The sequence below is a fragment of the Budorcas taxicolor genome, chromosome 3, assembly GCF_023091745.1.
Source record: "Budorcas taxicolor isolate Tak-1 chromosome 3, Takin1.1, whole genome shotgun sequence".
Taxonomy (NCBI): Eukaryota; Metazoa; Chordata; class Mammalia; order Artiodactyla; family Bovidae; genus Budorcas; species Budorcas taxicolor.
Window position 1 is genome coordinate 102774979 of NC_068912.1, and position 137086 is coordinate 102912064.

A 137086-nucleotide genomic window follows, 5' to 3' on the forward strand; every position below is an offset into this window, starting at 1 on the left:
GGAGCTGCCATGGGTTTGGTCAGTCCTGGGAACTCTAAAGCAGCGGTATCACAATGCGCCACGCCTACTCGTAGTGTTCGGTTATTCTCTTTCTCTGTTCTAATTTTCTTCACCACCTGACTCCAGCTTATTTATTTGTACAGCCAAAACCATCTGCCAAACCCATCGCTTACTTGGCTCTCAGGATTTCCTTGTTTGAACTCTCCAAGAGGGAATCTAATTGGCCAGATTAGCTTTACAAACTGGACAAGGGTCTCGGGCCCGTCTATGGATTGGCTGCGCTTGGATCAGATGTCTTTCCGTGGCCCAATCAGCTGGGGCTGAGGGAGACAGGCCGCCCACAGCCGCTCGGTGCGGAGTCCAGTGGTGGGGGCAGTTTGCCTTACAAGGGACATTGAACTTTGTACCTACAAGAGGAACCTGAAAGGTGCATTAAAGAGCTTTTATAGCACACACACACACACACACACACACACACACACACACACACACACACACACACACAGTCCAGTGGTGGGGGCAGTTTGCCTTACAAGGGACATTGAACTTTGTACCTACAAGACGAACCTGAAAGGTGCATTAAAGAGCTTTTATAGCACACACACACACTTTGAAACCCCTGTAAGCATGATCAATTCTAGGCTGTTCAGGTGCGGAACGAGGAGCTAATTCAAGATTTTCTCTGGGAAAACGAAATAATATGCCAAAAGACCTCATATACACTGTGATCAGGGTTTTCTAGGACAAGACTGTACGTGTTGAGTTTTTGCCCTGTACAGGAAAGTTAACGGCTGAGTGGTGCGGCACGTGGCTATCAAAAGTTCTTTAATGAACAGATTCTCTGGTTATAATGAAGGTAAACACCAAGCGTTTGTTAGCGTCCACGTTCCTTCACCCTAACTGGGCCCGTGCCCCCTCTCCCCCGTCCGGAAAAGTGCACTTTTCTGGCAGGTTCGCGGCCCTTACCACCCACGGGTCTGCCAGCGGGAGAGGGCCGGCACCCAGCTCGCGGCGCCAGTGCGCCCCCGCGCGGCCGGGCCGGGTTCCTCCACCACTTCCGGGTCCTCCACGCCCCGCCCCGCCCCGCCCCGCAAGTGCGGCCCTCCAGTCTTTTCCCCGGCGCTGCAGGCAGCGCGGGCCCTCAAGTCCCCGCTCGACCCTGCCCGCCATTGCAGCCTTCTAGCTGCGGGGACTCCTCCCCGCGCGCGCTCTCGAGTAGCCATGGCTCCACTCCGCTTCTCGGCCAACCTGTCGTGGCTGTTCCCGGAGCTGTCGGGCTTTCCCGCGCGGCTCCGGGCCGCGGGCAGTTCGGGCTTCGAAGCAGCCGAGATCGGCTGGCCGTATGCGGAGCCGCCGGAGGCGCTGGCGCGCGCAGCGCGGGAAGCCGGGCTACGAGTGGTGCTAATCAACACGCCCCCAGGTGCGCCGGGAGGGCCCAGGCCGGGACAGGGTGGGGCAGTGGGGAAGGAGCAGGGAGCTGAGGCCCATTCTTTCCGCAGGAGACAGAGAGAAGGGGGAGAATGGGCTGGGGGCTGTTCCCGGGAGGCAGGCGGCCTTCCGAGAAGGGCTGGAGCAGGCGGTGCTGTACGCTAAGGCTCTGGGCTGTTCCAGGTAACCTCCCCTCTCCATTCCCCCGCCCCCATAATCCGCGAGAGAAGAGGCTCAGGGTTACTCCGTCTCTGCCTCTTCAGTCCTGGTCCCTTGTAAATTGCCTTTTTGCATTTCATCTGTGTGTACGTCACTCTCAGTTTGCAACTCTTTCTTGCTCACCTCATGCTGGGAACTCAGTATGACCTGGGACATAACCCAGTCAGTTCAAGGAGACTCTGGGAGCAGAGCGGGTACTAACTCGTCTGGGAGCAGAGAAAGCTTCATAACAGGTAGTGATGTTGAACTGGGTCTCCGTGGTGGGTGCTTGCTTGACCAAAGGAGCATTCCAGGCAGGGGTGCAGTAGCCACACGCCCCCGGGGCTTCGTGTATTCTGCAGAGATTATGAGGCTGGAGGTGAAGTCTGTCTGCTTTGGAGGTGACTGAGAAAGATGAGGCGGTGAAGGGAGAAGGTGGGGGACTCAGAGTGGGGCTGATAAGGTGAATGTCAAATCCTGCACAGGGCAACCAGACTGCGAAGGAACTGGCAACAAGCAGTTATGGGGCAGAGGGAGGAGTGTGTGTGCAGAAAACAGATGGGAAGCAGCTAAGAAACAGATGCAAGGAGGAGACAAGCAGCGTGGAATACCTGAGCATAAGGGTCAAAGTAATTTTTTAAAGGTGAGGCTTGAGGAGAAGGGCCATGGAAAAGGAGAATCTGGATGTACAGGAGGGGCTGCGTGAGGGCCTGTGGTCTCTGAAGCAGGAGGATGGTGGGCCTTCAGAAGGAATCTGGGAAAAGCCTCGGTCTTAGGTTGACACAAGTGTCTGAGGGCGCCGGGAGGCCTGAGCACCACAGCCAGGTGGTCTCACTGGGGACCTGGGGAAACGGGAGGCTGGTGCAGTCGGAGGGCAGCTGGAAGAGAAGTACCCAGCGAGCATGGGTGTGAAGGCTTCTTCGGTGAGGATGGACTCCACAGCCCCCCTCCAGCCCCATTTTCCCCACAGGATTCACCTGATGGCTGGCCGAGTGCCCAAGGGGGCTGACAGAACCGCGGTCAGGGGTGAAATGGAGGTAGTTTTCCTGGAGAACCTCAGGCACGCAGCTGAGGTTTTGGCTCAGGTGAGACAGTGAAAGGGGCTTCTCAGATGGCACAGTGGTAAAGAATCCACCTCCCAATGCAGGAGATGTGGGTTTGATCCCTGGGTCAGGAACGTCCTCTGGAGGAGGAAATGGCAACCCACTCCAGTATTCTTGCCCAGGTAATCCCATGGACAGAGGAGCATGGGGTCGCATAGAGTTGGACATGGCTGAGCACGCACATGAGCCAGTGAAAACACATACAGACACACATACTTCATGCATGTATGTATGTGGAGGGGAAGCACAGTAGGGAGCGCAGTGAGGCGCAAGGCTGGGCCCTGGCCGAGGCCAGAAGGGCTGGGGATCGGCTTGAGCAGTGACTGACTGAGGGAGTCGAACTTGGGGAGAGCTCTATTCATAGATCTGGCCTGGTGCCAGGAGAACCTCGTGGGACTGCTGGAGCCCATAAACACCCGCATCACGGACCCCCGGTATTTCCTGGACACGCCCCAGCAGGGTAGGCCCCCAACCCCTGGCCGCCTCCTGTCCATTGATTCTCCAGCCCTCCTCGAGTCTCACGACCCCTCTCCCTGGTTTCTCTCCCAGCGGCAGCCATCTTACAGAAGGTGGGAAGACCCAACCTCCAGCTACAGATGGTAAGTGGGGGAGAGGGTGTGCTTCTCAGAGGGCCGTGTTCTCCAAATCCAGGGACAGTGGTATGGGCTGCAGAGTCTCTGACTGGGGAATCTCTGCCCTAGGACTTATTCCACTGGCAGATCATGGACGGGAACCTGACAGGGAACGTGCGAGAGTTCCTGCCCATTGTTGGTGAGGGCCCCTTTCTTGGCTTCTTCCTGGCCTGCCATGAGGCTTCCCCTGTCCTTCCACTTTCTACCCCCAACATCTACCCCCAGGGCACGTGCAGGTGGCACAGGTCCCCGGTCGGGGGGAACCCGACAGCCCCGGAGAGCTCAACTTCTCGTATCTGTTCCAACTGCTGGAAGATGAAGGCTACACAGGCTTCGTGGGCTGCGAGTACCAGCCTCGAGGTTAGGGTGGGCTGAGCCTGGCCCCAGGGAAGGGCCTCTGGAGGGACACTGTCGGACAGGGGCTGTCTTCCTCCTCACGGCCTGAGATGCCGTGCGCCCGCTCCCCTCAGGAGACACAGCAGAGGGCCTGAGTTGGCTGCGTTCATACTGGGAGATGAGGGGCTGCCCGCAGGCTGGCCAGTGAGGTCCTGCGCTCCAGCCACACGCCTCTGGGACGGTGAGCAGCACGACTGAGTCTCCTCTAATTAAAGACACCCTGCTGACGTTTCCACGTGTGTGTGTTATTGGAGGGGGCGGGGGAGGACACACAGTGTCTTAACTCTGCGGTTTCTTTGGGCCGCTTCTCTCCTGCAGAGAAGGGCCATGCAGCTCGTGTTCAAGTCCTCCAGTCTGTGCCGGTGTTGCTGTGTCCGTGCTCCTTGGGTACAGACGAGAAAACAAGGGTACAGCGGCGAAGGGACTTGCCCACGGTCACAGCTGCTTCAAACGCAGAGCTGGGATTCGAACGGAGGCATCTTATCTCGATGGCAATTGTCTGGCAATGATGTCCCAGTGGGAACTGATGATCAGATGACTCGTGATGGGGGTGGGGTAGGTGGGTATCGGACAGGATTCAGGCAGAGCAGCTCTAAGGGGTCTACCTGCCACCTGATATGAAGAATTCCCAGACTCAGCCAGGTGAGCAGAAAGGAGTCTCCTTCTGGAAGGGCCCAGGGACCTGAGAGGACATGGGCACCTCAGGAGGTGAGTGGACCCTCTGGAGCCCTGTGCTGGTCAGTGGCAGCAAGTGTTTAGGGAGCATAGGTCCTGCTACAGGCCCCCAAGACACATTCACACGACCTCTGGCGTCCCTCAGGGTCCAGTCTTGCCCAGGGGCCTGGAAGGGCTGGTCTAAGATTTCAAGTGGGCAACCTTATAGAGCCATGGTTCGAAGACATTCAGTGGCCTGTCCTTCAGAGGAGGCGGGTCCAGAGGGTGAAGCAGGCTGTGTTGATGACGGACTCCAGGTGGTGGTAGGTGGAGACCAGCTGGGCAGGGGGGCTCTCGCTGTCCTGGGGCTGCACAGGGAAGGGCTCTCGGAAAACCACCGTCAGAGACTAAGGAACAGGGAGTGAATGCAGTGGTGAGAGGTGGGCAGGCTGGGCCCAGGAAGCTGGGCTCCCCAAACTCAGCAGGCTCTGGGGTAGAGCATTTGAGGTATAGCCTCCCACTAGGGCTGACACAAAGCCCCTCAACAGCCCCCCACCCCTGTTCTCACCGTCTTTCCCAAGTGGGAGTCCAGAAACACTAGCACAAAACAGTCCGTGAACTTCTGATTCAGCACAACCTAAAGACACAGACACAATGAGATGGACAGTGAGGCAGAGACCCTCCACGAGGGCATCCTGGAGGCCGGACCAGCCTGAGGAAGGCCGGCTTTCATCACCACCTGACCCCACCTGCGCTGCAACCTTGCTTCTCATCCTTATTGGCTCCCAGTCAGCCTGTGCAGGACGTCAGGATGAGGGGAGTGGTCCTTGACTGGAAGGCCCTGCACAAGCTGGCATCAACATCTGAAGCCCAGCAACAAAGAGGGGCTCTCCCCCCTCGACGAGAGTCCTCCTTGCCTCCTGGGTTTTGTGTCTCTGGCCTCCCGGATGTCTGTCCCTGTAGCTCAGCTTTGTGATCTCTCCCCAAGTAGTTTCTTCTATGCCTGGGGCTTCAGTGACCTCCTGTTCATATAAGTGCTGCCTACACCCCTCTCCTGAGCTCTAATCCCTGATGTCCACAGACATTCTAGACTGTGGTTCTGCAAGGTCCTCTTGGGCCTCAGACTCAACTCATCGCCCTTCCCCCAAACCCATTCCTGCTCCAGCACTCTTGCCACCCATAGAAGCACCCCCATCTGCTCACACTTGCCGCACTACTGCAGCCTTACCCCAACTAGCCTCAGCTTCTGGGTGATGCTCTGTCACACCTTGAAACTAAGTCTTCCCCAGAAGCACCATGCGGCAGGACCCCTCACCATGGGCCAAGTACTTTTTTTTAGAAGCCTCTTGAACCTTACCCCTCCTGAACTGCTGCTCTCAACTGGGCCCATCCTTGAGTCTTCCAGTCCCCAGTGCCCACTGCCATAACTCTCTTCTCTCCTCTGCCCTTCCCAGCAATCTATCAGTCTAATGTGCACATCAATCACTTGTGGAGATGGTGGAAAAACAGCTTCTGGGCCAGCAGGTTGGGGGCGGGGCCTTGGGTCTGCACTTTAGCCAGCTCCCAAGTGGGGCTGACACTGCTGGTGCGAGGACCACACTTTGGTAAACAAAGTCTTGAAAGCCCAAGAAGTCCTTTCTGGGACTTGAACCTACATGAACTAACCACTTATGAGGTTCCAGAGCTTGGCCCTTGGGATCACTAGCCAAGGTTTGTGCCTTTGAGGGTCCTGAGAGCACAGCTCTAGGTTCTTCTCAGTGAGTCACAGGCTATGGCTTGGTGCTTGAAGAGTTTTCCTCCTCTACCTGTGTAGGCACTCCATCTCAGCCTCCCTCCAGAGCCTGTGTAGTCAGGCTGGGGCTCCTTGAGGGGGACCCTGTCCTCCATCTAATGAGGATTTCTTTCAGAGGAAGGCCAAGGAAACTTACCAGGTACTGAGTCCCCAAGTCTGGGCTCTGGAAATGGCGACAGCTCTGGGGAAAGCGGCTCAGGAGAACCTTGATCAGGCTCTGGTACCAGGAGACCGTCATGGACAGGAAGCAGTCCTGCGGGGGGAGGCCCACAGGCATGGGTCTGCTGTCCCAGAGCCGCCTCTGAGACTCCCGCAACCTTCACCCTGGCTGCTGGCGGCCTTCCAAGCACCCACCCCAGCCCCTTACCAGCTGCGGGTCAATGTCCCCAATGGATTTGGCATGGACTGCTTCTAGGAGCTCCTCCAGCTCGGCCAGGGCCAGGCGCCCCCCTAGCCTCAGTCGATCAGGTCCTGGTGGTTCCAGCAAGAAGAGGCGCTTCCAAAGGGTGTCCCGACGGCAGTGCCCTCCAGCCAGCCGGACCAGCTGAGCCAGCCGTGCCCGTGCCACGCCCACCTCTGCAGCCAATGGGGGGAACAGGGGAGCTGGTCCGGGGGCCACACTGGCCCCGGAGGCCTCCCCAGGGCTACTGGCTGAGCTCCCAGGAGCCTCTGGCTCAGGCGTCAGTCTGGGCGGCTTCCGGAGCCGGCGCATGTCGGCAGTGAGTCTGGGGAACAGCTCTCGTTGGCTGGTGAGCACCACAAAGAACTGTAGCCTAGGGTGGGGAGAGGGTAGGAGTGTGATGGTCACAGTAGGACAGACAGGGCCACTTCAGGGCAAGAGCCACGTTCAAGGTAGGGGATCTGCTGACCGAAGAACGTGCCGCTCGGCCTCGCCTTGCTCCTCAAAGGGTGCAGCACAGTGACAGACAAGCAGAGACACGTCAAAGTCGTCCTGGTGACGAAGTCCCTCAGAGTCGAGGTACGAGCCAGAGCTGAGCAGTGGGGGTGGGGGAGACGTCAAGCCTGAGGTTCTGATGAAGCCAGGGGCCCACCCTTTCAGCCTAAGAGAACACGGGTCCTCCTACTGCGGGGATGGCCCTGCCTCCAGCTTCACCTGTCCCCACCCCGCCTTACCTGTGCCATGCCGACACCAGGGCATACTCGTTGTGTTCCGGGCCTCCGGGCCGGGCCATCCGAAGCGGCTTCATGTGGTAGGAGCTGGCGTGGTCGGCCACATAGTTGTACAGCTGGTGGGCAGCGATGAGCGGGGTGGGCAGCTCCAGGGTCCCTGAGAGGCGAGTTACAGGAGACACTGAGCCCCAGACAGACACAGTGATCTGTGGGCTGGAGGACAGGAGCCCCTGAGGCTCTGACTGACAAGCGGCCTGATTCTTCTGGGGAGCTCCTGTGGGACATGGAGGTGGGACAAAGCGGCTCAGGGCACACAGGGTACAGGACCTAAACTTACGAAACAGACTGGGAGTCACTTAAGACAGAAAGGTGAGGACAGGGTCCAGGTGGCACGAGGCGACTGACAACACAGGAGAGGGGAGACAAGAGACAAGGTCTGGCCCCCGGAAGTGGTCCCTTCGGTCCTGGCTTGTGGCCTGTTCTTTCCCAGGTTCACTGGCTTGCCCTTGGGCACTGACCTTGGTAAATGTGATTGCGGCCGAAGTGGGGCCCATCGGGGTGGTGGGCCAGGAAGTGACGCAGGAAGGTGGTCAGGTGGTAGCCGTGCCGCAGCACCGCGTGGGCGCCCAGCACGTGCTGGCGAACGAGGCGCAGGTGGAAGTCGTAGCTGAACGAGTGGACATGCATCAGGTCCCGCACCCGGTCGCACTCCTCCGTGAACAGCATGGAGAGCTGGGAGGTGGCGGGGCCAGTCAGGAAACGACGGCAGGCTGCCCGGCGCACCCCTACCCCCTCCTCCTGCCTGGGAAATGCCGCGCACAGTTCACCCTGTCCTGTGGTCCCTCTGCCAGAAACGCTTCTGCAAGAAGCCCTCCTCATTACATTCAACTCGGTTGTAACTGTTGGCATGAAACTGACCATTTTGAGAGACGAACCTTTGAACTCTGTATCCCAGAGTCCACTCAAGTCCAGCACAGATTTACTCATGCAATAAATACTTGCTGAGTGCCTACCACCTGCCTACCCGGTACTGTTCTAGGTGCTGGGGATACACACCCTTGCCCTCAAGGAGCTTACAGTCTAGCAGTGGGGACAGGATAATAAACATCAGAGGAAATGAATACACAGCACATTAGTAGATTGTTACGGAAAATCAATTGGTAAAGCAGGTGCAGTTTTAAACAGGGTGGGCTGGGTAGGCCAGGTGTGTAATTAACTGACTATTAGAAAGGTTTTTCTGGTCACTTCCCAACTCTCCAGCTTTATCTTCTCATCAAATTACTTGCTCTCCCCAAGTATATATCACATATTTTCTCTACACTTTTGTACCGGCCATTCTCTTTGCCTGAATGCTGCTCCCACTGACCCCCAAAGCTGGCTAACTCCCACTCATTTGTAAAGCTTCATCTGGGACATCCTGTCAAGGCTAGCCCAGGGTGGGCCTTCTCTAGTTGATCTGCGAATGAATGAATGAATGAACAACCACTGATGCAGGAAGAAAGGAAGGCAGAGAGGCGGAGCTGGGCTTCTCCTGGAGGAAATCAGCATTACTGAGAGTGTATTAACAGTTGGATAAGTGAGGCTGGGATGGCAGAATCTACATGACCATGCCCCTTGGTGACACTGGGCAAAAAACTAGTAGGAAAGGAAATCAATGACTGTAAATGAGGCAACTGCCTAGGAGTCGGAGTAGCTGCAGGACCCTGGGTAAGTCACAACCTCTCTGCTTCCGTCTCCCCATCCACTATGGAAATAAAGGAAAGGCCCTCATAAATTTGAAGCAGTGTGATAAACACTGCAGTCGCCAAGGATGAGCCTCTGATTGCAGCCCCAGTATTGCCACCAACTAGCTGTGTCCCTGGGGCACACCACTTCACCTCTGTGAACCCCAGTTTCCCCTTCTGTACAGCAGGAATAAAATTCTCTTTGCTTAGAATGTATACTAAACACTTACTAATAGCAATAATAAAGCAACTTAGAAATCTAAGTAGGGATACAGATTAGATATGCAGGGGCAGAGAGAGCCAAGCTGGATAGAGATGAGGGGTCAGGGAAGTCAGGACTTCAGGAAGCTCAAGAGAATAGTGAAGTGGGCCCATCCTGCCAATACTACAGCAAAGTGTGGAAGAGTGCCTGCCCGTCCAATCTCCCTGCTGTGCCCTAGGCCAGGTAGGTGCCTGCACTGAAGTCACCAAGCTTTCCTGGATCTCACTTTCCTGTGATGACTAGATGAGGCATCCATACCCGAATCCATACCTACGAGCTGGATCTGAAGCTGTCCAGATTTGGGAAGAGTCTATGCCGTCCGTCCTGGAGAGTGACAGCCTGTGCCCAGTCAGACCCTGATCTTTAGAAACTCAACTTGAAGTATAAGGAAGGCAGAGGCCCTTGCACGACAAGCCTGACAACCCAAAGGGGCCAAACTCACTCAAGGGTGGAGGGCTTCAGGTCCCTGACCACATTCGGTCCTGACTCATTCATTCATTCTGAGCCCTCCCGAGTGCTTGTGGGGTACAGAGGCCCTGCCTTCAGGCAATCAGAGGGCTAGAAATAAAACCAAGTGTGGGGGTATGCTGTATGGGAGGGGACTTTAGTCCATATTGTAAGTGTTAGCGACTATATGAACAGTGCCAGGCTGTCCCCAGCTCTAAGCCAGGACTGGCACTGGCCCACCCAAGTGTCACATTACCTATTCAGCTCAAATATCCTCACTGTCCAACCATCTATGGTCAGTGCCAGAATGACTACAGGGCCAGACCGGCCCCTGTGCTGCACTGCCTTCTGCCCCCAGGGCCATGCCTGAACCCGGCTCTGGACTATCATAATGTGACCGGCAGATGGGCCAGTCATGGCACTGGAATGACCCAGCTACCCACAGCAGCAGATCATTCCTGGGGCTACACTTAAGACTCCACAGCCCTCTGTCCCTGCCACTTACCTGAGAGTTGACAGCTTGCCCCATGGGGATTCGGGAACATTCCAGGGCAAACTGTTTGACACAGAAATAACAGCCCTGGAGAGAGGATGAAGATGAGGTCAGGAGGGCAAGAGACAGGAAGGCCTGGCTCTCCTCACATGGTACTCCTCTTGTTTACCTGAAAAGCCAGCTCCATGAGGATGATGCCCCCAGGCAGGGCCCGCTGCAGGTGGTATGTGGTGACTGGAGAGCCCGTGCTCTGCAGAAAGGAGAAAGACTGGGGTTCAGGGGCAAGGATGGGGGCTCTTGGGGAAGCAGGCCCCTGGGCCAATGACTTTAATGGTGTCAGGCTGGGATCAATGACCTCAGTCCTTATCCAGGGCCCCTGACTTTAGGCCTTGGGCAAACAATTCAGGCTTAGTGATGCTGCTGTCTGAGGCATCGCTGATTTCACTGTTGGGGAAAGCACATGACGATGTGGTTACCTTGGGGCTCCCTTCAGCCTTGGTTTTCGGGCAGGAGAAGGAACCCCGTCCTTCTGTTCCAAGGACAGCCATGGCCCGAAGCCGACTGGCGCTGCAGAAGAGGAAGAGGGACAGGGGGTGGGCAGGCTTGTGGGGCGAAGGGTCCCTGCTACCAGACCCAGAGCCAGCTCACAGGAGTCACTGTGGAGGCGAGGAGACAGGCTCAGAGGCGACCTGCTCGGGTCCCATGGTGGGTCAGTGGGCAGGCTGGGACTGGAGTCCGGGGCTAGACTGTGGGGCGGGGCGCTCTCCACAGCAGGTGCTGCTCTAAGGGGAGGTGGAGACAGGCCCCCCTATTCCAGCGAGAGGATGAGGGTGGGGCCGCCGAGGCTGCCGTGACCAAGGGGAGACCCCTGTGGGATATGGCAGTACCTGCTTGTTGGAGGCAGCAGGGGAGGATGGGAGGGGAGTGGGTGATGTCCATCTTGAGACTTCACGGGGAAAGCTCAAGTGGATGCTTGATGCCCTGGTAAGGATGGTTCCTCTGAGAGGGAAAAGGGGTTCTTTTTTGAGCCGGGAAGGTCAGTTTTAGTGATCTAAAGCCTGTTGTTCTTCCCTTCTCAACTCAGAGACAAAGGGGAAAAAGAGAAGTACTGTGAATGAGGACAAAACAGAAAGAGCCAATGAGACCCACTCATCATACTCAGGACTACAAACTCCTGGAACTGTTGCTGGGGGTGGGTGGGGGTGGCGGGGTGGGCAGTGGTCAAAGCCTTTGGCAAGAAGAAATGTCCTACTTAATTCTCAAGGAAATAGGGACCAGACCTATTGATTGGAGAGACTTGAGAGGGAGGAAGGCTTGATTTAAAATTTTCCTCTGGAAACATATATTTAACCTTAGTGTCTTTGGTTTTAAAAGGGAATTCTGACTTCTGGGAAGAACATAGCTGAATGGGAAGGACATGAACGCCAGAGAAATCCCTGCTGCTGGGACCTGGCTGTGGAGGGCAATGAGCAGAGTTCCTCCTGGGGTCTGTCCCAGAGAAATGAGAGGGGCAGCTGAATGAGACGTCCTGGAGGCGCAGGCCTGTCCTCCTCCTAAGGCCGGGGAGAGAGCGGAGGCCGGGGGGATGGAGAGCTGGCTACAGAAACACTAAGGAGGTGGGAAATGGCTTTCTGGGCCTAGGGGGCATCTTGAGTAAGAAAGCATGACTTACATTTACTACTTTGAAAAGGCATCAAACTGAAAACAGGAGGGAGAAAACAAACGGACATATCTGGATATGTGAAATGAACTGTGTCGTAGTGTGGGCCTGGTGAGCTGAATGTGCACGTGGCCCTAATTACCCAAACAGGACCCAAGGGGAAGGGAGTATGGGGCTTCACCTGCCATGGAGGAGGAGAGGAGAACAGGGAGATGAGAGGGGCTCACCTGCGGGCAGGTGACGGGGGCCGCAGCGGCACCAGCACAAAGCCCATGCTCTGCAGATACTGAACATACTGCTGCAGGAAGGCCAGGCTCAGCTCCTTCAACCAAGGCTCCTCCCGGGCGCCCAGCGGAGGCCCGTCCGAGGAGTCGCAGTTGGCGGGGGATTCTCGGCTTCCAGAGGCCGACTCAGGGCGATGGCGCCGCTGTGGGAGTGGAGGTTAAGAGAGACTCTACCCACCGGCAACCACCCTATCAGGGGTGAAGGAACGGAGGTCCTCCCGAAGAAATCCAGAGTCTGGAGCCTCACCTGTCCCTCCGGGGCCCCCGAGGTCTCTGGGGGCCCATGCAGCCAGGCTGCAGGGTCAAAGAGCAGGGCTGTTGCACAGTAATGCACCAGGCGGGACGACTGCTTCAGGGTCTCCAGCTCCCCGGCCTGGAGAGAGTGAGCACCGGGTGGGTGGCCAGGGCAGGGTCACGGGACTGCCTGGAGGATGCGGGGAGGGCACTCACACTGATAGGCATGCTAGCTGGGGCGGAGCGCTGCTGCCACGTGACAAACAGGTTCTCCATCTTCATCTGGCGCTCCAGCTCTAGGGGTTGGAGGCTTTTAGTAGCAGACCCCAGGAGCAGCCGCCCCTCTTCCTGCCGGGCTCCACAGCTGGCCCTGCCTGCCGCCCGGCCCGGCCCACTCACCTCTGCGCTCTGCCATCTTGATCTCCAGGAACTGCTGTCCATGGTAGGTGACGGGATCGGGCGGTCTGGGCACAGGGCCGAGGGAGGAGCTGGGGCGGGTGGCCGTGATATCCCGCAGGGCCTCATCGAAGGGGAATGTGTCCAGGGGAAGGGAGCCCCCGCCCCGCGAGGAGCCACTCAGCCGGCCCTGCTCACGGCTCAGGGGGGGACTTGCACTCCGGATGAGGGTCTCTGCTTCCACGGTCGGCAGCAGGAATGGGTTTGGCTCCTGAGAGAGACAAAGCCTCACAGGTGTCTGGGCCTCTGCCCTCAGACCTCCTCTCCCACCCCGTGGCTGCCTCTTTGACACGCCCTCCCTGCGACCTCTGCTCTGTCTGCCCCCTCTCCTGTTTCCAGACGGCAGCTTCCTTTAGCTGACCGCTCAGGAGAGGAGGGGCCCAGACGGCAGGCACCTTTTCATCCCGCACTGGAAAGTCCAACTGGCCATAGTGGTGGAAGAGCCCCAGCTTCTGGCTGAGGAGGCAGAAGATGAGGTGGGCGCGCGCGTTCTGCCACTGCACGAGGCGAACCAGAGCGCGGCCCAGGGCCGCTCCCAGGTCTGGAGCCCAGTTGTAGGTCAGCAGCTGGAGCTGGAAGTCAGGGCTCAGCGTCAGTGGGATCACAGAGCCCCTCCTACCACCCAGCCCCTGGCCCATGCCTACCTTTTTGTCCACGACCTCCAACAGCAGGAACCTCTGCCGGGGAGCATTTCGCCCCATGCTCCCGTCACCTCCCGGCTCAAAGCGCTGCACGGCTTTGGCAGCTATGGGGTCAAGGGGCAAAATGAAGGTCTTAGGACGGATCCCTCTCAATCACTCACTGCTCCCCACAGGGTCAGAGGCTACAGGATCAGTCCCTCTGAGACCCCCACCCCCACCGCAGGCTGTGGCCTCACCCTGCTGGGTGGGTCTCCTCCACTGTGAGAAGTTCCTGCCCAGAAGCAGCAGGTGCCGCTCAGCTGCCGGGCGGCGCGGTGGGCCCAGCTGTCCAAGGGAACACGGACTGAAGAGCTCTGGCTCAGGAGTCCTAGTGGGAGGGAGGGACGGACAGAAAGCAGACCATCTACGGCCCCATTCCCTAGCCATCGCCTCTCCCACCTCAGCTTCCGTGAGACCCCAAACTCACAAATGCTGCTCAAAGATGCGGACACTGGTGTCGCCAGCCATCGAGGTGACCAGAGTGGTGAGCTCAGACAGGACGGATGGGAGGAGGAAGCGGGACACCATGTGAGTGGAGCTCCTGGACACCGAGGCGCATCCTGGATCCCGGGCACAGAGGTCGTGGTGGGGCTCGGTGCTGGGGGCTGGGGACTGGGCCACAGGCTCAGGGGTGGGAGAAGGGTCTCACCAATCTGAACCATGAACTCCATCCAGTGCCGAGCGACACGAGCAAACACAGGCTGCAGGGCGCCTGCCTCGCCCTCTTCTAGCTGTGTGGTCCTCCGTCTGAAGACACAGCAGGAGTAAGAGCCTCGCACCCACACACAAGACCTGTATGTTCACACGCACTCAATAGCCCCTGTGACTTCACAGCACACTTTCCATGATAACACACATACCTTTGTCTCTGGGCTCCAGACTCTGGGCCCGCTGCCCGCTCAGTCCCACCCGGAGTCCGAACGCTTTCCGTTTTGTGACGCCTCCGGCCCCGAGTGTCTTCTGGCCGATCCAGGACAATGTCGTCAGTTGTTTTTGGGGAACCCAAGTCCCCACATTCTGTTTTACTCTGGGGGCAATGCAGTGAATGAGGAGGGGCTACTGGGAAGGGGAATGGGGTGGAGGATGGAGGCATCCAAGAATAGTTACAAGAACCCAGAAGAGCTGGAGGCCAACCAAGTAGCCTTGAGCAGGCTACCCAACTTCCCGGATCCTCAGTGGCCTCGCTAGTAACAGGCCTGCTGAAATCTTGCAGGCTGTGAGATCTGACCAGGAAAGTGGAAATGAAAACACTTAAGCTGAGGCTTATCTGTGTGTAAGTGAGAACGTGCCATGTTCTGTATACTCCTGTCTAAGGGACAGAGCTCTGAGGCAGGGCCTCCAGGGAGTAGAGAGGGGAGACAGGAGACAGGCAAGAAGGCAGAGGTCAACCTCACCACCTCTCTTTATTCCATTACCAGCATATCCCAGAAGCTACGCCGGCCAGCTCTGCTGGGAGGAGTCACAGGTTCGCCAGGGCCAGGGCTGGGGGGAAAGGTGCTGGCTCGGCCTGCAGGGCTCTTGGTGTCCAGCGACCCACTCCTGAGACTCCCTGTGAGTAGCAGGCATTACAGACTCCTGTCACGGACCATCAACCCCCATTTCAGACAACCCAGCCAGCCCCAAGACTGGTGAGAGACAGACATGCCATTTACTTACTCTACCTGTTCCTGCAACCCAGCCAGCCCTAAGTCTGGTAAGAGACAGAAATATATTTACATACTATACCTGTTCCTGAATGGCAGGGTGTGTGTGTGTGTGTGTGTGCGTGCGTGCATGCGTGCGTGTGTGTGTGTGTACAGTGTTCCTGGTCGTGGGTGTGTGTATGTGTGTAGGGAGTTCCTGGTTGTGTGTGTGTGTGTAGGGAGTTCCTGGTCATATGTGTGTGGGTTTGTGTAGGGAGTTCCTGGTTTTGTGTGTGTGTACACAGTTCCTGGTCGTGTGTGTGTGGGTTTGTGTAGGGAGTTCCTGGTTGTGTATGTGTGTGTGTAGGGAGTTCCTGGTTGTGTGTGTGTGTGCGTGTGTAGGGAGTTCCTGGTGATATACCGCCAATCTAAGCGAGTGACCAACTGCACACATGCATTTCTATCACGTGTGTCACCTTGCTGGTGCAGGGAAGGTGAGGGACAGCTATGAATGCGTATTTTAGATGCAGCCTCTGCCGCGTCTCCCCAGACTCTCCTTGCACCCTGACCTGGAGCACCGTCTCACCCGGACCTCCAGGGCTCTCCGGACTCCACGTACCTGCAGATGCGTCCTCTGTGCACAGCGGCGCTGGCAGCAGCCACAGCTCCATGACGGCATCCGCCAGGGCCTGGCGGGCTGCTGTGCGCAGCTTCTCCTCCAGCTGCACAATGCTGATGTTCCCCTTTTCCCAAACATCCAGTCGAAGCCGTGGGGCCCTGCGTGAAGCTGGAAGAAAGAACAGGGGCCACCTGAGTGTGTCCCTGGTTTCCACAGCATTAAATGAACACCCCCTCCTCTGACCAAGCTGCCCTACCTGAAGAGCTGTCTGGCAGGACTGGGCAGCGAGTGACCTGAGTCAGCTGCTCGAACTCTTCCTCCTGCAGTGGGTCTGGGGGCCCCGGAGAAGAAGTGGGCCATGATGCCAGCGAGATGGGGGCTCCCTCCTCATCCACAAAAGCTAGAGTGATGCAGGCGACCCCTGGGTAGAAATCCAAAAGGAAAGCTCAGCTCTGAGACTTCTGGGCCCTGCCCCTCCCCACCCCATGCAGCTGCGGGACAGGAACAGGCTTTCCCACACCCCGTGGCGCCACGGGCCCAGGAGCTGCACTGTACCTTTGCCCCCAGTGCCCTGTCCTCCAGGCTTGTTGTACAAGTAGATGTCCAAGTCGGGGAGGCCACCCTGCAGCGGGAGCGGATGCTGCGGAGAGAAGAGCCACCGAGCACTAAGCCCAGCCAGGTGGACACAGGCTTCAGGGAACGGGTGCCACAGGGAGAGCGGGGACAGGGACACGCAAGAGCAAAGGGAGACACAGGTAGGTGACAAGGGCCGGGCCAGGGCTGGGTGTGCAGAGGTCCACGGGTGCACAGAGGTCCACGGGTGGGGATCTGTAGAAAACAGCTTCCTCAGCAAGCATGCATGTAGGTGTGGACTGGAGGTGCAGCCTCACCTGGAAGTGGTTCCGGCTGTTGCTGTCCGTGTACTTGGGGGAGTGCAAGAAGATGAGCAGGTTCTGACGCAGGTACCAGGCCAGGGCGGGAAGCCAGGGCCGGCAGGAGGGCGGCAGGGCCAGGTGCAGCACCTCTGAAGGCAGACTCCCTGGGGGCTGGATGAACTGCAGAGAGGGAAGGAAGGGGAGTCAGAGCTGAAGAAAGTTTCTGGCTGCGACTGTCCTGGTAGCTGCGGTGGAGTCACGCAGGGAGCCTGGGAGGGAGCTGACCTCCACGTCAGCTGGTGTCAGCTTGCAGTTCCGCACGAGCATGACCGTGATGACGTCTAGTGTGGCCTCATCCAGGCGCCGACGCAGAACCCGTACGAGCTCATCTGTGATCTCAGGACCTGGACATAGCCATGGTGGGGAGGCGGAGACGCTCGCTGGCAGAAGATCCAGCCACTCCATCTCATCCCTTAACCCCAGACTCAAAACAGGCTGCCGTATACCAGAGGCAGCCAGCACTAAGTTCTAGTTCTGCCAAGCTACTTACTCAGCATGTGACAGATGAGTCTTACCTCTCAAAGCCTCGGTGCCCCCCTCTATATAGTGGGAATAATAATAGCATCTATCTCATCAGTAACATTCTTAGCCCAAGGCTAGTATACATTTATTGAGCCATAAATAAATGAGCCAGTTGCCTACTGGATACCTTGGGTTCAATGTATCCCAAACCCGCCCCAGTATCTGGCCAATGGGACCACCATCTATCCACATATTCACTCAGTTTAGACATCTGGGTGCATTTTAGCCAGCTATAGGTCCTACCCTTCAACATCTCAGGAGCCTGTCCTTTCCCACCCAGCTCCTGCTCGACGGAGGTCTGGAGCTAGTGTAAGAAGTCCCAGACAACTGTGGAACCGCATCTGGCCACTCCCCCCACCTGCTTGCCCCACGCCATGCACCAGCAGCTGGATATGTCTGTCCACTTGGCCCACAGGACGAGTAGCATCGGAACTGCGGCTGGACGCCACGTCCAGGGGAGAACGAGGGCCCTGCAGGCAAACTGTGGTCAGGGCCTGGCTCCAGGGAGCAAAGTCTGCAGGAGCACGGGGGAATCAGGGAGTGGGAGATACATGCCGAGGCTTCCTCGGAACAGATGGGCTCCTGGCTTCGGGACAGAGCAAGGGATGGGGGCAGGGCGTCACTGTCCCACGGCCGCTCACTGCAGGACGTCTCCAGGAGCCTGGGAAAGAGTGGCACGGGAGGGCTTTGGACAACAGCTCCTCCACTGCCTCAGGCTGTAGCCCGGCTTCCCAGGACTCACATACCGCAGATAGTACACAGCTTTTGTTGCTCGCTCCTGATAAACAAACATGTTCTTCCGGTTCACCACAGAGAAGGCATTAAGCACAGAGCGTAGGGCCTGGATGGCTGTAGGGGGAACCAGGGTTTAGAAAACTCTTTTCTCCAAATTCCCCACCCCCAACCACAACCCCACTACACTCCACCTGCCCTCTCATGCCAGTCACATACCCCGAGAGACGCCCATGCTGGGTCCCATTTTGAGGCGTGAGTGGACTCGAATCACGGTTCCCCATACGACGTCACAGGAGAAATGGCCAGGGACAAATTGCATCGTGGCGGCCAGGTACCCTCGGGGCCCACAGCTCTCATCAGCAGCATAATCTGGGGGACAGGAGATGGTGGATCAGAAACAGGGCACAGCCCTCTGCCCTCAGACTTCTCACCTGTGAACTGGCCTACCTGTCCTCAACCCCCGACTCCTCTGGCCGATCACTCTGCGAGGGGAAAGATGGTCGCTTTGGGTATTAAGATAAGCTCTTAGGAAGACAGGTCATAGCACAAAGGTTTTCAGAACTATCTCAGGAAGACATGGAGAAGGAGCTAAGAAGAGGTGTCAGGAAAGGCAAAGCATAATCCTGAGGATGCTGCCAGGACACTCTGAGCCTGTCAGAATATAATACAGAACATATCCTACTCATGTATTCATTGGGCAGTGCAATAATAATACATACCCCATTAAAACAGAATGTGTGACTGCTCACATACCCCTACAGCAGGGGGGACACTACACCCTTTGCTCTGGAGGACAGCTAGCCCAGAAAACCCGAAGGGCTGGGTGGCTCTTTGCAAGAGTCTGTGGCTGCAGCCCACGGCCTTGATCGACCCCTTCCAGGTTGACGAGGAACCTTCCAGTAGGTCAAGGTGGCAATCTGGTTTCCCAGAGAAACTGCTCTAAGATGTGAGCAGAATACAGGACACCCAGGGGCTGCAGAGTCTGGACTGGAATGCTGGTTGCTAAGGGTTTCAGCGAAACCATATGGAAAGACTAAAACGAGGAAGGGCTGGGTTTGGGCTCCGACTAGTCTCACATCCCGGGCTGTTGGGAGCCACTGGGAAGGAGTGCTTGGCGGTCGCAGCTCATACTCAATTTGCAGAAGATGTCTTCTAAACCCTGGGAAGTGCATCAATTATGGGGATTCTGCTTTGATATGGAAGATATCCCAGGACGTGCTGAGAGACGCGCTCTCCCGTAGCTGTTAGGAATGTTTGTCTACAGCCTTGCCGAGCATGTTAAAGATAAGGAGTGATCTGACGTGACTTTTAGAACTGAGGGAGAATGGCAAAGGAATGGCATGATCTGGCTTTTCTCTGTGAGCTGGGGTGAGAGGTCGTGAGGAATAAGAGAAGGGAGCGAAGTGTGGAGATTTTGATTCCCATCTCAAGTAGATGATCCTGTGTTTCCTAACCCCTAAGGTTTCTGTGCCTGCCTGTCTGGAGGGACAGCCAATCAGAGGGCAAATCCTACAGGCACTCAGGCTCCACCCCTCCGGGGTTCTTGCCTGTGAGCTGGCCTACTTGTCCACCACCCCCTGCCCTTTCCTCGGCCCCGGCCATCATCCTGCAGGGGTGAGATGGTCATTTCAGAAAACAAGGCATGCCCTTAGGAAGACAGGCCACAGCGGCGCCTGCTCCGGGTCCCTTCTCTCCTGTATTCTTCCACGGCGCCCCCTCTGCTGGCTCTCTCCCGTGGAACAGAAACATGCTCAAGTCTCTGCCTTATTTTAAATTCCTGCCTTGCCTCCCACCTCCCTTTAGTCTCACCGGATCTATCTGCCTCTCCCTTCACTGCCAGGCGACTTGAAAGAGGAGTGCCTCCCGGCTCCTCCAGCCCAACACCCTTTCATGGCCCCACTTCCTCTGGTTCCCTACTCCTGTCTCCACTGAAAGCACTTTCACTAAAGTCACTGATGACCCCGTGGCAGCCAAACCTGGTGATCCTTTTCTGTCCTCTTCTCCTTGTTCTCACTGTACTACCTGGCACTGAGGACCAAGTAATGGTGAGTTACTTAGTCTGCCCCCAGCTTCTCAGCAGTCTTCGGTAAAGGCAGGCTCCTGAGTGGGACTCACCATCGCTGGGCAGTGGTACCCGCTGGCGGGAGTGGAAGGGGGTCTCGCTACGCCACAGATCTTCTTCACTCTCAGCCACCAGAAGAGAGTTGCAGACATGACTGTCGTGCAGGTCCTGAAGAAGCAGCCGCTGAGAGAAGGAGGAACCAGCTCTCAGGGAACTGAAATATTCCTGCATACACTGCTGCTGGTGGTGGAGAGGGGTGATCAAAGGCTAGAGAGAATGCCCATTATCTCTGGGGGGTCGGAGGTCAAAAAGAGCATCAGTAATCACTGGGAGCTCAGAGATGGTGTCTGACAGTCACTGGGCTCTGGGTGCTGAAGCCAGTGAGGAACATCTGTCCCTCCTCTTTGCCAGAATCTATTTACTGCCCTTCAGATCTCAGCTTAAAAATCTCTTCCCAGCTTTCCCTGACACTGCAGATGGTCAGATCCCTGTTAAGTGCTCTCACAGTCTCTGCTTTTCCTCTACAGAAGGCTTCACAATTCAGCGGAAATAATTTGTGTTTTAGTTGTTTCATATCCATCTCTCCCCACTTGACATAAGCTTCCCTCTGTCTTAATTTATTATCTCATCCCTAATGCTAGCTGAGTGCAATGAGAGGGAGCATCTCACAGTCATTGGAAGGGAATGAGAGAGTAACCCACTGTGGGGGTGGGTTGGGAGAGCTCCTCAGGTTTTAAGGACGTTGGGGAGTAATAGCATCCCAGTAACTAAGGGTCAAAGAAAACATCCAAGTTGGATCAACAGCCTCTGAAAGTCAAGCTCCTGGAAACTCCTTCCTCATCTGGGCTGCATCCCATGCCTGGGGAGCCCTGCCCCTTACCTGGTTGACCTCCCTGCAGATCTCCCCAACTCGCCTCACCAGGAGCTGCTGCAGGTGGCGACACTCGGTGCCTGGCCCCGCATCCTCCCGAATCAGGCTCCTGGGGAGGACGCATCAGACACAGAATTGCAGTAGGGAGGAAGAGAGGGGAGGAGGTCATGGGAGGAGGGACCAAGAGGAAGGAAAGGAAGGAGGACTGGACAAGGGGAAGTAAACATGAAGGGAACTAGGAAAGGTGGAATTCTCAGCAGCAATTCTGGAAGCCTGGGCTCCAGGCTTGCCTCACCAGCCTCCATGCAGGCACCACCTGAGGTTTCCCTCACGCAGTTCACCTCTTCTTTATCCTCCGATCTTCTCTGTCAGAATGGTGGGCCTCCCTTCTCTTAACATGCCCACCCCCATGATTAGAGCAGCACTGAGCGAGATGCCTAAGTATGGTGCTGCTGCTTACTAACTGGGATCTTGAGCAAGCATAATATAACCTATGTGTGCTGGAGTTTCCTCATTCTGACCATAAGGATAATAATATTTCGCAGGTATGTTACAGATCAAATCACTGATCCATATAACAAACACCACAGTGCCTGCCACATAGCGAGTACTTGTTAAATACTACCTATTATCCCTTATTTTTATATACCTACAGCTCCTGGGCTGCTGTGAACTATAGATTCTCTTATTGCTTGGCTAGGAGCCAAAATCCTCATCAGCTTTTCAACTCCATTAGAAGAGCGGAGTGATATGCTTTGTTACATGTGGGAAGTGGTCAGGAGCCCCCAGCCTCGGAGCACAAGTCAGATCCCTACCCAAAACCTCAGTCCCAAGTCTAGCCTTCTAACACTGAAGAGGGGAGCTGTGGGACCAGGGAGAAGCTAACGTCGGCGTCAGGCTGCAGGGCCCAGCTGCTCCTTACCTCGCATGTGCATACACTTCCACACGGTCCTGCAGCACCCGGACAATGAGCCAGAAGTCAGGCAGGCAGGGTCCAGGGAGGCCTATGAGCGAAGGCTGTGGAGGTGGCGGCCCGGGTGGGGTCCGCAACACGAAGGGGGGCTTCTCACCTGGGGTCTCACTGGGACCCTCACTGTCTGAGCCACTGCTGCCACCATCGTAACCTGTGTCAAACATGCTTAAGTTCAACCTTACCCTTAGGCTCATGTGAGCCCCAAATGCATCACCTTGGTGGGTCCCCCTGGGTTAGTCCCTACTGATGGACCTGCCCAGACCTTCCACTATGCGGCCCTGAGTCCACTTCCCATCAGCTTGGTCTTCCCTGCTCTGCCCCAGCTTACCTAGGTGGTCTGAGTCCACACTGCCCTGACTGGACATGAGACTGAGTCCCCGGATGGGCCCAGCCTGGCTCCCTGGGAAGAGAAGGGAAAGCCTGGAGCCTCTCTCGATCCTGCCAAGGACGCTTTCTGAACACGGTTGCAGGGCAAGGAAGGTGCAAGTCCTCTCTTACCTCCCTGGGGCAGGTTGGGGAGACTGATGAGCAGGGGGCTCTGAGAATCCTCTGGGGAGCCAGGGGCTTGGGGGCTGGCTGTCAGGGCCTGAGGGTCAGGAGGTCAGGTTGGAGCACAGCCCCATACTTCCACCACCACCCGCTCCTTTCGCAGGTGAGCCCAGGCAAGACTCACCTCCCCTTCGAGGCCTTCAGCCCTGTCCTCCTGGCTGCGCCAAGCCCAGGCTGGAGAAGTCCCAAGCTCCCTGTGGGACCCACCTGGCTGTTGGCCCACTGCCACAAAGAAGAAGCCACTGTCAGGGTCCTCAAGAAGAACATGACCAGGGAGGTGGAGGCGGCGGAACTCCTAGGGAGCAGGAGCCAAGGGCAGAGGTTAGGCAGGAGCAGCTCTCCCTACTGGTGGGCCCCACACTTCCTCATCAGACCCCTCACAAGTACCCAGTGAAGCACACACTAGCATCCCCGTTGAGAGTTATGAAAAGGCTCAGTGACTCGCCCAAGACTCAACAGGCCCAGGGGCAAGGGTGAGCTGGGCCGCCAGGCATGGGGTCAGAGTCAGACCACAGGGTGAGGAGGTGGACTCCAACCGAGAGAGGGCCTTCCGGTTCTATCCGTGCAGCCTGGGGAAGGACGGGCCCCAAGGTGACCAGGGAGCGTCTTGAGGGCAGCATACCTCCTTAAACTGTGTGAGAGAACGCTCTGGCCCAAATACAAAACTCAGGGGCAGCGTTTGGCGCAGGCAGGTGGAGCGTCCAGGTGAGCTGTGGATGTGGGCAGCTGCGCGGTGCAGGGCCGGGCTCTGGGGGATGCCCCCTCTTCGCAGCGCCCCCACCATCTCATCCTCCAGCAGCCAGCGGATCTACGGTTAGAGAGCAATACAGGGAGTGGTGAGGGGCACCCCCCATGCTGACTGGGGCATGACCGCACTCCTCTATCAGAAGACACTGGAAGAGACTCTGCCTCACAGACTGGGACAGGCCTCAATGGACCTCAGAATAAAGGGGGTGTCTTACGTCATCATCTGATGGAAAGGGTGTCAGTTACAATGCTGAGGGGCGATTACTTAGGCTGGGGGAGGGAAGGCCCTCACCTCACTCATGGTGGTCTCAACAGCCAGTCTGTGGGGTGTGGCCAAATTAGACAGTCCTGGGTGCCTAATTGGAAAAAAGGTTTACATACTGGTTTCCAGAGGACAAAAACCAATGGGGAGCAAGGAAGTCTACGAGGGAGATAAGGAAATACCTGTCTTCTCCTGGAGGCGGCAGTGGGGGCCCCAGCCCATCATCGGATGGCTGCCCTGGGGACCGAGGGAAGGACGCACTGCTTTCAGATGTTGACCTGAACAGGACAGGAGCAAAGGTCAAAGGTCAGCACCTATCATCCTCCCAAGGCCTCCTCAACAATCCTTTCTTGGAATCCTTAAGGTACCTTTAGTCCCCAGGCACCCCTAAATTCCTTAATGGTTCCCCTACTCTAACAAGGCCCCAGACCCCCCACCAAACTTGCTGCCACACCGGTGGTGCTGAGGATCTGAGGTCGGGGGGAGCTCCACTTCCAGGGGCAAGGTCAGCACAAAGACGTCCAGAGTGACACTGAGGTCCCGCAGAGGAACTCGGCCTCCGATGGGGGGCCCCTCCAGGCTAGAAAGCACCTGGCCTGGGAGAGGGGCGAGGTTAGGGGTCACTGGAGCCCTGGGACAAGCACAGATTCCAAGTGTCCAGGGCTAAAGAGTTTTACCCAGAGGCTCTCTCCCACCCCCAGACAGGCAGGCAGGCTGGCCCAGGTCCTATGGCCCTCCCCTGGGGACCTCTAGACTCACCCAGGCAGGTGGGCAGGCTGCACACAGGCACTGAGCTGTGCTGGCCACGCAGCCGCACGGAGCACGTGAGGTGCAGGAAGAGTGGCGGTAGGTCATGCACCAGGCTCTCGGGCCCCGTGGGGGAGTCGCCCCCCAGGATACTGAAGGAGTCTTCATCGGGGTTCACGGTGTCTGCGTCTGACAGTGAGGTGGAGTCCAGCCCGGCAGGCCCCAGGTCTGGTTCACGGCTCTCGCGGTACTCCACCTCCAGCTCCGGGTCACTCTCGGTGACCACGCAGCAGGCAGATGCGTCTCCTGGAGACACATGTCACATGGTCAACAGGAGAGGCTGGCAGCGGAGGCCCCGCATGCTGGCTGGAAGCCGCCTTTGCCCCTCTACCCACTGGCCTATGTACCTTCTTCTCCTATGAGCTCAGCCTCTGAAAACTCCAAGTCACTGACTTTTCTGTCGACTGTATCCCGGGGGCCCTCATCCTGGGCAAGAGAAAGGGGCAGCCTTACCTGAGGTGGGCCTCAGGGGACCAAGGATCAGGGATCGGGAGGATCTGGGTGGGCCAAGCAGGGTTTCAGGGGCTACAGGCTGTGGGGAGGGAGGGAGGTAAGGGAGATGGCCACTCACCTCACGCCTGCTGGATGGAGGGCAATAGAAGAAGTAGTGGGGGTTGGAGGGCACGGTGCGGAAGTGGAGACTGCTGATCTCCAAGAACTTCTCCTGTTTGGGGTTAGAAGGCTACGATGTCAGCTGCTATTCGGCTGAACACTGCCCCTACCCTAGAACAGACACCTACACACCCCCAACCATGAGGGACCACTGCCCAGCCAGGGCTCTGTCTCTCTATCCTCACCTGGATGAGGCTGTGAAGAGCATCATGGGCCTCTCCTCTGAGCTGACAGACGTCTGTCAGAGAGATCTCCAGGCCCGGGTCTGGATGCCCAGGGACACGGGTGCTCTGAAACTCAGGCTCGCTTAGGTCCTCGGTCTCTATGCTGAGCAGGGTGGGGGGTAGTGAACTGTTAGGAACCATCACATCCTAGAGGAGCCTGCTTCCCAAATGGGAGCAGCGCACAACGGCCTGCCTCTCCCTCTCAGAAGGGTGCCGAGCACAGGACGCTGGCAGGAGAGGTCGGGAGAACCCGCCCACCCATCTCCACTCTAACTTCCATATTCCTTAGTGGCTGGACATTTCTGTGCAAGGCTTTCTGACTTGGACCAGTGGGTGGAGGGAGAGATCACTCATCGTGGAAGAGAGACCCAGGTGGAGAAGCAAGGTTTGGTGGGAAGAAAGTGCACTCATCCCTCCGCTCCTTCCGTTTCCCCAGTGCTGACCCCTGTAGACACCAGACACACAGCTGTCTGCCTGCCTCTCTCACGCAACAGTTTCTGTCTTTGTGAGACTCAGCAGTTTAGGGGATTATCACTACTATCTGGATGTCCTCGGAACAAGCTTCTGCTTTCACTGATGGCCACTGGCAACTCCCCACCACTAGCCTAGCTCAACACTCCACACCAAAACAGTAAAGCTGGGAGAACCAGGAAAGTAGGATGGGGAGACTGCTGAATGGGAGACAGAAGCCTGGGCAGGAGGTGGGAAACCAGTGGCCAAGCATGGCTGGTTGCCTCCCCAGGGCAAGAGGCCCCGGGCTATAGGGGCTTTGTCTGTGTGCCCCCTTATATATCATTCAAGAACCATCCCAACCTGGACTCAGAAGCCAGGACAGCTCGTTCCCGAGGCTCGGGGCCCTCCTCCATGCTGCTGCTGAAGAGCCCTGGGCTGAGGGGACCGGGGCTTGGGGGTGCATGAGGCAAACCCCGAGTGTGGCCGCACAGTGCGAGCAGAAATGGGGTGATGTCTATCTCCTGCAGCAGCTCCTCACAGGCATCTACTGCTATGAGCAGGTCCTGCGAGGTCACGCTCTGTGCTTGCTGCAAGCTCCGGAACAGCCCTGAGGGAAGCGGAAGGGGCCACGAGGTCAAGCTCTGTGAGGACCTCTCCAGTCCCCATGTCCGTAATCTGCAAAGTGGGCTTCTCCTTGCTACAGCGTCACACTCACCACGGACATAGCACCGCTGTGCGTGCTCCTGTAGCAAGGCACAGTGGTTGGCTGCCTCCTTGTGCCTGGGCTCCATCCAGGCTGAGGAGAGGGAAGGCTGGTCGAGGAACTGAGTCCTAGGAATGGAGGAAAGAGAGGGCTTGGCTAGCTCCCCTCAGTGACAGCCCACACTTAACCATCCCCCACCTTCCAGTGGATTGTCCCTAGGTCCCTACCAAATGCAGTGACGGCTCAGAGACTTCAGCTGATGAGCTGAAGAAGTCCAGCACTGGGCAGGCAGGACATGGCCAAGGAGATGAGCTCCTGCCAGTGATCATCAGCTTGTGTGTCTGTCCCCTTGAGCAATGGCTGGGGGCCATGGCTGGCTGGGGGCCATGGTTGGCTGGGGGCCAGGGTTGGCTGGGGGCTGGGAAAGGACCTAGGTTAACACGGAGGGCACTCACCGGAAGATGAGATCTCGGGGTGCCTGAGGGGGCTGCACGCCAACCATCTGCTCCCTCAATGCTTCCAGAGAACAGCTATAGATGTAGACAGGACACCGGGTCCGGGGCCCATCTGCACCCTCTGTCTGTGAAGCCTGGCGCCCAGGGTAAGCTGGCAGGTCCTGACAGAAGGGTGGGCTCAGCTCTCCTGGATTCTGGGCACTGTCTGTGGGCAAGAGTGGCCCATGGCATCCAGCCCTCTGTCTGTTCCCATTCTTGCTGCTGCTTAACTGACTTAAGAGTCAGCAGACTTACCACTGGCTGGGGTGACACTGAGGGTGGGGACCTGGGACTTTGTCACCGTGACCCCAGTTCCTGCCAGATCTTTCATGCTGGGGGCCCCATTCCAATCCCCAAACTTAGGCCTCGTCTCCTCTTGAGGGGGTCCCTCTAGGCCACATGAAGCCAGATGCAGGACATCTGCAGAAGAAAAGCAAGACATAACTCAGAGCTGCCTGGCGGGCCAGTGAGGGGGCTGAGGGGATGAGTGAGAGAGGCCAACAGTCAGTACCTGAGAAGGTCGCGGGGAGGAAAGTCAGAAAAACATGCTGGGGGGTCACAAGCCTCGCATAGCAGCGCCACTGAGGGGGCTGGGCAGAGCTGACGGGCCCGGGAGTTTCAGGAGGGCCTGGACTCTGTACGAGAGAAACAAAATCAGAGCCGTCTGAAGGGACCACCCAATGCCCACTCTCTTTCTCTGCCCAAGACTCCATGCTCAGGGACAGGTTGCAAGACTGGTGACCACGAGGGATGGCGGGACCCTGTCAGTGGCGGGTGGCACTGAGCCTCCCCAGACTTAGAAAGCTGGGGGGGACCATGTGGGCATGGCAGGAGGTCACCATGATGAAGGCCCGATGCACCAGTGCTGACCGGGGTGGGAAGACTGGGGTCTCCGATGGGCTGGGCGCTGCTGCCTGCTTGATCCTTCAGGATCCCAGGGTCCCCCACCGGTGGCCCCTCTGGACCTACAATGAAGGTGGAGGTGGACGAGAGAGCAGAGCTCTGAGGTGCAGGAAAGGGGAGGCCAGAACCCAGACGGGAATCGCTCTGCAGAGTCTGGTAGCTGGAAAGAGGCAGGGGCTCACCTGGACTGTGGCAGCTCCGCCGAAGCACCTCGTGCAGGAAAGCCGCCTGGTCGGTGGCGGGCAGCGGGAGCTCCCGGTCACTCAGCTCCTGGCCCAGGCAGCCATGCAGCAGGCACAGCACCATGTCATTGGCGGGACAGGGCCCCTCGGCCGGAGGGACGCCCTCTGGCTCTGCCCAACACACACTCCGCTCAGCACCCAGGGCCTGCTGCTGCCCAGCGCCCCCCGGCTCCGGCCCGGCCAGCCCGGCCCTCCTGCAGCCCCCGCCCCCAACACTCTCTGCTCCTTCGCAGACTCATCTGCTTTCTGTGCTCTAATACCCCTTGGCTGGCTGGCTCTCTAGGCACAAGGCTCACCCACCTCTGGAAAGCAGGAGGAAGAACATCTGGAGCTGCTGGCACTGAGGCAACAGTCCCATGAGATCAAAACGGAAAGGGATCTCGTGGACGCAGGCGTCTCTTCCCTGGTCCAATCCTGGGAGGGTGGTGGGGGCGGGGGGGCGGGGGGAGACGAGCACAGGGAGGCCTGGAGTTCCCGTCTGCAGCTGGCTTCTCCCCACTCCTCCCCGGCTCCTGCCCAGGGGCCCCTCCCCACTGACCGGCAGAGACCCTTGGCTCCGGGGGCAGGGGACTCCACTCCTTGCTCTGGCAGAGCTGTATCAGATACTCGAAGCTCAGCATGGAGCCTATGCAGGCAGCGTCCCGAGGGTGGAGCTAGGGGAGTAGCAGAGGGCAGGGGTGAACCCCAGCTTCCAGCTCTCAAGGAAGGCCCCACCAACACAGACATCAGAACACAGAGACTGAGAGGGGCCAGGAAGCCATCAGGCTGTGCTACTCCCAGGGGACTAGGGAGCGGTGGGGTCGTCCGAGGCCACTCACAGCTCGAGGGATCTCACAGTACGTCAAGTCCTGGAGGTGCCTCCAGCTCTCAGGGCCAGGTCCCACCCGTCCATGCTGTGGCTCCACCCACACCTCGGTGACCAGGTTGAGTTCCGAGTCCCCCTCCAGGGCCTCCACCTCCACATCGTTGTCATCATCTGTTGAGAAGCTAAAGGAGGAAGGACTTTAAGCCTGGAAGAAACGAGAGTCCAACCCACCGCCGCCTGGTCAGGAGTCGGCCCACAGAGGGCGGGAAGGCCAGGGCTCACAGGACAGCCTCAGTTCACACATGGCCTTCTGTCACTGTATCTGCCCGATGAAGCGTCTAAAGACAGCATCCCCTGCCCTCACTTTCAAGGTTGGGAGACAGACCTTCAGAGGGCAGGAGGGGGAAGGGGAACTGGAGCAAGGTGGCTCGGGGGTCGGGGCTCACCTGTCCTTGGTGGAGGTTGAATGAGGCGGGAAGAGGATGTACTGGACCACGCACGTGTGCCTCTCCTCAGCCGCAGCCTGCCCCGGGGGCTCGTTCTGGGACAGGAGGGGAGAGTTTGGGCCCGCCCCAGCCCTGGCCCTCAGAACTTTAGGCCCCTCGCCACACTGTCCTGGGATTGGCCTCAGGCCACAGGGTCCCAGTGAGGCAGTGTTTCCATCAGCCTTGAACCCGCTCAGAAGCGAGTAGCCGTGGGATGACGATGGACCTTGGTGGGATGTGAGGGATGGCACATACCTGAATCGGGAGCTCCAGGACCATGGTGATGATGCCTTCCCCACTGCAGGCGAAGTGGAACCCTTCTGAGAGCCGGACTCTGAGGCCCCGGAGAAGCAGCGGTGGGACGGGATGAGATGGGGAGAGACATTCAGCATGCAAACCCTGGCCTCTGATGCCACTCAGACGCCCACTTTCCAGTGGCCATTCAGGCAGACTTGTCTGCTGGTGGCCCTGTTCAAACCACTGGTCCCTCAGGGGCAGCAGGTCCAATGAGAACCAGAGGCCAAAGTCACCAAGTTGTGGGGAAAGGTGGTGAGTAGGGGAGCAGCGCGCCTGCTCTGCGCTGGCTCTGCTGCAGAGCGAGGGCCTCAGAGATGAGGGCAGGTGGAGGGGCCGTGTCTGGCTGAGGCTTTCTGCCAGCATCCAAGCCCAGCGTTGACGCTTGCTCCCTCCCTGCCCGCCGTGGCCCGGTAGGTTGAGTGACGTACTCAGTGAGGATGGAAAGGAGCTGGGCGATGGCACTGAGCGGCAGCGCAGGGGCCAGTCCTGACGGGACGCTCCAGAGCCAGCGCTGGTGGTACAGGTAGCGGGACAGTGATGCCAGGCTAGAAGAGGCTGAGCGGCCCGACACCAAGGGCAGTGGCCCTGGCGGCTCCAGGGTCAGCAAGAAGGGTGCCCGGTAGTCCAGAGGCAGCTTCTCATACCTGGGCAACAAGGGCAATTCCCAGTTGACCTCTGCTCATGCTCAGCTCACGTTCCTGGTCTGTCCTCACCCTCTCTACCAACCTGATGAGCAGCTTGTCCAGCGGCTTATGCAGGACCACAAGGCAGGGCCGGTCAGACAGGGCCTGCTGTGGCCCCAGCGTTGGGGGGGACTTGGAGGGAGAGCTGCCCCCACCGGTGCCCCCCAGCCCTTTTCGTTTCACCTTGGGTGTTGGCTCCTTGCTTTGAACCCGGTGGGGAAAACGCAGGCGCAGGATTTCTTCCCGCAAGTCCGACACAATCTGAGGGGAAACTGTGATCACACCCTCCCATCTGGTATGGACATGCAGAAGGGGTCCACGGACGAGGTGGGAGAGCCTGGTGCCACACAGCTTATTGGTCTGGGGGGTTCCTCCTTCGACTGGCCCCGGGAGTGCTGGGGAGAAGCAGCCTGTCGACACTCCAGGGCTCGTGGGTCGGAGAGTGAGTTGGGGCCCCGCTCACCTTGTGCCGAGCCTGTGCTGGTGTGCCGATGAGGAAACCCAGGCGCAGCACCATGCACGGGGCCTTGGAGATGATGCGGACCATGTAGAAGGAGGAAGGGGGCTGGTCTGGGGCACTGGGGAGAAATGGAAGGTCTGTGAGCAGCCCTCGGTTGGGAGAAGATGGGTTTAGGAGGAAGGAGGGAGAGGGTCTGGGGTGAGAGGAAGAGACACAGGCTGGAGGGAGGAGGGGACATCACGGCGCCCACCTGGAGAGCAGCTTCACGTAGGAATAGCCCTCGACCAGCACGAAGCTGCTCCAGTCACGGAGCAGGGAGGTCAGCGAGGAGTGCGAGATCCTACACTGGACGGTGCTGTAGCGGCCGTTGCTGCCCGGGGTGTGCAGGTGCTTGGGGATTGGCCTGGGAAGAGGGTGTGCGGTGCAGTCAGCCGTCCCGGCCCCAGGCGTTGGGGAGAGGGACAGACTGCTACTTCTCTCTTCCAGGCCCTGTCTGAGGCTCTGGAGGCTCAAGAGCAGGAGGGCTAGGACGGTTGGCGCTTTCCTTGGCCAAGTTGGTATGGGCTCATCCACTGCCTCCCTTCCCCGTCACTTTGCGCCCCGCCCGCGCCCTGCTCCTCCACCCAGGCTGTGGCCTGACCAGGGATACCCACGTGTCATGCTCCAGGATGAGCACCAGGCGGTGCATGTGCAGCCAGCGCTGCCACGAGTTAGCGTCCATGGACAGCACTGGCTTCCAGTAGGCAGCAAACTGGGCGTGGGAGGAGTCAGAGCCACTGTGCTGAAGCGACAGCACCTGGGGGCAGGAAGAGCTCGTGAATGACCTCCTCGGGGCAGCAGAGCCTGGGGTGGGCGGGGGTCACAGGCAGCAGTGGAGTAAGGCTAAAGGAACCTTCAGCCCCGCCTGGGACAGAGGCAGAAACTGCCTTCAATATGAAGGCTAGGTCAGGGGCCCCCAGCCTCTAGAATCTCATGCCTAATGGTCTGAGCTGGAAATGTTGAAATAATAGTAATAAATAAAATGCACAATAAATGTAATGTACTTGAATCATTCCAAAACGACTCCCTCAAACCCAAGTCTGTGGAAAAATTGTCTTCCACAAAACCAGTCCCTGGTGCCAAAAAGGTTGGGGACCACTGGCTAGATTAAGACAAACGACCCCAGGGACAGGCTGCGTGGCCTCTTAAAGATGAATCCAGACACAGGATGAAACTTCCATCACTGACTTTGGGGGAAAGCCTCTGAGTGATGGCAGGACCTTAGGATGAGGGTATGATTCACTAGAATAAGCCCCCAGCCCCTCAGTGCTAGGCGGATGGCTGAGGCCAAGTGTGGAGAAAGCAAAGGACAAATGGAGCCACAGTCCTTGAGAAGCACAGCAGTCAGTGGTTGGCTGGAAGTGTGGGGGAGGCTGGAGGATGCGTGTGGAGATGGCGAGAGGGCTTGCAGCTGGCTGGGAGACCACTACCGAGACATTCTGCGAGTCCTGACCTTTGACTCCAATGATCTGTTGGGGGCCACCTTTCTCTAGAGACTCTTTCCTCCCCTGGGGGGGCAGTGGGGGTGGGGAGGAGGGGGCTCTGAAGGCTCAAGTTCAGGGTCCTGGTTTGGGGGCCTCAGAGGTGAGGAAAATGAACGTGCTTCTGGGCTCCAGAGGGTGAGCACAGGACAGGGAGAATGTGCGTCAGGGCCCCTCACCGGGGTGGTGGAGCCGGGTGGGATGTAGAAGAGAGGCACTCCGCTCTTGGTGCTGTCGGGCAGCGTGAAGTGTTCTGGGACGGAGGAGAAGGACTGCAGGTGGGCGAGCATCTGGTCCGTCTGGTTAATGCTGCAGAGCAAGGGCCACCCTGAGCCTCCCCAGCCTCTGGAGAGTCAGGGGAGGGGAGCCCCAGGGGCACGTGGGAGTCTGGACACAAGCCCCGAGTGCTCAGGGTGACTCTCTCCAGACCCCGCTTTCACACATCCACCCCTCCACACAGCAAGTGGGGCCTCCGTCACTGAGCGGTGACCTTGCTTACCTCTGCAGTGTGTTCCAGAACCGTCGGATAACGTGGGTGCGATACAGTGAGCGAATGGGTTGTCTCAGCGCACAGGACACGTCATGCAGGATGTCATAACCGCCTTCCATTGTCACTTCCACCCGGGTGCCTCGAGGGCCCTCAGGCTCCAGGGGCCAGGGTGCAGTAGCCACATACTCAATGCGCATGTTGTGTTTCCACAGCAGCACCAGCTTCACCTCCAGCTGGGACCCGCCTTCAGGGGAAGCAGGAGGGGAAGAGGGCCTGGGGCTGAGTCTTGTCCGCAACCTCCACCTACAGCATGGAACTCTAGCCAAAGGTTCCAAGCCTGGTTCCACAGAGTGCAGGCCCAGAGCCTACCAACTGACACAAACTGAAGTTTGCAGGCAAAATCTGAAAACAAAGCTAAGTCCAGGACACTACACCACTCTCAGCTGACTCACCTGGAACAGAAGGAGATGGAACTGGGAAGCTAAATGCTAAGAGAAGTAAGCCCAGCTCAACTGACAGGCGGAGTCTGCCGTGCATGGTACACGGGGCTCTCCTGTTCTGTCTAGATGTGTGGGATACGGCAGGGCCTGGACCTTACCTTTGGCCAGTGTGACCTCTCGGACGCTGTAGCCCTCTCGAAGCCGCACAGACACGGTGCTGACCAAGTCAGCCGGAACCTCCTTCTCAGTGTGCTTTTTCCGGCGCAGGGCCAAGGCAGGGTTGCTGCTTGCGGAGACCAAGTGCTCATTAAACAGGCGGTGCTGAGAGCCTAGGGGACGGGGGTGGGGCGGGCGGGGGACAATGTTATCTGTTAGCTGACGGAGAACAGGGTGAAGTCAGCCCAGTTACACTGCCCGGGGACCCGAGCCCTGGACAGATCCCTGCATCATCTCTGGGTCCACACTAGGGTCCCCCGGTTCCCACACCTGCCCTAGTCTGCCCCTCACCGCAGTAATATTCAGGGTTCAGGGCTTCCCCGCTGCGCAGGAAGGAGTAGAGGAGAAATGCCCGGTGGTAGACAGTCAGACCCAGGTTGCCTGGTTCGGGCTCAGGACAAGTGGACAGGTAGGAGCCGAATGTTGCCATGGCGATGAACTTCATCAATTCCACGTTGGGTACGTGGCCAAAACTGCAGTCATAAGAGTAAACTCCTCCCACCTGAAGAAAGGGAGCAAGTAGAGACCTAGCTCCGAGAGAGGCAACGGAGAAGAGAGTGCAAGAGGCTGGGCTGCGTGGCGGCTCACACCCCAGCACAGCTGCAGCTTTCCTTCCCTGAGCCCTTCTGTCTGAAGCCAACGGCAGCTGGCCACACCCCTCTCGCCCCACATCAAATACCAGCCTGACCCCACTCACTGAGATTCTGGCCAATGGCTCACCAAATTCCTATCATCTCAAGACTGCAGCATCTGACAGGGTGCTTCTCAAACCTTAGGGTGCACACAAAACCCGGAGGCCTGGGCTGGGAGCCTAAGAGTTCGCGTTTCTAACAAGCTCCCTGGCAATGCCAAGGCTGCTGGTCTGTGGACCGTAGTGTGAGCACTAAACCTACAGATCAGAGACTGGCGAACCACATACAACCTGCGGTCAAACCTAGCCTAGCCTCTGTTTTTGTAAATAAACTTTTATGGGAACACAGCACACCCATTCATCTTTCCTACTGTCCATGCCTGCTTTCAGGCTACAAGAGCGCAGCTGAGTAGCTCGGACAACCACATGGCCCACAAAGCTTGAAATGTTTACTAGCTGGTCCTTTGGAGGTACACTCTAGAATTTAGTGGTCCCCAACCTTTTTGGCACCAGTGACCAATTTCATGGAAGACGATTGTCCCATGAACCAGGGTTGAGGGGGATGGTCTCAGGATGATTCAACTGTATTACATTTACTGTGCCAGTTATTCCTATTATTATTATTACATCAGCTCCACCTCAGATCATCAGGCTTTAGAGACCAGAGGTGGGGACACCTACAGATGGTTCATTCAATTTCCTGGCCACTCAGCTCCTTAACCCTCATCTCCAAGAACTTTATTCCACTCACCTGCCCCATAGCTACACACTGGCCCCTGGCTTCACCTGGAACTACTTCCTCTTTGTGAACTCAATCGCCACATCCCTGATTACACATAACTCTGTCCCATTTTTAAGTTCCTTTCATCCTCCTCCTCCTGCTGCTCTTTGATCCCATTAACACTCCCAGGCCTTGAACCACTGCTCTTTTCAAATCTATCCACGTCCTCCTGGGCCTCTTTTCGCAACCCAGCCTGGACTGCATGTTCAAGCAATTTCTTATGCAACATTCTCAACTCCCAGGCCCTCCTCACCTTTTTTCTGCTTCCACCTGGAAACCCCAACTAGGATCACAAGCTCTATACCCAGATCCCAAATGAGATCTTCAGTTCAGTTCAGTTGCTCAGTCGTGTCCGACTCTGCGACCCCATGAACTGCAGCATGCCAGGCCTTCCTGTCCATCACCAATTCCCTGAGTTCACTCAAACTCATGTGCATCGAGTCGGTGATGCCATCCAGCCATCTCTGTCGTCCCCTTCTCCTCCTGCCCCCAATCCCTCCCAGCATCAGTCTTTTCCAATGAGTCAACTCCTTGCATGAGGTGGCCCAAGTACTGGAGTTTCAGCCTCAGCATCAGTCCTTCCAATGGACACCCGGGACTGGTCTCCTCTAGGATGGACGGGTTGAATCCCAAATGGAAGAAAAACTGCATAGTTGTGTAGGGTGGCGCTACATCAAAGCGTATGGCACCCCATCCAGCTGGTCCTTCAGGCGCCATTCCTCCTCCTCAGCTCTGCCTCCCTCCCTCACAGTACATGTCTTCACTTCTATCCTAGTCTCAGAGAAGCAAGGACACTCTTCTGCTCCAAGAATCCCTCAACTTATTTTTTGAGCCAACGCCCTCCTCTTAATTTAGGGACTTTGCTCCATCCAGCTTCCTTTCCTTTATTTTCAAACTCTGCTCCACTATGGCCCTTTGGAAACATGAAGTCTCTAGCTTAAAACACAAGTCAGAACACCCCTCTCTTTCCACACTATCCTCCCCTCAGGCTGCCGTTCTCTCTCTCGAGCACACTTGCTCCTCCCTTGATCTGAACAACCAGATTCCACATGCCAACACTTGTCTCTACATCCTTCCCTTCTATCCACTCTTCCACGCACTGCAATCATTTCTCTCACCGCCTCTGGACTATAGTAGCCTCGAAAAAAATTTCTATAACCTAACTGCCAACCCCAAAGGGCACTTTTCATTCCTCGTTGTACATGATCTCTCTACTGCCTCTCATGCTGTTAAGTACTCCTTTTTCCCCTCAAACCCTGAAATTCTTGACACCAGAGCCTTCTGGTTTCTGTCTGATTATTTCCTCTTCATTCTTTGCTGGGCCCCTCTCTATGAAAGATCTTTAAACCTCAGTAGCCCCCAAGTTCTTTGGGGACCCTTATCTATTCTCAAATGCCATGTATAGGCTGCCCAATTCCTAACTATCTCTCAGTTAGTGTGGACTCCTGAGTATCTGGTCTACATGTCCGGCTGCTAACCGCTACGAACGGCAGTCATTTACTGCGTAATTCTGCCCTATGCTAAACCCTTCAAATGCATCGCCTCACCCACTGAGGAAGGTGCTATTACAACCTCCGTTTACAAATGAATCCACCTAAGAAGTGAAGTGGTGTGTCCACATCACACAGCCAGCAAGTGGAGTCGATTCCGGCCAGGCACGCCTAACTCCAAAGCTGACACCCAGGCGCCTGGAACAACATGCACACACCTGGACTCATCATCCTGTCCGCACTCCACCCCAACTGCAGCTCTGTTGACTCTGCTGGCTCCCAGTCATCAGTGAAGTCAGAAACTTGGAGACGCCCTTAGCCCCTCTTTCTCGTTCACCCCTCACATCTCGCTAATCGTTAAGTCATGTTGATGCCGCCCCTTCATTTCCTTAATGCTACCCCCCATTCTCTCTTACCCTGAATTCCCCTAGTTTAAGTCCTGATCCTCTCACCTGACCACTACAATTAACAGCCTCCCCGCCTCCACTCTTGTCCCTCCCCCAGCAATGAGTGACATTTATAAAACACAAACCCAGTAAGTGACTTTCCTTCCCTCCATCAGCATCACCCACACAATTATGCTGGAACTCCTCTAACACGGCAGAAGCACCTTTCCATGCTCTGGCCTATGCCTACCCTCTAGCCTCACTTTCCACAGCTCTCTGCCTTCTATCCTATAGCCTGTCAATCCAAACTGGCTGCAGCTCCCTGAATATACTCCCTCCTCTGCTTAAGCTAGTTTGAGCTGGGTTTTCTGACCCTTGAAACCGAAACAGGAATAACTAATCTAATGAGGGAGGTGGGACTGGAACTGACTGCCAGACAGCAAATTTTGCATTCTTCTTACTACAACATGCTGTCTCTCACATCCTAAGGAAAGAACAAAGATGAGAATCCTCTCCCACCAGTTTAATATCCTGTTCTAGACATGATGCTCCATCCCCATCCCCACCATCCCTCTAGAACTATGCTACCTGGGAAACCACTGCCTACAAGAAAGTAACCAGCCACATTCCACCTGGTAAGGTATGATACTTTCCTCTCCTTCCCAGAAAGTCCTTACCTGCACAAAAGAACAGGCCACAGTGCCACTGCGAAGCTGGTTCAGCAGCGTCTCACAGACAGCAACATCGGGGACACTGGTCACTCCATCTGTGATCACAATGATACCTGGAGCAGAAAGCATCAGACTCAGACCTGGGGTCCCTCCAGATCAGTCACAGGGAGGCGCCCAAGGGACAGGACCTCAGTGTCCACCAACCACTGTGTTTTATAATCCTCCAATCCCTTTCCTTCTCCCCTTCCCTCCTGCTCCAACCTCTCGAGGGCTGGGTCCCAAACTCCTCCCAAGAGGTGATCTTGGAGCTCTGCTCCTTCCCACCAGGATCCCTGCTGGTTGTCAGAGCTGGGGCTACTCGAGATACACACTACTGAACACTTACCTTTCACAAACAAGGAAATAGACATGCTTCCCTGCAGCCCACTAATCCTTTGGAACTTCTATCTTTGCTGATAATACCACCACCCTTCCTGTACCCCCCTTTCCCCAGTCTCACCAACATTCCTCCTACTGACCTGCACTGGAGTTGGAGGGCAGCAGCTGCAGCGCCAGGATGCCCTGACGAATCATACTGACCAGCCCAAGATCAGCTGTCACCATGGAAACGCCCGCTTTCCGGCCTGAGGGCTCCCCTGAGTCTGGGGACTGGTCCTCCGTCTGGCCCAAGTCACAGAAAAGATTGAATGGGACAGATGGCGCTGCTACCCCATCCACAGCAAAGCCAGAATTGATAGTCTAGCACTGCCCACGCCAGACACGCCTAATCCTATGAGCTCTCCAGTTCCCCTACTGTATGGCCAAGTCCTGACTATGCTCCTTCCCCTGCTGTGTGCTTGGAGGCAGATCCTCAGATGGGCAAGCCGTCCAGCACCAGCTGAAGCACCACACTGTCCTGGAGCAGGCCTTCCCCACCTTTTGCCAGTAAGGCCCCCTTTCCGTATTCTTCCATTGCCATTATGATACATATTAATACATCAATCGAATTAAGTCTTCAGACACACAGACCTGCCATCTGCCTGGCTACTTCTCAGATATCTAAAAGAATAAGAGCGGGCACTGTGGTGAACCCAAGCAGCTTTATCCCAGATTATACAAAATAGTAGAAATCAAAGTCACCCACAATCAGCTTCTCAGATCCACGGGGGGAGAAGATTCAGGACTGAAAAAACACAAGCAAACAGCCTCCACATTTTCTCCCCGCCACAGTGTGTGCCTTGGGGAGTCTGGTAAGCCTCTTCAACAGGGAACCTGCTGTGCGCACTCACCAGCACTTCTTCGCTTGGTGCCCTCTGCCCCCGGCTTTTTGCCCTTTTTTTCTGCTGTCTCTTCCCTCTATGACGTTTGGCTTGCCCTTCCTCTGTCCCCTCTGTCCCTTAACAGCTCCTCCTTCTCCACGGCCTCTACCTGCTTTCTCTCCCACATACCTGGTTCTGGGGGTCATACTGCTGCTGTAGCATGGTGGCCACCTTATCCTCAAAGAGACAGAGCTGCGCATACACCTGCTGCAAGAACACCTCCCGCTGGGAAGGGTCCAAAAGGCAGCCCTGGACCAGCACCTGAGACGCACAAGGGAAAGAGCGGTATGTGAACGGCAGGGGGACGCTGGGCAGTACCCCTCTGGCCTCCCTCTTTATTCGCCACACTGGGCTGCCCCAAGCTCCCGCGTGGGGGCGCCACTAACATCTCCCAGTTTCCTCCATCTTGGCCTCCAGGACATTGTCTACAAGCTGCCCTATCTGGCCAGGAAACGCACATTCTTATTCTTGTTGATTTCCAAGCACTGCACACAGAAGCTGCTCTGGATGTTTTCTTTTTCTTAAGCTTAGAATCTTATTTCCCCAACGAGTGTTCCTTCCTTCTCTTTACCCTTAGCAGATAACTCCCAGCCACCATTTTCACAAAGAAAGGAAACCAGTCAACAGGAACTCCCCACTCACCCTAACCTCAGGGTGCACTACTCTCTGACCCACCGGAAACGCCCTCAGCATTGGCCAGTCCTTTGCATCTACCTGTGTTCTTGTTCTTCCTTCCAGGGTCCGAAGAAGATTCCTCTTCCTCTTTTCTCTCCCCAAAGCTAGTATCTCCATCTAACCTTGGATCTTTTGTCTGTCTAACATCTTGGTTCCCTCTCCATGGGGTTTCCTTCCTTCTACATTCAACATGAGTAAGTTCTCCCATCCTAAAAGTTTTATACAGACCTGGCGGCCCCGGTGGTGGCCTTGGGACCTCTCCTCTCTCCCTGTCCTCATCAGACTCCGACAATCTGCCCACTTCTCCCCATCCCCTGCCCGCCCACCCAACAGCTACTTCTTCACTCTCCATTCAGAACGGGGCCAGTGCGTGGGGACAGCCAGCAGAGGGCAGAGCAGGACTCTGGACAACTGAAGGCCTGACCGAGAGGAGGGGCAGACTGGGAACTGGGGCTGTGAAAAGAGGAGCAAAATGTTCAGAGCTGTATTGTTCAGAAGAGTGAAAACTGAGTCAACCTAAGGGTCCAACAACGGTTTGGCTAAATATATAATGACGGAAAATACGATAAAATACCAAGAGAAGCAGTCATTTAAAACTGTGTTTTCAAAAAATATTTAGTGATGTGGAAAAAATGCCCAGATCATATGTTAAAAGAGCAGGAGGTAGAACTGGGTGTTTGGAATAAGCTTGACGTTTCTTCTGTCTCTGGACTGAGTAGTGGTGATGAGGGAAATAAATGCATACTCAAAGAGAAGACAGACATTCCACAACATGTCAAAAATAGCTATTTCTGGGAGGTATATTATGATCAAGTTCTGTAGGTTTTAAAAAATATATATTTTATATATTTTCCAAATCTCCTTCAAAGGGCATATAGTATAACTGTGACAACTTTTTGTTTTGAAAAACAGCAGGATGCATCTTGAGGAAGTTGCCTCACGTCTTAGCTGACTTAGTGACAAGTGGCCCTGGAGGCTTCCCTAAGTTCTCAGTCCTCGTCTTCTCCACAGTGGCTGTCCTTGTTCAGAACTCACCTCCTCTGCCATGCTGTAATAATCTTCTGCTTGTTCTCCCTAGTCCAGAATTTGCCCCCAATTCTCACTGGCCACAGACAACTGTCATCTTCCTAATGGACACATCTGATCCTGTCACTGACATTCCAAACCTCCAACATTTCTCTCCTACCTGTGACTAATAATTTCAGTAGCTAACATTTGCACATTTTCTGTGTGACAGGCACTGTTTTATTAATAAATGCTTGACATGTATTAATTCAGTCACCATGCAATATTGGTGACATCCCCATTTTGGAGAAAAGACCCAGATGCACAGAGAAGTTAAGTAACTTGCACAAAAGCACACAGCTGGTAAGGGGTACAGCAAGGAAGCACATGAGGCATTTGCAGATACAGATGCTCTTTACCCCCAAACTCCCCTGTAGAATAAAGTGCAAGCTCTTAGCCATGACATCCAAGGTGTTTCATAATTCTGCCCCCGCTTCTCTCTCTCCCCTTTACCACCCTCCTGACCCTCCCATCACTCAATCTTCATTGTGTCCAGCTGAGTAACATGTAGCTCCCTATAACCCCTGTGACCGACAGCACAGTTTCACCGCTCTCTGTCTTTGCTTCTGCTGGCCCCTCTGCCTGGAAAGCCCATTTCCTCTGTTTTAAATAATTAACATCAATTCATCCTTCAAGACTCAGTTCACATGTCTTGGTCCAAAAGTCTCTCCTGCTGCTGCTCCAGGCTGGCTAGGTGCTCCCACAGCACCTGAGTCATAACTTATCGGTGCCCTTATCACTTTCAACTGAAATTATCTCTTTTAATATATGTCTACCCTACTAAGCTCTCAACCCCTCCCAGTAGGACAGGAACAGGGTCTGATTCATCCAGGACCTAGCCCAGGCCTGGCATCGATTGGGCTTCACTAAGTGTTTATCAAAGTGAACCAAGTGTTGAGCGATTACCTAACATCTAAACTTTTCTCACCTTGACCGTGAGTGCCTGTAAAGCCTGATCTCTGCCTGGGGATGTGGTCTACCACCAACAGTCCTAACACCAGCACTAGGAGAACACTTTAATCCTGGGTAGAGGGCTGGGACCCAGGCGTGTACCAAAGGCCATATGCATATCTCAGCTTCTCAGATGCTGTTTCTTGCATCCTCCTCTCTCAAAGCCAGTTTGATAGCTAAGCTGACAATGGAGCCATCAGGGACAGTTTCAGGGTAAGCCCCTACCAATGAGTTAAGTGTGGTTACAAGCAGATGAGGGGAAACTGGGTCAATACTTATCTAAGCCCAAAACAGATATTCTAGTAACAGACTTGACCATTCTCCAAAAGGAGTGCCTTCTGATAGCCTGTCTGGGTGTTGGATAAGCCTGTAATTATCTGTATGGTCAGCATTAACACCCGACAGCTCGCAGGGCTCAGAAGAAAAATGGCCCTCCTCTTTCCTTGGAAGAAATTATGTTTTTGGGTCTTTGTTATATTTCAAAACCACAAAACTGTCCCAAAAGACCATCTTCTAGAGGTAGTGCAAGGAGTTACGACAGTATCCAGCCTTCCGATGGAACTAAAAGGGGCAGGGGAGAGAAAAGAGACATCCGGGAGCAGAACCAGAGACTTGGAGGAGCAATGAGAGAGGCATTTGTCCAGTCAGTGCCAACTCACCTGATGCTTAAGGGAAGGCCCTTTAAGGCCAGAGCAACACTTTTAAAGAGGAGAGAGACTTGCAGAGATGACTAGGAATAGGTTTGAGGAGGGCTGGGGACTTTGGGCATGGAGAGTAGAGACGGGATAAGGACTTGGTCAGTGGACCACCCAAAATTAGGTCTGAGGATACAGACATGGAGAAAGGATGCAATACCTGATGGGACTGCAGGCCAATGATGGAGGAGTAGGCCTGGATAGTGACGTAGACCTCAGGCTGGAAGTTGATACAAGATCCAGGCACTCGGAAGGGCCGGAGCAGCCCGCCTAGGCAGCGGGAGAGGGCGTGGAAAACTTCATCAAACAAGATCTCCCCTGTGGAATCATCCTGAGGGCAGTGCAAAGAAAGGTCTCTCAAGGGTAACCAAACACAGCCCCGAGCAGAGGGCAGATATAAGCAGCTTCCGGGGTTGAGATTCTTAAGGTTGATCATACCCCCCAACACAGTGCACAGATGGGACGGGCTCTGTCTTCAAACACCCACCATCCCTTCACACACCTGTCTCCTTTCCACAGTGGTACCACTGTGGGATCATTTTTCACTTATCTCAGGCTGCCTCTTCTTACTCCTCACTTCCTACCCAATCCTTTCTTCCCACTGCCTCCCCTCAACCAACCCCTTACCACAATGCCAGTGGATGGGCTGAGGTCCAGCTCAATGACAAACCGATACTGCCAGGCCAGGAAGGTGACCCGGGTGGATGGTACAAGGAGGAAGGGCCTGGGGACCACTGGCTCATCTGGCTGCCACCCAGGAGGCAGGACACTGAGGACTTCCAGCTCCTGCTCAGACTGAAGCTGATGATGGAGAGAAGAGGGAAGAGTCAGGGAAGTACCCCTTTCTCTCCAGGACCTGACTTCCAGACCCAAAATGACACACCACTGGCTCTACCTCCCGCAACCCAACCAAGTGCTTCTCCAAGCTGGAAAAATGACTAGACAGTATTTCCCCTGTGAAATCTTGTGGCCAAAGTCACTTGCCCCTCCTCGAATTGGATCCCTCAAGAGTTAGTCTCCCCTCCTGCTTCCAGCACTCTTCTAAAAAAAAAAAAAGAAAAAACAGATCCTCGGGGTCAGCCCTCATGTTGTGCATATCTCTGGGCCTCACCAGCATCTCTTGGGGTGTGGCCTGCACAGTCTGGTGCAGGTGATTGAGGAACCAAGCCAGGCGAACATTTCGGGAGATTCGATAATCCTTTTTCATCAATAGGAACACGTGCCCAGCTTCTTCCACCTAGGGATAAAGAAATATTTTTAAAATCTATAAAAATTCACTAGTCCCAGGGACTTCCCTGGTGCTCTCCATGTAGGCGGCCTGGGTCTGATCCCTGGTCAGGGAACTAGGGGCTTGCCAGGTGGCTCCGTGGGTAAAGAATCTGCCTGCAATGCAGGAGACACAGGTTTGATCCCTGGGTCAGAAGATCCTCTGGAGGAGGACACTGCAACCCTCTCTAGTATTCTTGCTGGGAGAATCCCATGGACAGAGGAGCCTGGTGGGCTACAGTCCATGGGGTCACAAAGAATCGGATATGAATGAAGTGACTTAGCATGCACACAGGGAACTGGGGCCCATGTGCCTCAACTAAGGGTTCACATGCTGCAACTAAAGATTCATGTGGCCACAACTAAGACCTGGCACAGCCAAGTAAGTATTTTTTAAAAATCCACTAGTTCCTAGTAAATATAGATCACAGTGCAAGTAACTTGTCCAAAAAGCTCAGAATCCATTACCGAGAGGCAAGGCAGCAGAAGTGAAATGGTTACCCCCACTGCAGTGCAATGGGCTTCCCAAGGATTCAATTCTCATCTCTTGGTTCCCATTTCTCCTCTACAGACATCTATGCAGATCAAGTGACCTTTGTACATTTCACTGAATATGTAAGTTTCTCCTATAAACTCTAAGTTCTTTGAGGGCAGGGATTGCATCTTGCTCTATTTTTGCGTCCCTGTGCTTAGCAAATCGCTTAAAACAGAACAGACACTCAATAATGCCCAGCAGTTCCTCCTAGTAAGTCTTGACAACAGCAGGTAGTGAGAGCTCTTCACTGGGTGGATGGCAAGCCTACTGAAGACCTCAAAGCCCAGCTTCTGTGGGTCACAGTCTCCCTCCCCACCCTTCTCAGCTGTCAACGCTCCAGTTCCTTCCTTCTGTTGCCTCACAGGCAGTCGGTTCAACTGTGTCCTAACGACCATCTGTTCCCTTGCCTGTGTCCTCACCTGTCGCGACAAAAGCCTGGCCCAACTCTTGACTCCGGAGAAGGCAATGGAACCCCACTCCAGTACTCTTGCCTGGAAAATCCCACGGATGGAGGAGCCTGGTGGGCGGCAGTCCATGGGGTCGCTAGAGTCGGACACGACTGAGTGACTTCACTTTCACGCATTGGAGAAGGAAATGGCAACCCACTCCAGTGTTCTCGCCTGGAGAATCCCAGGGACGGGGGAGCCTGGTGGGCTGCCGTCTATGGGGTCGCACAGAGTCGGACACGACTGAAGCGACTTAGCAGCAGCAGCAGCAGCAGCAGCAACTCTTGACTCAGGATGAATTTAACTTTCTTCCTTATCCACACATACACTGCACCAGCTGTATACTCTGACGGAAAGAAACTTTCCACCTTGTCAGTGGTGCCACTTCTAGTGAACGTTACAATCATTTTACCTTTGCCTGGTCAGCAACCTTTCCTTAGTCCCCTTAGGTTCTCCAATCTGTCAGCTCCCGTGGTCCCACCAGATAAACCTGCCTATTGTTTTGCAGAGAAATAAGGGTCAGTGGGCCTGAACTCTTCAATGTGTCCTCAAGATTAACCCTTATCAGTAACATCCTTTACTCCCTTACTCTTGTCTCAGATGAAAAGATTACTCTCCTCCTACTTAGACAAACTGCAAATTTCTCTTCCCATGTTCCTAGTGAGGGGGGAAATGCCAGGCTACGAGGAAGTGAGCAAAAGTCAGTGATATCCGGTTGAGAAATGGGATGCTGAAATGAAGATTTTTTTCTCTCCAATAATGGGGAAATACCCATGGAGAAGAGATGGAAAAAGTCCTGGAAAAGCAATAATGATGGATATCTGATGCTGGAGAAGAGTTTGGAGAGTAGAGATGCAACGACTAATGATGAAGAAAGACCTTTCTCTCCAAGACAGAAGGCAAGAATAAAGAGATATAGAAACAACGGATACAAGTATATGTATATGGCTGAGTACTTTCACTGTTCACCTGAAACTACCACAACATTTTTAATGGGCTAAATCCCAATACAAAATAAAAAGTTTAAAGTTTAGGGAAAGAGATACAGAAAGAGACACTGGAAAATGGCAGGGATGAGAGTAGAAGAAGAGGGAAGAAACACATTTATTGAAAACCTAAAATACATTTAATAGAACACTGTAGAGGTTAAGTATAAGAACTTCAGATTCAGACTGGGTTTGAATCCTAATTCAGCCTCCTATTAGCAGTGAGATTGTGGGAAAGGTACTTAACCTATATAAGTTTCGGTGTCCTCATTTGTAAAATAAAGATAGTACTGGTATCAGATTTACCAGCACCAATCCTAATACCAATTGAATTGCGTTGTTCTGAGGATGACGGCAAACTACACATATGAAGTCCTCAGCACAGTGCGTGGCACTTAGTTAGAACACAACAGAAGTCAACTATTACAAGTTATGACCAGGCTCAACACTAGGCCCTTTACCTAGGTAACCACATTCAGTCTTCACACAAAACATTTAACAGAAGTAAGTGGAGATCCAAAAAAGTTAGGCAGCTTAGCAGAATTTGTAGTTCAGTTCAGTCGCTCAGTCATGTCCACCTCTTTGCGACCCCATGGGCTGCAGCATGCCAGGCTTCCCTGTCCATCACCAACTCCTGGAGCTTGCTCAAACTCATGTCCATCAAGTCAGTGACGCCATCCAACCATCTCATCCTCTGTCGTCCCCTTCTCTTCTTGCCTTCAATCTTTCCAAGCATCAGGGTCTCTTCCAATGAGTCAGTTCTTCGCATCAGGTGGCCAAAGTATTGGAGTTTCAGCATCAGTCTTCCAATGAATATTCAGAATTTTCTTTAGGATTAACTGGTTTGATCTCCTTGCAGTCCAAGGGACTCTCAAGAGTCTTCTTCAACACCACAGTTCAAAAGCATCAATTCTTTGGTGCTCAGCTTTCTTTATAGTCCAACTCTCACATCCATACATGACTACTGGAAAAACCCTAGCTTTGACTAGACAGACCTTTGTCAGCAAAGTAATGTCTCTGCTTTTTAATATGCTGTCTAGGTTGGTCATAGCTTTTCTTCCAAGGAGCAAGCATCTTTTAATTTCATGGCTGTGGTCACCATCTGCAGTGATTTTGGAATCCCCAAAAAGTACTCTCTCACTGTTTCCATTGTTTCCCCATCTATTTGCCATAAAGTGATGGGACTGGATGCCATGATCTTAGTTTTTTGAACGTTGAGCTTCAAGCTAGCTTTTTTACTTTCATTAAGAGGCTCTTTACATCTTCTTTGCTTTCTGCCATAAGGGTGGTGTCATCTGCATATCTGAGGTTATTGACATTTCTCCCAGCAATCTTGATTCCAGCTTGTGCTTTACCCAGCCCAGCATTTTGCATGATGTACTCTGCATATAAGTTAAATAAGCAGGGTGACAACATACAGCCTTGACATACTCCTTTCCCTATTTGGAACCAGTCTGCTGTTCTATGTCCAGTTCTAACTGTTGCTTCTTGACCTGCATACAGATTTCTCAGGGGGCAGGTCAGGTGGTCTGCTATTCCCATCTCTCGAAGAATTTTCCAGTTTGTTGTGATCCACACAGTCAAAGGCTTTGGCACAGTCAATAAAGCAGATGTTTTTCTAGAACTCTCTTGCTTTTTCAATGATCCAATTGATGTTGGCAATTTGATCTCTGGTTCCTCTCCCTTTCCTAAACCCAGCCTGAACATCTGGAATTTCATGGTTCACGTACTGTTGAAGCCTGGCTTGGAGAATTTTGAGCATTACTTTGCTAGCGTGTGAGATGAGTGCAATTGTGTGGTAGTTTGAACATTCTTTGGCATTGCCTTTCTTTGGAATTGGAATGAAAACTGATCTTTTCCAGTCCTGCGGCCACTGCTGAGTTTTCCAAATTTGCTGGCATATTGAGTGTAGCACTTTCACAGCATCATCTTCTAGGATTTGAAATAGCTCAGCTGGAATTCCATCACCTCCACTAATTTTGCTCATAGTGATGCTTCCTAAGGCCCACTTGATTTCACATTCCATAATGTCTGGCTCTAGGTAAGTGATTACACCATCATGGTTATCTGGGTCATGAAGATATTTTTTGTACAGTTCTTCTGTGTATTCTTGCCACCTCTCTTAATATCTTCTGGTTCTGTTAGGTCCATACAATTTCTGTCCTTTACTGTGCTCATCTTTGCATGAAATGTTCCCTTGGTATCTAATTTTCTTGAAGAGATCTCTAGTCTTTCCCACTCTATTGTTTTCCTCTACTTCTTTGCACTGATCACTGAGCAAGGCTTTCTTATCTCTCCTTGCTATTCTTTGGAACTCTGCATTCAAATGGGTATTAGGTGTCTTTCCTGTTCTTTGCCTTTAGCTTCTCTTCTCAGCTATTTGTAAGGCCTCTTCAGACAACCATTTTGCCTTTTTGCATTTCTTTTTCTTGGGGATGGTCTTGATCATTGCCTTCTGTACAATGTCACGAATTTCCATCTATAGTCCTTCAGGCACTCTATCAGATCTAATCCCTTGATTCTACTTGTCACTTCCATTGTATAATCGTAAGTGGTTTGATTTAGGTCATACCTGAATAGTCTAGTGGTCTAGAATTTGTAGGCACAGGGTCAGAAGTCAAGCCCACGCCTGATGAGCTTAACATATGGATTAAACTGGGGACTCAGGAGCAGAAAAGTTTTAAAATGGTTACAAGAAGGAACATGATGGAGGTTTATAAAGGATGCTGTGACATAATTCAAAAAGACAATTTAAACATCAATGTGATGCGATTATTACTCCATTGTCGCTATACTGTCTAAAATCACACTTTGGGAAATACTACTGTTAGCCTGCACGGGCCTGAGGTAGGGCCTGGCTAGCATTCTGGATTTTATCCAAGAATTAGGTCAAGCTACCTAAATCTTTTTTCAGCAGGGCAGTATTATTGTATCTGCATTTAAAAAAATTCCCCCCCCGCCCGGCTACCACAGGTTTTAGAAAGCTCCCCTAACAACCAGGGGAGATGACAATGGCCTACAGCACAGCTACTCAAAGTAGCCTTTCTGTGAGCTGTTTGAGCCTGTTCCCTGCTGAGACAAGGCGCTGTACTAGAATGTAAAACCACCACTGCCTTTCACTGACGGTCTTGGGAAAAGTCAGTTGAACTAACCTTTAAGACAAGTGAGCTCAGTTGCACTTTAAAGAACCTTTATAATAAGATGGCCAAGAACTGATGATTAATCAAAGTAGGGAAGGGAAGTGAAGTCGCTCAATCTCTCTGACTCTTTGCGACCCCATGGACTGTAGCCCGCCAGGCTCCTCCATCCATGGGATTTTCTAGGCAAGAGTATTGCAGTGGGTTGCCATTTCCTTCTCCAGGAGATCTTCCCAATCTAGGAATCGAACTCAGGTCTCCCACATTGTGGGCAGACTCTTACCATCTGAGCCACCAGGGAAGTCCAAAGTAACAACAACAACAAAAAAACGGTGTCAAGGATGCTTAAGGTAACACCAAAAACCAGTAGGTTGCAGGATGATTCCTGGTAGCTAGAGAAATCAGGTATCGTTCTTTCCTATCATTTCTAACCATCATTCTCCTCAGAAGGTCCCATCAAATTGAATGCTCTTATTGCCAAACTCTTAAAAAGACAAAAGGGGTCTAATTAGCTTGAAAGGAAATAGCAGCAATTACATGCCCTCTTTCTCAGAATGAGTTACTTTTATCAACTAGGCAACCTCTCCCTCTGGATTGGCTGTGTGGTCTTAGTGACCTCCCTTGTCTACATGTTGACTGTGCCACGGTTCTTATCTTGAAAAAGGCTGGGGTGGGTTCAGTATTATCAGAATAAGAAGGATATCCCAGTTCAGCAGCCCTTTCTGTTTATCACTCTATCCCTGGAGTCTGGTGCACTGCCTGGCAATAGGATGCGCTATACAATTTTGCTGAATGAGTGAGTTCACTCTATGTTCTAAGCAAAGCAAGTGCAACACTTAAAACCAATCATAGGCAGAACAACTCTTCTCAAGGTGAGGTCATCATAACACTAGTCTCCATTCTATTTTCCTGTTCTTCTTTGGTGATGAGTAAAGATATTTTTTTAAATAAATGCCAGTTTGTTTCAGTTGTGCAAGGAAATAGCCAGGAAAGGAGTTTTTTGGCCCATACTGGGCCAGGGTTAAAGGAGGGAGAGCACAGGTCTACATGTCAGCACCATAAGGAGAGTTGGGGACACCTGGTCACTTCATCTTCTAGGACTAAAATCTTGGCCACTCGGGGCTTAATAAACGAACCTTTCTTTCCATGATTCCCTGTACTGTTTAGTATCTTGTTAGGCATTCGCAAAGCGGCCTGAATTTCTTCATATCACCCACCAGAGTTAATACTGAAAAACTCCTATCCTGCCTCATCTGCTTTGTGGAAAAACTAGTTTGGATTTTTCCTTTGCCTCCATGAAAGTTGTTTTTACCAAGTTTTTTTCCCCCTACTAGTATGTTCTTGAGTAATATTATCTTCTTCTCTACAATTCTGGAATGGGGGGTGGTGGTTCTGGTGTAGACTCTTAACAGATTTGTTTTAGATAGAATGACAGTATTACAGAAAGAAAATGTGATGTGACAGCTGAGACTCTGGCCTTGACCTTTAGTTTCCTCCTCTATAAAATATCATCACCTATCCCAATGATGGGTGAAAGCACATTGTAAAGTTAAAAGTGCCACATAAATGCATGTATCAATAGTAACAAGGTGCTGCTGCTTTGAGTCTGGAGGAAGTCCTGCACACATCCCCCATTCTGTCCTAATGCAGCTGGCTTTTTTAGGACACACACAATTATTCAATTCGTCCTACTACATTGGATAAACCCAGCCTATTATTCTATTGTGAAGCTTAGGCTGCTGTTTTGTCTTCTAGTAAATCTCTTTACAGCTGAATTTCCCTGCTGATTCAGTCACGATGCCATCAAGTTCTTATCCAAGTCCAAAGAGGACAAAGGTAAGGTGAGTATGCATCCATTTGTCACTCAACAAATTTACGGACAGTCTGCTATGTGCCAACATGGGGCTAGGTTCTGAGGATACGACGGAAAGCAAAAATTGGCATACTCTGCTCTCATAGAATTTACCCTACAATAAAAAAAACCAAACAAACCAATCAGATAATCACTCTAATTATTATAGTAATACAAACTAGGTGTGCCTAAGGATAAGAATGTGGTTTTATGAGAGCATGTAACAAAGTAACCTGACTCAGAGGTGGGTCTTAAGAGAAAGTGGCTCTGGAGATTGAGCAGAGTTGACTAAGGAAGGAGGGAAAGGGGGATTCAGCAGATGGAGGGTACAGACAAGCACTGTCCCATTAGAAGACTTTCTTCAGACTATTTATTAGTAGGCTGCTTAATTCCACTACTGTGTAGCTTCTGTTTCTCCACCTTGTCTCAAAGGTTATTTTGAATGACGGACTAACTCTTCAAGGCCAAACTGAAGTCTAGCTCATCAATCAGTTCTTACAGAATCCACACTCTTGAAACCAGGAACATTTCCTAACTTGAGCCTTCTTGCAACATCCCGCTTGTATGCATCCTTCAAAGTCAACAACTACAGTTTCACAAACATTAGCTCTAAGTTTTCTTCACTTTCAAGATGCAATTTATCGAAACCAAAAGACTCAAGAATTCAGGCAGCTAGAGTGGTATTTTTCCAAGTGTGATCCAAGGACCCACTGGCATCAGAACCACCTGAGGTGCTTGTTAAACTGCAGAAACCTGGGCACCACCTGAGACCAAATGAATTAAGAGTTGAGAGGGCTCAGGAGTCTACACTTCATGAGCTCCCCCAAGTCACTCTTCCACTGCACTGGTTGAGAATTCCTGAGTTAGTTGTGTTCTCACAGCACTGACACTTACGTGGAGATTTAATCCCTGATACTGAATCCTCCCGAGTTTGAAGTACATTGGAGTTGTCTGGCAAAGAGAAAGCAGGGTTTTGAAGGCAGAGACCTGGATTCAAATATGTTCTACTACTTAACAAGCTTGGACAAGTCCGTTTTTCCAGGCCTCAGTTTCATCTGTAACATGTGAATAAGAATGTTTACTTCAGAAGGATGTTGTGGCAATTAACCCAGAGAATCAGACAATGATAGAGAAAGCCCATCATTCTCTGGAACATTCACTGAGGCCTACATACCATCCATAGCAAGCTGAATAAGACATGAGGCATGTGCTGCACGCTATGCATGCCAGAATGAAGGGAGCAATGTCCATCTCATTGATTTGTTTTTTTGTTTGTTGCCCCTGTCCCTTGGTGGTTAAGGTACAAATTATTCTTGAAGCCTTTTCCAACCCTGTGCTGTTTTCCGTTAACAGCGTTCCACAAGAGTTTTCACCTGCCCTTGAACCACTGTACATATGCCAAAGTCCTGAACCTCAAGCATGGCTTCAACCTGAATCTTCTTCACCAGTCTTCTCTCTCACCCACCTCCCCGAGTCTGAGATCACACGCTGGTTCCACTGCTTATTAGAATAAGGCCTTGGTGAAGTTACTTAAACTCTCTGTGCCTGAGTTTCCTCACCTGTGAAAGAGGGATAATAACTGTGCCGATTTCACAGGGATTTCCCAAGTAGTAGATGATGACTCAGGAAACACTTGTGTTAGCTATTCTCAGTGTCACCGAGCCCACATGAGCAGCTGCTTCCTCTAAGTTCTCTGAAGGCTCACACCTCCTCCTCTGCTGCTGCTGCTAAGTCGCTTTAGTCGTGTCCGACTCTATGCAACCCCATAGACGGCAGCCCACCAGGCTCCTCCGTCCCTGGGATTCTCCAGGCAAGAACACTGGAGGGTTGCCATTTCCTTCTCCAACGATGCATGAAAGTGAAAAGTCAAAGTGAAGTCGCTCAGTCGTGTCTGACTCTTCGCAATCCCATGGACTGCAGCCTACCAGGCTCCTCCGTCCATGGGATTCTCCAGGCAAGAGTACTGGAGTGGGTTGCCATTGCCTTCTCCTCCTCCTTCCCCTCAGATTGTCAATTTTCCTTTGCCTGCAATGTATTCCGCCTCTCCTCACTGCCACCCTCCACTCCTCCATGCTTAAATGTCATTCCTCTGAGAAGGCTTTAGGATCCACCCACTTCACTTAACAATTACGTTAAGAACCCTTGTTAAACACTCACTCGCTCTGTACTTTTCCTCTGAGGCACTTATTATAAGCCAATGTTTGTTCACCCCATTAAAATAGGGAGTGTCTTACACTGCTCCCTATCCACCCTGATACTTAGCACAATTCCAAGTCCATAACAGCACACATCATTTAAGTATCTGAGGAATGATGACTTCTTAAATCTGACTAGGCCCAAACTTTCTCTCTTGGGATTATAATAACCTCTAACAGTCAGTCACTTTTCTGCCAAGGGGCAGAACTCTTCACTCCCTTTACCTTCTGGGGTAAGATATGCAGAAATGCAAATCAAGAATTTAACAAATGAACTTGTGGCTGAGTGAGACTGCCAGGAAGATGTGTTGATTCAAGTTATTTTAGATTTGCATTGCTCAGTATGGTAGCCATTACTATCTGTGGCTACTGAGCACTTGAGATATTGCTAGCCCAAAGTGACATATGCTTAAGTATAAAATACACTCTGGATTTTAAAGACTTGGTACAAAAGAAGAACGTTAAATATCTCATAATTTTTAATATTCATTACATGTTGAAATGGCACTATTTTGGAAATATGGGGTTAGAGAAAATATATTATTATAAATTAATTTTACCTATTTTTTTTAACCTCTTTAAGCGGCTACTACAAAACTGGCATATATGGCCTGCATTGGGTTTCTATTGGATAATGCTGTTTTAGACTATCTGCATGAAAGGTTTGTTTTATTTCACAACATCCCTCCATGTCTTCTCATTTTAATCCACAAAACATGCTCCAAATTCCTTGAGTATTCCTCAGTAATGGTATTTCTGATGCCTAGGCTACTCCACCAGCCCTGTGAGCACATTTGATCCTTTTTAATAGGGTAGTTTCCTATAGTTGTATTTAATCTTGGATCTCATTACATCAAATCCTAGCACTGGAGATTTACCATCCTGTGGCTACTTTCTTTTTGCACTGTAAACATTATGGCTAAGAACACAAGATCTACAAGGGACCACCTGTTTTGGAGTCCTGGCTCTGCCACTTACTAGCTGTGCAACTTTGTTACTCTTAAAATCTCTGTGCCTCAGTTTCCTCAACTGAAAAATGGGGATAAGTGGCTACTTCGTAGGGTTGAGAGTAATCTTTGACATTGGTAAAGTGCTAAGATGGTCTCTGGGACACAGTAAGCATTTGATAGGTAAGGATTCAATACGTGATTATACACCTCTCACCCTTCCCATCCACTCACATGTTCTCCTGTAACATTGGGCAACTCTCCTAGTGATGTTTTCTTTCCAAATCTGACATTTTAGACTTCTAATTCCAAAACTCTGCCACTCCCCAGCTGAGAGTAGCACTTGGGTAAGGTACTTCACTTCCCTCGATTTTTAGTTTGTCTGTAAATGAAAATGGGTATTGTCACCTTCCTTGCACAAGTCTGAACCACACAATGTATACAAAAGTTCCTTGCATGGTCCTTCGTACTTAATGGATGCTTCATTTGCATTTTCCGATTTAAAACGTGTGATCCTCACAATAGACCAGAAGATAGATAGATATTTTACAAAGAAGGAAACAGGATCCGGGAAGTCAAGATTTGCCCAAAGTTGCACAGATAGCTACAGGGCAGCGCCAATACTAGAACGAGGTTTCACTCTGAATCCAGCGTTTTTTCATGAAATCTAAGCTGCTCTCCAATAGCATGAGCGCTAGAACCTAGTTAATTTATGCTGTTTATGGCATTCCAATATTTGAATGAGGCAGCAACCGGCAAACCTGCCCACTGAAACTGCAACAGAAGATCAAAATACATATTTTCTGAATGCCATTACGAGGTCAAAGAACCCAAGAGCCCTAGAGTTGAGAGTCGTGGATTAAATTTCGGCAAACAAAACTGAGCCACGAATTCCTCCTCTAGCCCTCCCCAAGGAAAGTAGGGGTGAGGAAATCCTACTGTTGGGCCTTCAGGAGGGCCAGGCGGCCCCCAGACCCGGAGGAGGCCACGGCCGCGCCTGGCCGCCGGACCCTCCCCCTCGGATCTACAGGCCCAGCGCTGCGCCCGCCCGCCCCTCACCTCCGGCTCCGGGCGCTCCGAGGCCATCACACAGCCCTCCCGCGCCGGCCCGGGCCAGAGACGATGCTCCGCTCCTGACCCCTGACCCGGAGGTCTCGCGACTGGCGGGGCCGGAAGTGAGTGGGAGGGTCGAGTTCTGAGCTTTCTAATTGGCCTACTTGGGAACCGGAAGAGGAAGTGATTGACACCGCCCCCCGCCGCAGCAATGCAGGTGAGGACCGGTTTGGCGCTAGCGACGGCTAGCTAGCTTGGGGTAGCGAGACAGAAAGTGGGCTGGCCGAGGAGAGAGTGAGGAGTTAGGGGTGAGAGGACGGGGTCGACACCGCGACTGTGAGATAAAGGAACGCGCGATGGGGACGAGGACCTCTGGAGAGGGATAGGGGTGGAGCCCGGCTGACAGGAGACAGAAACTGCGGTTAGGTTGGGACGGAGAAGGCAGCACTGTCTTGCTGGGGTGTGGAAAAGGATCAAGTTGTTGCTAGGGTGTGGAAAAGGATCAAGTTGAAATTTGGGAAGGTGCAGTCCAAGGAAGACGGCTGAAGAAAGAGGTGGATTGGGCTCGGGCTCAGGCCCCAGCCTAGACGTTGGATGTCGACAGAACAGAGAATCTGTAATTGGAGAGAAGCCCGAGCGTGGAAGGAATTGTGGGACCGTGGTGGCCAGAAGCCAGACTAAATAATCTGAGGCCGTGGGTGGAACCCGGCTCGTGTCCTCCACATTCGGGGTTTTGCAGTTCTGTTTCATTCTTCCTAGTGTGTACCCCTAGTAGTTAAAGGGTGAAATGAGATAAAACTGGAGATCGCAGACGTAAAGGAAATGCCGTGGAGACCCCTCAGCTTTTAATATAGTTTGCCTAGTGCTTAGGGGCATGTGCGGTTTGGTTGTTGTTGTTTTGTTTTGTTTTTCACTTGTCACTGTTTGTTGCAGAAGGGTAATTTCAGTACATTTTTATAGGTTGACTAAGCTTGCGAAAGGGGCACAGGAATATTGGCACAGCAATAAAGTGAGTGCAGATTAATTTAGCAAGGAAGAGGTTGAAACAGCAAATGCTGAGGGAAGAGGAAGGTGACGGTGGCAGTATTCACAGGAGCCTTCCTGTGTAGGTAGGTTTTCAGAGATTATGTCATTGCCAAGAACAGCCAGGTTCACAAGGCAGGTTCTAGAACATAGGACGTCAGAGTACGTCTGCTGCTGAGGTGTGCCAAACAGAATAAATCCCAGGCATTATGTCTGGTGAAAATTGTCCAGTGAGGGAGAACAGATAAAAACCAAGCCTAATATAGAGAAACAGTCACGCCCAGATTAAAAGCAATGAGAGGAAGGAATCAGTAGGTAAGAGGAATTGAGGTCAGATGAATGGGTTTAAAGGTCTAAGGGTTGATGCTGTCTGTGATCCTAACTCCAAATAGAGTAAACAGCCTGACTGTCCCTGTGCCAGTGAGAGTCTGTGTCACTGTCCTGGTGTTGCACACTGTCACCCTGGCTTTTCAGCCTTTCTCTATATGTGTCATCCTTACACTCAGCTGAGTAACCAACCTATTCCTATTGGCTCAGAGGGAGGAAAAACAGCTTGAGGCATCATTAGATGCACTGCTGAATCAAGTGGCTGATCTGAAGAACTCACTGGGGAGTTTCATTTACAAGCTGGAGAACGAGTATGACCGGCTGACCTGGTAAGAGTTGCCAGGGCAAGCTGGGGAGGGCTCTATGGGTGGGGGCTAGGCCACCTGCTGCATAGGGTACCTCCAGCATTTATCACTTTGTGAACATCTTTTGATTTAGAAAGAGCTGGCTTTCCCAACATTTAACACTGAAGTTGGCCTTGGACCCCAACTGTAAGGGTAGTAGAGAAATGCCCAATTTCTCAACCCAGGTTCTTTCTAGCTTTTAATTCTCCCTGTTTGACTTCTCCAGGATGAGGTCCTCCTGCAGTGGGTCCTCCCACCACAGTATTCATACTGGATTTCTTGCACGGGTTTTGCCAAGTCTTTTAGGTCCAATCTAGGAAAGTTTGGATCTGGAAAGGGATCTTTCACCCGGTTTCTGAAGTTCTAGTGATAATAGTGTAGCCATCGTTCCTATTTTGCCATTGTTCTCACCCCATTCAAATGTAGTAGCTCCTCGTAATCTATCAGGGATAAGTTCTAAGACCCACTGTGGATTCCCGAAACTATGATAGTACTGAATCCTATTCTGTATATACTGTGGGTTGTTTTTTTTTTCCTATACTACTTGTGTGGGTACCGTATACAGTATGGATATGCTGGACAAAGGGATGATCAACATCCTGGGTAGGACAGAGTGGGATGAAGCAAGATTTCATCACACTCCTCAGAACACCTCCCAATTTAAAAATATGGATTGTTTATTTCCTGGATTTATCATTTAATATTTTTGGACTGTGGTTGACCACGGGTAGATGAAACCTCAGAAAGTGAAACTTAGGATCAGTGGGGATTGCTATAATGACCTGTCTTTTTTCTCCATCTGTGTCAGAAACTCAAAGTGTATCCCTCTTTCTTAACCCCAGAATCCCTGTGAGCCAGTCTAGTTCCTGCCCAGGCCAGCATAGGGCTATGAGTGTTTTGGGGGTGAGTCTGGTTATTCCTAGTCCGAGGGACCCCTTTGAGGCTCCTTTACCAGGAACATGCTGACATCTTCTTACCACCACCAGGCCATCTGTCCTGGACAGCTTTGCCTTGCTTTCTGGACAGCTGAACACTCTGAACAAGGTCTTGAAGCATGAAAAGACACCACTGTTCCGCAACCAAGTCATCATCCCTCTGGTGTTGTCCCCAGACCGAGATGAAGATCTCATGGTAAGAGGAGGAGAGGGATGCAGCTTAGGAAACGAAGCTCTTAAATGAGGACTGACAGCACAGTGGTTGGTTTCTATCTAGAAATTCTGAATATGCAGTAGTGTGTGGCAATAAGTGGGGGCTACATTTTGGAGGCCTTGCTTTTTGTCCTTCTGTCCTATTTCAATCTTTGATTAAAATGTGGCAGAGAGGGGTTTATCCTTAGATCTGGTAGAGATGGGGTGTGAGTAGATAGAGTTGAAGGATGGAATGAGGGGAATAGTGTCTTAGGAAGCCAGATATTATTAGTCTCAGGTTACGTTTTCCCTGAAAGTGCACTGTTTGCCTGTGGAAGGAACTATGTGTATATCAAGCCAGAATTGAATCTACTTGGAGTGCACAGTAGGATCATAAAATCTGTGTGTTACAGAGGCAGACTGAAGGACGGGTACCTGTTTTCAGCCACGAGGTGGTCCCTGACCATCTGAGAACCAAGCCTGACCCTGAGGTTGAAGAGCAAGAGAAGCAGCTCACCACGGATGCTGCTCGCATTGGTGCTGATGCAGCGCAGGTTGGACCGAGTCCCTGCCCTGCTGCCCTACACCCTCGAGTTTTACCATGAGAGGCTGAGTATTCTCACTTCTCTATTGTAGGGTATGGCAGTTGGTTATGCCTCCATTGCCCCTGGAACAGCTCAAGGAAGAACCTTTCCTGTAATCATTTCTTGCTTGCCCTAAATTCTGCACAAACTTACATGTGTTACAGAAACAGATCCAGAGCTTGAACAAAATGTGCTCAAACCTTCTGGAGAAAATCAGCAAAGAGGAACGAGAATCAGAGAGTGGAGGTATGGAGGGATTGGTGGCAAAGTGGTGGGGGAATGAGGGATAAGATCACTGGAATAGGAAGGGTGGTGTTGGTAGTGGTGACATGAGGATGCAGGGATGTGCTGTTTAGCCAAGGGTATGCATCTATTCTGTTGGCCTTCTATATTTCAGGCCAGCGCTGGGGCAGGTGGAGAAAGGAGCAAAGGGAGAAGGGCGAATTCTGAGATAGTCATGGGGGTCCTCTGGCTGTTCCTCTGGGTTGCCAGGAAGTCTGGATGCTACCAAAGTCAGAACTCCAAGCCCTGGCACTCATACTGGTCTTCCTGGTGCTAGAAGAAGTCCAGGGCCTGAGGCGTACCTCAGGGTCTCCACTTACTTTGCCCTTCAGGTCTCCGGCCGAACAAGCAGACCTTTAACCCGGCAGATACCAACGCCTTAGTGGCAGCTGTTGCCTTTGGAAAGGGGCTGTCTAACTGGAGGCCTTCAGGCAGCAGTGGTCCTAGCCAGCCAGGCCAGCCGGGAGCTGGAACAGTCCTCGCAGGAGCCTCAGGATTACAGCAGGTGCAGATGGCAGGAGCTCCAAATCAGCAGCAGCCAATGCTCAGTGGGGTGCAGATGGCCCAAGCAGGCCAGCCAGGTAAGGTGACAAGGATTGGCTTGGTGACAGACCTTGAGCAGGGATGTGAGAATAAACTGGGTTATCTGCCACACTTCCCCCTCACCCCATTCCCAGGGCTGGAGACATTCTCCTTTTCTCCTTGGACTGTGACCCAGAAAAAAACTCTTGAGAGTGAAAGTCTCATTTGAGACTCTGTTAATAGACACCAGACAATGAGAAAGAACTTCGACTAAAATTGCCCTTAGCTACCCTTCTGTGCCCTTTAACTTTGGGTAGGTGTGTTGTCAGTGTCTCACCCTAGGTATTAGGATCACTGGGTAGATGTGTTGGGAGTTGACAAGCAGGCAGGTTTTCCAGTGCTACGCGTATTCCTTGCTCTGTATCCTATTTCTTCTGCTCACTTAGTAATTATCAGAACAGTCTGGAGGAGTTCGGATATAAGCAGCTAGAAGAAATATTTTCTTCCAAGCTGTCTAGGCAAAGGGACAAGCTCTCTTTTTCCATTAGGGGAGGAGCAGGAGCCTGCAGGGATGTGTTCCAGCCCTTCCCGCTATTCCTCCTCCTGACCATCTTCAGGTAGAGGGCTGGGCAGGGAGCTGTACCTCTGAGCCTTGTCACCCAAGGTCAGATGCCACAGATTCTGAGCTGATGGAGGAGGTGACAGAAGGGAACCTGGGAGGCAGCACTTCTGATTTATGACGAACATCTGACTATGCTTCAGGTGTCTTTCTTCATGTTCTTTTTAGGGAAAATGCCAAGTGGGATAAAAACCAACATCAAGTCGGCTTCCATGCATCCCTACCAGCGGTGAGTGTGAGTGGCAACCTCCACTCCCAGGTGTTCTTTTCAGAGTTGGGCAGTGAAACTACCTTTTGCCCAAAGCTGACCTGGATGGGTACAATGAAAAGAACACAGGCTTTCGGCCGCAGACAGATCCCATCTCCACTGCCAACTAGCTATGTGACCTTGGGCAAGTGACCTACTTTTTCTGAGCCTGTTTTCTGGTTTATAAATGATGATAATACCTACCTCATAGGGTTGTTGTGAGGATTAAAATGGGAAAATGATGTAAAACACTTAGCACAATCTATGAAATAATGAGTATTCAATAAATGAGAGTTTCTACAGCCACTTCTCCCCACTGCCCCCTCCTCGGTCCTCGATCCAGAACTTGCCCTGATCTGAAACTGCTTCATGTCTGTGGTGAGCTGATGGACACAAGATCGTGGACTGCTCAGCTTTGTTTGAAAGCCTGTGTTTATTTTGTGCTGCCAGAGATGGTGACAGCTTCTGTGTCCTTAGAGGCCCGCTGCCTCCACAGGCCTTGCTTCCCACATTCCAGCCTGGCCATCTCTCCAGGCTGCAGGGGACGAGGCCTCCGGGCCGAGACAGACCATCCACTTACAACTCTGGAGAAGCTTGGGACTGCTCTACTCTCCATCCTCTCAGAAGCCAGTTCAGCTCGCATCTGGGAAATAGTCAGAGTCCCTTATCCTTTACCCCACCCTGGGCATGTCAGGGAAGATGTTGAAGTCCCAGTAGGTGGGGGCTTCCTCAGGAAGTGGCTCTGCCAGGCAGGACTACATGAGAAAGGGTTTTGTGAGCAAGTGAAAATGTCCCTTGTTCTCCAGACCTTTTTTTTTTTTTTCTTTCATATTTTGGAGGGAAAGGGGACTTGCACCTCACACCGTCGATCATGGTTGAGTCATCCTCAAAGTATGCCTGGTTACTGGGCTCAGTTAGCATGGCTTTTCTCCAGTCCACTGAGCCAGTGGTTCCAATAAGGGTCAAGTGGATGGTGGGAGGTGGCAGCCGCCAGCACTTTTGCCTGCTTCTATAAAGCTGGAGAGGAGAGTGGGCTTGGGTTACCAGCTTAAGCTGCCTTTCTTGGCTCTCCTTTGCAAGCAAGGGCAGGAGTTGAGTCAGCAGAAGTGGACCAAAGGATTGCTCTGAATAAAGTTATTTAAGTTGATGACCACTGTGTCAGGGTTATCTGACAGCAGGTAAATTGAGAGAGCTATGTGGGGATTGGAGACTACACGTCAGAGACTTTCAAGGTTGTTGCAATATTTTAAAAATTTTTATTTATTTGGCTGTGCTGGGTCTTAGTTGCAGCATGCAGGATTTTTGGTTGTAGCAGGTGAACTCTTAATTGCAGCATATCGGATCTAGTTCCCCAACCAGGGATCAAACCCAGGCCCCTTACAATGGGAGCCCAAAGTCTTAACCACTGGACCACCAAGTCCCAAGGCAATCCTTTTTTCTTCTCCAATAAAAAGTTTTCTTAGGTGGTTTTTTTTTTCTCTTATCTGTAGGTTTGATCTAAAAGTCCTGAGAAGTAATAAGAGGGCCTGCTGATTCCTCCCAGCTGCCTTTTCTCTGTTCTCTTCTGTCACATATTAGCACTTTGGTATTTGTTCAGTGCCAGGCAGGACTCTGCCAGGCTGTGGCAGCAAAGGACTGGAAAAGTAGTCACAGATGTCACATCCATTCCAGTTCCATCACGACCAGAAATGTATCCACACAGCTCACTGATCACAGCACACAGAGCACGAAGAGCCCTGCCGTCAGCTCTGAGGCAATGTCAGGCGCTTTCCCCACTACAGCAGGGCTGCCTTACCGGTCTGTCAGGCCACTCGCTTGTTCCTTCTCTTCTCTTCCCTTTGCACTGGAAATATCCGAGCTCACTGTCACATTGGATAGAATTCAAGGTGTGCGTCTCCAAAACCCCTGGAGTGTCTTGGTGACCACCCTCCTTTATTCCACCCAAAGATTCCTTCCTGTTGAAAGTTTCTTGAAAACTTTTCAAACCTATTGAAACCAACCCCAAGTGTCTTTGTTGCCTCAGACTAATAGCAACGTCATTCCCAAAGTACTATTTGAAATGGATTCCTTGTCCTCCCAGAGTGGAAGTGCCCTCCTGTCCCAAGAGGAGCATACTCGGGGCCCCACCTCCATCTCGTGCCCTTATGTCTGTATTCACTCTGAGAGGACATGCTCTCGTTCCCAACCTCCCAACCCCAGATCCTCTGGAGTGTACAAACCTAGCAGCATCACCACCTTTGGGGCTCATACAGCCCAGCAAGTGTCTCGGTGGAGAGTATCTCCCATCCCTAACCCACTCATCCCCAAAGGTGGGAATAGAGAGAATATTATAGAGTTTCGAGAAGAGCACATTGACCTGCTGCTCCCTTGCTCAGATTTAAGATAAAAAGATGGCACTCTTGCTTCCCTCTGGTAGTGTCCAGTTTCTAATGTTTCTGTTTTGCCTGGAGCCTGTGTTTGCTTCTACTCTTGGGGACCCGGGGAAAATGAGATTAGGCCAGTGTCTCCCAAGTGTGTGTCTGGGATGGCGAGAGAAGCAGCAGCTGTTAAACTTAACTGCAGCACGGAGGTCATCCTGTTGAAGGCGGAAGCTTGCTGCATCAGTATTTGCATGACACCCATTGCTAGGACCGCCCCCTCTCCAGCTCTGCCCTGAGGCTGGGACTCTGTCATTGCTGAACCTCTCTTTTGCACGTTGCCCCAGTCACCCTGTTTTCTTCCTCTGCTGATGTCTGTTGCTGCCCTACCTAGTTAGGTCATTTAACTTGGCCTTGCACTGTCTTGGGAAACAGTCAAGGTAGATAGGTTTTAGCTAAGTGCTCCGTCAAACTCCATAATCAGTCCTGGTGTTTGGACTGAACTGGAGCCGGTATAGTGCCCACCTCCTGTCCTGCTGTTGAAGGGAAGAAGCTGATCTCTGCAGGAATGCCCTAGTGCAAGGCCAGTCCCTTTCCAACCCCCCTCTCACCTCCCCCAGGCAGCTGGGAACAACCTCTCCCTTTGTCTGAACTTCTTGTACAGAATAATCCTCCTTATGGACAATGTATTCTCTGTGCCTTGTGGACACAGGAGCCGTGTGAGCTGATCCCAGCACCAGGCAGGACGGGGGCGGAATCCTTCCAAAGGCCCATGCTAGATCAGCTCCTGATTACTGTCTAGAGAAACCGCCAAGGGATGTACATTTTCTTCCATCTTTTCCAAGTGGTGAGGGCTAGCCTATTGAAGTTTAGCAGTGGGCCAGGAGTAGGGCTGGGGGCTGTGGTCCCTTTGTGATTCAGTCTGGAGGGTTCACTGTACCAACCTGTGGAGGCTCAGTATGGCTCTGGCGTGACAGCCTTGAACACACAGGGGCTAACATTTGAAAAGAGTTTGCCACCTGCAGATGGGGCTTTCTAACTGAAACTCCAGTCACTGCTTGAAGATGTATTTTGTCCTACGGGACAAATTTCCTCTCTTCCCTTTAACTTCTGTCTCTTACTTTCTATTGAGGCAGGTTCTGGCTCTCTGTTGTCGCCTTTTGATCAGTTCATGTGCTCTCAAGATATCACCTACCATATGGACATGGCGGTTCCCCCAAGTACACAATGGGCAAGGCCCCTGACTTCCCTGGGCCTCAGTTTTCTCACCTGGGTGCTCCCAGTGATAATTCCTAGCTTTCAAGTCTTTGGCAATGATTCTGAGGCCTGTATATCCCCAGGCACTTTTCATTTTCCTCACCACGTGACTATGTTATGGTAGGCAAAGTTTTTCTTAGACTGGCCTGCCAATCCCTTGAACCTCTCCAAACTGTTCCTAAAGTTGCCTGTCACCTGCAGTTTAGAATACAGACCTCCCTCTAGACCACTTCCCTAAAATTATTTACTAACTTTCACTAGTTCTTTAGTAAAAGTTACAACAGAGATGGTGGCTCAGATGGTAGAGCGTCTGCCTACAATGTGGGAGACCTGGGTTCGATCCCTGGGTTGAGAAGATCTCCTGGAGAAGGAAATGGCAACCCACTCCAGTACTCTTGCCTGGAAAATCCTATGGACAGAGGAGCCTGGTAGGCTACCATCCATGGGGTCACAAAGAGTCGGACACGACTGAGTGACTTCACTCACTCACAACAGAGATAAATGCATTGAATGCCAGAAGTCACCTTCCCACTTAGGCATCTCTTTTTTTCCTCTGGGCAAGATATATGTACCAGAGACTCCCCCTCTTAAAGGCAGCAAATTACACTTCTCCACGTGTTGATAACCTTCCCCATGGAATTGAATCCAAGGCACCACGGGCTGCTCCCCTTCCTGTGTTTCCTCTGCCATTTCACTCCCTTCCCTGCTGTCACCTGAATTTCCCTCCTTCATGGTCATTTTGATAATTAATCTTCCCTGGCCCACAGCCCATGTGTAGACTGTCCTTGTTCTTTTGTACTCATTTCTCTAGGCTGCACCCATTTTCACAGCCCTGGTTAGTATCCTTCCGTGTTAATCTTTGAGCCCATGTCACCACTCACTTGACTCTCGGCCATGCTCTTGAAATATGGAGCCTGCCATCACCATCTTCCTTCACGCCCCGTAACTCACTCTTTAGTCCCACTTCCACTCTTCCTCAGGCACTAGCCTGTCTCAGATCACTATTGACCTGAGAGCTAAATCCAGACTTTCTTCAGTCCTTCTGTTTCTTACTTATCTCCATGGTTTTAAACAGTGCTGCCCGTTGCTTTTCCACCTTTTCCCCTTCACTGACTCCCGCTTCTCTGACCATCCCTTCTCTGCAGCTTCTGGCCTTCTGTCCCTCTGCCTGCTTCTTGAATGTTGTTATTCTCTAGGACTCTGTCGTTAACCTGCTGTTCTTATTCTACCTGCTGTCTCTGCAACCACCACCTTTATGTACATAACTCAAGCAAGTTTTATCAGACAGCCCAGACCTCTTTGCCGACATGCAGATTCCTATTGGGTATTTCTGCCCCTATGATCCACAGAGGATGAGATGGCTGGATAGCATCACCAACTCGATGGACATGAGTTTGAGTTAACGCCAGGAGTTGGCTGATGGACAGGGAGGCCTGGCGTGCTGCAATTCATGGGGTCGGAAAGAGTCAGACACGACTGAGCGACTGAACTGAACTGAACTGATCCACAAGTACCTCAGGTTCTGAATGTGCCAATCTAATCATCTTTCCCTACCAACCTGTTTCTTTTCTAGTATCCTAGGTGTGACCTAAGCCAGGTCTATGGAAACAGTCGTAAACACTTCCCAACTCTGTGTCCCAGCACCGCCCCCTAACTCAGTCAGATACAAATCCTGTCAATTCTGCCTCCCCAGGATCCATCCATCCTGCCCTGCAGTTTGGGCCTGGAGCCTCGCCTTAAAAGTAATGTTTGGACGCCCTGCATCCAGGCTTGCCCACTCCAACTCATCTTCCATGTGGCTGCCAGATAGATTTCTGTAGATTTGATCACATTACTCCCTTGATTAAAGTCCTTTTGATAGTTTCCTTCCTCTGGTTCTCAAACTAGGGTCCACATACTGGGCAGGTTGGTAGTATGCCAGGCATACTGAAAGTTACAGGGTAGAGCTCATCCTAGACTGCCCATTTTACTCAAGGGTAAGTAACTTAAACAAAACGCAGAATTATCAGGCATGCAGTAAAGAGTAAGCAGACTTTGGGGAGTTCCTACTAGTCTGAAGGATTTCATACTAAGCCGCTAAATTGTCTGGGGATATTTATTCTTTTTCTTTTTTTAACATTTACTGCAGTGGACAAGTTTGAAAAACACCTTAAATTCCCTGGAAAAACAAGTCGAGTTTTTTGTGATCTAGCTCCCTGACTTCTCCTGACTTAATTTCTGTACTGTCCCGCCACCCACTCTGTTCCCACGTTGTACAAATTGCTTGATGTTTCCTGAATGTAACTCTCTTTGGCCCCCCATTTCTTTATTCCCACTGTTCCCTCTGCACAGAACATTTTGTCCCATCGTTCTGTGATGAATATCCAATCTTCTTTCAAAATTCAGCTCATAGGTCACACTCTGAAGCTTCCAAGAAACCTGTCTGTCCACAGCCCAGTGCCATTCCCACTAGGTGCAGTCAATGACCTGCTCTTTTATGCTCTACGTTTGTACCTTGTACAAACTTATTCTAGCTCCTGCTGCTCTTTATTGCCCCCAAGTTCAAGCACCCTGCACTGTCAGAGTTTAAATCCAGTTCTTCTGTCTGACAGCTATATTTTCTTCTGCAAGAAATGTGCATGCCTGGCATACATGGCATCTGGCCCACTATAAACACTGGAAGTGGTAGCTGCTGCTATTGCTGTTGTTATTTGGTTGACCTTGGAGAGAGAGTATAATCTAGCATTTTGGTTAAAAGAGCATTTTCTAGTGCCAGGTTGTTGTTCAGTTGCTCAGTTGTGTCTGACTCTTTGAAACCCCATGGACTGCAGCATGCCAGGCTTCCCTGTCCTTCAGTATCTCCTGGAGTTTGCTCAAATTCATGTCCATTGAGTTAGTGATGCTATCTAACCGTCTCATCTTCTACCGCCCCCTTCTCTTCCTACTCTCAATCTTTCCCAGAATCAGGGTCTTTTCCAATGAGTCAGCTCTTCACATCAGCTGGCCAGAGTGTTGGAGCTTCAGCTTCAGCATCAGTCCTTCCAATGAATATTCAGGACTGATTTCCTTTAGCTTCAAATTCTAGCTGTGCCACCTACTAGCTGTGTGGCCTTCAGCGAGTTACTTTACCTCTCTCTGCCTCAGATTCCTTATTTCTAGGGGTGATAATACTAGTGGCTATTTCACAAGGCTTCTGTGAAGTTTAAATATATTAATACATACAAAGCGCTTAGGATAGTGTGCCTGACAATAGTAGAAGCTCAGTGAATATTAACTATCCTCAGGGTAGTGTCTGAAAGTCTGCTGTCAGCAATTGTTGCTTCAATCAATCATTGACCAGTCCCTCTGTGCGGAGGTAACTCTTCCTCTGTAGCTCATCTGTGCTCACAGCTACATTCACACTAGGAGAGACTCTCCATGCACATTTAATCCCCCACTGTGTGCAGAGCAGACACTAGAACATTTCTGCACTGGCTTGCCTGATGCAACGAGTCATTTCCAGATTTAGTTGTGTGAACTTTCTTTCTCCCTCTTAGTTGTCACCTACAGACTTCTATTAAAGCCCAGTTTGGTCTCCTAAACTGTGATTTTGAGTTGAGACCATATGACAGGCTTCGTCACTGGCTTCCTTCTAAGCTCTATCTGTTCCCTATCCACACCATTTGAAGACCCAGTTCCAGTCTGCCCATCCCATCTACAGCGGGGCGTTCACCACTCAGGGGTCTCCCTGTACAGCTGGGCTGTGTCCTCTGTCCCTGCTCACTCAGTCCAGGCTTAGGTCTTCACCGGTGGCTGTGTGATCCACCGGTTATCACACACCAGAGCTCCATGCTTGCTCTCTTCCCTTCACAGTCACCGCCAGTCCTTTAGGCCTTGTTTTGCCATGGCAACTCCATGGTTCTTGTCACTATACTCTAAGCTGGGGCCAGTACCTGTGGACTAGGTGCTGGGTCTCACACTTCCATGCCTTAAACATGCTTTGCCCTCTCCTTGGTGTGTCTGCCCTCTCTTTTTCTTGCTCCAACCTCCTGTTCATCTGGTGAACAGTTTGTCCTCCCAATAGCACCTACTCCTGTCAAGTCTTTATCACTTCCTCCCTTTTACGGTTGACCATTTTTAAATTATACCCCACCTGGAGATGGTGACTGCAGCCATGAAATGAAAAGACACTTACTCCTTGGAAGGAAAGTTATGACCAACCTAGACAGCATATTCAAAAGCAGAGACATTACTTTGCCGACTAAGGTCCGTCTAGTCAAGGCTATGGTTTTTCCAGTAGTCATGTATGGATGTGAGAGTTGGACTGTAAAGAAAGCTGAGTGCTGAAGAATTGATGCTTTTGACCTGTGATATTGGAGAAGACTCAAGAGTCCCTTGGACTGCAAGGAGATCCAACCAGTCCATCCTAAAGGAGATCAGTCCTGGGTGTTCATTGGAGGAACTGATGTTGAAGCTGAAACTCCAATACTTTGGCCACCTGATGTGAAGAGCTGACTCATTTGAAAAGACCCTGATGCCAGGAAAGGCAGGAGTAGAAAGCGATGACAGGATGAAATGGTTGGAGGGAATCACCATCTCAATGGACATGAGTTTGGGTGGACTCCAGGAGTTGGTGATGGACAGGGAGGCCTGGCGTGCTGTGGTCCATGGGGTCACAAGACTTGGACATGACTGAGCGACTGAACTGAACTGGACACTTATCCGTTATGTGACCTTAGGCAAATTAATTTAGTTCCAAGACCCTTGATTTCCACCTCCTAAATTGGTGCTATAATCCCGTAATATGCCCAGAGAAAGGTACTTTCCACTTAGCATATTTAAAATTCAACATAAGTAGCTCTTACTTTACTATATAATAAAGTCCAGGCTTCTTAGAAGGGCATGCAAGGCCTGCCAGGCATATAGTCAGCACTGAAATGCCAATACTGTTCTCCTTCCCCTGAGCAATCCCTTACACTCTCCTGAGAAATCTTGTCTTTATCACATAGCATACTAGACTATTTTGATTACAACATATTACAATTAAACTAGCGACAGACATGGTATGGACCTAACAGAAGCAGAAGATATTAAGAAGAGGTGGGCAAGAATACACAGAAGAACTGTACAAAAAAGATCTTCACGACCTGGATAATCAAGATGGTGTGATCACTCATCTAGAGCCAGACATCCTGGAATGTGAAGTCAAGTGAGCCTTAGAAAGCATCACTACGAACAAAGCTAGTGGAGGTGATGGAATTCCAGTTGAGCTGTTTCAAATCCTGAAAGATGATGCTGTGAAAGTGCTACACTCAATATGCCAGCAAATTTGGAAAACTCAGCAGTGGCCACAGGACTGGAAAAGGTCAGTTTTCATTCCAATCCCAAAGAAAGGCAATGCCAAAGAATGCTCAAACTACCACACAATTGCACTCATCTCACATGCTAGTAAAGTAATGCTCAAAATTCTCCAAGCCAGGCTTCAGCAATATGTGAACAGTGAACTTCCAGATGTTCAAGCTGGTTTTAGAAAAGGCAGAGGAACCAGAGATCAAATTGCCAACATCCCCTGGATCATGGAAAAAGCAAGAGAGTTCCAGAAAAACATCTATTTCTGCTTTATTGACTATGCCAAGGCCTTTGACTGTGTGGATCACAATAAACTGGAAAATTCTGAGAGAGATGGCAATACCAGACCACCTAACCTGCCTCTTGAGAAATCTGTATGCAGGTCAGGAAGCAACAGTTAGAACTGGACATGAAACAACAGACTGGTTCCAAATAGGAAAAGGAGTACGTCAAGGCTGTATATTGTCACCCTGCTTATTTAACTTATATGCAGAGTACATCATGAGAAGCGCTGGACTGGAAGAAACACAAGCTGGAATCAAGATTGCCGGGAGAAATATCAATAACCTCAGATATGCAGATGATACCACCCTTATGGCAGAAAGTGAAGAGGAACTCAAAAGCCTCTTGATGAAAGTGAAAGAGGAGAGTGAAAAAGTTGGCTTAAAGTTCAACATTCAGAAAACAAAGATCATGGAATCCGGTCCTATCACTTCATGGGAAATAGATGGGGAAACAGTGGAAACAGTGTCAGACTTTATTTTGGGGGGCTCCAAAATCACTGCAGATGGTGACTGCAGCCATGAAATTAAAAGATGCTTACTCCTTGGAAGGAAAGCTATGACCAACCTAGATAGCATATTCAAAAGCAGAGACATTACTTTGCCTACTAAGGTCCGTCTAGTCAAGGCTATGGTTTTTCCTGTGGTCATGTATGGATGTGAGAGTTGGACTGTGAAGAAAGCTGAGCACCAAAGAATTGATGCTTTTGAACTGTGGTGTTGGAGAAGACTCTTGAGAGTCCCTTGGACTGCAAGGTGATCCAACCAGTCCATTCTGAAGGAGATCAACCCTGGGATTTCTTTGGAAGGAATGATGCTAAAGCTGAAACGCCAGTACTTTGGCCACTTCATGCAAAGAGTTGACTCATTGGAAAAGACTTTGATGCTGGGAGGGATTGGGGGCAGGAGAAGGGGACGACAGAGGATGAGATGGCTGGATGGCATCACGGACTCGATGGATGTGAATCTGAGTGAACTCCGGGAGTTGGTGATGGACAGGGAGGCCTGGCGTGCTGCAATTCATGCAGCAAAGAGTCGGACACGACTGAGCAACTGAACTGAACTGACTGAACTGAAAAAAAGAGAGACCCAATGGATTTGGGTTATGCAGATGGGGAGTTGAAGGGTGACTGGCTCCAGGCAGGTCAGGGGCTCAGTGTTGTCTCGGCTCTGTCTCTGCATTTCTCCACTCTACTACATACTGCTCACTTCGTGGGAGAACTCTCTTGTTGCTTGGATTCTGTGCCATTAGGAGCACTGAGGGAAATGGAGAGAACGCCATGACTAAAGCAGCAGCGGGGCTGGGCAGAAATTCCCTAAAGGAAATGAAAGCAGGGGGATGGGAAAGTATCTGAATGGTACCGGACTTAAAGCTACAACAGTCCACTGTGTGTGGTTTTATCTCTGCAGACAATTCACAGATATTGTCCCCCGCGCCCCGCCCCCCACCATGACCAAACCCCATCCTTTCTCCTAAACTTACAGTACTGTGTCTCAGGTTGCCTGTGGAAGGGGCCATCTTTCCTCAAACTCAGGATATCCCAAACTGCATTCACTTCCTCCATCCTGCTCCACGGTGTTACCCAGCTTGCCAGCCTGGCTGTCAGTTCTGGTCCCATCCCGTCTTCTTCCTTCTTGCTCCGTTGCTCTAGGTTAGGCCCTCACCATGTCACACTTGCGCCTCTGAGCTGGTCTCCCACCTGGCCTCCCTTCCTCTCTGCCTTCCTGTTGATAATCTCACTGTCACCAAGTTTTTCTTTGTAAATAACAATGGGGATCATACCAACCCCTTAAAAATCTCCAGGGACATCTCAGTACAAACAAAACTCTTTCTTTCATTCAAAATACTTCATGATTTGGGGCCAACCTACTTTTTAACCTAGCACATGAAGGCCTTTCATTCACTGGATCCTTTCGCCAAATAGAATCACTTCCAGTTCCCTGCTCCTGACCTGTTCCTCCCTCCATCCATCCCTTTGTCCATGCTTTTTTCTCAGTTTGAATCATCTATGTTACTTCCACCTCACTTGCTGTGTCACCTTGAGAAGAAACCCTTCGCCCTTTCTGATTCCATTCTTTCCCCATCTGTTCAGCAGTGATCACAGTACTTACCTTACAGGACTGAACCATAAGAGCATATGGGAAGCAGCTGGCCCCATGCTTGCCAGAGAAAGTGTTGCATTTTCTCTCTCCCCTTTTTGGCCTTTCTCCCACATCTTCCAGATCTTGCTAACTCTCTTTCTTCCATCTTGATAACCTCCCCTGGTTTGTCCCCTCACCAAAAGCCTTCCCTTTTCTCTCTCCAGAACTCTTCCAGCACATTTTATCACAGCCCTTTCCCCCAAATTGAATTTCTTTTTTTCTCTTTTTAACCTCAGTTCAGTGAACACTGAACAATACTCATAGGGTGTTGGCATTGGCTACCTACAACAGATCAGGCTTTGTCCCCCTGACCTCTCAAGGGTTCAGGCAGCCCCCCAGTTCAGATGGTATGATGAGTGTTCGCATGCAGTCTCTCTCCTGCTGGCTGTATGTCCTTCCTTCAGCCAAGGTCCCAACCTTAGGCAGAGGACACCAGCGAGCTGACTGAGGCCCATGGACATGCAGAATCATTAACCGACAAGCCCTTCCCCTCATCTTCATTCCTCTGTCCTCACGGACACAGCCCTCCCCTCAGCTCCTCTGTGCAGATACAGTTAGAAAGTGCCCTTTGTCCTTTACAGGTGGGGAAGGGAGAAGCTCGACACAGGCCCTGGGAGGCTGCTTCCATTCCTACCTGCCACTCCTGTGGCCTCTCAGCCTCTGACCCTCAGTACCTGTTGTTCTCAGCCAGTTCTGCCACCCTCATACCCTGTTCCCTCCACTGCTCCACCGGCTCCCTTGCAGGCGGATACAGATAATACCTTTTCCATTTTTCTTTTTCCTGCTTCTTTGATCCGATGTCCCTTTAGATTTTTTTTTTCCAGAAACACATAAAACCACATAATCACAGAAATAGAGTTGTTAGAGCTCAGTTCATACAGATGGTGGTTTTCAGACTGAACCCTTGGAGAAGGTAAATCAGTAGTTTATCTTCTGGGGAGAGAGGATGGAGAAAGGCCCATGTGAGTGACCTGTGAGTCAGAGAGGGTGGGGCCCAGGGGAAGTTGTCACCTCACTTCCCTTTAGTCAGGAAGGCTCCATGAATTTCAGGGGGAGTTTCAGCTGTTGGACTTGGTATTCTTCCCTACCCCCACACACATCTGGCCTTTATCCTTATCAAGAACGACTTCCTGGACTCTTTCAGCTTCTCCAGTTTATCAGCCTGCCCCCAGTGTAGGTAGCGTTCCATGGACCCTCTTACCTCCAAGATCTTCCAGCCAGCTTCCCTGCAGGTTCTAAGTGGTCCCATTTCCTAGCAGTCCATTGACAGGCTTACCCTTCTTTTCTGTATATTTCAGCCTATAAGGTGTTTTCCTGAGCCAAAGTCTAAACCCTGTGGTGTGCTGTATCTCATTGTCTTCTACACAGCACATAAACACGCTTAAGCCTCTTCCCATTAAAAACAACCCTTAAGGGAGCAGTGGATTGCCCTGAGCCCAGCAAAATGGAGCTTGAGGCCATGAGTGGACATACCAGTCCAGTGAACCCAGCTATCTTTCCCCATATGACTGTGGTGCTGTTGGCCGTTGACATGTTCTTCACCTCTTGGTTCTTTGTTTATAAGGTCACCTCCACCAAGTACACTTGGGATATCTACAAAGAGCTCCTCATCTCTTTGGTGGCCTCACTCTTCATGGGCTTTGGAGTCCTCTGCCTGCTGCTCTGGGTCAGTGTCTTATGTCTGAGCTCCCAAGGGTTCCAACCAAGGGTCTTCACTGAGTCCTTCCTTTGGTAAATTAATTTTTGGATTTTGTTTATACTATTGCTAGAAGTGTCCTACCTGCTGCTCACAGTAAAGGCATATATGTGAAAAAACAAAACCTTTAGAATCAATCTGGAGGTGAGAGTCAGGCACTGATATTTTTTAAAACTCTCCAGATGATTCTGGTGTGCAGCCAGGGCTAAAAAAGATAAACAGCTAAATCCAGACTTCGTACCAGGCCATACAGAGCTCTTCATGACTGACTCCTATACGCCCTCTGGACTGGAGACTCCCCAGAACTCCCCACGCCAGCCATATCTTCTGCTTCAGTACCTTCACACACATGCTTCCATCTGCCTGAAAATGTTTCCCTGTCTTCTTTAACACTCAGCTTTGGTGTCATTTCTGTGAAGCCTTCAAGAACTAACCCCCACCTTGGGGTAAGGTGCCCCCCCTCTGCTGCTCTCTTAACCCTCTTGGTTTAACTCACCACTTGCTATTGTAACTGTTAATTTATCTATCTGTCTTCTTTTCTAGACTGTAAATATTTTTCAGGAACCCCAGTGCCTTGGAGATGCCATTTGGTAGGACCTGGGTTGGTGGTCTATATCAGATATTTAAAGGTGCTTTCTCCTAGGACTAGGACTGGAACTGAAGGACATGGGCATGTTCATGTAGTCAGTGGGCATTTACTGAGGGCTCACTGTGGTCATTCATTAATACCAGTGTGGTCCAGGTGACTAATGGATAGTTGAAGATCTCTCTTTACCAGGTGGCACAGTGGTAAAGAATCCTCCTGCCAAGGCAAGAGATGCGAGAGATGTGGGTTTGACTCCTGGGTTGGAAAGATTGCCTGGGTTGGGAAGATCCCCTGGAGTAGGAAAGGGCATCCCACTCCAGTTTTTTGTCTGGAAAGTTCCATGGACAGAGGAGCCTGGTGAGTGACAGTCCATGGGGTCGGAAAGAGTTGGACAGAGTTGAACACAGCACCCACACACACATCTCTACCATATTTAACCTCAGGAACTGTTTCATCATTTATAAGTCTGCTTTGTTTGTCTCTAGATGGACGCTTAGTTCAAGCCTCTCAATAGTGCTCTCCAAACAGTGCTTTGCATAGTTTATTCAGGAAGTATTTGTTGAATGAATGCTCATTAATCGACATACAAGAATATACCTTCTTGCTTCACCCCTTGGCTATGAAATGTCGAGGTAGAAACAGTGCTGAGTCCTTTACCTGGGTCATCTCCTTTAATCTTCACAATCCAATGAGACAGGTGCTGTTGGAGGTTCAGCCACTTAACATTAAGTCATATAAGTACTAACTGGAGATTTAAAATCAGGTCTTTGGAGTTAGGTGTGACCCCCAGGCCTACTGAAGTATACTTAACACAATAAATATTTATTGACTCAACTGATACTGTCATCCCAAGGCAAGTAGAAAAGCTTTTGAATTCTTCCTGTCTTCCCTACTTGACTCTGGGTCCCTCAACCTCTCTTCCCCTTCTCACATTTCTCATTCACTCTAATATTCTGCAAACACTGTGGAGGGGCAGATGAGTCCAACACTGGTCAGATACTAGAGGTACAGAGACGACTAAAATATTGGTCCTTGCTGAGAAAAACCTACAGTGAGGGGGTATGCAGATAACTGCATTGCAGTGAGATTGTGAAAGCAAAGGGAGGGACTGCTTTATTGCCTGGAAAAGCTGCTTTTATCTTGAGTTAGGAGACAGGGCTTGGAGGTGTGGGGGTATATGAAAGATGCTGATATCCTTGGGGAACAGTTAAACCACAGCATGTGGCCCAGGAGAATGAGGGGAGGCTGAGGACCAGATCAGATAGGCCTTCAGGTACAATGCTAATTAGTCTGAGCCTTTTGAATAGCTGAATTTTTTTTGCCATTTCCTTTCAAGGGTAGGTACTCGTAGGTACTCTGTGAGCTGGATCAGAACTATACTTTGGCTCTGACCTCTTAACTCTAAGACTAAACTTCCACATAGCTTGTTGTTTAGTGGCTAAATGTCTGACTCTTGCGACCCCATGCACTGTAGCCCACCAGGCTTCTCTGTGCATGGGATTTCCCAGGCAGGAATACTGGAGTGGGTTGCCATTTCCTTCTCCAGGAGATCTTTCCTAACCAAGGATTGAAACCAAATCTCCTGCATTGGCAGGCAGGTTCTTTACTGCTGCAGCACCGGGGAAGCCCCTCCACAAAGATACATTCCACTACTGATGAACACACTGTTTCTTCCAAACCGCCACCTCCTCTGAATTCCACATGTACATCATACAGTCCTGTGCAGTCACTGGATCACTGCACGCATTAGCACTGTTACAGGAGCTGCTGGAGATACAGATTTCATTTTGCTGAAACCTAGTCCTCAACCCCAGTGGTTCTGTAGAGTTGGTGAGTGTATGGCATGAGGAGGGTGCAGGGAGCCAGAGAGACAACGAAGTGTGCAGAGTGAGCCTAGCTGTCTCAGGGAAACCTCCAGTGTCTATTTTTCCAACCCTGTCAGTTTCCAGACCTTCTTGGGTGAGGGTGCTCTCTCACCTGCCCGCCGCCCCCCCCCCCCCCCCCAACCAGGTCCCCTCTCTCACTGGCTGCCAGTGTGAAGTGATTTGGCTAGACAGTGAACCCCATGTGGGGACAGCATCTGCCTTGTTCATTGATGTGCCACCAGCAATTAACCCCATCTTGCACGTGGTAGGTGGTCAGTAATGTGGATATTTACTAACACAGGTCTGATTGTAGCCTCCTCAAAACTGTTTGGTTTCTCCTCTGCTTCCAGAATAAACCAAACTGCTCCATTTGGCCTTCAACATTCAGCCACAGCTGGCTTCACTTCCCCCTTTTCCTTTCACAACCTTGAAGAGGCCAGCATAGCCAGTGATTCATTAATTTCCCCTGCCCCGGGCTACTTGTATTCTCCCACCTCCGGTCCACACAATCGTCTCAACTCCTAATGCTGGGCTCACCCAAGTTTATGGGCTGGTAAGGAAGGTCTCCCCACACAGGGGCTCCCTGGGCTGAGACCTTCCCGCCGACCGAGGCCACTCTCGGGCCACAGAGAGGCTGCCTGCACCCCACCCCTCGGGTCCCACTCTCTCTGAGGGGACGGCTGACCCTGGAACTTGCTCCAAGGTCCCAGGGGGGTGGATCGGTTACGAACAGAAGCTGTGTTGGTCGTGCTGGTGGACGAATCCCAGAGGGTCCAGAAGGTGGCCACGCAGGGGCTAAACATTAGGAAGGCGCAGGGTACAGCCTGGGCGGGCAAGGGCCCAGGGCCAGGCCGCGCGAGCTGACCGAGGCGGGAGGCGATGCGGCGGGAAGGGGTGGGGAGCCGGGGCTGGGCGCGCTTCCTGCCAGGGGCCCAGCGGCCCGCCCCTGCCTCCGCCCTGCGGGCCCAGCAGAGCCGGGGCTGGCCGGCCCCTCCTGCCTCGACCAGAGGCCCAATCAGCGGGCGCCCCCTACCCGGCCCGCCCTCTCCCCCTCTGGTGACAGAAAGTCGGCCCAGCAGATGAGGAAGTGGCAGGCAGGCTGGCCCTGGGGACTCCTCTCCAGCCCTGCTCCATCCCAGCCCTCCACGACGGCCCGCCTGGCCCCCACTGGTGAGTCGGGACCTCCCAGGGCGGGCTCGCCACGTGCCCAGGCCCCTGACCCGCTGGGCCACTCGGCCCGGCCCGGCCCTGCCCTGCCCAGGCTGTGGGCGAGGCTGTGCCTGTGGAGAGTGGGTGGGAGGTCCCAGCTCTCCGGGGCTGGGCCTCCGCAGCAGCCTCCCTCGTGCCTGGCCCCCATTTGCTTGAACCCGGGCCTTCCTCCACCACCTCTGACTCTGGCCCTTCTCCGTCTCTTACTCCTCCCTCCCCTTGGCGCCCTTTTGCACCCCCGCTGCTCCCTTTGCCTGTCTCCTTTTCCCTTCCATCCATCTTAAAGCAAGGAAGGACCAGACCGAGTTTCCCTACTGGGGACACACCCAGACTCTCCTGAAACTTGGGGAGAGGGCCTTCCAGAAGGCTGGAGCCACCCCTGACCTCCAGGGTGCCGGCGTGTGTGAGGTGGGGGAGGTGAACTTGGGGATGGTGGCAGAGAGAGACTGGGAGATAACAAGCTGGCAAGCTCCCATGGGTCGAGGAGGGGCTGTGTGTTAGAGCACATGCTTCTGGACAGGCCCTACCCTGGAATAAGCAGCCAGCAAAACTCTGGGAATGAATGAATGATGACTGCCATCGGTGAAGAGAGTTGTGGGAGTGCATGACCCAGGGCAAGTCTGTGTCAGCACACGGTGTGGATGATGTTGGCTTCATTCACCTGCAGGTGGGCTGTGTGAGTTTATGTATGTGACCGCGCTCATCTGAGACTCACAGACGCCAGAGGAAACCTGCATGTGAGCACAAGCACTTGCACATGGTAATGCGGCTCCTGTGAAGGAGCGTGTGTGTTTCGGTGTGTTTGCCTGTGTGCGCGTAGCTAGGAGCAGGCCCGAGTATTAGAGACCGAGCATGTCAAAGTCCATGGGGACCTGTCCAGGTGGTGTGTCAGACAAGGGCAGTTGCAGCTGGCAGGAGGCAGGTGGGCCCTGCGTGTGTGTGCTCGCCACTGTCCGGTTGTCGCAGGGGCGGAGGGAGAGCGGTGGCAGGGGCTGTGTATGGGAGGGCTGGGGGCCTGACCGAGGTGGTGCAGTTGTGGGTGGGCGTAGAGGTTGGGGGAGTGTCTGTGAGATGTATGTGCAGCCCCTGGGACTGTCGGAAGTTGTGTTCTTTACGTAGTACCTGCAGGGTTGCTTCTCTGGGTGGAGGGAACCTGGCCAACCCAAGTGAAGGCAGCTCGCAGAGCACCTGCTGTGCTGGCTGTTTGGGGAGTGCCTTGCCCCTTGAGGGCTGTCTGTCTGGAGTCCCAGGCTCTCCTCTTGGCCAAGGCTTTTGTGTCCCTTTGAGCCCTCCCCCGACATTCCTTCAGGCTCCGAGAGGGAGACGGCCTAGTCAATTATGACCCCTCCTTGAGGGAGGGGAAGATTCCTGAGACCTCTCCCACTCCCCACCTCCTCACATGCCACTGGCTCCCGGCCCCTCCCTGGGAGAGAGGGGTGATGGTACCCATTCTGAAGTAGGACAGCCTGAGAATTTATGGCTCATTTAGAAGAGGATGCCCGGGTATGGGTTTTCAGCAGTTCTCTTTGGGCTGAGGCTAGGCCTGGGGCTGGAGTCCAGGTTTTTGTCTCAAAACCAAGAGTTCATCTGACTGGTCCGGGGTGGCTGGGTGGGTGGTGAGTCCTGTGCTTTACTTGGCTTTCTCAATCCTGGTGGGTCCTCCAGGCACTGACCTGTGACCTGGACCCACCTCTACCTTGGACGCTGTGCTGTGGGGGTGGGCAGAGGGCAGGGCTGCTGCCAGATCTAGTCAGACAGGTGGAGCCGCCAGGGCAGGAGTCTCAAAGAGCCAGGCTCCTGGAAAGGAAGGGTGAGAGGAGAGCATCTGAGACAGAGGAGAGGCTGAGGTGAGAGCCCCAGGAGGGCAGAGGAGAGCCTGAGGGAGTGTCTCGGCAGGGGAGAGGAGGGAGGGACAGTTCCTGAGAGGACAGGAGGGACCATGCCGGGAGATGTGCATCCTGAAATGGGGCAAGAGAAATTGAAGGGGAGGACCTCTGGAGAGGTGAGAGACTGGTGAGGAAGGGAGAGGAGGTTCGTTCCAGAGACGAATTCCCTGGTGGTAGGAGGTAAGCCTCTCTGGAAGGAGACCAGAAATTGACAGTCCTCTCGTGGAATAAGAAGGGAGGGGAAGTCAGAAAGTAGAAATCCCTGGAGAGGAGCAGAGTGTGAGGAGAGGAGAGGAAGGTGTGGAGAGGAAGGGCAGAACAGCCCTTCCCAGGCATGCAGGCTGTGTGGGAAACAGATCCCCCACCCACCCCATCCCTGCCCCCCATGGCCACCTTCTTGCTCTGGTCCCCAGCAACTCCTTCTTCTCACTGCTCTGTCCTTTCTGTGGCAAGGTGTCTGGAACTGTCCTGTCTGGTCTGTGTCCTGTCTGTGGGTCAAGGGTGAAATTGGGGGGCGGGCGGTTGGGGGAACAGTCAGCCCTCTCTGACACCTCTCCTGCTGACCTCGCCAGAGCCCTTAGCCAGGATGGAGGCTGTTGTGAACCTGTACCAGGAGATGATGAAGCATGCAGGTGAGATGCTGTCTACTAGCCCTTCCTCCTTACAGACCCTTTGACCCTTTGTGACCTGACCTCATGTCTGCTGGGGACCGTTTGGACTCTGTGACCCTTCCTTACTTTTTTTTACCTTTATTCATAGATCCCCGGCTCCAGGGCTACCCTCTGATGGGGTCCCCCCTGCTAATGACCTCCATCCTCCTGACCTATGTATACTTCGTTCTCTCACTGGGGCCTCGCATCATGGCCAACCGGAAGCCCTTCCAGCTCCGTGGCTTCATGGTTGTCTACAACTTCTCACTGGTGGCACTTTCTCTCTACATTGTCTATGAGGTAGGCCCCTGGGATGCCTCAGCTTTATTCCTCCAGAATAATGGGTGGGCCCTCAGGCTAGAGGAGGCATCTTCTTTCCAGAGATGCTCAGCTCTGTTTCTCCATCTACAGCAGGGGTGCCCAACCTCCAGGCCATGATTGGGGACCGCTGGTCTAGAGAACAAAAGAGATTTGGGGGAGGGAGGGATGCCTGGCTCTCTAATCCACACTTCTTCATAGTTCCTGATGTCCGGCTGGCTCAGTTCCTACACCTGGCGCTGCGACCCAGTGGACTTTTCCAACAACCCGGAGGCACTGAGGGTAAGTGGTGGTGGAGGCCAGGCCCCAAACAACCACGGGTAAGAGCACTTTGGATGTGCCCTGTCTTATAGGCCCGTTTAGAGAGGCTCTTGGCAGTCCTAAGGATGTCCTGACTTCTTACAGATGGTTCGAGTGGCCTGGCTTTTCCTCTTCTCCAAGTTCATTGAGCTGATAGACACAGTGAGTAATTACGTGAGATTTGAGAACGTGTGGGGAGAAAGACGTGAGAGGCCTTGGCTTTGAAACCCCTTCCTCCCACACTTCTCTCAGGTGATCTTTGTTCTCCGGAAGAAAGATGGACAGGTGACCTTCCTACATGTCTTCCACCACTCAGTGCTTCCCTGGAGCTGGTGGTGGGGGGTAAAGATAGCCCCAGGTGAGTGGCGATGGCCACTGGGGGAGGGACAGGTACTGGGGACTAGAGGCTTGACTCTCCTGACCCTGTTGTCCACTCACAGGAGGAATGGCCTCTTTCCACGCCATGATAAACTCCTCAGTGCACGTCATCATGTACCTGTACTATGGATTGTCTGCCCTTGGGCCTGTGGCTCAGCCCTACCTTTGGTGGAAAAAGCACATGACAGCCATCCAGCTGGTGAGGGCCCCGAGCCTGACCCACAGTCATCCCCCCGACATTCTGGTTTGGACCCTACCTTTATCCAGTCTACCTCACCTTTGCCTCCAGCCCTCCCCACTCACTGTTCTGTCCCCTTGCCCTCCAGTCCTCTCTCCCTGTGCCCTCTGACCCATGCCTTTTGGTCCCAGATCCAGTTTGTCCTGGTCTCGCTGCACATCTCCCAGTACTACTTCCTGCCCAGTTGTAACTACCAGTACCCAGTCATCATCCACCTCATCTGGATGTACGGCACCATCTTCTTCGTGCTCTTCTCCAATTTCTGGTATCAGTCTTACACTAAAGGCAAGCGGCTGCCCCGTGTACTTCAGCAAAATGGAGTTCCAGGTACCACCAAAGTCAAGGCCAACTGAGAAACATGGGCTAGCTAGGTGCCCACCTAAGTGCCTCAGGACTGCACCTTAGGCAGCAGCCGTCATTGTCCTCCCCAGCTACACCTGTGACCAGGGTTTATGTGGTCAGGACTGAGCAGCAGACAGCTCTCTGCACCCCACAGCTGGTACCCAGAGACCACCACTTCCGTTCCTCCCTGACTTCTCCCGGCCAGCCCCAGGGATGTGGCCTCATTGCCCTCTGCCACTCCAGAGCCGGGGGCTGAAAGGGCTGGACACTTACTTCCCCCTCCCTGCCTTACACTTGGGAGAGGAGCACTCAGGGCTGGCCCCCACCAGGGTCTTGTGGCCTTTTTCCTCACACTGTAAGAGGTCAGCAATAATCTGTCACTGTGGACCCAGGCTCCTCCCTTCTCCACCCCACACTGAAGTAGGAGCTTCTTGGCCAAAGGTCAGGGTGGGTGGGGGGCCTGGGAATACAGCCTGTGGAGGCTGCTCACTCCTTTATGTCTTTATTAAAAGTGACAGAGGAAAGCACGGTGGCTGTGTGTGTACATGTGTCAATGGAAGAGGTGGGTACAAAGCCTGCCAGCCTGTCTGCAAACAGGAGGGATGGTCAAGGTGCCCACAGGATGGATGTTTCTAGCTCTCTGATCACAGTAGAGAGGAGCCTCTGGGAAGGCTGCTAGCTGGGACAGAGGTCGTGCCAAAAGAGAGGGAGATGTGACTTTATTAGAAAAGTAAAAAACAAAACAAAAAACAAACCCCACAGAACACTGTGAGGAGTTGGTCCTCAGCGGATGCCTTGGTGGATGAGGCTGCTTTTGGCTGCACTGGCCTTCTCCCGTTCCCGCCGCCGGGCAGGGTCCAGCTCAAAGCAGCGCCACAGTCGCAGGGTCTCATCTGCTGCTGCGGATGCCACTGTAGCCCCATCTGGGCTCATGGTCAGACTGAGCACCCGGGCTGTGTGACCTGGGATGTGAGGAGGAAACAAGTGAGAGCAATACATAGGATGGTAGGTACCTATAGCCCTCCAATTTTGAGTTTTTGTAACAGTTAATTGAGATAATTAATAATTCACATACTATAAAATTCATCCTTTTAAAGCATACAATTCATTGGTTTCTAGTGTATTCACAAAGTTGTGCAACCATCACAATGATAATTCATCACTCCATAAAGACAGTCACTCCTCAGTACTCTCTCCCCCCAGCCTCTGGCAACCATTAATCCGTTTCCTGTCTCTCTGCATTTGCTTCTACTGGACATTTCATACAAATAGTCATACAATATGTGCCCTTTTGTGTCTGTCACTTAGCACTCACCTTTCAGCTCAGCCACCTTGGCCATGGTTGGGTACTTCCAAATAACCAGCTGGTTCTGGGCAAAGCCGTGGCCTGAGATGAGCTCCTTGTAGTGGGGAGACCAGAGGATAGAGCACACCTGTGGAGAGGAAATGGCATGGGCGTGACACACACAGAGCCGGCACTACTCAAATCAGAACTGCGTCCACCGAGGTGTTAGGCGCTCTGCCAGAGGCTCCAGACTCAGACTTGAATGACTAGTCCTTACAAAACCCTTTGGAGAGTTTTAGAATTGTTAACCATTTTACAGATGAGGAATCCGTTGGAAGGACGTTCAGTAAGTTGTCTAAGCTCACATACAAATTAAGTTGAACTCTGGCTCCAGAGCCTGAGGCTCGAATAAAGCAAAGTCTGCATGTATTGGGAAGGGGGGTGTCAGGAGAGGAAGCTGCAGGGCTTGCAGGGAGACCCACCTTTGAGCTAGGGCCCAAATATCATTCTAAAACATTTGGATTATACACTGTAGGTAATTGGGAGCCCTTGCAGGGCTTTGAGGAGGACAGAAACAGACTACCGAGACCAGTACAGAGGACAGGCTGGAAGCAATAAAAAGACCAGTGCTGTGAGTCTCCACAGGAAGAAGGATGAGGCCGAGGGGAGAGGACACATGTGAATGATACTCTGAGGGAAAACTGATATATCTTGGTGACTAGGTGAGGAAGATGAAAGAGTCTTGCTTGTTCTGATTTCTTAGTATCCCTTTCAAATAGCAGAGGAGGAACGCACATTTCAGGGAGGCACGGGGAAGCGATGAGTTTAATTTGGGACATACTAGTGTGGTGCCACCTTATAGAACGTGGGTTAGAGACAGGCTGGCTGTGGACTGTTGAAAATGTGTGTCTGGAATTCAAGGGTGACATCTGAGTTTGGAGATCATGCCAGTATTGCATCAGTGAAGCCATTGGAGGGGAGGAGGTTGCCCAGGAAAGCTATGCAGAATAAGAACACATCTGGGAGTGAGGCTGGAATAAGGAAGACTACCTGGGAATGGGCATCCACGGCACTCAGACAGGCCCCAGAGCAGACGTTCCAGATACGAATGTGTCGATCACTTGTGCCCCCGCCAGTTGCCAGGACATTGGACTGCCAGGGACACCAAGCTACAGCCTAGGTGGGATAAAGGTGAAGTCAGCAGGTACTAGAGCAAGACAAGGAGTTATTGGGCACACAAATGAACTCAGTCCAATTCCACCATCCCATGTCCTCTTAACAGTCCCCGGGTTCTTCTGGGTGAGAGTGCAGAGGCCCGGCCCAGCCCCACTCTCACCTTGACAGCCCCTTGATGCTGGGTGAAGGTCTGCAGAGGAACCCAGCCACCCTCTCCAGGAGCACTAGGCCACACGTTGACCAGGTTGTCGTTGCCACCGCTGGCTAAATGCCGTCCATCCGGGGCCCAGCGCAACCCACACACTTCCTGGCTGTGGCCACTCAGCGTGGCCACATGGTGTTCTGCTACCCGAACGTCATGGTGGTGGATGTGGCCGGAGCGTGAGCCACTGCAGGAGAGAAGGGAGCCAGGTCCTGCAGCGGTGCCAAACAGGCGGCAGGCCAGAGCTGCTTCTGTTCAGAGGTGTACAGTCCAGGGAGAGGGGGGCCAAAATCTGATTTTGTAACAGATTAGCAAAGCCACTGACCTGGATAGGATATAGCTATTCCAACAGAGGGAGCCCACTCGGGCAGAATGACTGGTCATGTTTCGAAGCCGTTTCTGCTGTTGCACATCCCATAGCTACAGAGAGAGAAGACCATGAGGATCGAGACTTGGCATTAACATCGTCCTGCTGGGCAAGCCCCCTGGGTCTGGGGACAACAGAGCTGCAGCACCGGGACAAATCTCACCTGCACCTCAGCACTGCTGGTGCCCACAGCCAGGTAGTTGCCCTCTTTGATCCAGGCCACAGAAGATATATAGTCCCCAGGCTGCTCCATTTGGAGCAGCTGCAAAATGTCACCAGTGCTAGCGCTCCACAAGTATACACTGTTGTCCAAAGCCACAGCCAGTACATTCCCAGAGCTCCAATCCACAAGGTTCAGGTCTGCCAGAGGGGGAAGGGAAGAGCATGAGCTGTCTCGTTTGCCTTGTCCCTCTCTCTCTCCCTCTTTCTCCATCCGCTGGACAAGGAGAAGACTGCACTTACAGTAGTCATTCCGGATTTCAGGGGCATCCAGGATGCGGTCTGGCAGGGAAGGAATGTAACGGCAGGTCTTCCTGCTGGAGCCCGGCGTGGCCTTCTGGCTGTAGAGTACTTTTAGTCTGTTCTGGTAACCTATGGCAACAGAGTGGGTCTAGACACTGGGAGGATTGACATTTCTGCATGCCTTTAGCCCAGAAGGCCAGATAAGCACTTCCTTCCCCTCAATCCTAGATGGAAAAGGCAGACAGCCATCTCATCCACCCTGAGCCCTGGGGATAGAATGACATCTTACCCTCTGGGGCATTTTGTGGTTTTCCACTGAGCCGAAGGATCTTGGCTTCCTCCATGTCAAAACCGTTCAGATTCAAAGCCCATGCTTTCTGATGTTCCTGGCACATAAGGGTGGGGATGAGGTGGCTGTATTATCTAGATTTCACAGACCAGTTTCCTGCCAGAAGTCCCCTGAGACACATACCTTCTTGGTGGGCGTCTCACTGTTGTCGGGCTGGTTCTCCTTGCTCAGGAGGAAGCTAGCCACCTCCATCTGGGAAGCATTGCGATGGGGGATATAGCGGTCACCGCCAGGTTTGCTGGGAGTGGTCTGAAGCTTGGAGCTGGATTTGCCTGGGACAGGGAGAGGGAAGCCAGACTGTCAGACCCGGCTCAGGGGGAGGAGGCGTGAAGGCTGCTTCAAGCCCTTGCCCTCCCCGCGACCCGTCGCACCCTACTGACCGGGAGTTCGGCCTGGGGTCCTGCCGGCGCTGTGGGATCGGTTGGCTGCCCGCATAGGCGAGGGGGCCGGCCCCGCGGCTTCCTTCGCTTTGCGCTGCCAGCGCGCAGGCGGTGCATTGGGGATGGGTGTATCCAGCTGCAGCAGCGAGTGCAAGTCACTCTCGAACACGAACTGGGCCATGGGAACGTCTGGAGGGAGAGGGTTCCTTGCAGTGGCTCCCTGCTGAGCCCCAGAGTAAGAGAGGCGACCGTGCTCTGGGGCGGCCGACTACAGTCAGGACCACGTTGGCCGCAGCCCTTCCCGGCGCAGCACCCTCGGCAGCGGGCCCAGACCGGTTCGCTCAGTCCAGCCGTCTCTCACCGTCAGTTTAGAGCAGGTTCCAACCCCAGACCGGCTTTAGCAGTGAGGACTTGGACGACTTAAACTCTCCGCTCCAAGCACTCATTGGCTCCTTCAAAATCCAACGGTCGCAACCGTCGCCCTAGCCCATTGGCCTCCACGGCACAGGGGCGGGTCTTCCGGGGGAAGCTCCTGATCTCACGGGAGTCCAGCAGGCGAGCGGGATTTGAAGGGTGGGAGAAAGGCAAAGGCCACCAGGTGTCGGGAAACGGGGCGGGGTGGGGGCGCGTCTGGGGGCGGGGCCTGCGCTGGCTGCCTTCCCCTATTGGTTTCATTCATTCCTCGGTCTCCCCCGCACCCGTCCTTCACGCTTCATGCTTGAGGATCGTTTTTATGATACGAAGTGCGGAACTCGGTGGAATGCCCTAAAGCACTTAAGCCTGGTTAGAGAAGGCAGTGTAAGGCAGTGGCCTTACCGACCAGCCGGTCCGAAGGCAGGCAGGCGGGTTGGGAGTGGGGTGCTGCAGGAGTTGATTGAAAAACTTAGACGAGAGAAGGCCGGAACGTCCGTTGTTAGCTTAGTGCTTGCGGGAACACTGCTAGGAAGGAAGAAGTGCCTGTGTTTGTTTTCAAAAACTGTTTTGTTTGCTGTTGTTTTAGAAACGAGGAAAATGAGGCTGAAAGAGGGGTGAATTCCTTATGGTCAAGAAAAAAGGATTCAGACCTGCCTATCCGGGAGATAAGATTGGATAGCCCTGTGAGGGAAACTGGGGCTGACCCCCATGGAGCTCAAGAGATGTCAGGATTTTTAGAGATGCACGAGTCTAATCTGCGCATGGCGCATCTCCCCATCCCAGCAACACACCCGTATTTTACAGATGAAGAAACCGCAGCCCAGAAAGGGATTTGTGCGAGGTCACATGCTGGTGGGAGTCCAGATCTGACTCCTGTTCAATAGAGTGCTCTAACAGTGACTTCAGTGAATTGTATGATATACTTAGAGGTGAAGCAGCAATCGTAACGGAGAAGGCACTGGCGACCCGCTCCAGTACTCTTGCCTGGAAAATCCCATAGACGGAGGAGCCTGGTAGGCTGCAGTCCATGGGGTTGCTAAGAGTCAGACACGACTGAGCGACTTCACTTTCACTTTTCACTTTCATGCATTGGAGAAGGAAATGGCACCCCACACCAGTGTTCTTGCCTGGAGAATCCCAGGGACGGGGGAGCCTGGTGGGCTGCTGTCTATGGGGTCGCACAGAGTCGGACACGACTGAAGCGACTTAGCAGCAGCAGCAATCATAAAAATGATAATGGGCACCATTTACTGACCATCTGCTAACTATGATGTTTAAAGAGTTTATGTACATTACTGCAGGTAATCCTTAATCCCATAAGGCAGAAACTTTATTCCGTTTTTACAAAAAGAAAGAAAGAAAGAAAGAAACCAGGTCAGGGAAAGGTTAGAAACTTGCCCAAAGGCACACAGCCAGTAATAATTAGTGGAGCCAAACTAACTAACCTCAGAATCTAACCATATTCTACACTGTCCCAGAGAGAGGCTAGGGGAAAAAAAAAAATCAGCCGTTAGCCTGAAATCAATTCTGATGATGACAAGAGAAAATTTTGGAGTTTTCACCCAAATAATGTTATTATCTTTAATTTTGAAGCATTCATGTTATCTCTTTCCAATTACCTTGGAAAACAAGGATTTATGTGTCCTAGGGTTGGAAATGGGGAGTCCCTGAACCCTAGAGGACATAAAAGGAGTCAAGCTGGTCTGGGCCATACATGTTAAGCTAAGGAGTTTGGACTTTTATCTGCTAGGCATTGTGGAGTCAGTGAGAGTCTCTAATTCAGGGGAGGGCCAAACAAAACATTTCTGAGGACAAGGCATGGCCAGCAATTTGCAGTTTCTGGAGTAAGGGTCACTGTAGAGGAAAAGAACAACAGGGTAAATAAGGGTACAACTTCAGGGAATTTGAACCTTGAAAAGTAAAGGAATGACAGGGCTTCTTTGGTGGCTCACTGGTAAAGAATCAGCCTGCTAGTGCAGGAGACACTGGTTTGATCCCTGATGCAGGAAGACCTCACATGCCATGGAACAACTAAGCCTGTGCACCACAACTACTGAGCCTGTGCTCCAGAAGCCAGGAGCTGCAACTACTGAGCCGGCATGCCACATCACTGAAGCCTCAGTGTCCTAGAGCCTGTACCACAATGAGCAGCCTGTGCATGGCAGCTAGAGAGTAGCCTCTCTGTGCAACTACAGAAAAGCCCCACAGCAACAAAGACCCACCACAGCCCCAAAATTAAATAAATAAAATTATTTGTTTAAAGACCATTAAAAGAAGACCTTTAATTTAAAAAATAAAAACATAAAAGGAATGGCAGAAGCCAGTGGAAATTGTACTGACATGGACCTTGAAGTGGGAGGAATTCTAATATGCAAAATAGTCGGGTGATGACAGAAAAGGTCAGAGTTGGCTATTGAGAAATAAATCATGGGTGACCTTGGAGAGAAAGGGATCAGGGGAGGGGGTGTTCGGGTTTCATTTGGAAGGGGTTGCAGAAAGGAGGGTGGGGAGAGTATGGAGGCAGCAAGCATGGGCTACTTGTATAAGAAATTTGAGAGTGAGAAAGAGGGCAGTTCATGGGAGCTGGAGGGAATGCCAACACTAAGATCCTATGCATCTTTAATTTTAAATTTTTATTTTTGGCTATGCTGGGTCTTTGTTGTTGCCTGAGGGCTTTCTCTAGTTGCGGAGAAGGCTACACTTTGCTGGGTCGCCTGAGCTTCTCATTGCGGTGGCTTCTCTTGCTGAAGAGCAGTCTTGCTAAAGAGCAGGGGCTCTAGGGTGCTTGGACTCAGCAGCTGTGGTGCACAGGCTTAGTTGCCTCGAGGCATGTGGGATCTTCCTGGACCAGGAATCGAATCAGTGTCAACTGCATTGGCAGGTGGGTTCTTATTCACTGGACTTCCAGGGAAGTCCTACCTATGAATCTTTGAAGGTGGAGGCAAAAGAGCCAGAGGAGATAGGAGAGGACAGGCAATGGCCTATTGGTAGAGCAAGGTATCTGGATACCCGATGAGCTGCTTCGATAAGGGAACTCTCACCTGAAGGACCTGAAGGACCTGAAGGACCTGAAGGACCTGAAGGACCTGAAGGACCTGAAGGAGAGGGTATGGAAGGAATAAAATATAGGTAATATTCAGGGGGTGGAACAGTCTAGTTGGGATAATAATAAAGATAACTCTGTAAATACTGAGTATTTACTATGTGCTTGGCATTGTATTAGCACTTTTAATTCTCACATAGCAAAGTAGTACAAGAGAATGAGATCAGTTCTGAAGAGCCACACTAAAGATTTAGAGGTAAGGCGTGAGCAAGGAGTGAGATGAATGGGAAGATCAATCTGGAGGCAATATACAGGTTGGATTTAGGGAGAGAGACTGGAGGCAGAGGTAGCTGGTAGAGGCTGTAATAATAGCTCAGTGAAGATGGAGAAGAGGACACAGAATTTGGTAAGTAAAAGGGGTTAAGGACATGATGGCTGAATTGGTGTAGAGGTGAGAGTTTCAGTGGTTTGGTTCTCAGTCCTAGTTTTGAGTCCCTAGGAGTCGAGTTGGAGCCTTGAATGTGGCTTGGAGAAGTATGGAAAGTGAGTATACTAGGTGTCACCCATTTGTCCCATCCAGGGTCACATTTCATCCTTCTCTGCTCTGCTCTGTGCCCTGTGAGGCTGACTTATATGGCCTGCGTCAGTGGACTCCCTTGGACTCTGGTTTCTGTTTGTATTTCACCAGAGGGAGGATGTTATGGGTTAAATTGTGTCCCTCACCCCCAAATTTATATGTTGGATACTTAAGTCCCAGTACTTCAGAGTGTGACCTTATTTAGACATAGAGTCACTCCAGGATTTAATTAGTTAAGATGAGGTCATTTGGGTGAGTCCTAATCCAATATGACTTGCGTCCTTATAAAATGGAGAAGTTTGGACATACACACAAGTAAAGGCAGAACGCCATATGAAGATGAAGGCAGAGATGGAGGAGAGGCCTAGAAACAAGTCAGGAACACCAGGAAAGCCCCAGAAGCTAGGTGAGAGGAATGGAACAGATTCTTCCTTACAGCTCTCAGAGGCAACCAACCCTGCTAAAACCTTGAGTTTCTAGCCTGCAAAACTATGAGACAATAAATGTCTGTTGTTTGTGGTATTTTGTTAGGGCAGTGCTTGCAAACTAATACAGAGGGGTGGTGTTGGAGGGAGGGGGAGAACAGGCAGGAGCTGTGTGTTCCCCTGGCCCCATTACTGTTACATCCCCACAAGCTGGCTGCAGCTCTCTGCCACAGCTCCTGCCAGGCAGCCTTTGTAACCACTCTCTCCCGTGACCCCTTGATACACAGGGTGGAGAGGGGTGGGCCCCACCTCCCAGTTGTTGTTAGCCCCAGGACACTGCACTCCTCCTTGATGTTTTTCCTGAATCCTGCCCCATCTTTGTAAATATGCCCTATATTAAACTCTCATCCAGATACCCAGGTTGAGTGTGTGTGTGTGTCATCTATTTCTGCCAAGACTCTGACTGATACAGTGGGTATGTTTGGAGTCAGCAAAAAATACCATTTGTTTGAGAATTTGAATGGGTCAGGGAATCCATAATCAGAATGGCCTAAGCATATTTACCACTGCATATGAATGGCATAGAGGATGAGAGAGGTTGGCATGGGATGAGGTGGCATTGTCCAGAAAGATTTCCTTCATTCAGAAAACATTTATTGGAGGCCTGCTATCGTAAATCAAGCACTATTCTAGGTGCTAGGGGGTGGAGGAGAGGGAAGGCAAATGAATCACAGCCCTTGCCCCCAAGGAGCTCACAATCTAGTAACGGAAGACAGACATGTAAACAGTTATTTGCATAAAGCATTACAGGTGCTATAGTAAAAGTCTGGGCTGGAGATAAGAGCTTTAGAATGGTCAGCATATAAGAAAGGCTATGAGAGCAGATGGGTTGGAGACTGTTAAGAATTGACTCTTAAGTGACTGCAATAATTAAGGAGTGGAAGATATGCCAAGATAAGAGATTAGGAAGGAATAATTACTATAGTCTAGTCTAGATATCTCAAACACTATGTCTTAGTCGGCACTATGTTGGTACTGCTGCTGACATTAATCCGGGATCCTCTTTCACTGTGCTTTATTTAGACTATCTCACTAAATACTCTTTACAACTCTATAGCATTCTGTATTATCCCTATTTTATAGATGAGAAAATTAAGGCTCAAAGACTTTGAATTATTTCTTCAAGGTCACGCAGCTAGCAAGTGGGAAAGATAGGAATTGAACCTAGCTCTGAGGCCACAAAGTTTATGCTGTCAACTATCAGTATACTCAGAGAAGCGCAAGCAGAGCCAGGAGAGATGGTGATGCATGCGAGCCACGGAGGAGAGAATTTAAAGGAGAAATAAGTAGCCACCCTGACAAATGCCAACAGAGAGATCAAACAGGTTGAGGATTAACAAGATCTGATTGGATCTTGTGATGAGAAAGCTTGAGGTGAGCTTTGCCTGAGTAGTTTTATTAGCAGAGTGGTAGCAGGGGAATAAATTGAAGCAGTCTGAGGAGCAAATGGAGTTGGGAAGCGGAGACTCCTTTTCAAGGACTTTGGTGTTAAAGAGCAGAGAGAAAGGAGGTGAAAGTTAGAGGGGCTTAGTCAAGCGAGCCTTGCCTGAGGAGAAAGAGTCCCAGGTTGATGCCAGCAGCATTGGTGAAAGATCAGTGCTATGAAGTCCAGCCAGAAGGGTAGACAACAGGGAAGGACGTGAGATCTGAGATGGTGGTTGTTGGGACAGGATGGGTTAGGAAGTTCAGGAGGGAGGACTACAGAGTTTGGATCTGTCCAGGGTACTGGGAGCGAGGGACCTGCCAGCAGCTGAGTGGTAAGTAGGAATGGTTGGCAATGTGAGTGGTACAGTAGGACCCTGGCTCAGCCATTGGTGGGCACACAGACAGGGGCATGGTCCCCAGGCAAGAAGGCTGCAATCCTCGGTAGTCCAGCTGGGCCTGGGAGGGACACAGGGGCAAGGGAGCCTTCTCTGAGGATCTAGGTAGAATTTCAAGGAGGCTGGGTTCCACTTCCTCATAGACATCTGAGACTGCAGCCTTGGGCTGGGAGAGATGGGGGGAAAGGAGTCTGGGTTAGAGCAGGTCCTGTGGGAGCAGGACCTGGACTGTGCAGGAAGGAGGGTTGGGCTGGAGGTAGGGCCCAGGGATGGTATACTTGTGGGGCAAGGGCCTTGGAGAAGTTGTGTGATGGGGCAAGGAGCTCTAAGCAGGGCTGGTGGTGGGTGGTGGTGGGGGGAGGTGCACTCACCGGACTCAGGGCTGCAGTATCCCTAAGGTACTGGCCAAGGACCCGGTGTAGGTCTGGAAGTGAGGGCCACAGGGCATGCCTCAGGCTCCTTGAGGAGAAGGAAGAGAAGGACACTGGGCTGCGGGAGTGAATTAGGAAGGGGGAGAGACCACTGAGGTGTGTGGGGAGGGGCAGTGAGGTGGGGGAGTAAGCCTGAAGAGGTAAGAGGAAGGTGGAGGAGCCCTCAGGTGGTGGGGGAAGTCAGTGGTGCGGAGGCTCAAAAAAGCAGTTTGAGTGTCCTCCCACATTCTTGCCTCAGGGTCTTTGCACTTTCTATTCTTTCTGCCTGGAACATCGACTCATTTCCTCATTTTACTTAGGTTTCTGCTCAGAGAGCATCCCGACAGAGAGGCCTTCCCTGACTACCCTGTCTAAAATAAAACCACCTCCCTTCCCCATCACTCTTTGTCTCCTGCTCTGCTTATTATTCTTTATAGTGCTTGACTTATTGTATATTTATTAGAATCTTATTATATATATATATATATGTATATAATGTAAATCCACGAGAGCAAAGAGTTTGTCTATCTGCTCACTCTGGGATCTACAGGGTATAGAACAGTATCTGACCTGTAATAGATTCTCACGAAATTAGTTGAATGAAGAGAACTCGTGGGGCTTTTATTAAGTTACTGGGGAAGATGGTCTCCCTCTGAAGAATGTGGGTTAAGGTATGTCATGGGAACCTCCAGTTCCTTAGGCTCATATTTCCGCAAGGAAGGACTTTAGCTGAATGACCTTCGGGCCTCTTCTTTGCTTTTTTTTTTTTTTTTAGTTGAGCCTCTTCTGTGACCACACTTTTATCTCTCCAGGGGAGGAGGAATGGTATCTGGTAAACTGGGGGAAAGGAACTGGGTACACTTGGGTCAGCAGCACAGCCTCCCTCTCTTCCCTCAGCCTTTTAGGTGGATCTGGATACAGGCTACATCCCAGTCTACTCATACATTAGAGAGGATTAAAAGCTCAAAGACGTGTTCAAGGAGAGATGTGAGCCCAAAAGAGGGGCATCTAATCCAGCCTAGGGCCATCAAAAGAGGCCACCTGGAGAAGTCACCTTCTGAGCTGAGTCCTCAAGAATAAAGAGACGTTACCGAAGGACTGAGGTGGTATGGAATCTATCTTTTATGTTTATAACTTCCAGTGACATTTATCCTCAGCCTTAGTCTCCCCACATAAACAACTCATTCATTAACAGCATTTATTTAAGGGTGTGCTATTTGGCAGGCACTGTGCTGAAGATTTAAGGATGACCACGTAAGGCACAGGGAAGACATATAAAGAAATGAATGCAGTAAAAAGCTTCCTGCACTATGAAAGAAGTCTGTATTGGGGCACAAAGAGAGTAGCCAATAGGGGAGGGTCAGGAAAGGTTTCCTAGGAGTTGGTGAAGAAAGTTATTTAAAGATAAATGGGTATTAGTCATCCAGGGAGGATATTCCTGGCAGAGGGGACATTATGTTCAAAGGCGCTGAGAAGTAAAACCACTGGACTTGTGCAGGAAATCACCGACAGTGTGGCAAGGCTGATGCACAGGGTGGGAGGTGGAAACTCTGGCAGGGGCACAGCCTTGCTTGTTTGCCTAGAGCCTGGACTTTATCCTGGGGAGCTAATAGGGAAACTTAAGGAAGCGGAGTGACAAGTTCATGTGCGCCGTTTTAGAAAGATTATTCTGGTGGCTGTGTGAGGCTAGATTGGAGGGAGAAGGGGCTCCCTTTTGGTGAGTCAGGTAGTTCCTGTAGGGCTAGAGAAAGGGTGCTGTTTTTGAGTGAGGTTTAGGAGGTGGAATGACGGGACCAGACTGGATAATGGGGAGGGAGGCGCCCAAGTGGGCTGGCTTGGGTGACAGGTGGACTTGTTACTGAGACGAGGAGCCAGAAGGTGGGGCTGTTTGAGGTGTCCCGCATAGTGGACATGATCGAGTGTAAGGAGGCGGTGGGACTCCCAGGGAAGACGTGCGGGGAGCGGCAGATGCCACAGGTCTGGATGTGAGATTGTCTGGAGAGCGGGCGTCATAGAGTGACCCGAGGATGCTTCTTTAGGGGCCGCCGGCCTTGCCCGGATCACAGCCCCGTCTCCCACCTGGCCGGAGCGGTACCTGTAGTGCTCAGGAAATTGCCACCTCAGCAGCAGCAGGCCCAGAAGGGCGCTGACGCCCAGGACCAGGAGCAGAGCAGTCACCAGGAAGATCCAGACTAAGGGACAAAAAGCAGTCAGCCCTCAGGGGGAGGCGCCTGGCCAGAGCCCTGCCCGCAGGTCCACCAGCCCCACCCCACTCGCAGTCCCGGGGCGCCGGGTACATCTGCGCAACCGCAGCCTGGTGAGGTCGGAGCCCCGCCCCTCCACTCGCGCAGCCGCAGAGAGCTTTTGCCCCTGCCCGGCCCTCACCCGTCTCCGAGGCCGTCTCCACCCTCACTGGGTCGGACCAAGAGCTCCAGGGACCTTGGAAGGTGGGGCCATGGAGCCTGGCGCGCAGCTGTACGCGGTAGCGGGAGCGCGGGCGCAGCTCCAAGGTCTCTCCCTGGGCCCCAAGAGGTGGCTCCAGCACCTACGCAAAGGTGCAAGCGGTGGTCAGGTCCCCGTGGGACGGCGTTGGGCCCTCGAGAACTCGGCCTCTGTTTGACCCCAATCCTACCGCCTTGAATCCCCGGGGATTCCTCCAAAGCGCCACACTGGCAGAAAACCGGCATCCCCGGCGGAAACTGGCTGGAGAGAACACTCGGACAGAGAGCCTCGCCCTGCCTGGCGTGATACACCCCTGACACACTGACTCATCTACACACAGAACTACTCATCCTGACACACATACGTATGATACGTCGGCAGAGATCCGGTACACACACACTGACCAGGTTGGGCGATGGAAACCCCGGACACACTCAGATACTCATAGCCGTGTAAGTGAAGTTGCTCAGTCGTGTCCGAGTCTTTGCGACCCCATGGACTGTAGCCTACCAGGCTCCTCGCTCCACGGGATTTTCCAGGCAAGAGTACTGGGGTGGGTTGCCATTTCCTTCTCCAGGGGATCTTCCCGACCTAGAGATCGAACCCGGGTCTCCCACAGTTGCAGGCAGACGCTTTAACGCCTGAGCTACCAGGGAGGCCCATAGCCATGTAAACCAGGCCACAAATAACATCCTCTCAGTAGAGGATGCCAGCACTGTGCCAGGTGCTGGGGGTACGAGGAGAGTCCAAGAAGAGGGAACAAACATCGTGTATACCAGCAGGGACACATTATTAACTTGATCAGTAGTAAACATTTATGAATTGCTTGTGATGAGCCAAGCCTTGGAGTAGACATTGGGGAAAAAGAAAAACAAGATCTCACATGTCTTATGAAGAAGATATCCAAACAAGTAAATAGTTACAAGAAGTAATGAGTGCAGTAATAACAAGATAAATAAGGTGCCACAGAGCCCTCAAAAGAGTGTTACGCTGAGTGAGTTGCTTGATTGTGGGTTACAGAGTGTTCTGTGTACCAAGAACATGCAAGGGTGGACTAGAGGGTCAAAGATAAGACTGAAACAGTGGTAGCAGAGATGTAAGGCCCATTAGTACAATAAACTCAACTAAGTTGTTGATAGAGGGAAGGGACAAGTGAGAAGGAGAGAAGAGTCAAGGATAATTCCGTGCTGAAGTAACTGGGTTAAGTGTTGGTGCCATTGTCACAGGCAAGGAACAGGAGAACTAAGTTTGAGGAAGAAATGCTGTATTTTTCTATTTGATTAAGTTCAACAATAGCCAGAACTTATGAATAGTAATGTCAGAATTGTAGTTACCTCGGAGGGTGTGTATGTGTGACCAGAGGGCATAAGACACTTCTGGGGTACCAGAAACAACCTTTATCTTTATCTGGGTAATGGTTACATGGATGTATACACATGTACAAATTAACCAATATTCTATTTAAGATTTATATTACTTTATGTAATGTATACCTCAATAAAAAAGTAAAAAAGTCTGGGGAAGAAAATGAGTTCAGTTTTGGATCTACTGAGTCTGAAATGTCCTAGGGGGCATTTAGGTATAACTGTCTGGTGAGACGGAGAAGGCAATGGTACCCCACTCCAGTACTCTTGCCTGGAAAATCCCATGGATGGAGGAGCCTGGTAGGCTGCAGTTCATGGGGTCGCTAAGAGTCAGACACAACTGAGTGACTTCACTTTCACTTTTCACTTTCATGTATTGGAGAAAGGAATGGCAACCCACTCCAGTGTTCTTGCCTGGAGAATCCCAGGGATAGGGGAGCCTGGTGGGCTGCCATCTATGGGGTCGCACAGAGTCGGACATGACTGAAGCGACTTAGCAGCAGCAGCAGCAGCAGTCTGGTAAGAAGTCATATATACACGTGGTAAATGAGAATAAAAGAGAAACTAATGTCTATTGAGTGCCTTCTATCTACCAGGCAATATGCTAAATATCTATATATTTAATTTTTACTATAACTCTGGAAAGTACATAGCTTTATCCCCATTTCACCAGTGAGGAAACTGAAACTCTTCAGAAGTTTAGGTAATTCACCTATGGTATAGAAGTTATTTTCCACATAGGTGTTGGGATAAGTTTGGGATGGTTAATGTATAGTCATTGAAAACATGGAATCTAAGCACTCACCTAGGGAGACATCTAGATGTCGGTAAAGAATCTGCCTTCAATGCAGGAGACCTGGGTTCTATTCCTGGGTCAGGAAAATCCCCTGGAGAAGGGAACGGCTACTCACTCCAGTATTATTGCCTGGAGAACTCCATGGACAGAAGAGCCTGTCGGGCTACTGTGCTTGGGGTTGCAAAGAGTTGGATACGACTGAGCGACTAACACTTTCAGAGAAGAAAAGAGTCTAGGATGGGACTGCAGGAAGCATAACCTATTAAGGAAGTGTGGAAAGAAAGAGCCCGGGAAAGAGTGAGGAGGTTCAGTCAGAGAAGTGGTAGAGAATCAGGAGAGAATGATATCCCAAAAGCAAAGGGAAGAGAACATTGTAAATAGGCATAGTCAGCAGTGTCACATGTCAAAGAGAGATTAAGATACCAGTTGAATCAGATAGAACAGAGATAAACAAGCCCAGACACACATACACATGAGTATATAGTGATATCTTGGTTATCACTCCTGATAACAGACATCCTGAAACTCAGAAATACCCCGAGTATGAGGTCTGGGGTCATTTGTCCCTTGACTGTACCTTCCAGTCCTGATGGCCTTCTCCTGTGTATCGGAGCTGGTAGCAGGTTTCTTGGGCTGCCCAGGCTGATGGATGCTGCCATTCCAGTTCCAGCTGCCCGCTGGAGACCTCCCTCCAGAGCAAGTTTGGAGTGGGGATGAGCACTATAGGGATGTCACCAGGGACTGGCCTAAGCCCTTCTGTGCATGGGACATCATGTCACCAGGGCCATGGGTCAGAAGTATCAGAGTTGGTGATCCTGGGCATGGGGTCAGACAAGGTAGGGGTGGGAACTGCATGGGAGGAGAAGGGAAGAAAGTCCTTACCAGCCTGGTGGATCCAGAAAGGGGAGCCCAGGTAGCTGTGAACAGCACCCTGGGCTGTGGTCACCTCCACAAGGATGTGAATAGCACTGTCATTTTGTGACTTGAAGTGACAGCGGGAGAACTGGGAGGACTGTGATCCTGAGTTTTTCTCCTCTTCACACTTCTCCCAGACGGGGTCCCTACAAATCAGGCAAATGGAGTCATTTGATTCAATGCCTGCCTCGGAGACTAATCCAGTCTCACAGGGAATTCAATTATAATCTACCTTGTTCCTTGGACAGGCCTCCAGGGCTTTCTCATGCCATGTATTTTTTTCTGAGGTTTGCTTTGGGGTTCAGCCTCTTCTTAATAAAGAGGTAGGGACTTCCCTGCTGGCCCTGTGGTTAAGAATCTGCTTTCCAATGCAGGGGATGGGGGCATCGATCCCTGGATGGGGAACTAAGATCCCACATGCCACCGGGCAACTAAGCCTGTGAAGAGCAACTAGAGAAAAATCCCAAGTGCTACAACAGAGACCCAGTGCAGCCAAAAAAAAAAAAAAAAAGCAAGAGCTAGATGAGATAGGGAAATTAAATGGACTATAGCGTTCAGGTCTTGGCTTATTGGCATAAAACTCAGCAAATTACTTAATTTTCATCTCTGCCTCAGTTTCCTCATTTGTGAAATGAGTCAGTAATACCTACTTTGAATGAGATTGTTTCAAAGAGTAGAGCAAAACATATTTATGTTCTTAATCTGTTCTCATTAGGCAGCCTTCTTAGTCACCTCTAAATGTTATTTTACTAACAGATTATTGCGACAGTCTCCTAACTAGCTTTTCTGCCTCTGTTTCTGTCACGCCCTTCAATTTGTTCTCCACACAGCAATCAGAATTTAGACCCAAAATGTTGATCTGATAATGTCCAGAATATATGTCAAAGCTATCTCTTTATTTTGACCTTTATTCTTGCCACATTAGATGAAACCATTATCTGTTGCCTGGATTAAGGCATATTTCTAAATGGTGATCCTGCTTCCACTCTTACTTCCTTTTAATTGCACAGAGAAACATCTTTTAAAAATGTAAACGCTTCAGCAGCACATATGCTAAAATGGGAATGATACAGAGAAGATTAGCATGGCCTCTGGGCAAGGATGACATGCAAATTCATGAAGCATTTCATATTTTTTAAAATGCATTTATAGTTGCCAGGGGCAAGGGATTGTTAGGGAGTTTGGGATGGTCAAATGTACACTGCTATATTTAAAATGGATAACCAACAAGGAACTGTAGCGTAGCACATGGAACTCTGCTCACTGTTATGGGGCAGCCTGGATGGGAGCAGGGTTTGGGGGAGAATGGATACTTGGATATATGTATGGCTGAATCCCTTTGCTGTTCGCCTGAAACTATCACAGCACTGCTAATTGGCTGTACCTCAATACAAAATAAAAAGTTTAAAGTGAAAAAAATGCAAATCATATGGGGTCACATTGTTGTTTAGTCGCTGTGGTGTCCGACTCTTTTCTGACCCCATGGACTGCAGCCCGCCCGGCTCCTCTGTCCAGAGGGTTTCCCAGGCAAGAATACTGGAGTGGGTTGCCATTTCCTTCTCCAGGGAATATTCTTGACCCAGGGATTAAACCTGCATCTCCTGCATTGCAGCTGGATTCTTCACCTACTGAGCCACCTGGGAAGCTCATATCATATCACTCTTGCTTAAATCCTTCCATGGCTCCCCATCCCAAATAAAACCCAAACTCCACCCCAGAGCCGATAGGACTTCATATGGTTGAGTTCCTCCCTGCCTTGCCATTCTCATCTCCTGCAAGTCTCACACAAAGTGATGGCCCTTCCTCCACGTGGGCCTTCTCTTTATGCTGCAAACATACCAGATGCACTGTCTTTGCAGCTCCCGTGCCCTGGATCGCCCTGCCTCTAGATCTCACGTGACTCATTTCTTCTCGCCACTTGGGTCTCAGCTCATCTGTCACCTTCTTGGCAAGGCTTTCTCCACCCAGTCATGAAATTAGCACCTATCCCCACCCTTCCACTTAGTCTTTATCATTTAACCTTGCTCCTTTCTTTCTTGTTGATCTCCCCCCATTCCCCTCCCCCAACTAAAATGAAGCCCCCACAATGCTGGAAGCTTCTCTTCCCCTATCCCTGGGGCTTGGTACATAGTCACCGTCAAGAGTTGTTTGTTGAACAAATAAATCCTGTCTCCTTCCTGGTTATAACCCCTAAATAGCTAGCTATTACTAAAATCATTTACCATTTTATGTATGTTTATGTTTGCTAGGTTATTCAACAAATAATTTATACTACGTGCTAGGTACTATGGTAGACCCTATGAATACACAGAGGAAAAATTTTCAAGGAGCTGTCATTTCACTGGGAAAGGGAGAAAAACAAACAGATGGTATTTTTCTGTGATGTGCACAGGCTGGCTGGGGAGTAGCAAGGAAGATCATCTAACCCAAATGGGGAGGGTCAGAAAATATTTCTTGTTTAATAAGGCAGTGCTTAGAATGAGTCTTCGACTATTAATAGGACAAGAAAAGGGTACAAACAGGCATTCCAGGCACATGCTTGTGCACAGATAAGAGATATGGTACTTTGGGGGAAACTCTAAGTGATGCAGAAAGTTTTTAGCACAGAGGGCTTGGTGGAAAGTGGTAAGTGTGGGCAGATCAAGGTCACAGGTGGCCTTATTGCCTTTCTAAGGAGCTTGAACTTAATCTTGCAGCAATGATGGAGACATTCAAGGATTTTAAGCGGAGAATTGTCATCACTAGCTTTGTACTTTAGGAAAGTCTCTCTAACTGCAGTTTGTGAGAAAGGATCTGTGAGGGTGGACTAGAAGCCGAGAAATTTATTAGGACGATGTCATGGAATTTTACACGCAAAGTGATGAGGATCTGAAAGCAGGATTGTGGCAGTGGGGGTAGTGAGAAACAGATGGATTCAAAGCAGGTACTGAAAAGGCAGAAATGACCAGTGTTTCTGACTGGATGTCGAGGGTGTAGAAAATGCAGAAGTTCAGGGTGGAAAAGTGAGTTGATGGCAAGATGGACAAGAAGGGAAGGAGCAGGTTTTGACAGAGAGTATGTGAATTCAGTTTTGCCACCCTTTCATTCATGCCCTCTTCATAGTACGGAAATCTATACAGCTATTAGAAAGAATGAGTTACATCATTACAGATGTCCAAGACATATTTTTAAGTAAAAGAGTAAGTTAAAAAGAAGTAAGTTAAAATGAATCATACCTACAATGTGATCCAATTTATACTGAAAATTAAATATTATGTTTAGATATACGTAAATGCATAGAAAACTGGAAGAATACACTAAAACTGTGAATGGGGTTTTTTTTTTCATCCTTCCATAATTTTTTCTTTTTACTGAGCACTTACTCTGTTCTAGGCCCCATGGTAACTGAGAATACATTGGTGAGTAAAAGCGAACACTGACTTTGCCCTCAGGGATCATGTTTAGTTAAGATCAGCCTTTCTCAACAGAGCTCTGAGAGAGAATTTTGTTATCAATCAAATAACCATGGAAGGTATAAATGTAAAATCATAACTATGTTCAGTATTTAAGAAGGAGAGGTGCATGGTTCAACAAGGATATATAATAGTGCCGCTGGACCTAGGAAGGAAGGTCAGGGGAGGTGACATCTGAGTTGAGATCTGAAGGATAAGTGGAGGTTAAGTAAAGATAAAAAAACCTGGGTAAACAGCATGTGCGAAGATCCAGAGGCAGGAGGGATTGTGGCAGGTAGGCGGGAAGGAAAGTAGGCCAGTATTAGAGAGAAGAGCAGAGAAGGCGGCATAGAATAAGATAAAGTTGAAGGCGCAGATATGGGCTGAGTCTTCGGGAACTTTACACAGTCACAGTAGAATTCTTTTCTTTGTCCTAAGATCAGTGAAAGCTATGGATCTTGGAAGAGTTTTAAGCAGAGAATGTTGCATTTATTTTTCTGCTTTTAAAAACTCACTTCAGCTTCCGTGTGGAGAATGTTTTGGAGGATCCAAGAAGTGATCAGTTAGTAAGTCTTCTCAGTAACCTAACTCAGAGATGAAGATGGCTTGTACTAGGGTGATAGCTGTGATGAACAGACACGGACAGATCCTAGAGATGTTTGATAGGTAAAGTCAACAAGACTTGGCTACATATTAGATACGAAGGAAATGACATATCAGTGAGGTGTTTGGTGGAAATGCTTGAAGACCGGGTGAAGTTTTGATTGGATCCGATAGATAGTGAAAAGTTGCAGTACATATTTGGAGACGGAAATGGCAACCCACTCCAGTGTTCTTGCCTGGAGAATCCCAGGGACGGGGGAGCCTGGTGGGCTGCCGTCTATGGAGTTGCGCAGAGTCGGACACGACTGAAGCGACTTAGCAGCAGCAGCAGCACATAGTTGAGTAGGAGAAGGCCATGCAAAGTTTAAGAAAGGTCAGTTTGTCAACAGCATGCAGGGGCGGGTAAATTGGACGTGATAGAAAGTGAAGGCTGTTGAAATGGTCTAGGTGATATGATTACGCTGAATTAAACCAACGCATTCCCAGGGGGTATGAAGAGAGGTTGAAAGGATACAATACCCATTGGCAGATGAGAGCATGGAGGGCCTTTGGTTTGGGGAATAAGGAAGGGGACAGAAGTGGATCAAGAACAATCTCTCCCTTCTTTCTGCAGAGTTGTGCTTCTCTCCTATGACATCATGGAGAAGGCAATGGCAACCCACTCCAGTGTTCTTGCCTGGAGAATCCCAGGGACGGGGGCGCCTGGCGAGCTGCCATTTCTGGGGTCGAACAGAGTCGGACACGACTGAAGCGACTTAGCAGCAGCAGCAGCAGCCTATGACATCAAACTCAATCAGCGGTTCACTTCTCACCTGTCTCTGGGGCAGCACCATGCCCTGCTGTGGTAGAAGAAGCCTTGGGAGCTGGCATGGTCCTGTTGTTGCCACTGACAGGTAACATTCGTCAGGTCCAAGGTAAAGCATTGTAGTCCAATTTCCCCTGGGATCGGAGAAGGAGAGATCCCCTGGAGGAGGGTATGGCAACCCACTCCAGTATTCTTGCTGGAGAATCCCATGGACAGAGGCGCTGGGTGGGCTACAGTCCATAGGATCGCAAAGACTGAGCATGGATGTAGAGAAAGAAGCCCTATCAGAGCCCACGTGCTCCTACTTCATAGGGTATCCAGATCACCTTTACACACATAACTTGAACATTTGCTCCTATCCTTTCTTCTCTCCCTGAATGTAGTTCATCCTGTGCAGTAGCAAGTTTGAGATCGTCAGGAAGGACCATAGTTCTCTGAGCTTCTATATCTAGCCCAGGTATCTCTAGAGATCTTTTCTGTCTCCTCCTCCATTCCTCTGTTGACTCACCTGCATCGCCAGGCAGGTCCACAGTCACAGGGAGGGACCAAGATCCCCAGGAACCACGGAGAGAGACCCCATCAGGTTGGCTGCGTAGCTGGAGCCAGTAGGAGTTACCAGGCTGGAGTCCTGAGATGAGGCAGCTGCCACCCTTCGTTGTCAGAGATGGAGCCTTGGGAGAAGAATCCCAGCCTCACAATCTAGGTCTGCCTCTCAGCCAAGAGAGCCTCCATCTCTTATATTTGAAACCCCACAACATGCCTGTGGAGAGACACTCAGTTCTTCACTGGATAAATACGTGCACAGACTGGGGGCCAGGTTGGTGGGTTTCAGGTGGAGTTCAGGGTTTTTTAGGTTTCCCTGGTGGCTCAGACAGTAAAGAATCCGCCTGCAAGGTGGGAGACTCAAGTTTGATCCATGGATCGGGGAAGATCCCCTGGAGAAGGAAATGGCAATCCACTCCAGTATTCTTGCCTGGAGAATTCCAGACAGTGGAGCCTGGTGGGCTATAGCCCACAGGGTTGCCAAGAGTCAGATACGACTGAGTGACTGATACTTTCACTTTCAGGGTTTTTTTGGGAAACCCCCACTAACTTGGGGACTTGAAGTGCTCAGTTGTGTCGGTCTGAATGATCTAAAAGTGGGAGATTCCTAAATAAACATGGCTTCTGAGAACTAATCAGAGCCTATGCTAACTCTCCAAGGACCGACCCAATCTGGAATCCCCAAAGCATGGCCTGTCCTTTCTTGGGGCAAAATTGAGGGTAAGAGATAGGAGGTGGAGCAGAAGAAGGCCAGGGTACTTCTCTAGGTGGGGAGGTCTGCTCTGGTCCAGTCTGTTGAGGCATCATGGGCTGGGCACACGGAGACTGGTCCAGGGTTGCGGCTAGGTTTGGTCTCCGCCGAGCTGGGCAGCAGGTTTCTGCAGACAGCAGCTGTGTGACTGTGGGGCCAGTCGAGTTCCCGGGGCCCTTGGGGCCATAGCGCAGTTCATGCCTCAGAAATTCATTGATTTCGGGAGCTGGGGCCTCCCAGCTGATCTGAAGTTCCCCTGGCTGGCTCCCACCCATGGCCTTGATGAGACTGGGGGGAGTTGGCAGGCCTAAGGGCGAGACAGGGCACATCAGAACTCTTTGGGTGCTGCACCGTGCAGCTCAGCCCGCAGACTGTGGAGAGGGGTGCTTAAGGCTGGGGTGAGGGCAGCCCCTGGGGCAGGGGCAGGGAGGCTCCTTATCCTGTTCTGTCCTCGGATGAGTAGTGGCCTCACCACCGATGGGTAGGCTCAGTGCTCCTCAAGAGCAGGGACCCCTCCTCATCTGTGCGTCCTTGTCCTGATGCCCAGTGCCTAGCACAGCGTAGGTATTCTGTAACTGATGAATGAGTGAGTCAATGCAGAGGTTAATGACGGGAAGGTCGGGGTGTCTCTGGTGTGAAACGAAGTCTAGCTCTGGACGCTGAGGCTAAGAGGAATGAGAAAGGGGTCTCGAGGTGCCTCTGGGAGTCTGGTATTGGGGGGGCACTCGTGTCATCTTGAAAGAGCACAGCTCGGTCTGATTCTAAGAGCTGGCCCAAGGGCGGCAAACAGAGGGGCCGGGTTGACAGGAGGATGCTGCTTACCCACGGCATCCACAGAGAGCACCCGCTGGGTCAGATTCTGGTTCAGAAACACGTTCTTCACCCAGAGGTGCAGTTGAGAGAAGAGGCGAACTTCAGCCTGGGCCGGAAACTGGCACACGTATCGGGTTCTAAAGGGCATCACATGCTGGGAACTCAGGGGGCAGGTGCGGGGCTGCTCCCTGTGGGCACAGGAGAAGTCTGGGCTACCTACATGCTCACCTGTCCAGCCCTGAGGACCCAGGTCTGGGCCCAAGCCCGACTTCTGTTTCCGTTACCGCCATTTCTCTTCTCAGTGCCTGGGATGGGTGGGATTAGGGGGTACGTAGGGGCTGGAGCTGGCTGTATCCAAAGCACCTCTGTTCATTAAGTGGCTACTTCGGTCTCGGACTAGTCCTCTGACAGGGCCAAAGGCAAGGAAGCTGCTGGAACAGGGCTCAGCTGCGGTATGCACAGGACAGATACAGGGGAGTGGTATATATACGATATACATATATGACACAACACATACCCTGGATAGGCATACAGCAGCTGATACATTTCACTGGGCGCTCCCTCTTCCTCATCCCAGAAGCAAGTGAGGTCCTCAAAGGTTCGAGAGAAGCAGTTCAGGGACTCTGAGTCCAAGGCCAGCGAGGAGGCATCTGAGGAACAGCTGGTGAGTTGGGCTCCCAGTCCTCCCCGGCATGTTTGTGGGCAAGAGTAGGGGACCAGCGGGGGCCTCCCACTTTGCACTTCCCTCCCTCCTCCGCCCGCCCAGGGCTCCATCTTCCTGGGTATGGGTGTTTGCTACCCTCCACACACCTCACCTTGGCTGGTGACTTGTGCCAGGTATTGGGGGACCGGGAGGAGGTAGGAGATGACCACCAAGAGGGCCCAGGGGGGCATCTTCTCCGGCACTGTGTGCCTGCCTCAGCCCATCCGCCCTTCAGGAAGCTGGGCCCCAGTCCCCTCCCGGGCCAGCCCCTCAGGTTCCTGTCAGATACAGCCCCACGTCCTGTCCCTGTCCCTGCCCCTGTGGGGCCCATCCAGACCACACTGGGGCTGGGGGCCAGGGGAGGGGGCGTGGGAGTGGGCAGAAGGGAAGGAGGAATTTGAAAGGGAGGATACAGGCCTTTCATTAAGAGAGAGATGGGGGGTTGTGTGTTTGTTTTTTTTTTTTTTTGACCACGTACCAGAAGCAGAGTAAGCCTCTGTGTTGGTCCATGTTCACTGCTGGAGAAGGCATATTGTGAGCACGGAGAGCAACACTTACTGAGTGCTGTTCACTGCTGCCACGTGTGAGGCACTTTTTATCCCCTGACTCAGCCAATCCTCGTAATAGTCTAATTTTTTCCATCATAGTGACGGGAAAACTAGAGACGCAGAAAAATTGAAGATTTGCCTAAGATGACGCACCTCCTAAGAGGTAAAAATCAGGACATCAAGCTTAGAACCTAAGTGTTTAACAACCATGCCAGTGCCTCTGGAAGCTGAAATCCACCAAGAAATGGCTGTCTGCCTTGCTCTGGTGACAAGATGGTGGCTATTTCCACTTTAATAGGTTCTGTCACTTTGTGCACAAATAAACACGTTCTCCTTGGAACTGGACAGCCCCCTCCACTGTGGGGAGCCTCCACAGCTACCTTTTGCTACTCAGAGTGTGGTCCATGGACCATCAGCAAAAGCACTACCTGGCAGTTTATTAAAATGCAGGCTCTTGGGCCCTGCCCCAGACCTTCTAAAGCAGAATCTGCACTATCCCCAAATCCCCAGATGATGTGAATACATATTAGTTTGAGAAGCTCTGGGCTTCAGTGCTCTTATCTGGTTGGCTCAGAATCAAGGGATGGTTGGTCTCAGCCCTCCAGCTCTGGCCCATCTTCACATTGGTGGTGGAAGAGTCGGTGCAACCCCTTCTCTGAAGCCCAAGTTCCCTCCTGCGACTGTTGTAACTGTGGTGGCTTTTGCGCCGACTCTCAGGAGCTTTACTCTGGCAGGGCGTGGGGCCAGTGCAGGCCATGGTAACTTCCCACATTTAGCCCCGCCGACCTCACCTGGGGCTCCCCTCACTGGCTTTACAGACTGAGTATCCTTCTTTCTTCCTCTTGAGTTAATGATATTAACAGAGTGCTGTAGGGAGGGGTAGGAGGATTGTAGGATGTGAAACCTTCAGCCTCATCTGTGAGGTCTTAGCTTCTCTTGCATCAGTTCTCTGCAAGAAGTCCCTGAGGCCAGATTTGCCCTGATTCCTGTCCACCTCTCAGGTTCCATGGGACCAGCTTCCTCTGCCCAATGGAGATGACATCGGATGCCTCTCCCAGCCCCCAAGCAAGGGGCACTAAATTTGTCGGGTCAAGTGAGAGGGGAAATAACTCTAATGTTCATGGAGTCCCATGGCTTTGATGCTGCGGATGTGTTGATGATTTCAAAATTAATGTCTCTAGCTGTGACTCCCCTTCCTGGGCTCCAGATTTGGATCACCAACTGCCTACTTCAAATCTCTACTTCCATGTCTAATGGGCATCTTATACTTATGATGGCCAAAATAAAACTCTTGAGTCTGGCGTCCTCCCTACACCTTTCTTGTTTCCTCTAGTCTTACCTACTCAGTTAAGTGGTGTCATCTACTCAGTTGATTAAGCACCGAATCTCAGTACTCCTTGATTCCTATCTTTCTCTTACCCTACATTCAGGTCATTAGCAACTCTTGCCGGAAAGTCTTTCAAAATGTACCCTGCACCTGAATGCTTTTTCCCACTTGCACTTCTACCATTCTAGTCCCTGTTTGCGTCACTGATAAGCTTCGTAACTGCCTCCATTCTTAATCCCTCCAGCAAATCTTCCATAGAATGGAGTGAGATGTTCAAAATGCAGATCACATTTCTTCCCCCCCTTGCTTAAAACCCCTAATGTTTCCTACTGCACTTAGAATACCTCTTAAAGACAAGGTCCTGTCTGAGTTGACCTCGGCCTACTTAGGTCCTATCTCCTACCACTGTCCCCTTCTCTCTGTATCGGTCACAGTAACCTCATTGTGTCTCTCTTTTTAATTCTTATCATGCTCAGTCTTTCTGCAATGCTTGGTACTCCCTTCCTTGGGTTCTGCAATATGTCACATTCACCTGGTTTCTTCCCACTCCTGTCATGTTCCCTTCCAGTTTCTTTCTCTCTTTGCTCCTTCTCTTAAATGTTACTATTCTAAAGATCTCCTTGCTTCCCCCTTTTTGTTACTAGTTTCTGAGTAGCCTCATGGCTTCAGTTCCATTTATAAAATCTACCAGTTACTCCCCAAATCTTAACACTCTTGAACCTCAAGTTTTCAGTTACTTACTAGATATCTTGAGTTGTTGTCCCATGGGCGCTTCAAGCTCATGGGCTCCCAAACAGAACTATTCCTACCTCCCTCCTATCTTCCCTTCCTAGGTCTGCATCTCCCCATAGGCAACCTGGGTATATGAGCTTGGAACCTGAAATGTTAAAATTTTCATTCTGCCTCCACTCCAGCATGCAAGTCTTACCAAGTCCTGTGAATTCTACAGAGAGAGTTAGGGGTGCAGAGCCCACAAGACAAGGGGCTTGTTTATGACCACTGCAGAGTTGAGTTGGGGCCTGTTTGCTCCTGCGTGGAAGGAGGTCCGATTATCTGTCCCTTTCATTTTCCTATTTTTTTCTACTTCCACACAGCTGGAGAGAGATGCCTTCCTAGGCCCTTTGCTTTTGTAGAACATCAAACAAGGACTGGGATAGCCCTCGGGGAAGGTTCATTTAGGTTTGCTACTCTCTGGTCCGAGTCCAGTGGGTCCAGCCCAGGTCAGCAGGCCTAGACTTTGCTGTTGGGATATCAAGCCAAAGCCCTGGCCTACAAAAGTCTGTATTTACTCTCTGTGCAGCCGTTGCTGAGGGAACTCAAAGGGTTGCTGTGTGAGGGCTGGCTCAGGCAGGTATGTGCTGTTGATCTGCTCTTTGGTGGGTGGTGGTGGAGGGGAGTGGGGGGCATGGGAGTCCTGTTGTGTAGCATTTGCTGACCTTTGTGGTATAAGTGGGCTTCCCAGGCGGTGCTAGTGGTAAAAAACCCACCTGCCATTGCAGGAGATGTGAGAGATTTCAGTTTAACCCCTGGGTTAGGAAGATCCCCTGGAGGATCTAGCAGTGGATTTACAGCAGTCCATTCCAGTATTCTTGCCTGAAGAATCCCATGGGCAGAGGAGCCTGGTGGGCTGCAGTCCAGTGGGTCACAAAGAGCTGGAGAAGACTGAAGTGACTTAGCACGCATGCACATGGTATAAATACTCCAGGGACTTCCCTGGTGGTCCAGTGGTTACTTCTAAGGCAGAGAGTGCAAGTTCAATCCCTGGTCGGGGAAATAAGGTCCCATGTGCCACGTGGTTAAAAAACAAACACACAAAAACCCAAGACCTGCAAAACAGCCAATTTCAAGCTACTCATGTGATGTGCTCCTGCCCTGTCCCTCCCAGATTTCCCAACATTCTCATTTTAATCCAGTCAGAAAACCTGGGAGAGGCAGCTTTGGGCACTTGGTTTCTCCATCTCCCCGCCTCTTTCCCAGCTTTGCCAAGCTTCTTTCTAGAATCCTTGTTGCGCTGGCACCTGGGGCAGTGTGTCAGAGCACTGTGTTTCCCCATATCCTCTTCAATGTTATGTTTGCCATTGCCATTGTTAACAAATGGTATCTCCTTACTCAGAACTTTTTCTGAAGCTCAAATTTGCTTTTATTCTTTCCCTGCTTAAAACCCTTTCACGATCCTTTGGACCAAGGCTCACCTCTCGATGCTGGAGCAGAAGCCCTTTGCTTCTCTTCATCCCATTCCTGACCCTCTCCCTCATGATGCCCGCCTTGCTCTTTCCCAAATGTGATCCCCTTTCCTGCCACAAGCCCTTGCTTCCCTGAGCACAAAACCCTCCAGAACCTCTCAACCTATTGGAACGGTCCTTGTGACTCAAGATTTGTCCCGAGTCATTACTTTTTGGGACTCTTCTCTCCCAGCTAAATGTAATGGGCAGTGGGGGGGCGGGGGGCATGGGAGAGTCTAACTGTAAAAGAAAAAGGCACTGTCACATTCCTTTCAGAGGCCTGGTAACTCTTCTGTGATCAAAAACAACTGCATGAGCCTTTGGGCCTGGGAAGGATTTAGAGAGCTAATTTGCCAAACACGAAATTCGTGAGAATTTTGAAGAGTATAGTGGTAACTCCAGAGAAGAAGAAGGAAGGCTAATAAATGGAAGATAGCAGCCCAAGGAAAAGACGTCTTCACCAGGGAGAAACTTCAGTAGAACGGCTGTTGGAGGAAAATTTTAGAACAATGATGCCTAATACTCAGTTTTAAGTTTATACTCTCTCTTCTGTGATAGCTTAGCTTCCCTAAAGCATACTATTGGTACAGGCATTCTATCCACGAAAACTTACATGGTGTTTTAGAAACAAAGGGAAAAGGTGACAGTATCTGAGGAATCAAGAGACAATGGCAGCCACAGAAAATGAGCAAGAAAGCAGTAAAAAATTTAGCGAGAGCAGGAATTCAGACTGAGAGGCGACCATGAGGGTGTACTAAAGTCCTAGTCAAAATAGAGACAGGTACGGACTTTCCAGAGGATGTGGAGTAGGGACAGGGCTGGTCTGATCGGATGTAAAGGGAAAAGGTGACCTCAAAGGGTTGAGAGCCTTGAGGATATTTGGGTTACACACACATTCCTCCCTTCCTCTGAGTCCCCCCAGAATTTTGCGCCTCTATTGCACCTCTATTGTTTTATATATAAACGGCCATGCATAACTTTGCCTTTGCTAGACAAGATGTCAACCCTGCTTAGAGGGCACCATCATTTTATACTCATGCTTCCTGGGGTAAAAGCTGGATGGGGTGGGCCAGCCTCTTTCTCTCTAATTCCCTGTCTCACTAGCTACCACTAAAGAGTGTTTGCTGTTTGCCAGCTCTGTGCTAACACATTGTCTCATTACATCACATGAGGAATTGATTATATGCCCTTCTTCTGGGACTTCCCTGATAGCTGATAAAGAATCCACCTCCAATGCAGGAGATCCCGGTTCAATACCTGGGTTGGGAAGATCTGCTAGAGACGGGATAGGCTACCCACTCCAGTATTCTTGGGATTCCCTGGTGGCTCAGCTGGTAAAGAATCCGCCTGCAATGTGGGAGACCTGGGTTTGATCCTTAGTTTGGGAAGATCCCATGGAGAAGGGAAATGTTACCCACTTCAATATTCTGGCCTGAATAATTCCATGGACTGTATAGTCCATGAGGTCACAAAGAGTCAGACATGACTGAGTGATTTTCACTTTCATGCTTTCTTAACTGGCAGAAGAGAAAACCAAGCCTGAAATGGATTAACTGAGTTGTCCAAAGTCACGATTCAGGGGTAGAGCTGAGATTTGAATTCAGGTCTGTCTGACTCCAAAGCCTGTTCTTATAGCTTCTACATGGACACCTCTGACGACGACTACCATTTCCTTCACTTCATTCACTTACAGTAAGTGCCCTACATATGAAACTTCAACTGGAGGACTTTCAACGATGCATACGTGCATCTGGTTCCAGCAAAGGACCAGAACCTGTGTCACCAACGTCAGATGTGAGTGAAAGTGCAGCTTGCCCTCTGTCTCCCATTGCTGACCATCCTTCAGCTCTGCCATCTCCCACCTCCCTTCTCCTCCAGTCAGTCACTCTTCTTGCCTGCTCACTCGGTGCCAATCACTGTATGTTAGCTGTTGTACTGAACTACTGTGCTTTTCAAGGAACTGTGGTGGAAGATTAAACATGTTTATTTTTTGTGTTTTTATGTGAAAAGTATTATAAACCTATTCTAGTACAGTGCTCTATAGCTGATTGCTTTAGTTGGGCACCTTGGCTAACTGTGTTGGACTTACAAACAAATAGGACTTCTGAATATTTTCTCGGAAAGTAATTTGTTCAGATGCAGGGGACTTACGGTATTTAATATTTTGTGCCTGGCACAGGGCCACACTAGGCCAGAATCTCCCACAGGATGAGGCTGGGTTGAAAATAGGCATCAGGAGAGACTTACTTCAAGTAAAGGGGCAAAGGATCCCTAGGTACCCACCAGTGACTCCAAGCGAGAGAGCTTCCAGAGACCCAGTTTGCTTAGCCCTCTGTTCTCCTGAGCTGCTGGGCTCTTTCTGAATCCATGTTTCCTGCTCAGGAAACATGAAGACCAGACCACTCCGGCCAGACTCAGGCAGAGGGCCTGGGGTGAGATAAGAGATGCACAACCCATGAGAGGAGCCTGAGCTGCCCGGAGGGCCAGGCAGGAAATCACCCTTTCCTTGGGGCTGAGAGGGGAATGACTCAGGGCTGATGGATGGGAGTTCCGTTTTTGCAGCCCAGGCAGGCTGCAGCAAAGCCTCTTGGGCAAAGCGCTTGGGTTTGGCTTCCCCATAGCCGCCAGCCTAATGAGGCTTTAAGAGGCACGGCTTGGCCTTCTGTCTTCCGCTTTCCATCATTTCCCTGGAAACAAGTTCGTGCTGCTGGTCTGGCCTCTTGCTCCAGTGCTTATCCAACCCAGGCCAGCCCCTGTGGGAATGCAGCTGCTGAGAGAGGCGGTGAGGACCACAGCTAGACAGGACTGGAGCGGGTGGGGGTGAGAAGCCAGGCGCTTTGGCTTGAAGTTCTTATTTGCAGTGGCATCCTGGGTCCTATGGTGCCAAGTGGACATGTGAGCTCTTCTGTTGGGGAGGGTACCCTTGGGGCCCGCCCTTAGCCCGTATGGGATCAAAGTATTGGTGTTGGATTTGCAAGCTTGTACTGGGGGATAGGGCAGGCTGGCAAGCTGCATGCTGTCCATGGGATGGCAAAGAGTTGGAGATGACTCAGCAACTGAACAACAACAATCACACCTCAGCTGGCCCCTTTCTCCTGTGCCAGAGAAGCACCGTAGCACTATGGCTAACAGAAAGATTCTGGATCCAAAATTCTCAATTTGAATCCTAACTCTGCCATTTACTAACTGCCAAACTCTGGTTAAGTTACTTAACCTATCAGACTTTTTGTCTTTTCTGTTAAATGGGAATGATAATAATAGTACCAACCTAATAGGGTTGTTGAAAATTAAAGGAATTAATATATGACAAGTTCTTGGGACAGTGCCTGGCAACTAAGTATCATGTAAGTTGTTGTTCAGTCAATAAGTTGTGCTTGACTATTTGTGACCCCATGGACTGCAGCATGCTGGGCTCCTCTGTTCTCCACTGTCTCCTAGAATTTGCTCAAATTCATGTCCGTTGAGTCAGTGATGTTATCTAACCATCTCATCCTCTGCCAGCCCCTTCTCCTTCTGCTTTCTATCGTTCCCAACATCAGGGTCTTTTCCAAGAAGTTGGCTCTTTGCATCAAACAGTCAAAGTATGGGAGCTTCAGCTTCAGCATCAGTCCTTCCAATGAATATTCAGAGTTGATTTCCTTTAGGATTGACTGGTTTGATCTCCTTGCTGTCCAAGGGACTCTCAAGAGTCTTCTCCAACACCACAATTCAAAAGCATCAGTTCTTCAACACTCAGCCTTCTTTATCTTTCAACTCTCACATCCATACATGACTACCAGAAAAAACATAGTTTTGATTATACGGACCTTTGCTGGCAAAGTCATATCTCTGTTTTTTTTTTTAATTTCTTTCTTTAAAAAAAATTAATTTATTTATTTTTTAATTGAAGGATAATTGCTTTACAGAATTGTGTTGGTTTCTGCCAAACATCAATATAAGTATACATATGTCCCCTCCCTCCTGAACCTTCATCCCATCTCCCTTACCATCACACCCCTCTAGGTTGTCACAGAGCTCTGGTTTCAGTTCCTTGAGTCATATAGGAAATTCCCATTGGCTATCTATTTTACATATGGCAATATAAGTTTCCTTCCTTGCTCCCCTGTGTGTCCATAAGTCTGTTCTCTATGTCTATGTCTCCATTCAGTTCAGTTCAGTTCAGTCGCTCAGTCGTGTCCAACTCTTTGCAACCCCATGAATCGCAGCACACCAGGCCTCCCTGTCCATCACCAACTCCCGGAATTCACTCAGACTCACGTCCATCGAGTCCGTGATGCCATCCAGCCATCTCATCCTCTGTCGTCCCCTTCTCCTCCTGCCCCCAATCCCTCCCAGCATCAGGGTCTTTTCCAATGAGTCAACTCTTCGCATGAGGTGGCCAAAGTATTGGAGTTTCAGCCTCAGCATCATTCCTTCCAATGAACACCCAGGACTGATCTCCTTTAGAATGGACTGGTTGGATCTCCTTGCAGTCCAAGGGACTCTCAAGCGTCTCCTCCAGCACCACAGTTCAAAAGCAGCAATTCTTCGGCGCTCAGCTTTCTTCACAGCCCAACTCTCACATCCATACATGACCACTGGAAAAACCATAGTCCTGGCCAGATGGACCTTTGTTGGCAAAGTAATATCTCTGGTTTTTAATATGATGTCTAGGTTGGTCATAACTTTCCTTCCAAGGAGTAAGCATCTTTTAATTTCACGGCTGCAGTCACCATCTGCAGTGATTTTTGGAGCCCCCCAAAATAAAGTCTGACACTTTCCACTGTTTTCCCATCTATTTGCCATGAAGTGATGGGACCAGATGCCATGATCTTAGTTTTCTGAATGTTGAGCTTTAAGCCAACTTTTTCACTCTTCTCTTTCACTTTCATCAAGAGGCTTTTTAGTTCCTCTTCACTTTCTGCCTTAAGGGTGGTGTCATCTGCATATCTGAGGGTATTGATATTTCTCCCATCAATCTTGATTCCATTGCTGCCCTGCAAATAATTTCATCAGTACCATCTTTCTAGATTCCATATATATGTGTTAGTATACAATATCTGTTTTTCTTTTTCTGACTTACTTTAATCTGTATAATAAGATCCACCTCATTAGAACTGACTCAAATGTGTTTCTTTTTATGGCTGAGTAATATTCCATCATATATATATACACCACAGCTTCTTTATCCATTCATCTGTTGATGGACATCTGGGTTGCTTCCATGTTCTAGCTATTGTAAATAGTGCTGCAATGTACACTGGGATACATGTGTCTTTTTCAATTTTGGTTTCCTCAGGGTATATGCCTAGTAGTGGGATTGCTGGGTCATATGGTGGTTTTATTCCTGGTTTTGTAAGGAATCTCCATACTGTCTTCCATAGTAGCTATATCAGTTTACATTGCCACCAACAGTGCAAGAGAGTTCCCTTTTCTCCACACCCTCTCCAGCATTTATTGTTTGTAGACTTTTAGGAGATGGCCATTCTGATTGGGTGTGAGGTGATAGCTCATTGTAGTTTTGATTTGCATTTCTCTAATAATTAGTGATGTTGAGCATCTTTTCATGTGTTTGTTAGCCATCTGTATGTCTACTTTGGAAAAAAGTCTGCTTAGGTCTTTCCCCCACTTTTTGATTGGGGGTACCTCTGCTTTTTAATACGCTGTCTAGGTTTGTTCTAGCTTTCTTTCTAACCAGCAAGTGTCTTAATTTCATGGCTGCAGTCATCATCCGCAGTGATTTTGGAGCCCGAGAAAATAAAATCTGTTGCTGCTTTTACTTCCCCCCCTTCTATTTGCCATAAAGTGAAGGACCGGATGCCATGATCTTAGTTATTTTCTAATGTTGAGTTTAAAGCTGTTTTTTGTTCTTTTAGTGACTGGCACTTCCAGTAACCCAGTCATCTAAACAGAAGTGTGGCACACACCCTAGACTCCTTCCCTTTCCTTCCTCACCCTTATTTACCCCCTGCCCAGTCTTTCGCCCAAGTATTTCTTCCAGCTCATCACCACACCATCACATCTTCACTCTCTCTCTCTTTTTTAATAGCTTTATTGGGATATAATTCACATACCATAAAATTTGCCTAACTAAGTGTGTAATTCAATGGCTTTTAGCATACTTTAGTGTTTATATGAAATTATAGTCAATTTTGCATCATTTTTACCTCCTCAAAAAGAAATTCTGTATCTTTTAGCTCTTGCCTTTATATCCTTCCATCTTTCTCCCAGTCCTAAGCAATTTGCAATTTACTGACTGTCTCTAAAGACTTGTCTGTTCTGGATTCTTCAAATAAATGGAATACAAACAAATACAATATTAGTCTTTTTGTGACTGGTTTCTCTTAGTGTGATATTTTCAAGGTTCATGCATGTTATAGAGTACATCAGTACTTCATTCCCTTTTAATGGCTGAATAATATTCAACTGTATGGATATACCATGTTTTGTTTACCCATTCATCAGCTGATAGACATTTGGGTTGTTTCTACTTTGGGGCTAATATGAATAATGCTTCTACAAACATTCATGTACAGTTTCATGTATGCCTATGTTTCATTTCTTTTGGGTATATACCTAGAAATGGAAGTGTGAGGTGCTATGGGAATTTTATGCTTAATTATTTGAGGAACTACTATTTGCCAAAGAGGCTGCACCATTTTACATTTCCACCAGCAATGTACGAGGGTTCTGATTTCTTCTTGCCAACTTGTTCTTGTTTGACTTTTGATTATAGCCATCATAGTAGATATGAAGTGGTATCTCCTTATAGCTTTTTAAAGAAGGTTTATTGTAGAGTAGTTGATCTATGATGTTGTGTTAATTTCTGCTGTAAAGTGACTCAGTTACACATATTTGTTTTCAAATTTTTTCATTATGGTTTTCACGGGATATTGAATATAGTTCCTTGTGCTATACAGAAGATTTTGTTGTTTATCTATCCTATATATTTATAATAGTTTACATCTGCTAATCCCAAACTCCTAATCCTTCTCTCCCCCCACCCCCACCAACTCTCCTTATAGTTTTGAGTTTTCCTGATGACTAATAATGTTGAATGTATTTTCATGTGCAAATGTCCATTCAGAGCCTTTGCTCACTTAAAAAATTGAAATATTTGTCTTTATTGTTGAGTTGTAATACTTCTTTATGGGGCTTCTCAGGTGGCAGTGGTAAAGAAACTGCCTGCCAATGCACAAGACGCAAAAGACATGGGTTCACTCTGCGAGTCAGGAAGATCCCCTGGAGTAGGAAACAGCAACCCACTCCAGTATTCTTGCCTGGAAAATTCCATGGAGAGAGGAGCCTGGTGGGCTACAGTCCATGGGGCCACAAAGAGTCAGACATGACTGAGCGACTGAGCATTCCACACTTCCTTATATTGGGTTGGCCAAAAAGTTCATTTGGATTTTTCTATAAGATCTTATGGAAAAATCTGAGTGAACTTTTTGACCAAGCCAATGTATTTTAGATACAAGGTCTTTATCAGTTATGTGCTTTGCAAATATTTTTTACCATTGTGTGTGTTGTCGTCTTGATAACGTCCTTTGATACACCAAGGTTTTCAACTTTGATAAAGTCTAATCTATTTATTTTTAATTTTGTTACTTGTACTTTTTGAGCTACTGAAGATTTACCCCTACTACTACTACTACTACTAAGTCGTTTCAGTCGTGTCCGACTCTGTGCGACCCCATAGACGGCAGCCCACCAGGCTCTCCCGTCCCTGGGATTCTCCAGGCAAGAACACTGGAGTGGGTTGCCATTTCCTTCTCCAGTGCATGAAAGTGAAAAGTGAAAGGGAAGTCGCTCAGTCGTGTCCAACTGTTAGCGACCCCCATGGACTGCAGCCTACCAGGCTCCTCCATCCATGGGATTTTCCAGGCAAGAGTACTGCAGTGGGGTGCCATTGCCTTCTCCGATTTACCCCTATGTTTTCTTTTAAGGATTTTATAGTTTCAGCTCTTGTGTTTAGGTATTTGATCCAGTTTAAGTTCGTTTATGGTGTTTGGGTATAGGTCCAATTCATTCTTTTGCATGTGGCTATTCAGTTGTCCCAGTGGCATTTATTGAAGATTTTTCTTTCCCCATTGAATGGTTTCAGCACCTTTGTTAAAAACTAGTTGAGAAAAAAAAAGAAAAAAAAAACCCAAAATGAGTTGATCATAGACACCTGAGTTACTTTCTGGACTCTCAATTCTATTTTGTTGATCTGTCTATCTTTACATCAGTACCAGTAATTTTTATTGCTTTGTAGTAAGTTTTAGAAATTAGGCAGAATCATTCCTCCAAATTTGTTCTTTTTCAGCATTGTTTTTGCTAATCTGTGTCCCTTGCAGTTCTCATATGAATTTTAGAATCAGCTTGTCAATTTCTACTAAGAAGCCAGTTAGTATTCTGATAGGGATTGCATTGAATCTGTAGATCAATTTGGGCAGTATTATTATCTTAACAATACTAAGTCTTCTAATTCATGAACATGAGATGTTTTTCCATTTATTTAGATGTGGCTTAATTTCTTTCAGTGATGTTTTATAGTTTTCAGGGTATGTTTTGCATGCCAAATTTATTCCTAAATATTTTATTCTTTTTAGTGCTATTATAGGTGGAATTGTTTTCTTATTTTCGTTTTCAGTTTGTTCATTGCAAGTGTATAAAAGAAAACTGCTTTTTGTATATAAATCTCATGTTCTGCAGCCTCGCTGAACTCATTTATTAGTTTTAATAGTTTTTTTATTGGATTCCTTAGGATTTCCTGGATACAGGATCATGTTATTCTCAAATAGGGACAGGTTTACTTCATCCTTTACAGTTTGGATGCTGTTTATTTTTCTTGCACATCTGCTCTGGCTAGAACCTCCAGTACAGTGTTGAATAGAAGTAGGAAAACAGATATCTTTGTCTTGTTTCTTGCTTTTCTTAGGGGGAAAGCATTCATTAAGTATGACGTGGATTTTTGTAAATATCCTGTATAAGGTTGATGAGGTTTCCATTTACTCTTAGTTTTAGTTTCTTTTTTTAAACATGAAAGTGTGTTGGATTTTGTCAAATGCTTTTTCTGTGCCTATTAAGATGATCATGCATTCATATTATACTAATTTTTGGATGCTGAACCAACCTTGTAGACCTGGGATAAAGCCCTCTTGGTTATGTTATATAATCCTTTTTATATGTTGTTGGATTCTGTTTGCTACTATTTTCTTGAGAATTTTTGTGTCCATAGTCATAAGCTATATTGGCTCACTGTTTTCTGGTGATATCTTTGTCTGCTTTGGGTATCAGGGTAATACTGGTCTTACAGAATGAAATGGGAGCTACTTTTTCTTCTATTTGTGAAGAGTTTGTGAATAGTTTGTATTTATTTTTAAAGCATTTGGTAGAATTTACCAGCGAAGTCATCTGGGCATGGGCTTTTCTTTGTAGGTTGCTTTCTTATTACTAATTTAATCTCTTTACTTGTCCTAAGTCTATTCAAAATGCCTATTTTTTCTTGAGTCAATTTTGGTAGTTCCTGTCTTTCTAGGAGTTTGTCTATTTTAAAAAAATGATTTAATTGTTTATGGTTTTGGTTCTTGATGCTGTGCACATGGGCTTTCTTTAGTTGTGGTGAGTGGGGGCTACCTTCTAGTTGCGGTGTGGATGTCTCACTGTGGCGGCTTCTCTTGCTGTGAAACACAGGCTCTAGGTGACCAGGCTTCAGTAGGCGTGGCTCTCAGGCTTAGTTGCCCCACAACAAGTGGGATCTTCCCGGACCAGGGATTGAACCCGTGTCCCCTACAGTAGAAATCTGGAATCTGAACCACTGGGCCACAAGCGAAGCTCTAGGTAATTGTCTATTTTATTGAAGGTTTCTAATTTATAGGCATGTCTTCACCTTGTTCTTCTATAATCCATTCTCTACATATTTGCTAGTGATCTTTTCAAAAATGCAAAACTGATCATGACACACCCCTACATCCAGTTCTTTTACGGCTGACCTTTGCCCTAAGGATAAAGACCCACATCCTTAATAGTGCCTATAAGGTTCAGCATAGGCTGGCTCATGTCACCTCTCTGGGGTCATTACCCTCACAGAGCTATGTTTTCACTTTGTTCCAGCCACGGGGAACTCTTTGCAGCTCTTGAATGTACCAAATATTACAGGTGTTTTTTCCTCTGCCAGAGGTTTTCTTCTATCAAGTTCCTGCTTCTTCTTCACGGCCCGTATTAAAACGTCACTTTTCCTGGAAAAGCTTTCCTGACTGCATCTTCTTTCTATGTATCCCCCAGATCCCCCTCCTGCTCCTATAGCATACACCACTGTATTTTAGTTTGTTTACAGATCTGTCATCCCACAAGGGCACCTTTGTTTATATGTTGGTCCCTATCAGAGATAACGTTTTAATCCTTCCATCCTGGACCTGGAAATAGCCCTGCAATAGATCAGAAATGGAATTTCATCTGAGCAAATGCCACCTCCCTTAACATGCACAGCCTCCCATTTACTCCCATTAATTTCTTCTTCTTAAAGTCTCTTAGCACTGAAGTCTTTTTGGAGTACACCCCTCCCCCAACCTCCTGCATTTGTATATCATGTTATCAGCTGACACTTACTGAATACTACTTCCAAGGTTCAGTGCTGTGATCATATTCAGTGCTAACAACAGGGAGGTACCTATTACTAACTCCATTTCTCAGAGGAGAGAGCTGAAGCTCAGAGAGGTTAAGTGAGTTGACCAAGGTCACACAGATAGTAAGTGATAAAGCCAGGGCTTGGACATGGTCTATGTGATTCCACAAACTATGCTGTTAACCGTATCACTGCAGATGGTGACTGCAGCCATGAAATTAAAAGATGCTTACTCCTTGGAAGAAAAGTTATGGCCAACCTAGATAGCATATTGAAAAGCAGAGATATTACTTTGCCAACAAAGGAGTCAAGGCTATGGTTTTTCCAGTTGTCATGTATGGATGCGACAGTTGGACTGTGAAGAAAGCTGAGTGCTGAAGAATTGATGCTTTTGAACTGTGGTGTTGGAGAAGACTCTTGAAAGTCCCTTGGACTGCAAGGAGATCCAACCAGTCCATTCTAAAGGAGATCGGTCCTGGGTGTTCTTTGGAAGGAATGATGCTAAAGCTGAAGCTCCAGTACTTTGGCCACCTCATGCGAAGAGTTGACTCATTGGAAAAGACTCTGATGCTGGGAGGGATTGGGGGCAGGAGGAGAAGGGGACAACAGAGGATGAGATGGCTGGATGGCATCACAGACTCAACGGATATGAGTTTGAGTGAACTCCGGGAGATGGTGATGGACAGGGAGTCCTGGTGTGCTGCGATTCATGGGGTTGCAAAGAGTTGGACACGACTGAGTGACTGAGCTGAACTGAATCATAATGTCATGTTATGTTATGGCTTCTTTGATTTTATCTGATTCTCTGAAAAAGTGTGAGAAGCAAGACATCTTGTTTTTAAGGAGCAGTGGGAGAGAAACCTGAGGTCAGCTGCGACAGCAAAAGGATGGGCAAAGCTGAAGCCCACACAGCAGGGGCAGTGATGTGGGCCTAGCTTTCAGGACAGGGAGAGCCTCCCCAAACACTGAGAGACTCTGAAGAAGGCAAGGGCATCCTGCTGGGACTGACTGAAGCTGGAAATGACTTCTGCCTTCTTCCTTCGGGGCCCACAAGCTGGGCAGTACCAAGCCAGGGAAGGCTGCCTAGAGACAAAAGGAAAATGGGCATTCCAGACAGGCCAGACTCTGTCTGGTGCTCAGTCTGAACTGAGGCTGGGCTAGAGCTGATGCTGGGAGGGACTGTTTGGACAGAGCAAAGAATCCTAGACTGGCAGCTGTCTAGGGAGACATATTGGTAATAGAGGCTGGAGAACAGGGAAGAGACTAGGGGAAAACTGGGCTTCTCATTGTGATAGTGATGTGAGGGAGTGATTATGAAGTGAAAGTCATTCAGTCTGACTCTTTGCGGCCCCATGGACTATACAGTCCATGGAATTCTCCAGGCCAGAGCACTGGAGTGGGTAGTCTTTCCCCTCTCCAGAGGATTTTCCCAATCCAGGGATTGAACCAGGGTCTCCTGCATTGCAGGCAGATTCTTTACCAACTAAGCTATCAGGGAAGCCCGATGTGGGGGCAGTGTATGTGTAAAATGGGTCTTTCAGGACATCTCCCATCATGGAGGGCTTGAAATAATGACAGTGTAACAAGGGAGAGCATTTCTTTTCTTGGAAAGTCCAGCTTCTCCCTCTTTGGTTTAACTTTGCCCTGGGGTTGACCAGCAGTAAAAGGTAGACATTGGATGGAGCTTCTCAGAGCATTTATTTTTCCTGATTACGAGGCTGGGAGTAGGGCGCAGCTGAAAACTGCACATTAGTGGTGTGAGTGCTAGCTTGAATGCAGGGGGTGAAGCGGGGCTTTGCGTGGAGGGAGCAGAAGAGCGCAAACAGCTCTGGAGCAGCTGAGCCAGAAGGAAGGATGTGAGGGTGGCTATCAGTGATGCAGGAGGCACTGGGAGCAACTGCCAAGGGTGAGGACCCCCCCCCCCGCCCTGACCCCGAGCCCACCCCATCCCTGGATCTCCATGTTTCTTCCTTAAGTTAAAAACCAATTCCTTGAGGCAGCTCAGGCGACAAGGATCAGCAGTCACAGGTTGGAGAGCCGAGTGTGCTCTGGCCAGCAGAGCCAGGATCTGGTCGGACAGTCGCTCAGGCCTCCTCAGCTGTAGCGTCAATGCCTGCATATGTGAAGTTCTCAAACAGCGACATGTTCACATAGGCCTGGGGAGCAGAGCAAGCTTTAGTTGGGGGCCAGGGACTGGGGTATGCCTGCCCTGGAGGTCCTTGACTTCCATATGGTTGGGGTACGGGAAGAGACACTGATCCGTACTGGAGACTCAAGATGACCCCATGGCCAAGGGTGGTCCTCACCAGCCCAGAGCAGCAAGAATATCAGACCACAGCTGGGAAGCTAACATGAGAGACCCCTGACACAATGTTAGATAGGTGTTTTTTCATGCCCTTATCTACTGAATTGATGGCTAATGCATTCATCCATTCATTTACTTATTCTTGTATTCATAAGGCTATTTCTGCTGATTTACCCATTTTTATGGTTGCTTGACTATTCCTTCATTCTTAAGATAGTTGAATAATTCCTATAACTACTTAGCTCAGTTGATAAAGAATCTGCCTGCAATGCAGGAGATCCCAGTTCAATTCCTGGGTCAGGAAGATCCCCTGGAGAAGGGATAGGCCACCCACTCCAGTATTCTTGGGCTTCCCTGGTGGCTCAGCTGGTAAAGAATCCACCTGCAATGTGGGAGACTTGGTTCAATCCCTGGGTTGGGAAGATCCCCTGGTGAAGCAAATGGCTACTCACTCCAGTATTCTAGCCTGGAGAATTCCATGGAATGCATAGTCCTTGGGATTGCAAAGAGTCAGACATGACTGAGCAACTTTCGCTTTCATGGTTATTTGATCATTCCTTCATTCCTAAGATAGTTTAATAATTCCTGTAACTAGTCATTAATTCATATTTAAGTGCTGTTTTCATATTACTCATTTTCACGTACTTCTTCACTTAGATTTATTTGATAATTCATTTACTTATAGTATTATTACATTAGACTCAGTTAATCACGTGTTTTTTGTCATGCGGCTCACAGGATCTTAGTTCCCAGATGAGGGATCAAACCCATGCCTCCTGTAGTGGAATCGTGGCGTCCTAACCACTGGACCACCAAGCAATTAAGGAATTCCCTTAATTAGTTTATTTGTATGATTATTATATCACTCATCCACTAATTCTATACATGCATTCGTTCAGTTACTGTGTTATCCATCCATCCATTTGGTGAGCTGACCATTCATGCATTCCACCCTGGCGCTGTGCCAGGTGAGAAGAGGTGTCCATGATGAGAAAGGGCTGATGACCCCAGCAGAGGAAAGCAGGGAATCCTGGACGTGGGCTCTGGGACAGGGACTTGCTGCTGAAGCTGATCAGTGGCCTTGGAAGGCTTTAGGAAGGCCGAGGGTCCCACTCGGTGAGAGCTAGACAGGGCGCTACACCCCAGGGCCCAGTTTAGCTGTGCTGCAGCTGTTGGTGGGGACAGGGCCACGGAGACTGCTGCCTTCTGGCTCCTGTGGGCACTGTGAGGGCACTCCTGTGAGCTCAGTGAGCCCAGCTCTCCCCACACCCTGGTGCTCTCCTCACCTTCCTGGCTTCCAGCATTCGGCCCAGCTGTAGCGCGATCTGGGCAAAGGGGGGTCGCTCGTACGGACGGTCCCGCCAGCACTGCCGCATCAGCTCGTACCTGCGGGTGGGGATCGATGAGATGAGGGTCAGGGCCTGCTGGGGTGACTGACAGGGGGCCCGGGGCTCGAGGCTGAGGGACTCACACTTCATCGTCACAGTTGCGAGGCTGCTCCATGCGGTAACCCTGTGGCAGCTTCTCATATAGCTCGGCACACGTCATGCCGCAGTATGGGGTGCCCCCTGTGGGAGGGCGATGCTCTCTTAACCCAGGGCCCAGGAGGAGGGGGATGGGGGTCAGGGAAAGGTGGGGGCCCTCTGGGGAACAGGGCTCAGGGACTCACCAAGGCTCACGATCTCCCAGAGGAGGACCCCAAAAGACCAACTGAAATGAGGAGGATGCACTGAGTTACCTTCTAGGCCCTGGGGCCCAGCAGCTTAATGTCTACCTACCCTAGCCTTGGCCAGGTATGGTCTCTGCTACTGAAATTCCTTCACAGCCTCCCAGGCTCAACATAATCACAGCTAACATTTTTACTGTGCACTTGCTGTGGGCCAGGCAGTCATCATTTAATGTATATGTTAATTCATCTACCCCACACACCAACCCTACGATATAGGCACTATTATTATCCCCATTTCACAGACAGGGACACTGAGGCACTGAGAGGTTAGCTAGCTTACCAAGGTCACACAGTTAGCAAGTGGCAGAGCTGGGATTCAAACTCTGGCAGTCTGGCTGCAAAGCCCTTGCTCTTAGCTGCCTCTTATATTGTAACAGCAGCTGGGAAGATGAGAGGTGGCTGAGGCCAGGGTGGGAGTTCTAGTTGGGGGAGACATTTCAGGGGACCTGGGGCAGAAGTAGGAAGCAGGGGAGTAGTGGTTAGAGGGGTGCTGGTGTGGTAGACAGTGAGCTAGGCAGGCCAGGCTGAAGAGCTTGGGGAAGGGCCAGGACCAGGGCTGGAGTGCTGAGCAGGCCAGGTTGAAGAGAGGGGCCGGGGTGGCTGTCTGGAGGAGGGAGCGCAGAAGCGGCTTCTTAGGGGTCATGCTCTGGTTAGGTTCTCCGGTGGGGATGACCTGCCCTTCAGAGAGGAAGGTCAGAGCATTCTTTCGAGTGGTCTCTCCATTTGCCCAGGCGTTATCCACCAGCAGCCCCATACCTCTCCAAGGCATCCTCCAGTCTCTTAGTCAAACACAGCCCTAAACCTCTCCTACTCCAATGCTACCTCTGAAACACCTTCCAAGATGAAGCTTCCTTCCCCCCCTCCCAACCCCACCTTCCCATTAAGATGCTGGGCATGGCCAAGGCATGCTTAAGACACATCCGTGTCACATCTGTGTCATACCTGGAATACACCCTCGGGGCAGCCAAGTCATGCCTTGGACAACCTGAGACATCTCTGAGGTGTGTCCAGGTCACACCTACATGCATCCTTAGGGGACCAAACCCTCCTGCCTGTCTGCACTCCCACACTCACACATCACTCTTGGTGGTGTAGACGCTGTAGTTCAGAGACTCAATGGCCATCCAGCGCACTGGGAGACGCCCCTGGGAGGGAGAGGGTTTGAGGGGTTGGGTAAGGAGAAAGGGCTGTTCAGCAGGTTCTGGGAGGCAGGGCGAGGCACGGCCCCGAAGGGGAGGACTGAAGGAGACTTACCATAGTCTTCTTTACATAAACCTCCTCCCCCCGAGAAAGGCCAAAGTCTGCAATCTTGGAGGCCAGGTTCTCTCCGACCAGCACGTTTCGGGCAGCCAAGTCCCTGTGGATGAACTGCAGGCATGGTTAGAAGTCAGGGACGATGGAGGATGATGGAGCCTGGGACTCCAGGGCCAGGGAGGGGGTCCGCCTCATGGCTGGCTTCCTGGCCCCCTCTGTGCCTTTAGTAGCCCTTTGCTCTTCTGCCCACCTACCCCAGGCCTCAACCTGGATCAGAGTCTCGTGCCTGGGAAAAACCACAGTGGGGGCTGTCATCCCTTCCTACTTGTGATCCCGGCCATGGCCAAGTTCAGGCTGTATCCTTCTCCTGGGACAATGGTTGACTTTTCCCCAGTGACCACACTGGACCTTCTCCTCTTTGAATGCTCCCTGACCCCGTCTCTCCCTGGCCTCTCCCCGACCCCTGCTCCACTGATGAGAGTGGAAAGGCCCTTCTCTTGCCCAAAGCGATCTCTCCCTTGAGTTCCAGATCCTCCCCATTGGGCCCTCCACCTTCCTCAGAGACCTTGCTCTATCACCCCTCCCTCTGCCTTGGCCCCCTGCCCTCTACTTTCAAAGATACTCAATACATTAACAACTTCAAAATGCCTCCCTTCAGTCTCACATCCCCTCCCCCCTTTCATTCAAGCGGGGTGCCCTTGGACTTGGGTTCAGGCTTCCCATCTGTTCCACCCTTCTTCTGGTGAGTCTCACCCACTCCCTGGCCACCAGCACCCCTATCTTTGAAGTGACAGCTTCCAGACTGTTGTCCCTGGTCCAGGCCTCCTTTCTTGGTTCTAGGCTGACAGTTGCAAAATGCTAAGCCACACCCCCAAACACAGACCTGCTTTGGGGGTGGTCTCACCCACTCACCCAGGCCAGCAGTTTGGGGTCACATTCTCTCTATCCTCAATCCCATATCCAATTAGAGCCTGCTGATTTGATCTCCTGAAGTTCACTTGATGGTCTTCCCTCATCCCTCTAGCCCACCTTCCCCAAAGACACACACACACACACACACACACACACACACACACACACACACACACCTGCTTCTCACTCAGGTACTGCATGCCATTGGCAGCATCACTGGCAAAACGCAGCAGCTGCCGAGAGCTGAGGGTGGAGGCTGTTCCATGTTCCCGGGCAAAAGCTGGGTCAGTTTCCAGGACCCGGCTCTTGCGCAGAAAATCCAGCAGATTCCCATAGGGGGCATATTCAATGGCGATATACAAGTAACCTGGGAGGTGAGGAATACAGGGTGGTGATTTATACTCAGACACCTGGGATGGCAGCAGGCACCTTATGGTACTAGATAGAGAACCTGGTGCATGAAGGAGAACCAATAGTGATGTTTTGGTGTTCTGAAGCTTCCTATAAGCTACTAGAGGTATTGGCTGATGATGGGTTTGGAAGAAGGGGTAGGGGATGAGTTGGAGGCTCACCTCGGTTCTCACAGGCCCCCAAGAGGTTGATGATGTTCGGATGATGCCCCAATTTGCACAGAACTTCCAGTTCTCCCGCAAAGTCACGATGATCATTTTCAGAGGCATACTCTGTGTAAAGAATCCAATATCACTTTTGCCAGAAATAATCCTGGAGAAAGGGTGTGGGCTGTTGAGGGCTGGGGCCAGTTGCTGGTGGAAGCTAGGTGGGGCCTAGCGTTGAGGGAGAAAGGAGAGGGTCAGGGCTGGGGCAGGGGTTGCTCTCAGCGGACCTTTCAGCATCTTGATGGCAGCGTTCATCTTGAGTCCATCCTTCTTGATCATGGCCCGGATGACCTGGCCGAAGTTACCCTCTCCAATGAGATCCTCAAAGGTGATGTCCTCCCACTCCAGCACTGGGTAATTTAGGGGCTCGGGCTGAGGTTTTGGCCGCCGGGTCAGCGTCAAGGTGCCTGAGCTGAACTGCAGAATGGTCTCCTCGCCCTTCACAGGATGGGACAAGTAGGCAGACAGTCCACACAAGAGACAGGGGCAGCAAGATGCAGAGACAGGCAGACAAAACAGTGATCAGACAAACAGAGACCCAGACAGAGGGCACCCTGGTGGCCAGCCAGGCATGGACAGACAAAGGATGCATACTGAGACAGAATCATATGGGATGGAGCCACAGGCGGGCCAGTGGGTAGACGGATGTCCAGAGAGAAATGCAGAGACTGCAGGCTGGAGATCTGGTGTGTGGGCTCTGAAGGAACACGGAGTGGGTAAAATCGCTGGAAGCCACGGCATGAGTCAGTGGAAGGTTGATACTCCTAACACTGAAACCAAGAGGCACTGGAGTGAGCTGTGATGGGAGCAATGAGCCTCCCCTTATTCTGCCAATCCCCCGGCCAGGCTGTGTTGTCACCAGGGACGCTCTGGAGTGGATTCTGGCCTTGAGCAGTGGATCAGGGTATGTTTAGTGAGCACCTACTCCATGCTAAGCCTAGAGCAGCGGGCAGCCAGTGGAGTGGTTTTCTTCTCCATAGCAGAGAAGCAGAGATGACCCCTGTCCACCCACTTGGCAGCGCCCATAGCTCTCAAACCGCCCAGGACCTGAAGACAGAAAGAACATAACAGAGAAGACCATCCATTTGTCCTAGCCAAGTAGGACCTGGGCTACCTGGGCAGGGCTGAGAGCAGGGAAAGGAAATAGCTGAATGGGACCGTGGGCAGCACCAATATGAGAATAGAAAGAATGGTTAAGATAGATCTGTTGGGGTGTGGATCCCTATATGAGCTGCAGCCCAGCTTGATGGGAGAGGTCTGAGGACACAGGTCACATGGATTCACAGGAAACATAGACAACTGAGAGCGCACACCTGCATGCACATGCACGTGTTCTAGAGGAGGCCAGTAGGCAGGGCGGCCGTGAGAGGTGCATGTGGACGTGCGCTTGTACAGGAGAGCAAGTGGAGGGACACACGTCAGGGATACAGGTGCATACAGATGGGGGCATTCACAGATGGGCACACTTACGCCCAGCACACGCATTCATGCACACAGATACCCGCACAGAGGTGCCTGGGGCAGGGGTATGTCTTGATATATGTTAGGATGCTACATCCGTTTAAGGCTACTTTCCTGCTCCTTCCCTTCACATTCATACCCCTGACCCTCCCCCACCACAGCCAGGCCGCTTTTTGCACACACTGACCTCAGAGGGAGGCCAACACAGCCTGGAACAAAGAAGCCGATTGAATCTCTGAAGGGAGTATTTTAGAGGCATGGTAGAGACAACAGCCTTGGACACTAGGCTTTCTATCACAAGGATCAGCCCTTGAGAGAGAAGAGGGTTTTTTTTTTTTTTTTTTAACGCCAAAACTTCTCTGTAAATACCGAGTCCAGGCACGGAGGACCCAGGGCAGAGTTCGGATCATAAGTGACAACAGTGGGGAAGATTCCAGAGGAGAGAGAGGTGGAGGGGCGTGACAGATGGGGTGATGCTGGGGTTCCTGAAGGGGAGTTTGCACCCTCCCCCAGTCCTTACCCCCTCAGTCGGGGCCTGGTGCTCAGGTTTACAGGGAAGACAAGAAGAGTAGGGATGCCTGTGCTTCTCGAAAGGAGTGACAGGTGAGGCTGCAGGCTCAGCTCAACTCGAGAGCGGTAGAAACAGTTGTAGGAGCAGCTGCAGCAATGGATCTGAGGGTTGCAGAATATGCTGCTCTCTGCAAGGTCAGGGAAGGCCCTTGGAGTTCTTAAGTCCAAGGAGGCCCTGGGATTTGCAAAGATGGAGATTGGGATGAGGAACTCAAAGTGCAAGTGCCCTTCTGGCCCAAAGGAGGTTACAGAAGGGCTGAGGACATGAGTCACAGATGCATGCAGGAGGGCCTGGCCAGAGAGAGGTCCTCATGAAGCCCAGGCATTCTCCATGTTCTCATCAGGCCTCCCAAGCATCCATCACCCCTCATGGGAAGGGGGAGAACCCTGAACTGACCCTGGTGCAACATGGACATAACTGAATGATTCTGAACTGGGAATACTAAATATTTCATGACTAATATACCTGGGCTCAGGAGCTGAGTTCAATTCTATAGAAATGGAGAAAATTACACATTGCACCCTTGTATGCTATTGGAGAAGGAAATGGCAACCCACTCCAGTGTTCTTGCCTGGAGAATCCCAGGGACGGGGGAGCCTGGTGGGCTGCCATCTATGGGGTCACACAGAGTCGGACATGGCTCAAGTGACTTAGCAGTAGCAGCAGCAGTATGCTGTTGAGTATAGTCTTACACCTAAACATCCATGCGTGCACACATACACACTCACAGTGTACAAATACTTGTGTGTATACAGGTAGACACATATATACGTAGGGTCTGCACACGTGTGCCCAGCGGCGGGTACAGGTGACTGACCGATCCTGACTGGTAGGTGAAGGTGCGTCTGCGATGCAGGCAGCTTTTGCGGATGCACGCCAAGGTGAGGAGGGCAGCCAGGATGGTGAGGCAGGTGGCAGACACAGAGCCCACCACAGCCAGGACCAGCTGTTGATCCAGGCCCTCTTCAGCTGCATGGATCTCTTGGACTGGGCCCTCAATCTGCAGCCCTGGACACCAGAAGAGGGGCAGATCACAGAGATGCCTGGGTCAGGGAACCTGGAGGCCACCACGGGGGCACACAGAGGTGGAGGTCAGAGATCCCAGTACCAGGGAGGGAGCAGGGATGTCAGGCCTAGGACCAGCAGGTTGCTGGAATGTCATGGTTTTCCCAGCACTCAGACAATGGGTCATAAAAGGGAAGGGTCGGGCTCCCCTGGTGGGTGATCCAGTGGTTAAGAATGCGCCTGCCAATGCCGGGGACAGGGGTTCGATCCCTGGTTCTGGAAGATTCCTCACACCTCGGGGCAACTAAGCCTGTGTGCTAGAACTACTGAGCCTGCACATCAGAGCCCTCGAACCACAACTACTAAAGCCTGTGCTCCGCGACAAGAGAGAAGCCATTCCAATAAGGAGTCTGAGCACGGCAACTAGAGAGTCGTCCCCGTCGCCACAACCAGAGAAAGCCTGCACACAGCAAAGACGGCCCAGTGCAGCCAAAAATAAAAAAAAGAAGAGCCACGCCAAAGAAAACGGAAGAAATGAAAGAAGGGAAGGGTCAGGGCCCCCACTGCCCGGTGTCATATCACTCGTTGGGAGGGGCCCAGGAGGCCCTAGATCCAAGGCAGGGGATCATGTGCCAGGGAGAGCACCTGAGACCGACCGCGTGGCCCGGGCAGCCCCTCATCTCACCATTGCCCAAGGTGGACTGTTCGACCACGTTGCTCCAGTCACCGGGGCCCTGGACACTGGCCCGCACGCGGAAGAGGTAGCGCGTGCTGGCGTTAAGGCCGCGGACGATGGTGGTCGTCTCCTCGGGCCTGTCCACGTCCATCCACAGCGGGTCTCCGGAGCCCCCCGCCACCTGCACCTCCACGATGTATTTGGATATAGGCCCGGCTGGAGCTTCGGGGCGCTGCCACATCAACTGGATCTCAGAGTCTGAAAGGGCCTGGGCATGGAGGTGTCGGGGGGCTGGGGGCCCTGGGGAGATTGGGGTGGGAAGTGGGGGCTCAGATGGGACCAGGCTGTGTGACTGCGGGGTCAGACAGAGCCGTTCTAGCTGTGTCCCCAGCTCTACTGACCCCAGAATGGGAGATCCGCTGCCGACTTTCCTGCTTCTTCGTGGGCTGTCTATTCCTCTTGCTGTGGCCTCCTTCACCAATGAGCTTCTGCTTCCCCGGACATCCCAAGTCTTCCTTGTAGTGTCCCCATGTCCCCCAGGCCCCACGTCCTCCTCACGCCCCACCCCCTCCCGTGACCTCCCTGGGCTCTCCTCTGTCCTAGTCACTCTTGGAGGCCCACATCCTCCTGGCATCCTGGATCCTCCCGTGTCCTGTCCTCCCTGTGCTCCTGTCTCCTGACATCCAGATCCTCCCTGCGCCCGTTTCCACGTCCTGTGGTCTCTGCCTGTCCATCCAGGCTCCTGTAACCTCCCATGTCCTTCCCGGCCCCGTGTGTTCCCTGCGTGCCCTGCCCTCCCTCATCACGAGCCCGCCACCCCCTCCCGAGCGTACCGCTGGGGGGCAGAAGCACGCGTGCGGCGGGCGAGGCCGGGCCCAGGAGGGTGCAGTGGTAGAGCCGCACGTCCAGCTGGTAGTGGGTGCCAGGCGTGAGTCCGGTCAGGAGGGCAGTGCGGGCCTGGGGGGACGAGACGTTCTCCCGCCGCTCCTGTCCCCGGGCCCCGTCCCACAGGCGCAGCAGGAAACCATCGCCCACCAGCGGCCCCGGCACCGGGGGTAAGGACCAGCTCACTCGCAGCCGGTCGGGGCCCTCCACATGCCAGCCCTCCAGCCACGGCTTCAACAAGGGCTCTGGGGCCAGAGGTAGAGGTCAGAACTGTCTGGTAGGTCCTGGGGGCCGGACGGGATGGTGAACCCCCAGGGACAACCTCCAGTGGGAAAGGCAGGGAGCCCCAGGGCCGACAGGCCGAGACAACCCCGGAGCGAGAACACGGGACAGTGACCCCTGGGGAGCAGAAAGGGGTGACTCTGGGCCTCTCACCAGGACAGTCTGTAGTCATAAGGGTGGGAGGCCCCCAGGCCCCCTCGCCCCCTTCCCCCGGCCGGCTCAGCTGCACACGGACACTGTATCCCGTCTTTGGCCTCAGGTTCATTAATGTCACGTTCTCACTGGGATCCACTGGGGGCAGGGCACACAGCATTCAGTCCCAACTCGTCCAGAAGCCTCCGCCCTCCCTTCAGCCCCTCTCTTCTCCGCACACTCCCCACTCCCTTCCATCCCTCCATCCCCCTCATTACTGTCTGGCACCCCATCCTGCCCCTAGCTCTTGCCCCCTCACCCACGATGGTCGACCAGGCCATGGTGCTGTCCTGGGGCCTGTAGTGCAGGCGAACGGAGGCGACGGGTCCGTCCCCAGAGAAGGAGACTAGCGGGGAGACCACGAGCTGGCGGCTCTGCTTGGCCAGAAGCCTCGGGGCGGTCAGGGGCACTGGCGGCACTGCCAGGAGACTCAGGGTAAGGCGTGGCCCACACAGCCCACCCAGCCCTCGGACACAGAGGCAGACTCTGCGCTCTGGGCATCAAAGGTAACTCTGGGTCTCAGTTTGGACCTGGGGACCCCCCTGGGCTGGGGAGAGACCAGGTGCAACAGATGATCAAAGTGGCCAGGGCCTAGGGAGGACAACTCGGGGCGTAGGGACTCGGAAACAAGGAGATGAGGGTGTCCCAGAAGATGTTAAGTGAGGAAGAGACATGGCCAGACAGGGGTTTGGGGGAGGGTGCTCTACCATGCAATGTGGGGGAGGACAAAGAGGGCTCGAGTCCCAGGCAGTGTCACCCAGCTCTCTGCCCCTCCCCATCATTCATCACTCTCTTAATTAAAAAAAAAGTAGCAGATGATGAAGCACCTGCTCGACCCAGATACTTCCTGTGCATGGCCTCTAATTCTGACAACTGCCTTTAGGCAGGGCTCATCATCCCTATCTTAAGAATGAAGAAACTGAGGCTCAGAGACATGGAACGACCTGCTTAAGGACATGCAGCCAGGGTTTAAACAAAGTCTGTCTGACCAGGCCATCTAAAATCAGCCCATCTTATCCCAAACAGCTTTTGTGTTCCTGCTTAGCTTCCTCACCCCATGGTCACTGTCTTTCCTGCCTTAGATCTTCTGTCCAGATTATTGCATTAATGTCTCAACTGGTTCCCTTGCCTTGTCCAAACATTTACCAGACGGATTTTCTAAGGAAAAGGGATATATGTATGGATGAGTGCATGCATGGATAAATGGAGGGATGGGGGAAGGGAGGAGGGTCAAGGAGGATGCAGGGGTGTGGTAGAAGGGGTGGGAAGGAACAATGTTGTCGGGCAGGAACACTCATGTAAGGAAGAAGTGCTGGCCTGGAGGGAGAGGAAGGTCCAGTTTGGATCCTATGGAGCCCTGGGCCTGCAGCTCACGCAGAAGATTAGGTGACCTGGAGTAGGGCCCCTGACTCGTGCACCAGGTGACTTCCCCACTGACTTCAGAACCAGACCCCCATTACACAGAGGTCTGGAGCCCAGGAGAGGGGTCCAGGCTGCAAATCGTTATCTGAGAGTTGCCAGGGAATGGTCGAAATCTTAGGACCAGGTGACATTATAACTACTAATAGCAATAAATGTCAACATACATTGACCACATACCCTGCGTCAGGCACTGTGCCAAATGCTTAAACGCATCATCTAATTTAATCTTCACGGCAATCCTCCCTTGGTAGGATTGCTGATATCCTCCTTTTACAGAGAGAGAAACAAGCTATGAGGGGCAAGGTAACTCGCTTAGATGATGGAGCTAGAATAGGTAGTGAAGATTCAAAGCCAAGTGGCCTGGGGAGAGTGAGAAGAGGAAGGCTGGAGGTGGGACCCTGGGGTGGTGGAGGGGGCGACAGAGAAGTAGAGAGAGGATGGGAAGCAGAGTTGGACAGTGAGAAAGAGGGAGAGGGACAAGAGGTCTGGGCTTGGGTCAGGGGAGGTGGTGGTGGGGTCAGGAGCACAGGGAAAGAGGACCAGGGGGTGCGAGGGGGTGTGAACGTCTGATGCTTATGGTGGTGCAGAAGGTGGGGGACACCTAGACTGGGGTGGGGGTGCTTGGCTATCAACAGTCTCGGGCACTGGCAGCTGCCTCCTTATTCACCGGGAAGCACTTCTGGGAAATGAAACAGGTCCACAGCCCCAGGCACTCCCCTGTTGTAGCACTGGGTGCCTGGTGGTGTGACTTGGGGTTGGAGGGAACACAGCCTCGCAGAAGTGGAGAGAAAGGCACTGTGTATCTGTGGGGTGGGGGAGATAGAAAGGAAGCATTGCCCAGGGCAAGGCTGGAGAGTGCCCCATTTCTGGGGCATGGGTTCCCTTTCCAGGTGGGACTGAGCTATGCTCCAGCCTGGAGAGTGCCCGGTCCAGGCCTCAGGCTGACCACAAGCCCTCTTCTCTGCCTGGGGCTGGGCTGTGACCTTACATGCTCTTGCTCTTCCTGCTTCTATCTGAGCAGCCTCGGCTAGCGCCCACTCTATCTGTCATCTATCCTCCATGGACCCAGGACATCACTGACCTTTGACATTGATCCTGAAGCGTCGACTATCCTGGCCACCAGACGTGGACACGCGGCATTCCCAGAGTCCACTGTCCCCAAGAGCCAAGCGGGGCACCTCAAACTCAGCTGTGGTTCTATCTGGCTCCACAATGGCCTTGGTGGACTGAGAGAGGCAGGGGAAAGGGACAGGCCTCAGAGAAAGTGTGCCATGTGGCAGAGGTTTGTGTGTTTGTCCAGGCTGACGAGGAGATAGAAACTGGGAGGTGGTCCCTCAACAATCAGCCTGACCCAATTTGAGCTGTGGTCAGGCCAGTGGGCAGAGCCTGCAGAAAGCCCCGAGGGGTGGAGGAGCCTGGGGGTGGGCAGAGGCCCTGGACCCCCAGAGGCCCAGGGGTCATGGGGCTCACCAGGAGCACCGTGCCATCCGGCTTGCGGAGCTCCATGCTTCCCCGGACTGGGAAGGGGTTCCCCGCTGCGGCACAGTTGATCCGGGGCGTTGTGTCCAAGTTGAACTCCAGTTCTGAGACCATGTCCAAGATCTGGGGGATCCGGTCTGGGGAGAGAGGGGACACTCATCCTGGAGGCCCTATAAGGGCAGACACATGACTGCCACAGAGCCCCCTACCCCCGCCCCCTGAGTCTTTCATCTTAGAGGAGGCACCGCCAGCATCCCAGTCACTCAGGCCTGCAAGCCAGCAAAGTCCGGGCAACACCTCCAGGCCCTCACGCCCACCTCGACTGGCCCCCGAATCTGCCTCTTGTGCCCTCCGCCTCCTCAGACCCTCCCACACCGACAGCAGACCCCTCGCCAGCCTCCAGGTTCAGGCCTCTCTCATTTCTGGGAGAGAAATGTGACAGATCCTCTGGGCGCTCCCGCTCCCTCCCCAGCAGCTGGGGTCCTCTCTCAACCCACACCTGACAGCGCTCCGACCTCGTCAACCCCCCCTGCGGGGCTATCATATTCAGTGCGAACCCTGCAGCCTGTCATTCAAACGCCCCAAGAGCTGACCTCTTCTGACCTCGTCCAGAGCCTCTCCTCATGCCACTGTCCCGGTATTAAAGCTTGAGTCCCCCGGCCTTTGCCCTGCTCTCTCCCTAGCCATCTTTCTCCCGTCCTTCAAACCCCATCTGAGATCACGCCTCTTTCCAGAGGCCCTCCCTGACTCTCTCAGGTTGGTCAGGGCTCCCTCGGGGCTCCCACCCACCCTGGGCTGCTGCCTATCCCCAGGGGAGGAGGGGCTTTGAGCCAGGGGGATGCCTCTGGTGAAGCTGACCTGTTCCTCAGAGCCACACCCGTGCTCCTACCTGACTTCTCACAGTGCATCCCATGCCACCCGGAGGGGCAGACGCAGCCGCTGAAGCGGTCACAAGTACCACCGTTCTGGCACTGGCACTGGAGGCGGCAGTCAGCTCCAAAACGACCTGGGGCGCAGGCTGGGCACAGAGCGGGTGTAGTTAGAGGGGCACAGGTCGGGGGGCAACAAGGGCACAGCTGGGGCCTGGGGGATGCCAGGCTTGGTGGAGAGGGCACTGGTCAAGAGAGCAGGGGACAGTGGAGGGCTTGGTGTGTGAGGCAGGGCCAGAAGGAAGAGTTGGGGCCAGGCTTGCAGCCGGCTGTCTGGTCAGAGACTACAGAGGGTGGATTAGTCAGTACCTTCCTGGCACTGGCTTCCTCTCCATCCAGATCCACAAGAACAGCCGTAGGGGTCTGGGAGGCAGAAGGTGAGGCCCCGGCAGCCTGATGTGCCTGGGCACTGCTCCTGGCAGCTCTGCCCAAAACGGCCTTCTCTGCAGGCTAGAAAGAGGGCATGTGGGTATAGAAGCCTCTGTTGGGTCTCAGCGTTCAAGACCTCCTGGAACATGCTCACCCTCCAAGTCCATCCTCGTGGTTTGAGAGTCTTCTCCCAGCCAGGCATCCTCTCCTGCCCAGGTCCTGGTGCCCCCTCCTCCTTACCCTGCTCACAGCGGGTCCCAGTGAATCCAGGGGGGCACACACACTCGCCGTCCTGGTCATGGCAGACACCTCCATGCAGGCAGCCTGGGCATTCCTTGGTACAGTCTTGTCCCCAGCGCCCCACCTCACAGCCTGCAGGAATGTACTCTCAACAGCTGACCCTCACCCACTGAACCACTGCCTCTGAGGACTGGGGCACCCCTGGGGGCTCAGGGGGATCCACAGGAAGTATGCACAGGGTCCCAACCTCCCATATCACCCACCACCTCTGCCCTCTGCTCCTGACCCCGCACGATGAGTCGAAAGAAGGCGCTGCCCAGTGGGCTGGCTTCCAGGTATGTGGCACTGTAGATGCCGCTCGATGATGGCTGCACGTTTGGGAGCTGCAGCAAAAACTGCCCGTCCTGGGCCTCGTGCCAGTCCAGGGTGTAGAAATAGGATCCTGGGGGCATAAACGGGATAGGGGCCTCAGCATCACACAAGAGCTGGGGTCCCCTCCCTCTGCCCACCTTATCCCGAGTCACATTAGTGTGGGGCAGGCAGAGTGAACAGAGCGGGGGAAGGCACCAGCGAGTGTCTGGACCTGAGCCAGGAATGTAGGAGGCAGCGCCTTTTCCATGCTCCACTAACCACTCAGTAAATCACCAACCCTGTTCAGTCCACGTCCTCCTTGTCTCCTAAAGCTGCCCGCTTTTCTCCACGCTCACTGCCACTACCCTGCTCCCAGCCTCCCACAGCCTTCCAAGCTGTCTTTCTGCCTCCAGTCTCCCTGCTTCCTGTCCATCCTCCACTCAGGGTGACCAGTGAGATTTTCCTCCAATAGACTCCACTGTGGCTGCCCTGCTTAAGCTCTTCAATAGTTCTTCACTGCCCAAGGGACAGCATCGGACTCCTCAACACATCATTTTCACCAGTTTGGCTACCGTGCAGCCCTTTAGCCCCACACCTCTCCACATCTTGACTTCTAGCATTCCTGAACTGCTTTATCTCTTCCAGAAACAATGTGGTATCTCACAGCTTCCTGCCTTTGCTCTTATCAATCCTCCTCCTGGAATGCTTCTCCCCTCTTCTTTGTGCAGTTCATTCCCAGGAGCCTCTCCTTCCAGGATCTGTGGACCCTAATATTAGGGTTCTTGTCCCTGCACCCCTCCCCCTTCCTCTTTGCTCAGGATGGAAGAGAGATTCTAGGGAACACAGGTCTACCTGACTCCACACCTCTTATGAGTTCAGGGACCCTGGAGCTCAGGAGGCAAAACCTTTGGCTCAGGAGTCCAGGGACTCAAGAGGCAGCCAAAGGGCAGCGGGTGTGAGAGCTGAGGCAGGAATCTTTGGGGCCACACAGAAAACTGGCTTCCTCCTCCGCGGTGGCCAGAGGAGCTGACAGGGCCAGGTGGGGGCAGGCCCGGGCTGAGATCCCCAGGCCTGCCCTGGCCCCTGCTCCCATCTGGACAGATCTCTGGAAGAGGCCCTTGCCTGTGCTGGGGCTTTGTTACCCCTTCTCTTCTTCCGCAGGGGGCGGGGGGGTTTCTGCTCCCTGTCAGACATGCTGTGATAGTACTTGCTAACTTCTGGGAGAGCCCAACTGGGAGGGGTTAACACAGCTAACTGGGGGGTGACAGGGAAGGAGGCAGCTGACCATGAGGCCGCTGGTCCTCCAGGCACAGTAGGAGGACATCTCACAGCCA

At 51.4% G+C, this 137086-nt stretch overlaps 7 protein-coding genes and 1 non-coding gene across 10 annotated transcripts in view; 4 read left to right on the forward strand and 4 right to left on the reverse strand.

The window, feature by feature from the left end:
* Nucleotides 1-1179: 1179 nt before the first annotated feature.
* HYI (hydroxypyruvate isomerase (putative)) lies at nucleotides 1180-3978 on the forward strand. The gene is made up of 8 exons (XM_052638279.1): nucleotides 1180-1420; nucleotides 1500-1611; nucleotides 2597-2711; nucleotides 3111-3189; nucleotides 3279-3328; nucleotides 3431-3500; nucleotides 3587-3721; nucleotides 3832-3978. Exons 1-8 carry the CDS (start codon nucleotides 1222-1224, stop codon nucleotides 3903-3905), a joined length of 834 nt encoding a protein of 277 aa, XP_052494239.1. The 5' UTR covers nucleotides 1180-1221; the 3' UTR covers nucleotides 3906-3978.
* Nucleotides 2957-54447, reverse strand: SZT2 (SZT2 subunit of KICSTOR complex). The gene is made up of 72 exons (XM_052638278.1): nucleotides 54372-54447; nucleotides 43060-43185; nucleotides 42576-42749; nucleotides 42109-42279; nucleotides 38692-38823; nucleotides 37783-37924; nucleotides 37271-37377; nucleotides 33597-33807; nucleotides 33248-33418; nucleotides 32659-32893; nucleotides 32339-32468; nucleotides 31293-31435; nucleotides 30890-31042; nucleotides 30643-30757; nucleotides 30223-30440; nucleotides 29925-30140; nucleotides 29455-29533; nucleotides 29161-29255; nucleotides 28728-28896; nucleotides 28448-28562; nucleotides 28210-28323; nucleotides 27850-28020; nucleotides 27635-27729; nucleotides 27276-27399; nucleotides 27020-27184; nucleotides 26726-26930; nucleotides 26283-26398; nucleotides 25928-26174; nucleotides 25076-25217; nucleotides 24850-24942; nucleotides 24626-24704; nucleotides 24231-24524; nucleotides 23926-24067; nucleotides 23654-23749; nucleotides 23502-23565; nucleotides 23085-23270; nucleotides 22587-22757; nucleotides 22412-22499; nucleotides 22242-22313; nucleotides 21863-22064; nucleotides 20950-21049; nucleotides 20123-20252; nucleotides 18224-18376; nucleotides 18019-18121; nucleotides 17828-17933; nucleotides 17631-17742; nucleotides 16976-17094; nucleotides 16706-16870; nucleotides 16371-16455; nucleotides 16072-16236; nucleotides 15816-15983; nucleotides 14990-15123; nucleotides 14435-14601; nucleotides 14224-14321; nucleotides 14002-14134; nucleotides 13772-13902; nucleotides 13539-13639; nucleotides 13290-13466; nucleotides 12838-13105; nucleotides 12655-12734; nucleotides 12452-12577; nucleotides 12148-12347; nucleotides 10737-10827; nucleotides 10430-10510; nucleotides 10273-10347; nucleotides 7853-8066; nucleotides 7338-7491; nucleotides 7073-7195; nucleotides 6571-6976; nucleotides 6340-6456; nucleotides 4980-5048; nucleotides 2957-4818 (listed from the first exon to the last, which is right to left on the reverse strand). The coding sequence occupies exons 1-72, from the start codon at nucleotides 54396-54398 to the stop codon at nucleotides 4675-4677; spliced, it is 10290 nt and encodes a 3429-aa protein (XP_052494238.1). The 5' UTR covers nucleotides 54399-54447; the 3' UTR covers nucleotides 2957-4674.
* Nucleotides 54448-54562: 115 nt separating this feature from the next.
* MED8 (mediator complex subunit 8) lies at nucleotides 54563-59746 on the forward strand. Its single transcript, XM_052637367.1, has 7 exons — nucleotides 54563-54582; nucleotides 55926-56044; nucleotides 57046-57190; nucleotides 57600-57740; nucleotides 57935-58016; nucleotides 58385-58633; nucleotides 59362-59746. The coding sequence occupies exons 1-7, from the start codon at nucleotides 54577-54579 to the stop codon at nucleotides 59424-59426; spliced, it is 807 nt and encodes a 268-aa protein (XP_052493327.1). The 5' UTR covers nucleotides 54563-54576; the 3' UTR covers nucleotides 59427-59746.
* Nucleotides 59747-75973: 16227 nt separating this feature from the next.
* On the forward strand, nucleotides 75974-80779 carry ELOVL1 (ELOVL fatty acid elongase 1). 3 transcript variants are annotated; one of them, XM_052637167.1, is made up of 9 exons: nucleotides 75974-76101; nucleotides 76808-76900; nucleotides 78599-78658; nucleotides 78786-78976; nucleotides 79196-79276; nucleotides 79400-79456; nucleotides 79547-79652; nucleotides 79735-79871; nucleotides 80042-80779. In XM_052637167.1, the coding sequence occupies exons 3-9, from the start codon at nucleotides 78613-78615 to the stop codon at nucleotides 80261-80263; spliced, it is 840 nt and encodes a 279-aa protein (XP_052493127.1). In that variant the 5' UTR covers nucleotides 75974-76101; nucleotides 76808-76900; nucleotides 78599-78612; the 3' UTR covers nucleotides 80264-80779. The 3 variants fall into 3 exon arrangements, with proteins under 3 accessions (XP_052493127.1, XP_052493129.1, XP_052493126.1); XM_052637169.1 differs by having other exon boundaries at nucleotides 76808-76877; XM_052637166.1 differs by lacking the exon at nucleotides 76808-76900 and having other exon boundaries at nucleotides 75999-76101.
* Nucleotides 80780-81035: 256 nt separating this feature from the next.
* Nucleotides 81036-84654, reverse strand: CDC20 (cell division cycle 20). Its single transcript, XM_052637624.1, has 10 exons — nucleotides 84474-84654; nucleotides 84217-84365; nucleotides 84034-84130; nucleotides 83745-83873; nucleotides 83446-83642; nucleotides 83241-83335; nucleotides 82874-83102; nucleotides 82588-82713; nucleotides 81568-81685; nucleotides 81036-81214 (listed from the first exon to the last, which is right to left on the reverse strand). Exons 1-10 carry the CDS (start codon nucleotides 84652-84654, stop codon nucleotides 81036-81038), a joined length of 1500 nt encoding a protein of 499 aa, XP_052493584.1.
* Nucleotides 84655-90354: 5700 nt separating this feature from the next.
* Nucleotides 90355-104579, reverse strand: MPL (MPL proto-oncogene, thrombopoietin receptor). The gene is made up of 12 exons (XM_052637873.1): nucleotides 104501-104579; nucleotides 104203-104335; nucleotides 103695-103873; nucleotides 102881-103179; nucleotides 102087-102249; nucleotides 101586-101712; nucleotides 96707-96885; nucleotides 96402-96544; nucleotides 93608-93767; nucleotides 93318-93414; nucleotides 91184-91271; nucleotides 90355-90978 (listed from the first exon to the last, which is right to left on the reverse strand). The coding sequence occupies exons 1-12, from the start codon at nucleotides 104577-104579 to the stop codon at nucleotides 90691-90693; spliced, it is 1935 nt and encodes a 644-aa protein (XP_052493833.1). The 3' UTR covers nucleotides 90355-90690.
* On the forward strand, nucleotides 97773-97875 carry LOC128045829 (U6 spliceosomal RNA). Its single transcript, XR_008199165.1, has one exon. It is a non-coding gene; the product is annotated as a U6 spliceosomal RNA (small nuclear RNA).
* Nucleotides 104580-121038: 16459 nt separating the features above from the next.
* The window catches only part of TIE1 (tyrosine kinase with immunoglobulin like and EGF like domains 1), a 19797-nt gene continuing 3749 nt past the window's right edge, over nucleotides 121039-137086 (reverse strand). The window contains exons 4-23 of the mRNA XM_052636886.1: nucleotides 135688-135843; nucleotides 135402-135533; nucleotides 135102-135242; nucleotides 134753-134881; nucleotides 133855-134000; nucleotides 133466-133610; nucleotides 131222-131380; nucleotides 130924-131061; nucleotides 130437-130733; nucleotides 129613-129903; nucleotides 128740-128930; nucleotides 126118-126328; nucleotides 125846-125956; nucleotides 125450-125640; nucleotides 124362-124475; nucleotides 124182-124252; nucleotides 123048-123088; nucleotides 122850-122946; nucleotides 122665-122764; nucleotides 121039-121229 (exon numbers count right to left, since the gene is read on the reverse strand). Coding sequence (XP_052492846.1) covers nucleotides 121158-121229; nucleotides 122665-122764; nucleotides 122850-122946; nucleotides 123048-123088; nucleotides 124182-124252; nucleotides 124362-124475; nucleotides 125450-125640; nucleotides 125846-125956; nucleotides 126118-126328; nucleotides 128740-128930; nucleotides 129613-129903; nucleotides 130437-130733; nucleotides 130924-131061; nucleotides 131222-131380; nucleotides 133466-133610; nucleotides 133855-134000; nucleotides 134753-134881; nucleotides 135102-135242; nucleotides 135402-135533; nucleotides 135688-135843 — 2933 coding nt within the window. The 3' untranslated portion in view covers nucleotides 121039-121157. The remainder of the gene's footprint in view (nucleotides 121230-122664; nucleotides 122765-122849; nucleotides 122947-123047; nucleotides 123089-124181; nucleotides 124253-124361; nucleotides 124476-125449; nucleotides 125641-125845; nucleotides 125957-126117; nucleotides 126329-128739; nucleotides 128931-129612; nucleotides 129904-130436; nucleotides 130734-130923; nucleotides 131062-131221; nucleotides 131381-133465; nucleotides 133611-133854; nucleotides 134001-134752; nucleotides 134882-135101; nucleotides 135243-135401; nucleotides 135534-135687; nucleotides 135844-137086) is intronic.

Excerpts from the sequence above, each read along its gene's own strand:
- HYI (XM_052638279.1), top strand. The coding sequence starts at position 1,222 with ATGGCTCCACTCCGCTTCTCGGCCAACCTGTCGTGGCTGTTCCCGGAG. Across the intron at positions 1,612-2,596 it reads AAGGCTCTGGGCTGTTCCAG|GATTCACCTGATGGCTGGCC; the intron begins GTAACCTCCCCT and ends TTTTCCCCACAG. Across the intron at positions 2,712-3,110 it reads CAGCTGAGGTTTTGGCTCAG|GAGAACCTCGTGGGACTGCT; the intron begins GTGAGACAGTGA and ends GCCTGGTGCCAG.
- SZT2 (XM_052638278.1), bottom strand. The coding sequence starts at position 54,398 with ATGGCCTCGGAGCGCCCGGAGCCGGAG. Across the intron at positions 42,750-43,059 it reads CCACACCCCAAGAGATGCTG|CTTCAGTCTGAGCAGGAGCT; the intron begins GTGAGGCCCAGA and ends CTCCATCATCAG. Across the intron at positions 31,436-32,338 it reads CACCCGGCTCCACCACCCCG|GTGCTGTCGCTTCAGCACAG; the intron begins GTGAGGGGCCCT and ends TCCTGCCCCCAG.
- MED8 (XM_052637367.1), top strand. Across the intron at positions 57,191-57,599 it reads ACCGAGATGAAGATCTCATG|AGGCAGACTGAAGGACGGGT; the intron begins GTAAGAGGAGGA and ends TGTGTGTTACAG. Across the intron at positions 58,634-59,361 it reads GGCCCAAGCAGGCCAGCCAG|GGAAAATGCCAAGTGGGATA; the intron begins GTAAGGTGACAA and ends TGTTCTTTTTAG.
- ELOVL1 (XM_052637166.1), top strand. The coding sequence starts at position 76,011 with ATGAGGAAGTGGCAGGCAGGCTGGCCCTGGGGACTCCTCTCCAGCCCT. Across the intron at positions 76,102-78,598 it reads GGCCCGCCTGGCCCCCACTG|AGCCCTTAGCCAGGATGGAG; the intron begins GTGAGTCGGGAC and ends TGACCTCGCCAG. Across the intron at positions 79,872-80,041 it reads ACATGACAGCCATCCAGCTG|ATCCAGTTTGTCCTGGTCTC; the intron begins GTGAGGGCCCCG and ends TTTTGGTCCCAG.
- CDC20 (XM_052637624.1), bottom strand. The coding sequence starts at position 84,654 with ATGGCCCAGTTCGTGTTCGAGAGTGACTTGCACTCGCTGCTGCAGCTG. Across the intron at positions 83,643-83,744 it reads TGAAATCCGGAATGACTACT|ACCTGAACCTTGTGGATTGG; the intron begins GTAAGTGCAGTC and ends CCCCTCTGGCAG. Across the intron at positions 82,714-82,873 it reads AGCATCAAGGGGCTGTCAAG|GCTGTAGCTTGGTGTCCCTG; the intron begins GTGAGAGTGGGG and ends TATCCCACCTAG.
- MPL (XM_052637873.1), bottom strand. The coding sequence starts at position 104,579 with ATGCCCCCCTGGGCCCTCTTGGTGGTCATCTCCTACCTCCTCCCGGTC. Across the intron at positions 96,886-101,585 it reads TGGTGCTGCCCCAGAGACAG|GGACCCCGTCTGGGAGAAGT; the intron begins GTGAGAAGTGAA and ends CCTGATTTGTAG. Across the intron at positions 93,768-96,401 it reads AAGGCCATCAGGACTGGAAG|GTGCTGGAGCCACCTCTTGG; the intron begins GTACAGTCAAGG and ends ACCTTTGCGTAG.